At 43.0% G+C, this 125,796-nt stretch overlaps 1 protein-coding gene across 1 annotated transcript; it reads left to right on the top strand.

Moving 5' to 3' along the window:
- The first annotated feature begins 6,235 nt into the window (after positions 1–6,235).
- CHSY1 (chondroitin sulfate synthase 1) lies at positions 6,236–108,831 on the top strand. The gene is made up of 3 exons (XM_005294824.5): positions 6,236–7,471; positions 19,943–20,438; positions 105,495–108,831. The coding sequence occupies exons 1-3, from the start codon at positions 7,158–7,160 to the stop codon at positions 107,085–107,087; spliced, it is 2,403 nt and encodes an 800-aa protein (XP_005294881.2). The 5' UTR covers positions 6,236–7,157; the 3' UTR covers positions 107,088–108,831.
- Positions 108,832–125,796: the final 16,965 nt, after the last annotated feature.

Consider the following 125,796-nt stretch of genomic DNA (forward strand, 5'->3'; position numbering starts at 1 on the left):
GCTTTAGGGCCCATACTGTTCACAAAGAACAGCTAGGACACTTGTTTTACCTGAGAGGCCTCTGCACAGTGAACGTCATGGTATCTGTCTTGAAGGATGGAAGACCATGGTCAACCCAGTTGGGATTTGAAGCTTAGTTTCATTGAGAGCTAAAAGATTTAGCATTTTGTCTAGTAGTGTGTGACTAATATTCTCACACATCAGTCTCTTCTCCTAGTTATGTGAGTGACATGGAATAAACAATGTGAATCTTGAATCTGAATCCTTCCTGTTCTGTTAGATGCCATTCCTGTCTATCCTGGGCCACTCGGCGTGTCCTCTCTGTTGTGAATTCCAGGGCTTCAGTTCCATTGGGGGCTTTGGTGATGTCATAATCCGTGAGAGTCAAGCTCACCTCTGCGGAGCACGGCAATGGAATTACCGCCTTCTAATTCAAAAAAAGTGCTTGCTTTGTTTTCTTGTGTATACAGCGATCCCCCCACAATAAAATCTAGCCAAGAATGCCCTATCTCAGTGATTCTGACCCTTTCCAGACTACTGTCCCCCTTTCAGGAGTTTGATTTGTCTCATGTACCCCAAGTTTCACCTCACTTAAAAACTACTCGCTTACAAAACCAGACATCAAAATACAAAAGTGTCACAGCTCACTGTTACTGAAACATTGCTGACGTTCTCATTTCGTCAGTATGAAATTTTAGTTTGTACTGATTTCACTAGTGCTTTTTACGTAGCCTGTTGTAAAACTAGGCAAATATCTAGATGAGTTGATGTACCCCCTGGAAGACCTTTGTGTACCCCCAGGGGTACATGTCCCTGGTTGAGAACCACTGCCCTATCTGACATAAGAAAGGGTGGGATAAACGTAAATCAAACTCTACTTGTTTTAATCCCTGTATTCCTATTCTCCTGCCGTTTTATAAACTTCGTCCTCTCTACGGCCGTTGTAAAGTCAAATAGATTTGACATTTTTATGAGGGTATTTTTCCTCTATGAGAAGAAGCCAGTTGACAAGATGTCAGCCCCAGCCCTGTCTTTCATTGCTTTTTAACCGTGTTAACTGCCTTTTCCTGTCAGAAGAGTCTTGTGACTCAAGAACCTGATGGCTTTCCCTTGAATCAGGAGATTTTTTAATGCCAATTTGGAGCCTGGTTAGAGTGATCCTATTCCTGCCACTATACATAGACAAGACTTGCCACACCTCACTTATTTTGAAGGAAGTTGTCCCTCCCTTTGAGTTAATTTTAAGCCAGTGTTCTAAAGTTTCTCTCAAAGTATTTTGCCATGTGTTTTAGGGTCTGATGATGCAGTTTTTACACAGGCAAAAAGCAATACCCCACCCCGCCCCCACAAACCATCTGATTTCAATGGGGTTATTTGAAGAACCACTGAATAAATGCTCAGAAATTTCATTTATTCTGACTGGCACAGTTTGGAGCGAGGCCTTCCTAACTCTCTGCTAGACTTTTTGTAATGTCAAAGAAATCGAGGTTTCTGTTTCCCTTTTCAGGCCAAAACTGGTAAGAATGTATCCTGACCTCTTGTATGTGATAATCCTCCACTAGAAATAACGTCAAATACTGCAAAAATGTAATAAAAAGAAAGTAACTTATTTTTTTAACCATTTGGAAAGAAGTGATACCACAGCAGATTAAAGGATTTTATCGGCATAAGCAGTGTTATTTCACTAGAGATGGCCGTCAGTACATGCTGGGTCACATTCCATGTGTGTCAAGAGAAGAGGCTCCAGACAGAAGCTCTTCTTAGGAACTGATATTGTAAAAGTAAGCAATGCTTTCAGCCTATCCAGAAGGGAATAATTTTTTCACTTGAACAAACAGCTTTCTCTTGATCTGTCTGGGATGGAAAGGTTTCTCTTTCGCAAACGAAGGGGTCTTGCACAGCATTTTGGGGGCAAAAAATTAAAAAAGGAAAAGTTCAACCTCTTTCTCAGGGGAAACCGCCAACCCACCCCTTGCTTCAAACTTGTAATCCTGCTGGGGAATTGTCTGCTTGCTTTATATGGGTCTGATCCAGTGCCCATTGAAGTCAATGGAGGGATTCCTACTGACTTCAATGGGTGCTGGATCAGGCCCTAAATAAACCCTCCTTTCTCTGGTTCCTGTACCAGACTTGTAACCCATTGTCTTTCACTGGCCTGCACGCTAATGTAAGAGGCATGATCTCACATACTTTTTTCCTGCCCCCTGGCTGGCTTTCCTCTCTGGATGCTTCTCATATTCCCTCAACTACTTTCCCTTTCTTTTGATACGAGCCTGGAGTTCTCTCCTTCCTCTCATTCCTGTAATGTTTTTTTCTTTCTTCTCTCTCTTTCTCCTGTCTTTTGCCCCTGGACTTGTAAACCCAGTTGCAATAAATTAATTGCATTGCTTCCATGTGTAGGGGTAGCCCAAGAGAGAATAATTTCTTCTCTCTTTCCTTTTGCTCACTCGCTTCCTTATGTTTCCACATTGGATTCCCACCTACCCGTGAATTCAAGTTTGCTTCAAAATCTCTTGTCATGACTGTAACATCCTGGTATCCCGTAGTATTTTGTTTGCTGGTGTATTACCTACAGCCAGTTGTGACAGGGTAGTTTTCTGCAATAACCTGGTCAAACCTTATTGAATTAAGTTTAACTTTATATATCACTGCGGGCCAGGGATTGTATGTAATTCCAGGGGGGAGGAAGACCTCAGCCCTCCAGGAACTAAAAACAGTGGGGGGTGTTTAGGCAGATTCATTCAGTAACACCTCCAGAGAGAAACCACCATCTGGAAAGGCTCACATATACTGATTCAGACAGGATTCTCTAGAATACTAGAGAACCAACAGACAAGAAAAGGACTTTTGGATAAGCAGCCTTCTTTCTGACGCAGCAAATGGATAGGACCTTTTGTCCAAAGGGAGGAACCCAGTCCTTAGGGAAGGGTTGGAAAGAGTGAGCCCCTCCAGAGCCCTTGTGAAGATTGGGGGGCGGGATGGAGGTGAAGAGGGTGTCATCTCTGGGAAGCTTATTAGCATTGTGTACATTCTTTTATTGTTTTAATATGGTTTCTCTGTAATGCTTTCACCTTACAAGTAAATGTTCTTGCTTATAAATGGCTGTGTGGACCCTCACTAGAACACGGGATTTGGGATCCATGCGCGGTACCGTGTTAACGCGGGGACCGCGTTAAAATGAATTGCAATTAAAGTAATTAAATTTGGGATCCATGGCTGCGACCGTGTTATATGCAAATCCGTGCTATATAGACGCGCGTTCTAGCGAGGGTCCGGTGTATTCTGTTTATAGCCTCTGAGAAGGTGAAGCAGGACTGCTTAGGCTGTCTGACTTGCTACGGAATTCGCAGTGTAGGCAAGGAACTGTGCAGTCTGGAAAAAACCTGGTCAGGAGGGAGAGAGATGTGTGGCTCGGCTCAAGAGAAATGATGGCTGGGGAGCCAGAAGTCTGAGTGTGGGTGCCCTTAGTGGACTAGAGAAGTGGGATACAGGTGCAGTTGCCCTGAATTGTGGCACCAGTATCTCCACTTTCATCTCAAGCAGAAGACTAGTATTCTTAGTGAGAGACTTGACTGGTGATATACCCAGCTTCTAAAAAGAATTGTACCACAACTAACAATACACAGTTCTTAAACATCTTTACTCCTATACATTCAGATAATCAGCAACTAACCTATCTATTGACTCCCAGTAATGTTATAGTGACAAAGGATACAAGTACTGTTAAAGCACATCATGTACTTTGTCTAAGACATGCCTTCACACTATTGTTTGGTATTTGTATCCTTTTTATAACGGTCCAGTTCTTTTGATAATAGGCTGTCATATGTCAGATTTTCTTTCACCTCTCTCCTTAAGTTATGCACATTTTTTCTTCTATGGTGTTTAGGAGGAAATATTTACCAGTGTCCCCTCAGATTAACAATTTTTTATCTTAATAAGGACTAGGAAAAGGGCTAGTTGGGGGTAATTTTTTTAAATTAGTAAATAAATAAATACAATAATTTTTTATGTTTTATTCCTGGTCCTGATTGGCTTCCCTTTCACATGGTTCTTGTGTCTTTGGATTGTGAACTCTTTGGTGCAGGCACTAATCTCACTACGTATTTGGAAAGCACCTAGCAAATTGTGGGCTGGCACCATAACATACATTTAAAAAACTAGTCACGGGAAAGCCTGGCATTTAAGATGCAAAATTGTACTGGAAATGGCAGAAACCACCCAGCGATAAGGTCAGGATCAATGGGCTGCACCAGATACAATATGTTGCAGCAAAAGGAAATGCTGTATTAATGCCATGCCATGTCTTTACAACTACAGGGAATCTTGGGGCCACAGCAATCTCATCCAGGCTAAAAAACTTTTTTGAGTTAAATGGAGTCAGTGTAGGAAAGTGGTGCGGGCACAGAAAAGCCTGGCTAAGGCTATGTCTATACTAGGGAATTTTACCAAACAATTTATATGGGTTCATCTGTATCAGTGATAGCACCCATTGTAGATTCAATAAAGAAATGGGCCCAAGGGGTCCAGCAGGGTAAACAGTATGGTGGAAAAAATGAAGGAAGCTTGTCTACACTGGGTCATTTTTTCCCCAAACAGTAAGTCCTGACTCACCAGTGGGTTGCAGGAAGTTTCTAGAGGGGTTGCCACATCCAGGGACAGATTAACCCATTACTGGACCCTAACCTAGGTTAACATATACTTCTCCCACGTTTGGGCCAAACCTAAGTGGCGCTACAACCCAATGCCTGCAATAGGAAGCTGGGCCCAGCCCCAAGGGATAGAAGCTGCCACTGCAGGAGGTGTGTGGGGCAAGGTTGCTCTGCAACCCTACCTGCACTGGGGCTTCCCCTCTGAATTGAGCTGGGATTACACTTGCATGGAGGTGCATGCATGTAATGGTGGGTTGCAAAAAAAGACAAAATGTAGTTGATGGGTCACCTTCGTAAAATGTTTAGGAACCACTGCACTAGGCATCCCCACTGGTGCTAAAGCCAGTGGAGCTGAACCAGTGGTAGTATCCCAGTGTACTATATTAAGGAAAACTCCAGTTCAGCTCTAGCCTTGTGAGTGCTAGTGCATTGTTTTACTGATGATCTGTTTGGGCCTTTGCAAATCTACAGAGTGTGATAAATAATCAGTCTGTTGCTACCTATGAACTAGTTTATCCAATTAAAATCAAAAGGCATTGGAGGTTCTAGGGAACCAGTTTGGAGTTAGATTTGCAGTCCCTAAACACAAAGCATGGGAGGAATGCTGAATCCAAGGGTTTTTCTGATTTGTAAGATCCTAAGAATCCACAAAACTTGCATTGCCTCAGGACATAGACAATCCGATGAGCTAGTCTCCCTTGGCAGAACACCATCAGGGGGCCTGGGATCAGTACACCCACCCTATTTTTATGACCCCTTCTCTCTCATTCCAACTCCCCCCTCATGCCGACTGGAATTTTTTTCTTTCTTCCTTTCTCATTCCCAGACCAGAATCACTCGTTCCCCATCCCCCTCCTCTCTTTCCTTCTGCTGCATGACCTTTCCCTTTTCTGTCCCTACGCTCTTCCCCCTTCCTCTATCCCCTGTTCTGTCTCACCCCCTTCCCCCTCCACTCCCCAATCCCTCTTTTCCTGGCACCCCTTCAGAACCCCTTCCCTCCTTGCCCCTCCCCCATCACCCCCTTTCCGGTCTCCCTGCCACCTTCTGCCCCTCCCCCATTGCCCCTTCTGTCCTTCCCCTATTGCCCCCTCCCCCATCACCCTCTTCTTGGTCTCCCCTTCCCCTCCCAGTCACCCCCTCCCCCATAGGCCCTTCCCCCATCGCCCCCTTTCTGCCCCCCCTTCCCCTCCCTGTCACCTCCTCTGTCCCCTACCCCACAGGCCCTTCCCTCATCACCCCCTTTCCGGCCTCCCCCTTCCTGTCACCCCCTCCTACTCCCTCACCCATAGGCCCTTCCCCCATCGCCCCCTTTCTGCCTTCCCCCTTCCTGTCACCCCCTTCCCCATAGGCCCTTCCCCCATCGCCCCCTCTGCCCTTCCCCCATCGCCCCCTCCCCCATCTTCTTGGTCTCCCCTTTCCCTCCTTGTCACCCTCCCTGCCCCCTCCCCATAGGCCCTTCCCCCATCGCCCCCTCCCCCATCTTCTTAGTCTCCCTGTCACCCCCTCTGCCCCCTCCCCCATCGCCCCCTCTGCCCCTTCCCTGTCGCCCCTCCGCCGTTCCCGCCCGCCGCGTTCCCCTCTCCGGCAGCCGCGCGCAGAGCGCAGCCCGACCGCGAGCCAATGGGGACTGGGGGACGGCAAGCGAGCGGGGCCAAAGGCTGCGGCCCGGGCCGGGGCGCGCTGTGCGTGCGGCGGGCTGGTCAGGGGCCGCGCGCCTCCTCCCCGCGCCCCTCCCCCCGCGCCATGGCGAGCTGAGCCGGGGGACGCGCCGCGGCGGCTGCACCAGCACCACGGGCAGGGCCGGGCCGGGCAGCGCTAGCGGCGGCCGGGCCGAGCGCGTCTCCGCCGGGGAAGGGGAGGAGGGTCCCATGGCTGCCGCCCTCAGGCGGGGGCTGCGCTTCCCCGCGCCGGGGGGGCCCGGGCTGGCCGGCTAGGGCAGGCAGCGGCGGGGCCAGGCTGCGAGGAGGGCACCGCGGAGTCCGGGCTCCCCGGGAGCAGGGGGCGCCGGGACGGGGGGAGGCCCTGGTGGTGGGGGGCAGCGGAGGCGGGCCGGGCTTGGCTGGCAGTTGGGGTGCAGGGAGTTTGGGGGGGCTTTGGGGGGAATAGGCAGTAGGGAGAGCGACCCTCGGGGGGCTGAGGTGGGGGGCAGGGACTTGGGGTAGGCTAGGCAGTGGGGGGTGCAGGGGCTTGGGGTAGGCTAGGCAGTGGGGGCTGCAGGGGGCGGGGCAGCCGGGGCAGTGGGGGTGCAGGGGGCGGGGCAGCCGGGGCAGTGGGGGCGGGGTAGGCTAGGTAGTGGGGGTGCAGGGGGCGGGGCAGTGGGGCGCGGGGACCTGCCGCCGGGGTGCAGGGCTGAGGGGACGATCCAGGGGCAGGAGTAGGGCAGTGGCCCCCCTGGCAGAAGCCGGGGTGTAGGCGCTCCGTGCAGCGGGCGAGGCAGCGAGGGGACCGTCACCCGGGGCGCGGTGTATTTTGGGGGGCCAGCGTGTGTCGGGCAGCGAGTGGGGAATGGCTGGCAGAAGCCGCCGCTCCTGGCTCAGCGTGTTGCTAGGACTCGTCCTGGGCTTCATCCTGGCGTCAAGACTCATCCTGCCCCGCGCCTCGGAGCTGAAGAAAGCGGGACACCGGCGGAAGGCGAGCCCGGAGGGCTGCCGGCTGCAGCAGGGCGCGGGGCTGCTGCGCAGGGACTCCCGGGGGACGCTGCTCTGGCCCCAGGACCCCGCAGAGCGCCAGGACGACATCCCGCCGGCCAGCAACTTTCTCTTCGTGGGGGTCATGACAGCCCAGAAATACCTGCAGAGCCGGGCCGTGGCTGCCTACAGGTGAGGGCTGCACCCCTGCCTTGTGCTGCTCCAGCATTGTATGGGCAGGGTCTTCTCCCTCCCCCCCCCGTGCACCTCTTCTCTCCTTCCCCTCCAGTAGTCCAGGGGGTAGGGTCCTCCCTTGTGCACCCATACTCTGTCCTTCTCCTCCATCACAGGGTCTCCTCCTGTGCACCCCTTCTCTATCCTCCCCCTCCAGCAGTGCACGGGGTAGGGTCCTCCCTTGTGCACCCATACTCTGTCCTTCTCCTCCATCACAGGATCTCCCCCCGTGCACCCCTTCTCTGTCCTTCCCCTCTAGCAGTGCATGGGGCAGGATCCCCCTGTGAACCCCTTTTCCCTTATGCACCCCCTCTTTGTCTTCCCCCTCCCCCAGCAGTGTGTGCAGTAGGGTCTTTCCTTCTGCTTCCCGGGGCCCTTCTGTTCTGTGTTCACTATCCTCCCACACATGCTTGGGGCACGCTGTCCTTGTCCTGGCTGTCCCTATTCTTACGCTGCTCTAGGTATAGGGCAGCCCTCACCTTCACCATGACTTCTTTGGCATATGTAGCTCCTCATCAGTGAAGAAGATAGTCACTGGAGTAGGGGTGGGTACAGGGGGAGGGAAATATGTATGGGGATTTGCTTTATGCCCCCTTTTCTTTGCATGTTAGCCTACATCTGTTAAGTGGATAAAGTCCCTATAGGGGGTGTACAGAGAGGAGAATGTCTGTGTGGGGGAATGTGCTTTATATGCCTCTGCTTTATATGCCTCTCCCTTATCTGGGTTCCTTTGTATGTGCAGCTTCCCATCTGTTAAATGGATAAAGTCACTAGCCTTGCAGGGGAAGGGGGAGGTCTTGCTTTATTCTTCCCCTCTGGACATCTCTAACCTACTGCACAGATTCAGGGGGTCTTGCTGCTAACCAGCTGCTTTGTATTCTGACAGATGGGCTCTAAGTATCTAGAGTCTCTTCAGCAATCTCGACTTGCTGTGTATTTGAAGGCATTTTTTGTAATGGCATTACATGCCTGTGGGTGACTTTGAGCCGGTCTACACTGGGGGGAGAATCGATCTAAGATACTTCGACTTCAGCTACGCTATTCACGTAGCTAAAGTTGCGTATCTTAGATCGATTTACCTTGGGTCCTCACAGCGCAGGATTGACGGCCGCGGCTCCCCCGTTGACTCCGCTACCGCCGCTCGCTCCAGTGGAGTTCCGGAGTCAACGGGGAGCGCGTTTGGGGATCGATATATCGCATCTTAACGAGACGCAATATATCGATCCCCGATAAATTGATCGCTACCTGCCGATACCTGCCGATTTAGTTGGGAATTGGCCCTGCTTTGAGCAGGGGGTTGGACTAGATGACCTCTTGAGGTCCCTTCCAACCCTGATATTCTGTGATACGGCAGGTAGTCTGGACGTGTACCCTCTGTGTGTTTTATCAACAGGGTTTGTAAAAAGAGCCTCCATATAGATCAACCTGGAGGAAATCTTGAAATATACATCCTGAGCTGCTGCTGGGTTTCTCACTAAGTAGGAAGAGATCTGCTCTGTACAGACACCAGTGTCTGACTTACACATTGCTCTGCCTTGATACCTATTAAGCCTCAAAATGCCAGTTAAAAGTTGCTTCAGGTACTACACCTCCGTGCTGAGTCTCCATGCTAATCTTCTGTGGTTCTATTATTAAAATAGCTTTCCTCTCCCTTGGTGCTGTCTGGCAGACCCACACAAACAGCAGGACAAATCAACAAAGGCGCTGTATGTTTCTAGGCAGTTTCACTTGTTCCCAAAGTAGTGTCAGATGGACCAAAGGAAACTGAAAAAATAGAAATCTTTCAGTTGTAGCCATTTATATTGCTACTTGCAACAGTAGCAGGCAAATTCAGACAATGAGACCTTTTCCGCCCAGGTTCTGACCCTTTAAGATTTAGGAGTTAACTAACTCTTGTTTGAGAGAACCCCTGAACAAAATTGAGGGCTACTTTGCAAATGCAAGTTTGAGTTTATATTATAGAGCTTTCACCTTAAGGGTTTTTTTTTATTCTGGTTTGTTTGACTAGTTGCACTAAGTTGACAGTTTAAAAGAAGGAAATGCTCTTGCATCATAATTAAACCACCTACTCTGACAATGATCAGTCTGATAACTGATTAGACCTCCACAAATGTGCCAATACTCAGGTCTATTCAATTGCACTTTTCCGTGGCATCCCTTATTCATCATTAGGATATGCTCAGCTGACACTTTTGCACTGAACTCTAACGGTTGTTAAGATCTCTGGCACAGAACTTTTTAGCAAAAACTAGTTTGAGATTGGAGCTTTTCTTAAACTATAGCTCATTTGAAAATAGTTTGGTTACCCATATGAGGGGGAAGTGAGTAACATGAAGAACAGATTTCTCCACAGCATTGAACATTCGTGTGTATGTGTGTGTGTCAGTGAACTTAACCTCTGTGTTCAATGCAAAATTGCCAGGGTCATTCTGACAGTACTGTAATCTCCTCATGTTGAAACTTGATGAATGCTCCCACTAGACCAATCCTTTGTGTCTTGTTTTAAGGTACAGTATCTGGTAACACTAACCCCAACTTACTGTTTAAATGAGGCCTAACATACTGTAGCTTCCAACATTTTAATATTTATTGAACTTTTTAAAAACATTTGCCACAAGCGTGTATAAACCAAATTTGTAGCATTGTGTAGGTGCAGTGTTCTGAATCTTTTCCATACAAAGACCCCATATTACAATAGAAAAAAAGCTTGGGGACCATCTCTACTCCCATCTAGCCATGAAGAAAGTAATCTCCAGGTTGAGAACATGGACCAAGTAAGTAGAAAGCATAAATGGCAAAACATAGATTGTTTACTGTTCTTCAATTTTGATACTAACACAGAGAAGGAGATCTCTTAAACCTATTTTAATTTACAGTGTTCTCTTATTAGATTATTCTTCAGGGCAGGGATTCTCTTTGTGCTAGGCATAACAAGGTAGCCTGATCCATAAAGGGGACTCAATATGCTACTGTAATATAAACAGTAATTGGAACATAGTAACAGATTTCATCACCAATCTCTATTCGAGCAGTCATCCGTTTGGCAAGAGTAGTATCTGTGGCTCTAGAGAGTGTCTCTACTCTGCTGATGTTTCCTGCACAAAATGTGCTTAGTGCTTCAACCTTACGCTAAAGGCAGATCTTGGGATGTCATGCCCCACGGTATGCTTCTGCAAGAGATCTGAAGTAGTTAAGACCTAGCAACCTAACTTGGGTATATTATAGTTTTAAATTTTTTCTGCAGATGTATCTTTAATAAATTCTTGTATTTTGTATGTTAAAAATATTTGGCCTGTTTGATCATAGGCTAGTGAAACTGAGCAAGTAAAAGTGCTTTTCATTGTTAGCAGAAATAGGAGCATCTGATTATAATGCCATAACATGTATTAAAGTGGAAGGGGATATTTAACATAAGGAATTGGCTAACTGGGCTCTTCAACATAGTAGCTCTGCTAGTTCAAACCTAGTTGGGTGGGGAATTTTAGAGAGGGAGGCGGTTATGGGAGACCTGTGGAAGATGTTCAAAGAGATGTTGGCATATGCTGCTTTTATACATTGGTAGTTATTAATATAGGACCTGAATCTGCATCCATTACACTGGGTAGTAGCCATGCAGGTAAACCCATTGACTTCAGTGGTGCTGCTACTTATGTGGGTCAGCCTTGCAGAACTAGATCCATAGGGTAGATGTGCGGGAGAGATGCACACTGACAGACATTGGGTAAAGGTTGAGAGAAGAAGGGGGGAGGAAAAACAAAACAAAACCCTTCAGCGAGCAAGATAATGCGCAGCCTGGAAGAGGAAATTGGTAGTCCTCCCCCCCCCCTCCCCCCCAAAAAAAAATTGGTGGCTTTTTTGAGAGATTCAGTAGTCACCGAATGGACAAGATCTGAGAGCTGCTACCATTGTGAAGAGCCTAAAAGCCTTTTTCACCCTACTGTGCATTTAAAAAAACAAGTCCCAGAGATAAGAATACGCTTTCCTTTGGCTAAAAGAAACCTTAGATGGCTTATGAGTGCCAAGGTACACTCCACTAGACAATTAAAATTATTCAATTGACACCGCATCATAAGATGAATTGATGGTTGCAGCAAGGAAAATGGGGAAGCCCTTGGCAAGGAATTATGGTATTGCCATCTTAAGAATTGCAGAGACTGGCTAATATGATTTCAATAGTTGTGAAAGGAGCCAAAGGTGCAGGGAGCTGAAAATCTCCAAACTATTTTAGCTCTAAGGCTTTCGTTGAAAAAAGTGAAGGGGACCAAAGAACAAAATGTACACTGTCCCTTGCTGCTGTTAATTCACTTATGGTTAGGAAGAACTTGAGCAGAGCACTTCCTGAAAAACTTTTAGTCATTTCAGTGAGTTGCTAGTGGGAGAAGTGGGCCTATTGAATTTTAGGGAGCTCTAAATAGTGCTCTGGTAGCATAATAGGCAGAGTGTAGTAGACATTGATTTAAACTGTTATTCCATCTGACAAACAGATTAGCAGAAACTGTGTCTTAGAAGGCCACTAAAATACAACATAGGAAACGGATTTGATCACCCTTGCTGTGACCATGTAAATCAGCGAGGCGGTTAGCTAGTCAGAAAGAGTATAGGTATAGGGACTGACTAACAAAGGCATGAGGCCAAGAAAAAGGATGCCAATAAATGTTAATGGTTCAGAGTGGCGGGAAGCTATCCTGAAGGGACCACAGCAGGGAGAAAACCCACCAGTAGAGTAAGTACCAGAGGATTCCAAAGACTGCTGTTAGTAGAAAGCCTGGACAAAGATATCTTATAAATGGAATAGAAGCAATAGTCAATTTGCCAAACACTAGACCCACTCATTTATTTTGCACGTAAATTATATTGACTGGGAAATGTGGAGCGTAGTTAACTTTTAATGCAATTAATGTGTAGGGAGGCATCAAACTTTGAGAACCAAGCTGAATGTTACTTTTCTGTACATTGTACTGTATGTAATTGAGGAACAAAAAAGGAGATATGGTTTTTAAAAGACCATGAACAAGAGATGCCATTTTGCTTCTGGATAACGTTGTGCAGTACCTCATGCCCAAACTTGCCTCTTTCAGACGTTGCGCGGAAGGTTCACTTATTCAAGAGACTGCATTTTGAATACATTGTCATGCTGTTGTTGTATCTTATAGGAAATAGAATGCTGAGAAAGCTAAATACTGCTTAGAAAAGCTGCAGCAAAAGGCAGCCAAAAGGATTTGGGGTCTAAGGGTACGTCTACACTACCCGCCGGATCGGCGGGTAGCGATCGATCTATCGGGGATCGATTTATCGCTCTCCTCTCAATTGCTGAACTCCAGCAGTGCGAGAGGCGGAAGCAAAGTTGATGGGGGAGCTGCGGCCGTCGATCTAGTGCCGCGAGGACGCGAAGTAAGTAATTTTAATTTGATCTAAGATATGTCTACTTCAGCTACGCTATTTTTGTAGCTGAAGTTGCGTATCTTAGATTGATTTTTCCCCTCCCCTCCCCCAGTGTAGACCAGGCCTGAGTGTAGTGTGTATTCTGTGCCTGAGCCCAGGGCTGGCCATTGCAAGAGTATAATACAAACTCTCTATCTGCAGGCCCGGGATCTAGTCTACTGGTTGATATTCCTCTTGTTGGGTCCTTTCAGGGTAACTAGTTAGATACTGTGGTGGTCAGTGGAGTATACACTTCTTATATTTGGGAAAATGTCATTTGCTTCCAATTCAGATTAAGTGAATCCAGATATGTTTTAATCAAAATAATTGGAATGTGGAAGAAAATATTGATGCAAAAAATAAGTTCTTTTTATGGTCTGGTCACTTGCCATGGTGAGGTTATAAAACTTCTGGGAGGTCATTAATATTTATTACAGTGACCCAAAATCTGCAACGTACTCTACAGAACAAATAATATATTTTGTGAGCAACCAACTGTCATACTTCTGAGGTAAAGAGGAGATCTAGGCACTGACTTTCCCACCTAAAATTGATTGTGGGAGCAATTATATGTAAATCATAGGCACATTTGTACCTTTACCCAGATGCTATACATTGCACCCGCATATACTTGTAGGTGCAGAATTGGGGGCAGAACTCCAACCCTTCTGGAAATTAGGGCCCTAGATTAGCTTTTCTTAGGTTTGGAAGGGGAGACTTTAAGGAGTACAGCAGACCATTCAGCCTCTCTGGCAACTTTCTGCAGGACAGCATGGCTGGTAGCTTTAAAAAGAAATTTCCTATCAAGATATAAACTCCTAGAGATCTTCTCTGGTAAGAGGGGAGACAGAATTGTATGTGGTGTTCAAGATAATAGTTTGCACTTTGTTGATGTAAGTAACACTATCAATACTAGTGGATGTAAAATTCTTCAGTGCTGAGGTGGATCAGCATATAAATGTCTTTAAATTTTAAAAATAGCCTTTTAAAAAAAAAAACCTTACACGAGTGGCACCACAAATACTTAGCACCAGAGCCACATCTGCTACCAATGCTGCTTTCTCAGCATGACATTCATAGCTGAGTCGAGCTGATTGCCTTGCTTCTAAGTAAGAACTCACTGGAGAGAACTAGTCCATCATTTAGAAACAGAGTTGCTCAAAACTAGTCTTAATTCAATGCTCCATGATGTAGTCAAGAAATCATTTTCCCAGCTTCATTATCTGGCTGAGGCATTGACAAATTGTTTTCTTTGGCATAATTATACAATGCAAGTGTTTCTCAAAACTCTAAATGGCTTCTTTGGTCTCTTGCAAAGGAAGTTCCCAGCACACTCGGGCAAAAATGAAATACTTTTTTTTTTTTTCTTTAATCCTTTTTGATTTGGGACAACTGTCTGAGTAATGAATATTCTAGATTATTGTGCTTTTTATGAGTCTTCACTGGAGATAATGAAGCAAGAATTTGGAAACTGAAGATGAGGAAAAATTCCAGATCTAGGGCATGCCAAGTCCCTACTGCTAAGTGCATACGTTATTACTAACAACACTGTAACTGTGTGAATGGTTGCTTTTTAGGAAGTATTTAATTCCTGGTAATAGTAATTGGCTTTGTAGCCCTAACTTGTTCTTGTCTACACCTTAGTTTGTGCCCTCAAGAGATTGTATGCACTTGGTTTACATTGATTTGATTTTTAACAGCTATCTATGGAGAACCCTTGTACCTGAACAGCGGTACTAATCATGTGACTTGCATACAATTGGCTATATATGCGTGTGAAGAAAAATTTCATCTGACTCATAAAGTAATGACGTTATGACAGCTAGCCTTAATGCACTATATTAAGTGTCTTCATTCTAAAGGAAGATTGCTCAACTCTTTTTTCTTTTTAAATTATGACGTTGGTGTTTCATGCTTCTGGATTATCAGAATTGTGTATGTCTGGCATGCTGTGTGAACTAGTATTGCTCAATATCATGCACATCTTCAACACTTCTCCTAAAAAAAGCCACAACAACCCTATGGGCCTAATCCTTCAAATCTTGACTCATGCAGTATTCCTGTTCACATATGTAAAGATTCTATGTATGAGAGGGGGTTGGGCTCTAACAGAGCAGTTCTCTTGTATGTTTTTTTGAATACTGATATTCAGTAGCCACTAAAGTTTTCCTGATATATCTTTGCACAGTGTCGAGGATATACCTGGCTGAGGCTTGTAGGGACTACTGCAGTACAGATGATTGATAATCCTGGTAACACCAACTTCGGCTACCTGGCTGTAGAAGCATTGTGACCACATTTCCTTAACCAAAGGAGTCTGACTGGGGAATGGAAGGGTGGGAGCAGAGTATGGGCCTTCTCTGAAAATATCAATTTTTTGGTTTTTATTACTAAGCTTCAGGCCTAGTTCTGCAAACCTTCTAATAAATAGTTCTTGCTTATGTGACTAGTACAAGCAAAGCAAGTGGGACTGCTCATGTGAGTAAATACTGTTCAGGCCACGGGAGGGGAAAGAGAACTAAGTCCTGTGACTGTGAAGTCTTATGATTTAGGACGCTACCTATAGCTGAAGATCAAGCAAAAAAAATAAACTTAAGGATTCTAGACTGAATTGGAATAGTAGCTATGAACTTGTTAAACTTGGTTTTACACTTACGACTTTGCAAGTTGGCTCTTCAATGACTTAAAGTTAAGAGGCTTGAAGTAGCTTTGAACAAAATTCCATGTTTATAATTATTATTCTTCTCTTTTGATAGACCTTTCAAATGTCAGATGTGGCTGATTATATAAATTCAGGTTTGATTTTATTATTAGATGTAATAAACATGTGTCCTGAACTTTAAATTTTTCTGTTCCTATACTTTCCGAATAAGTGGATGCCTGAGCCAATAAGTGACGCATATCAAATGTCATCTGCCACTAATTCTGACAGTAAGAAGCAGCAAGTGTTGATGTTCTCCAGATGTTTTGGCCTCTGATAACTGACTCTTGTATTCAAAAGGCCTTAAGTGAGTTTCTACAAGTCACCTGTACCAAAGTTCAAATGCGTGCTGGAAGCCACAACCTTGAGTTACGTTGACTTGCTCCTTATCTTAGAAATCACATTACTTTAGGAAATGATTAAAGTATACTCCAACTGTAGTTTCACCAAAAATATTATCTAGGACAACTGGCTTTGGGCCAAGGGATATTCTGCAGTTTGAACACTTAAAAACCCAATCTGTTAGACTTTTACTGATGCGTGCAGCTGTTCCATCTCAAGTGACGAGGAGCTATTCCCTACCAGCACTCACATAAGTGTTGATATGAGAGAACTTGAACTGGGAGGTCTGAGAGCACCTACAACCATGGGAAATAACAGACACCGCATTGCTTTACATAGCTGAGTATGCCTCTAAAACAGCTGGACCGTAGAAGATCATTAGCTAGGAGCTAAAAAGTACAGAGAAAATCCTGCCCTGTCCATAGTTCATCATAATTAGAGATTGCTGACTTTTCATGGTGTAGGGTGTGAGTTGGAAAATTATTGGCTTCCTTAAAGGAAAAAGACAATAAACTGAAGAAGTTATAAGGACCTCATCTTGCCACTTTATTAAATGAATCTGTCTGGGAAGTGGCGTGGTTCAGTATAAAAGCAGCATTGGGAACAGAGAACAACGGATGCTTTTGATAATTGTGATTCTCAACAGCTTTTGTTCCACAAATCTAGTTACATTTAAATCGGTCACAGTGCACTTTTTGACTAATGTTGGTCAAAAGGCTTCTTCACTTGGTTTTTAAATTTAAATTTAAGCTGGGATATTTCACTCATAAACCACCAGACATTAGCATAGAAAAAGCTATGTATGGTCTGCTTTCTTTTTACTTAAAAAGGAGTAGAGGATGAATCCAAATGTGGTTACCAAAGAATTAACAAAGAAACTCTCACTAACTTAAGATATGGGTGTTTGCGTAAAACTAGCTGATTTTCCCCACTTCAATCGAGTGGTTTCATAAACTGTAGCTTATGCATTGATGACTATGGGTATGTCTACACTGCAAAGGAAAACCCATGGCTGGCCCACGCCAGCTGACTCCGGCTCATGGGGCTTGGGCTAGGGGCTATTTCATTGCTGTGTAGACTTCTGGGCTCAGGCTAGAGCCTGGGCTCTAGGACCCTGCAAGGCGGGTGCCTCCCAGAGCTCAGGCTCCAGCCCAAGCCTGAAAGCCAACGCAGCAATGAAACAGCCAGAGTCCTGCATGGACCAGCTGCAGATTTTTCTTGTCTGTGTAGACAGACATACCCTAAAAATCTGATTCAACTCTGACTGAAGTCATTGGGATTCTTTCCACTGACTTCAACGGGATGTTCATTTCCTAAAATGCACTGGACACTTGACTAATAAATCCAGATTGAAATAAGTGTATCCTTTTAAAACGATTGTGACTTTTTTAATTAAAATTTCTGTGAGGCACAGACATAACTGTTGAACACCAACTGCCCAATTCATTGGGTATGAAAATTTAATATACCTTTTTTTATTTCTAAATGGAATTTTTTGTTTAATTTATCTGAATATATTTTTAAATGAGGTCTCTTAGTGGTTAATGCTGTAGATTTCAGATAGATTAAGTGATCCAAACACCTCCTACTCTATTTTTAATCTAAAAAATTGTGGTTGGAAGCACCTGGTATAAATAGCAGTGATACGTTTAAGGAACACTATTCTTTTTCACACCTCAAGAGTGTTTTCACGGCAGATTCTGAATGCAGATTATGGTCTGAACAAAGCTGCCAAACATAACTAGAAAGTAACTCCTATAGAAGGAACAACTGTCCAGTTACTGATTAAAACTGTTTTCCTACACAGAATACTCTTTCTCTTTGTGGGTAGCAATTGCATTAAACAATATCCAGTGATCTAACTTTCATAAGTTTTTAAGAGCAAGAATGTGAAACGTTTAATAGCTGCGTAACTTAAAATGTCTCTAGAGAATCTTTGCTTGATTGTGACTCAGAAGAGATGTAAAGAGGCCAGCTGCCCATGTACATATGCGCTAGGCCGGCTTTGCTAGAGGTTGCTGGTGAAGGCTTAAGACTGATGCTATGTCTTTACACAGCTCAACAGAAATAAGGGCTCCTGGCTATAAGAGTGGCTGATATGCCATAGGCCCTGCCTGTATTGCTGATCATAGTTCCTCTCCCAGCTCCTATGTCTCATGGGACATCCTCTTTATGCTTGGAACAGCCTGCCATTTCCTGTTCACAAATACCCATCTCGGTTTAAACCCCACTGCTTTCCTAACCTCTTTAGGGGCGTATGGGTCTGTCATCTTCTGGGAGTTGATCCACATCAGAAGTAGTAGATTCATAAATGTCTTAAGTGACTTAGGAGTGCTAGTTCCATTGAAAGCCATTTTAAGTGTCTTTGTCCTGTTTGAAAATCCCATCCCTAAATTCTTTAGCTGAAGTGGTATCTCATGGTTTTAGCTCTGTGGAGTCCTACATTCAAACCCTGCTGTCAACTCAAGTGGTGACTGTTACCTTTTTAACCCTCCATTTCAATTGTCCTTTCCTCTTCCTTTTGTTTTGGTTTCTTTTGCTGTGTTTCTGAACTAGATGCTGAGCTTGTGGGATCATGGAACACTTAATATCAGAGCTTTGAGTAGGGCTTAAAAAAAAAAATCTGCATTCCTATTCTCCAGAGACTGATATAAATGTGGCTGTGAGGGGCAATACCATGGTAAGAAGAGAAGTCCATCTGTTAGGATTCTACTGTGCTGCTATTCATGCCCCATTCTTTGGGGCTGCTTTTCCATAAGCCTCCAGCTGGTATGGGGCAGATGAGTTTGAGGTGACTTTTCCTGTTTCTTCCCCTGCTGCATGGAAGAAAGATCTTTTCCTCTATCAGAGCCTACCCATTCCATCTACTAGCTCCTGGGTGGAAAACACCACTACTCCACCCATCTGTCCTAGAGTCTTGCCTTCTGTGGGGTACAGACTCTTCATAAGTTGATGCAAAAATTGTCATCTGTTCATTTGCACCTCTGAAACTATAGATTAACATAGTCACCAGTGATCAGAAGTAGGGGCTGAAAATGTGCAGGGAAGCTCTGAACAGCTTGAAGCTAATTTTGTGTGGATTCTGTCATCTGCACAAACTTGAAAATACATTCTTAGTAATTAAAAAAAAAACAAAAAACGGATCTTCCTAAATTTTGCAAAAACCTTCGGGGGTGAGGGAAGGTAGTGGTTTAAACAAAGTCAGAGTCTCGGAAGTCCCAAATCTTGTTCTTCCTTCTGCATCTGACTGGTGTTCATATGTGAAAGTTGTATAGTCCTTTGTAAGGACTTAGATGGTACTTTCAAGGGCACTCAGCATTAGCCTAACACAGTTCCCTTTGACTTCAGTGAGTGTCTTATGCCCAACATCAGTGGGAGCAGAGTTAGGCTAACACTGAGCACTTCTGAAAATTCCACAGTTAGTTTTTGGAGGCGCTCTATTGTTAGCACACCTTGACACTAGAAACCTAGGCTCAGAGGCATTTCATGTTGGAATCGCTTGCATGTCGTATATGAAACTTTATTGCACCACGACCCCCCTCTGACAAAAAAAACTACATCTCACGCACGCACGCCTAAGGGCTTCAGTCCCAGGCCGCAGGGCAGTAGCCTGAGCCCCGCTGCCCCGGTCTGAAGCCCATGGGCTTCGACTTCAGCCCTTGACAATGGGGCTCGGGCTTCAGCCCTGGGCCCCACTGAGTCTAATGGCAGCCCTGGTGACCCCATTAAAACAGGGTAGCAACCCACTTTGGAGTTGCAACCCACAGTTTGAGAACTGCTGTCGTATATGGTTCTTACCACTGTACATGACTATCACTTGTATGGAAGGAAGACAGCATTTCAAGAGAATTAAAAAGGAGGAAATTCTTAAAACAAATGGTCCTCCTGAGTCACTTTTTCCTGTACGTTTGATTTGTACGATGATGTGCTCTGTCTGTAAACTTAACTTTGTATTTTCATTCTAGAACCTGGTCCAAAACCATTCCTGGCAAGGTTGAATTCTTCTCCAGTGAGGGTTCGGACACCTCTCTTCCAATCCCGATAGTGCCACTACAAGGCGTGGATGACTCCTACCCACCCCAGAAGAAATCCTTTATGATGCTCAAGTACATGCATGACCACTACTTGGACAATTATGAATGGTTTATGAGAGCAGATGATGATGTTTACATTAAGGGGGACAGATTGGAGAGCTTCCTTAGGAGTTTGAACAGCAGTGAACCCCTCTTCCTTGGACAGACTGGGCTTGGCACCACCGAAGAGATGGGGAAACTGGCCTTGGAACCTGGCGAGAACTTCTGCATGGGAGGACCTGGAGTGATCATGAGCCGGGAGGTTCTGCGCAGAATGGTGCCTCACATTGGCGAGTGCTTGCGAGAGATGTACACCACTCATGAGGACGTGGAAGTGGGAAGATGTGTGCGGAGGTTTGCAGGAGTGCAGTGTGTCTGGTCTTATGAGGTAAGAACATAAGCAATGAGGCATGTGGGGGCGAAAGGTGTGATGTTTTGTACAGGATAATGTCCTGTCCCAGACACAAGCAAATGGGATATGGTCTACCTGACACCTAATTTTGTATAATATAAATTTAAAATTGGTTAAAGAAGTTCTGGATATTGCACCTGTCCCAGAGCTCCCCTGCCTTTCTTTCTGGCTTTAAAATAAAATTTGTCCTATCTCTTGAAAATAGTTTTTCTTCTTCCTGTCATCATGTGAAACCCCCACACAAATGGATATGTGACGGCATGGAGAAAAATGTCTCATAAATGAACCAAACTGGGGAAAACTGGTAACTTCTCTAACCTTTGTTACACTACTCTCCGATGTCTGTCTGTTTTTATTTTATTTATTTATTTTTTAAAAGTCATCAGGTAGAGGTGTGACATGTAAGCTGAGTGTCTCATAGTTTTACCATCCCTGTACTGTGAGGTAAGAATGTTCATCACCCCCATTTTACAAATAGAAACTTGAGGGGAAAACTGAATCGAAGTGGTTTGTTTGTTTGTTTTTTCCTCAAATGGGGCTCAGCACTCACAAGCCCGTATGAAGTTAATAGGGAGCTGCAGGTGCTCACCACTTCTGAAATTAAGTCCCTGAGTGATTTGCTGACTGTCAGAGCCATGAGTGGGTGTTCTTGGCTTCTAGTTTGTGCTTAACCAACTTGTCTGTGGGATCAGTATTGAAAACTAATGGTTTAATTACCAGACTGCTTACCAGTGTTGGAGCACACAAGGCTTATAGACTTGTTTTGTAAAGTAATTCCATGTTTCTGTCTTAGTCTTTCACCCAAGGTATACCTATTGCCAAACAAGTGTTTAATCTCTCCAGCATTTAACATTGTCACACTGCATACAGTACTAAGTCTGCAGATAATTAAACATGAAACTGCCTACAAGAAAGTATCTATGGCTCAGGCATGATTCTGTTACTTGTTGGATATTTGGTGATTCCTGCTGTTGGACTTTGTGGGTGGAGACTAGTCTTCAGAGGAGCTTATTCCACCCCTTCCCCCCCCCCCCCCCCCCCTGTACTGACCACTGCTGAAATCTGCCCGTAGAGATCTGATTGCAGCTTCAGGATCTCAAAAAACTCACAACCTGCTGTTTACTATGCTTCTATTATGTTTATTACTTACACTTTATGGATCTGAATTGTCCATGAGGATAACAGTTCTCTAGACGTCAGAGTTTGGTTGTAAGTATTGTAGAAGAATAATTCTGCTCAACTGCTTACACAGGAGTTTTTAAAATAAAAATACAGTGGAATCACTTCCATCAATCTGGAGTTCTGTAAAAGCCTGTCCCTACAGAATCTAAATATGTGGCCAAGCGTGAGTTCAGTTCTTTTTAAAGGGACACCAACTTAATCACACTTCTGCTAGTATTGGAAAGAATACTGAAGATTACTACCGATAAGAGATCAGAGGAAGATTGCTTTAGACTCATATTTTTGTTCCAAAGGAATACTCTGTGTGTGTCTGGCAGCTCTGTGCATAGTTTTCCCTAACTGTGAGTTCTCACATAGCAATGGGGGGAGTTTTTAAAAAAGAAAATTGTAAAACCACAGAAATTGAAAGAGGGACTTGAGTCCGAGAGAGTACCTGAAGCTGCTATTAACTTGAATTGACTTGGTTTCATTTTGACAGCGACATGGTTTAAATTTTTGAAATAATTACTGATTGCTTCTCCATTTAGTGCTTTGTGGGCCCAGTTGGAGCTCAGTGGAGTCAATGGGCATTGGATCAGGTCCTTGAGATGGAGAGATCTTTTCATCTGCATTCATCTTGTCACATGTATATAAAAAATGAAATCTGGACACAGGCAAAGATGAGCTCTAGAACGGCAGTGGTGCTGTCACTTCTATATTTCTAGACCTGAAATGATTTACTAGTGTGTTAGGTGCTTTACAGAGAAAAGGATCAAACCACTTTTTTTTCTTTCTTAGTTCTCCTATTTAAAATAGTTATTGGGCCTAGAGCAGACTATTGAAACAACTTCCATGTAAATAGCTACATCAGGTATAACTTGAAACTATTAAATGCTCAAATCCTGGTCCCATTGAAATTAATAGCAAAACAGCCATTGATTTCAGTAGGACCAAGATTTGGCATGAAATCTTGAATCATTTGTGGAGCGGTCACACTTTAAGGAGGTTAGAAAAACAAAACAAAGTGCGTGACGTAGCAGAACTAGACTGCAAATAATGCTGAGGAAAAGCAAAATGCTTGAGTGTTTTTAAGCTGTTCAGAATGTTTTCTCACAGATGTGGTGGAATATCTAAAATTAGCATGTGGAGGGGGGGAAATAGCATGAACTCTTACATTCTCTCTCACACTGCAGGAGTAATTTTTAAGGTTTAGTGTTCCCTGGGAGGGAGGAATGGCTGGGTAGCAGTTTCAATGATGAAAGCACATTACTGCTTTAGGGAGTAGCTGCACTTTCATTTCATTGAGGGCTTTTTTATTTAAAAACTATCATAATTTGGTCTTTGGTCTGATTCCCTCCATGCCCGGATAACTGGATTAAATGTGCCTAGGGAATGTTATGTAAAATAAAACAATGGCTCTGTTAAGCAATGCAGCTGTCTTAACCAGCTGTGTTAGGAAAGGTTAGTGTTTAAGCAACATTTTCCATGTCTTAAGTGTATTCATGAGTGTCAAGCAAGCGATGCCTAAAATGCAATGCATTGTATTGCAACAGACTTTGGGTGGAAGGAACAGTTATTCCATCCCCTGCCTTCTGGGGGTATTAGTATTGCATTCTTTAGGATACCTCGAATTAGTTCCCTCTTTACAGTTCTTGCAGGGCTTAGCAAATTAGACCCTAATTGCTTTTTAAAAAAAATCCTTGCTCATGACTTCCATTTAGAAGAGTTCCAAAGTGCTTTAATGGTCCAAATCGTCAAGCCCCTATTCACGTGAGTAATTTCACTGATGTCCGTAGGGGCTTCTTGCGTGAGCAAGTGTTTACCAGTACTTTGCCATACGTTTGTGGAACATCGTTGGGGGAAACTCTGCTAGGCCCTGTATCTTCCCCCTCTCTACCCTCCATTGCCATTACCCTTATTGACACTCTAGGAATCACATACGTTTGGATAACTGCAACCACCTCTTGTCCAGCCTTCTTTACACCTCCCTCTCCCTTTTAGCTCCAGGCACAGCATGACCACCAAAACTGTCCTCTTCTGTCCTGACCATTAGACACCCCTCTACTGCTGCATCAAAGCTTTGTCCCAGCCTACATGTCTGGTCCTAGATCTTCTTGTTCCTCCTGTACCTTCTGCTTGATCAAAGATATCCGCCTTGAAACCCGTCTTGTTTCGTTCCAGCATTTGGTGCTGGCTTCTGTGCTGCCTCTTACTCATGAAGTTTACTCCACTAAGCTACCAATCTTCTTCATTACAAGTCTCATGTAAACTCACTACTTCCATGATGCCCACAAGACAAGTTGTGAATAAACTTTGTTGGCCTGAATGCTTGAGGGGGGTGTGGGGAAGGGCGGGGGAGGGGAGGCTAGCACTGTCTGTTGTTCCCTTCTCTGGGTTTTATCTTTTCTCTGGTGTGTCTGAGGTTGTAAGATCTCTATCAGTGATTGTTCCTTTTTTGTGTGTGTGGTAGAGTGCTGAACCTGTCATTTGTGCTTAACAAATAACTGAAATGCAGCCACCTCCTAGGGTCAATGGGAGTAACCACTCAATAATTCGGGCACAACACATTGCATGACAGCAGGGTGACAGGACAAATTATACCAAGGACTAACAGGGCCATGGAATATCATATGTCCACAGAGAACAGACAGGACCTAGGTTATAAGGTCTCTCTTTCAAAACCTGACACCCCTCCCCATCCCCAGCATAAAGTATGTGGAGCTTAATTTTTCTGCGTTGGGGAGGATAAAGGGCTGAGTTGATCCCATGAGGACTGGACCCCACAGTCCTAGAGAATCTAGGTATTTCAATCTTAAAGGGATGCTGCCAGGGCTGAGGAGAGAATATTTGATTATACCTGTGTTTCAAATCTTTTCTTTCGCTATTAGTTTACTACTTTGCATTTCTCTCTGCTTGGAGAGTGAAGACTGGCTAGTTCACTTTCTGCCTTTGGTACACTGGCACAATGTTGCACTATTTCAGTTGCTCATACTGAAGAAAGCTAGCTTCCGTTCTGATGCAAGGCTATTGCAGGGCTTTCATTTTTAAAAAAATTGTCAACTTTTCTATTTTGAGTTTCATTTTGAGTCTTGTATTTTCTTTAGCAACATCTCACCTGTGGGATCATCTTTCAGTAGTAGGTGATGCATTTTTTGGTAGTTGCTCTTGCCATAAAAATACTATGTAAAGAGTTTGATTCCTGTTTATAGGAATCCTGATTACTTTTATCCAAGTTATAACTGCTGGTAATTGGCAAAGCTGCAGCATATGCATCCAACTTTCCTCAGTTCTGATACAATCCATTTGCACCATTTTGCTCTCTTAGTGTCAAACACTTTTCTTTCCTCATACTACAGTGACTGGTGCAGAATAAGAACCTAGACAGTGTTGTGCCCTGGTGAAAATCTCTTACTGGAAACTTTGGTTTTCGAAAGAATAATGTTTTCGAAAGAAAAGCATTACATGCTTAATTCTATTTTAACTAGACCTGAAAAGTCATTTTTAAAAATGTACTGGTCCATGTGTCTTAATAGAAACTCCACTTCCTAGCAGGCCTTTGGAGCGGAGCCTGAAGCTGGAGTGCGGAGCAGCTCCAGAGCAGTGGAGCTGCAGGTTTTTGCCTGGAGCTGGAGCACAGCTCCAAAGCCCGGCTTTCTAGTTTACCTAGCAGTGTCTTGGGGTGGGGAGTACTTTCCACACCAAAGCATCAAAATAGAAAACACATTTTCAAAACCTCTTTACCTGTGAGAGGTAGTGTAAGGGAAGTCCGGGAGAGTCAAGTGTTGTATTTTTATTGTGGGTTGAGAAAAAGCAGTTTGTCCCATAGCCAGATTCACAGAGGTCCAATTATGAATCCATCAGATAGGGATGTAAGCATCCCCCAAACTTTCCATTCCTGTATATAAGACTCTCAAATGCGCGGGGGTGGGTGGGGGGTGGGGGTTGTTTATGGGCTCTAAAGTGGCCAGAACTCAGAGAAATCCTGTGATGGTTAGGGAGGGAAACAGGAAGTACTGGCTTTAGGGGACAAATATACAACTCTTAGCATGTGACTAGTCTCCAGTTCTGTGGGTTTCTCTCTTGAGAAAAGCAACAGAACGTCCTGTGGCACCTTTAAGACTAACAGATGTATTGGAGCATAAGCTTTCGTGGGTGAATGCCCATGAAATGCATCCGACGAAGTGGGCATTCACCCACGAAAGCTTATGCTCCAATACATCTGTTAGTCTTAAAGGTGCCACAGGACGTTCTGTTGCTTTTTACAGATCCAGACTAACACGGCTACCCCTCTGATACTTGATCTCTTGAGAAAGAAACTTCTCCTTCACTGTGTCAAACTATTGGAGACTAACTGGCTGACTGGCAGTGCTGACTAGCTTCGTGTGGCCCACTTAGAGCGTGGTCCTATGCTACATTAACTTCAAGGGCAGAACTCCGGTTGACTCTCTAATGGTGCAGCATCAGAGTCCTGATGAGATTTTATTGGAATATTCTGTACTTGCCTGTTTAGTCTGATGTATATTACAATAGAGTTGTGAAGACCTTTGAGAAGCAGGGTACTGCATGTGTCTTGTTAACCTCAAGGACCAATGTAGCGTCATGTCAGTTCTTGAATTTGTCATCGTCAACATTTTTCCACAATGCTGAGTGTCCACGATTCCAACTGAGGTCAGTACTTCTGGAAATCGGGCCTTCAGTATTGCTTTACATCAGTGTGTCTCTGACATGCAGTCCATTCTGACCTCAGGCCATGTGCTACTCTTAAAATAAACCTGTCCTTGGGAAACATGGGATAGCAGGGTTATAAACTGATGCCATCTGTGTACGTGGTGCCATGTGTACCCACGCACAAGGTGCGTAGAGTCTGAATCTGATGCAGACCATCTGTACGTATACAATGATTAGTTTGGAGAGAACCTTGAAGTAGTACAGTTTAAAAAACTGTACTAACTTGGATGGGACTGTCATTGAAAGACTTCATGGAAGTCTGCTTGCTCTTTTTAAGAGCAATTCCGTTTAGCATATAGGAGCTGAAGAATGGATTTCAAGTACTGTGTGCATGGCTGAGAAGAAACAAGTACTTTGCAGGAGAGACAATGGACAAGAATAGGTGGTGACCGTATGTAGGCAGGGGCAGAATTGCGCGAGGCCTTGGAAATGAGTGCAAAAAAACTTGACCTTGATGCGGCAGGCAATAGGGAACCAGTGAAGAGCTTGGGGGAGGTAGAGGGAGGTGGGCAGAGCATCATAACTCTAATAACAGCACATTTGGCAGATTGGTGAGGGGAGAAGCAGGGAGGTCAAAGCTGAGGAAGCTTCTACATAGATGCAGGAAGGCCACAGGGTGGATGAGGGTTTCGGCATTTGGAATGGGAGATCCACATCCAAACTGTAACTTCTACATCGTCTAAGTTACTTAAAAGAAAGCAAAATCTGACTGAAAACTCATAAGCCTTTTTTAGTAACTTCTGCAGTCGCAGATCAGCAAAGCCTTAAAGAAGAAGTTTGAGGTTTGTGAAGTATTTTGATTGCTTTGCTGTTTGAACCCAAAGACCCTGGAGACAGTTCCATTTTGTATATATGCAATTTTAGCACGAATATTTTTGTTTTGACTCCTGGCCTTGTTGTTGGGAGTGGGAGGAGGGAATTGTATGGTGTGCACTCGTATTCAACTTGTATGTAATGTCGGGGTTTTTTGTTTTGTTAAGGTTTGACCCAGTTTTCATGAGAACACAGAGGAATCTGGTCTTAATTAGATGACCTATGGTAATGTCTAAGCTGAAGGTTATAAAAATTGAAACTTGAACAATGAAATGTTGTCTCTGCTGATGCCATGCATAAAAATAAAAGTACCTTAGGTCTTCCTTCAGTCTTCTGATTAGTCATTGTCTTGTGTACAGTCAGCTCAGCAAAGATTTTATTGCATTGCTGGATAAAGAACTTTAATAGAATGCTCCATATCCCAGATTCTTAATTCAGACATGTACTTATGGAGAGAAGTTGTGTGAAGACTTGAGAAACCATTGGAGAAGGGGGAAATATGTGGTTCCCCTTGTCTGAACTTTATAACAGTTACTCTGTCAATATGCAAAATAAATTTCTACTCTCTTTCCCTCCCAGTGTCCCCTGTATGCATCCTCCCCATTTGCTAAAACTAAGTATGGAAAAGCTGTGTAAAAATAAATTCTTAGAAAAGGGTCTTGATTGACTTGATAGTATATCTACAATCAACTTGAAATCTAGTCAGTTTTTTTTGTTTAAGTTTTGGATACTACACCTGCCCTAACGATCCCTTCGGTCTTGCCAATCTTTATGGGTTGGCAATAGCACTTTTTTTTTTTTTTAAATGGCTGTCTCATTGTGAGAAGCCCACACAAAACAAAGTGGAAGCTCTGTATAGTCTGCTTCACTGTCTAGGCGAACTTGTCAAATGCACAAAGCAGTTAAACTATAAAGAGAGATTACTACAACAAAGACTAGACTCTTAGGTGGCACTTATAGTAATAGGCACAGTGCTTTTAGGGTTGCTTTTTTAGTTGACCATATCCCTTTTAATGTCAAGTGAAATTTCACTTTTTAAAAAAATGTGAAGAGGGGGACCTGCTTTCAATCCCTCAGTCTTATTACTATTTAAGACTTATTTTTAATGTAGCACCAACAGTGTGCTGGGTTTGTCTAGACTAGAGCTAGACCTGGTAGACTATACCTGTAGTCCTGGGTGCTCCAAAACAACCAACCTTGTAAAAGCCAGGAGCACTAATCTGTTTCCAGGGCCTTTATTAATGCTGTTGGGAAGTCAGCATGACAAAATTATATACAGTAGATATCTCCATCCTGATGTATCATTAAAACAGCTGCTTTCTAAGCAGCTCTCTTTGCTGGTCATGGTATGCTAGTATATACAAAGGCTTTAGTAAACTGTCAGTTATATTTATTGATACAGCAGGATCAGTCCCTGGCATGTTCTATTAGTACCTTCCCAATTAGTGTTCCTGATCTTTTTTCATTCTTATCTGCCTCAAATTGAGAGAAGAAAAGGGGGAAAAATACTGAAAAGAATTGTTAGGTCTCTTAAAAAAAATAAATCTCCTTCTGCTTCAACAGCTTCCTTTTATAAGGTCACTGTCTGTGCAATACAGACATCCACTAGTGCTGCAGTTTTTCCTTTTTGCTGACTCGGCTGGGATGAAACTTCAGCGTGTTTAGATGTACAGCTGCAATGAGTAATGGGAACTGAATACCTTAGCCCTCCCATACACACGACACTAAAAGGTTTCTGTATGGTAAGCTAGAGCCTGGCTTTGGACTGCAGTGGAGGTTCCAGCCCTGTGGTAGAGAAGTGCTACTGATAAAAGTGGCTGTGAAACAGCAATCTACAGCACCAGCTCCCTGTCACAAAAAGGAACGTTTCTAACACTCTGCGGTGTACTACGCTGTACAAGATCTCCCCTCTTCTCTACATAATCTGCCGACTGCAGTTTGTACTGTCCATCGTATGGAGAATGTAGTTGTTCAGGATGTATCTAGCCTCCTCTCATTTAGCAAGTTTCCTGCTGAAGCGTTGCTGTGAGTTGTGCCCTGAAGCCCTCTGATTTGGAAAATGGAACTTGGTTCTAATCTACTGGGCTGCCATGTATCTTTAATTGAGTCTTAAAAGGCTTTAAACACTTAGCACTAATTTCCTGTGTTTAAAAGCTTATCTGGACTCCTGATGGTGTAAACTTTCATGGTTATCAGCTGGAGTCTTAAAATCTTGCCAGAAATCCTGATTATCTAAAAGGTAGGCAGGCATTTTGTTCTTGCCTACCTGGGACACCATGACCTCTAAGTGTCCCCAATTTCTCTGCATGTACTATTAGGAACTCTTGGAAAGCTTGCTGTTAAATTTCACCTGGAAGAGGATTCACTGGTCCTGTTGCACTTAAAACTTAGTTCTTCTTTCTTTCTTGCTTTAAATTGGATTTCTGCTTGTATTGCCACTTGAAACAAACGAATGGTCAAGAATGACCTTCAGATATGTTTGAGCAACTTCACATACAATAATAATGATACAAACTTGACTCTAGTTTTCCTTTTCACCTGCGGGAAATTTGAGAATCTGGTTAACTGGCAAATCATGTTACAGATGGTTGTCGGGTTTTTTTGTTTGTATGATTTTTGAAATTTCATTAACAAATAGCCAAAGTTAGCTTAAATTCAAATATATTGATGGTGCAATAATTTTGTTTTGTTTTTGCGCGTGTGCATCAGATCTGATCTACTCACTTAGGGTTTGCACTCTACATTTGTGTTGGTGTTCTGGTTTTTGAATTAGTTGGAGAGGACGTTCCACTATCCTAGTTAGGCCCCCACTCCTGCATTTGGATCTGCTAGCGAAGGTTTCTCCAGCCATGCCAGATCCTATTTGACTGCAGAATTGGGGCCTGAGGGCTTTGCTACATGGGGAACTATTGTATATTAGCCATTCCTAACTAACTCCATGATGGATTCTCATATTCCACTCTGAGTGTCTTATTCAGAATTGGCATAAGTGGATTGAACTAATTTGGAATAAGGCACTGTTGTGGAATAACAGCACTCACACATGGCATTAATCAGGAATCATTACCTTATTCCAGATTTATTTCTGTGTAGACAAGCCTTTAGTCTGTGAAGTTCTCAGGGAAAGAGAGAGTCTTCAGGTATCTGCAGAGAACACAGTTGATGCTTAACAAATAGGTTGCAGATCTTAGTTAAACATTTTGAAGCTTGAAGGCTAGCATTTTCCTATTAAATAATACAGGAAGATGATGATAAATGTCCTAGTAAGAATCTTCTGAGGTTTCAGAGGTGAATTGTCTTCCTCCACTGCAGTAAGAAGAGTGGGAAGACACATAACTGTGCAAATTCTGACTAATTGGAGTAGCTTTTTCCTTTATACCTTCAGAAATACTGAGCATGTATGGCATATGGATACTTCTCTCCATCCCAGTGTGCCTGCACTGGCACTTGAAGTTGGTCTCAACATCTGTTCTAAAAGGCTGAACAAGTTGCTTCATGAATAATAGTGGGCAAGTTTTGATATACATAACTGTAAATCAGTGTGACGGGTTAGAACACTGCTCCAAGAATAAGTTAATGCTAATGAAGGTACCAGCCCTTCTAGGCCTTCAATGGGTTTAATTGCTTGGCAGTAACTCCCTTATTTGAAATAAAACTAAATGTTTTGGCGGGTTATGTCACCACTGTATTATTGTGGAATGAAGGAGAGAGTGTTAGTTTGCCTCCACTGAACTGCCTTAAGCCTCCTCTGGATGCATAGTACACTTCAGACAGCCCAGATACTGCAGCAATATTGTCTGTCTTGGTAGTATAATGCAGTGGCTCTCAACCTTTCCAGACTACTGTACCCCTTCCAGGAGTCTCATTTGTTTTGTATACCCTCAGGTTTCACCTCACTTAAAAACGACTTGCTTACAAAATCAGACATAAAAATACAAAAGTGTCACAGCACACCATTACTGAAACATTGCTTATATTCTCATTTTTACCATAGGATTATGAAATAAATCAATTTGAATATAAATATTGTACTTCCATTTCGGTGTATAGTATATAGAGCAGTATAAACAAGTCATTGTCTGAAATTTTAGATTGTAGTGCCTTTTTATGTAGCCTGTTGTAAAACTCAAACTAAACCCAGGGTTGTGAGTTCAATCCTCGAGGGGGCCATTTAGGGAACTGGGGTAAAAATCTGTCTGGGGATTGGTCCTGCTTTGAGCAGGGAGTTGGACTAGATGACCTCCTGAGGTCCCTTCCAACCCTGATATTCTATGATCTAGATGAGTTGATGTACCCCCTCTGTGTACCCCTGGTTGAGAACCACTGGTATAATGTGTATTCATTACTTATACAGTGACATTCATTTGCTTGGGCACTTTAAGGATATGTAGGAAACCAAACACCTGCCCCAGAGAGCTTACAACCCAAGGTCTTGATCCTGCTGCGGCGTCCATAATGTCACAAAGCAGGGTGCTCTGAAAGTGAATCTTTTTGAACAAGAAGTAACATTAAACAAGGAATAGAGCTGGAGTTCTTGTGTAGAAAAAAGGAGAACAAATTCCAGAATTAATGTTCTATATAAATACATGTTTACCACACTAGGCGCTCAAGGCCGCTACTTTGAAACCAGATAATGCCTTGTTCCTCTTCAGTTGGCACAAGGGGGTTTTTTGTACCTGCTCAGTCATAAGTCTGCTTTGGTACCCCCGGGCTGTTAGCACTGGCTGCCTTTTGAGATATGCGAACTCTGAGGCAGTGATATCCTGTAATACATTGCCCCAGTTGGGATGGGATATGTGGGAGGGGGAGGTACTCTTCTCCCCATTAGCACCCTCCACTTCTTGCTATATCCAGCTTTTAAAAGCTGATATCTATATTTGTATCCATTAGAATGGATACATATCTCTGTACAAAAGTTGAGGGCAGTAAAGGGGGGCATGGTAAGAAGTGGGGTTATTGGGGACTAGTAGTGGGGTAGGGAGGCAGAGGGAAGCATAGGGGGACAATCTAGATTGGGATCGAATGGAGCATTACGGGGGAGCATGGAAGGAGAGCAGCATTTGGGGTTAGGGCCAACAGGAGATTTCTAAAATACACCTATCTATCCACACTAGTAGAAAAACTATATTAGCTGACACAATTCTTTATCAGGTTTCCAAAATGGTGTCTCTTCTTTTGAAGTACACCTTTACCCCGATATAACGCGGTCCTTGGGAGCCAAAAATCCCTACCTTGTTATAGGTGAAACCCCATTATATCGGGGTAGCGGCAGCAGAGCTCCAGCAGTGATTTAAAGAGCCCGGGACTCCCCACAGCAGCCAGAGCTCCAAGCCCTTTAAAGCGCCGCCGGAGCCCCAGGGTAGCGGCGGCAGGGCTCCAGCGGGGATTTAAAGCGCTCCGGGCTCCGGCCGCTGCGGGGAGCCCGGGCCCTTTAAATTGCTGGCCGAGCCCTGCTGCCAGAGCCCCGGGGTTAGAGCGACAGGGCTCCAGTGGTGATTTAAAGGGCTGCCCAAGCCCCGCTGCCGGAGCCCTGGGGTTACTATATGCGAACCCGTGTTATATCGGGTTGCGTCATATCTGGGTAGAGGTGTATGTATGTCATGGGTGGGTTCTTGGAGACCAAGGTTCCTTCGCTTCTGTTAGCAGTGCACCACGCAGATTTTCATACAGTGCAAGAGACTGTTCAGTGGTTCATAGAGTGAATGTTACGGGCAGAAAAGACACTGTTTACTTGAGACCTACTGCCCCATTTTATTTTGTGATTGATGCATGGTACATTCCATTACCATTGCTGTATTTGTATCCCTGAAAAGTGCTACATCTGTCATGTGCACACTACAGTTCTGTAATGCTGCACCACACATAGGGACTGTGTGGGGTTCTGTTGTGAACTATTTGGGTGACCCTTGCTCTATTCTCCTGTAGAAATGTTCTTCCAGTATAGGGAGAACAGAACATCTTACCAGTTTTTACTATGCCTCTTTAACTCACTGAAAATCCTTCAGATGTCTCAACTGATCAGACTTCAGGCATGTAGTGGGCCTCTTTCACAAGATGATGAGAAGCTGAAACGTATTTCACTTTCAGATGGTCTAATGCTGTGCGTTTTTCAAGTAAGCTTGAAGGAGTCAAGTTTTAACCCTGACCGCCAAGAAACTTGGGGGAAAAGATTCATTTGTACTTTGAGAGGAGTTGTAATCCTGTGTCTGGAATTTTATGAAGTGTTTCAGCATCAAAGTGTTTTGCAAACACCTTTTCCTTACTGCACCTCTGTGATAATTACAATGATCTTGCAAAGGGGTTTAAGTGATTAGCCCAAGGGCACAAAGGAGGCTCTGTCAGGGCAAGAATTAGAGTACAGGGGGTCCTGACTCCTCCTTTTCTAGTTACTTCAATTAAAATTCCATAGTCAGGGCTGACACGAAGAGAAACTTGAGCAAACATGTTCTTCCTCTTGCTCCAGGAAACCATGTGTTCTGTCCGAATTAACTGGTGGCCAGAAAACTGAAATCCCAGCCACGCAACAGAATGTGCTGGCCTGACTTTGCTCCCATTGAAGTCGATGTGGATGAAAGAAATTAAATAGAAGTAAAACAGAAGACTCTCTGCAGATGCAGACTTGATCTGTTGGCATCCCTATGATTTAGGGTCCAGACAGCTAGTTGCAAGTTGGTTCCTCAACACAGTTAATGGTAGGATATCCTGGCAAACTTGGTCTGCAGTCTAAACACTCATCTATCAAATCAAAATGCATCTCAACAGCTCCTGTGAGCAAACTTGTGAAATGAGGATGGAGGGGGCAAGGAACCAGCATCTTGTCAATAGCAGAAGGGTGGGAAGCCGGGGGGGGGTGGGGGAGAGGATGAAATTTAAGGAACTGATAACTAACACAAATGGTGGAATGGAGTGCAAATAAAAAACATTGAGCTAGCTGGAGATGGGAATAGAATTGCTATAGAACCAAACATCCTGGGAACTTTCTAAGGGTGAAACCTTCAATTCTGTTTGCAGTAGCCAATTCACTAGACTAGAGCAGCTTCTCTTATGCTGTGGTCTGCTGAATGCTTGCTGGTCGGATGTTGCAGGATCTGCCTCTTTCCTGCATAACTGCTGCTTCAGGTGACCAGGCTTTTTGCTAAAAGAATATGGTTGCTAGGGTGTCTTTCTTTTACAGCCATTTCAGCTATCAGCCTTTGCTAGAGGCCACAATTATCATAAGAAGATGGAGAGCAGATATTTGCCAGCAGAAAAGGAGGTGCCCTCATCAAGGAACTTGGGCTGAGATGAGGAGCTGGGAAAGGTGTGAACCTTAAATCCACATGGGCTCAGTTGCAGGAAGTCTCTTACTATTGGGAGCTGAAGCTCAGGCAGAAGGGAGCTAGGGAAAGAAATGTATTGTAAGATCAGAGGTATGCGTTGGGAAATTAGTCCGATTTTAGGCTTAACTAAACTTGTACTAATGAGTTAGCTGGCACTCCGTAGTATCTTCCAGAGTACACTAAGAAAAATGCATGCTACCAGCTGTTTCCCTGCCATGTCACAGATATAATCTCCAAAGCACCTACAGGAATCCACTAACCTTTCTATACCTGGATCAACCCTACCTCTTTCTCCCCCAGGCCAGAAAGAATACCACCAGGATAAAGCACGCACTTTTAAAGTCCGCAGTCTTGGCACTGCTGCAAAACTCTGTCCTGCACAAAAGTGACAAGACCCAAAATCAAATCCGATTTGGAGCACTTATGTGCCTGAACGATGCACAGTGATGAACATGGTAGGGAGTTGGATCACGCTGTGGGTAACAGGATGGATGACCATATCTATTGAGGGGCCCCTGCCTTCGTGGACTACTATGGTACACTGGGTCATAATCCAGTGGTAGGTTTCACTGTTGCTAATGCAGGTTTTCACAGTGCATTGAAGCTCTAAAATAATGCCCTTGGTTGAGACGATTTAAGTTGAGAACCACTGAATAGGAAGGGCCACTGCTGTCTGTGCTGGTTGTGAAAAATGACGCAACTGATCAGTCTGTTTAGGTTTTTTTAGGTACATGCTAATCATGTGTCAGATCCCACCTTGTAAGCAAAACACTGGGGAGAGGATGTGGTTCTTCGAGTGGTGTGTGTGTGTGTGTGTGTGTGTATGTATGTATATGTATGTATGTATGTGTGTATATGTATATGTATATATTCCAAACGTTGGTGTACATGTGCCAGAGTCTGATTTTCATAGCAGTGTCCATTGACCTGCATGTGCATCATATGTCGTCTCAGGTGAGGTTATATTAGGCAGTGTGGGTTGACGCCTCTTCAGTTCCCTCTTACTGCCTCATGGTTGGTGTCGAGAGTGGAAGGACTGAGTCTCTGTACTGATTCATAAGAACCAGGGACAGTCAATGCATTTGCACAGTGGCAAGTTCAAAACTGATAAAAGAAATCCTTTTTCACACAACACAGCCTGTGGAACTCACTGCCATAGGATGTCAAGAACTTGGCAAGGTTCAAAGAGGGAGTGGTAACCTACATGGATAACAAGAATATCAAGCGTTGTGGTAACTAATGCTTTAATAAGAAAAACACAAAAACACTTAACAGTATATAGAACCTTGTTGCAGAAGACCTATCTTTTTATTAAGGTTTAATATTAGACCTTGGGGGGGGAGGGCAAATTATCCCACATCTGCCTAGTACAAGGTTTCTTGTGCCTTCCCCTGAAGCATCACAGACTGGATAGTAGACTAGATGTGACTTAAAACAGTTTTATCTCCCTTGAGGTCCTACCTGGTCGGCGGGTCTACATAAGCAGTTAGTTAGTTCTAGCCACCCTGTTATCCTAGCCTGCTGTGCATTATGATAGATGCTAAGAAGGGCTTGTAGGGCTTGATCCAACTCTGCTTAGGGTGACCAGATGTCCCGATTTTATAGGGACAGTCCCAATTTTTGGGTCTTTTTCTTATGTAGGCTCCTATTACCCTCCACCCCCTGTCCCGAATTTTCATATTTGCTGTCTGGTCACCCTACTCTGGTTAGAGTCCATGAAGCCTCAGTTCATTTCTATGAGAGTCGGTTTGTCATAGTGTGGCATGAACAAACTCCTGTTCCTGGTAGTTGACACCTCAAACAGCTGTTGGCTTGTATGGGGAGTCTAACTGAGGGTGCTTTAGCAGCCGCTCCTGTAGTGTACTTTCAGTCTGCTTTACAATTCGGTTTCACTCATAGATTTTTAAAGCCAGAAGAAAGTAGTAAGCTCCTCCATCATAACCACCTACTGTACATGACACCAGCCATAGAACATTTCACGGTAACTCCTGATTCACGCCCGGAACATCTAGAAAGATCCATTCTTGAATTTTGGTGCTTTTTCTTTTCCTTGTAGAAAACACTGATAGACGGGCTTGTCCAGCACTTAACAAACCCGAGCTGCCCTAGTCCAGTCCACAGTTCTACAAGTGGAGAAACTCAAATGAGGTGGAGTATAAGTGAGCTTTACACTTCAATCTCTCTGGTCACTTAATAACAGACCCCACATGGCAATTCTTCAACAAAAAAACTTCAAAAACAGACTCCAATGTAAAGCTGCAGAACTGGAATTAATTTGCCATCTAGATACCATCAGATTAGGCCTGAATAAAGACTGGGAGTGGTTGGGTAATTATAAAACCTAAACTTAATTTCCCCACTACTAATTTCTCCCTATTGTTGTTCACGCCTTCTTGTCAACTGTCTGTAATGGGCCACTCTTACCACTTCAAAAGTTATTTCTCCTCCCTTGGTATCCTGCTGTTAATTGATTTATTTTATTAGACTGACTTAACACTTGGTAAAGCAACTCCCATCCTTTCATGTATTTATACCTGTTCCTGTATCTTTTACTTCATACATCTGCTGAAGTGGGTTCTAGCCCACGCAAGCTTATGCCCGTATAAACTTGTTCGTCTCTAAGGTGCCACAAGGACTCCTCGTTTTTTTTGCTGTAACACAGCTACCACTGAAACCTGAGCTTTAGTCTGCCCTGAAGCTCAACAAACTTTGTCTTCTGCAGACCAGTGAAGGAAGTGTTCCAGAATAGAGGTTGCTTTGTAGAAAATGCCTTGCTAGTGGCCATTTTAACCTTTTCAGCTGTTACCAAGTGCAGCAGTGTTGCATGAAGAGTGAGGAAGGGGGGAAAATAACTCGTGACACTAACCCCTGGAGTAGGACATGTTAGACAGTTGGAGCTAATCTAAACTTTATTTCTGTCTGTGCAATAATGGTGACTTCACAGATTTTCAGATGACTTCACAGATCTACAATAAGCTCATATTAATCAAATCACTACCCTGCTCAGACCCGTGTCTAGGCCCTGGGCGGAGGCAGTTTGGCAATACATCAAGTTAACAGTAATAAATAACAAGAGATTATAACACAGACCTCAAATTGAATACATACCTGATGTCCACATGTATCCTGTTTTATCGAAGATCAGGCAGACAGCTGAGTGCCACAGGGGCAAATTGTTAATGTAATCCAGCTAAAACAGTGAACGGTTTAGACTGTCCTGTAGCCGTAAATGGATACAGCTTGGGATGTGATTTTTAGCTAGCTGATTTCTAGGAAATGTGAGACAAAGCAATCTTTGTCTGAGCCTGCTGCAGAATCCCTCACTAACAAACACTTTATCGTGTCAGTTACTCTGTGGTGGGTGACACATTACAGTAATAGATTTGTTACTGTGCAGAACTGCTGCTGTCTTTAGCTGGAGAAAACTGACCTTTGAGCGTTGCTTGAAAGGGTTTAATGCTAAACTTGCTAATAAAGCCCTTCTCAGGGAGAACCCTGAATTTTCAGCTGAGCGGTACTGCGCTAGCATGGGAGAATTTTGTTGTACCTTGTAACTTACTGGGGAAACAACATACGTAGGTGAGTCTTCTGCATCCCTGAACTCACTCATGAGCAGCAGCAGAGAGAAAAGCATCGAGTTTCTACCATGGAAAGTATTTCTTAAAGTTACAGCCACCCAGTAGCCATTGAAATTCTATTGTGCGTATTCTATAAAATGCTTGAACATGTGTATTAGTGTGTTTCTACACGCTGTACAGGTTCTGGTGTAATCCACGTGATAAACTTATCACGGCTGCAGTTTATCACTCCCCGACCCACCTAACCTGCACTTTGTCATTTAACATTCCAATACTACCAGACAGCTGTTGGAGATAGATTAATGGGTGTGGGGGCTGTTTTTTTTTTTTCTTGGGGGGGGGGGGGGGAAGAGGGGGCAAGGGAGGGTGTAAAATCAGCCTATCGAAAAAGCTTCCTGCATCTGTCCCAACTGTGGAGTTTTTCCCCTCCAAGGCACAGGCTACCAATAGCAGATTTTACATGCATAAAACCCACCACAACTTTAGAGTCTGGTTTTAAATGTTGAAGGGCTAGAAAGGGGCTTTATCCCACTGCAAAAGGGAGGATTCCCAGTTGGATACACATTGCTTGATTCTAGCCCTGCAAGGGCCCAAGAAATTGGGCTTTAAAGTCATGCCAGTTTTATGTACCTAATCGCTATTTTAGATCTTTTTGAAGTTTTTATGACTCCCTCCGAGCCCTACACTACACAGTTGGACTCATGGTAACGAAGGCTTTGCTGGCAGATGGCTACAAGAAATAATTCCAGTTTAAAAAAAAAAATTAAACCCCTCTCAAAGATTCTTTGAAGTTTTTCTGTAGCATAAGGTACACACACAAGGTACAGGATGGATGTGCTATGAAGATTTTGGGTGAGAGGCTCAGCTGCTGCAAGGCAGCATACCTCTGTCTGTTTGGAGCTACGCCCAGTTAGAGCAGTTGAGGCTCTGGGCCTTTATCAGGCCTCATTTGGGATGACCTGAATAGCTCATGTGTAGCTCTGCCACTACTCAATCTGACCATCCTAAATTCATGCTGATAAAACATTTATACACCAATTTTTGGGGGGAGGGGCAGTAGGGTTTTGTACCGGAACACCTGGTTGAAAAGGGACCCTGGCGACTCCGGTCAGTACTACCGCCTGGACCGTTAAGTCTGGTCAGTGGTGCTGCAGCGCTAAGACAGGCTAGTACCTACATGTCCTGGTTGGCACCGCGTTGCGCCCCGGAAGCGACCAGCAGGTCCTGCTCCTAGGTGGGTAGGCCACAGGGCTCCACGCACTGCCCCTGCCCCAAACTAATGGGAGCTGGGGGGGAACCAGCTCATGGGAGCTGGTTGCCTGCAGGCAAGAGCAGTGCATGGAGCCTCCTGGAGCCCCCCAAACCCAGAGCACTCTCCTGCACCCCAGAGCCCCCTTCCAAACCCCCTGCCCCCTCCCACATCCTGAACCCCTCATCCCTGGCCCCACCCTAAAGCCCTCACCCCCTTCTGTACCCCAACCCCCCGCCTCAACACACAGTCCCCTCCTGCATTCCAAGTCCCTCGGTTCATCCCCCCCCAGCCTGGAGCTTCCTCCTGCACCCCAAACCCCTCATCCCCAGCTGGAGCCCTCACCCCCTCCCAACCCCAACTTCCCGCCCCCTGAACCCCTCATTTCTGGCCCCATCCCAGAGCCCTCATCTCTGGTTAGAGCCCTCACCTCGTCCTGCACCCCAACCCCCTGCCCCAGTCCAGTGAAAGTGAGGGTTGGAGGAGCGAGTCACTGAAGGTGGGGGAATGTAGTGAGCTGGTGGCAGGGCCTTGGGGAAGGGGCAGGGCAAGGGTGAGGCCTCAGGGAAGGGGTGGGGCTAGGCTGTTTGGTTTTGTGCAACTAGAAAGTTGGCAACCCTAAAGCGCAGGGACTGTATTCCCTTTTATACTAGAATCGATTTCCCATTACATATATGGTAGAGAAAGCTTAATTCAAATCTGCCGAGGCATAAGATGCTGTCGAAGGCACAACGGAAGAATTTGGGGTAAAACTTTTAATATAGGGAAACAGTAAAAAATTATACTTTTTATGAGGTGAATGAATGATCAGTGTGGCCAGTGAGTGTTGGTACAGCTGGACGCATAGTGTGAGAAATGGCACAGTGGGAGTCTTGTCTGGTTCCAGCTGCAGTACACCTTACCCTGCTGCACCTCAAGAGAAGAGGTTCTGGACCGTGGCCTTGACACCAAGAAATATTAGCCCAAGTGCCAGATTTCATGCGGGTGGAAAAGGAAGCCGCACAGCCTAGAACTGGAGATATCTGGCTGTTGCATGGAAAGAGAACTGCATCTATCATAAGTTGTCATAAACATCATGAAGGCCAGATAGCGGGCCTGGGATCCACTTGTGTGCATGCAACCAAGTACGTGTGCACACGTAGGTATCCTCTGAACTCTGAAAAGTGGAGTCTGGAGTCTGAAGAAGAAACTCTGCAGTCTTAGAGGACTTATTTTGTTCATGTCCTGGGAGCAGAAAAGGCATCTGCTCTTTAAACAATTGTAAAACAATAAAACCCAGCAACTGAAAAAGGACTCCAGTACTATATGAAAAATACTAAGAGTAGGATTGTTAGTGTATATGTACCTTGGTTTTCAGTAACAGGGCATTATTCTTAGACGTTTAGTATGACGTGTACAGTTGCAAGCCCCCTCTGTTAAACAGGAATGATCAATTCACTTTGTTTTGCAATCCTGTCTCTGCTTAGAAGTCAAATGAGCAATTAAATTAATCACTGAATGTTTCCTGCCAGAGAGAATAAAAAGGAAATTTCACCTTGTCTGGGCAAAATGTAGTTCCCAAGGAATTTGAGAAGCTAGTGAGCAAAACAGTTCCAAAAATTTGGCAGATCAGACATTCAACCACCCGAAAAGGAAAGAGACAGGAAGTGAGACAGATTTTAAAAAAGTACGTCTGAGTGGAGGAAATGACTCGTCCTTTGAGAAGAAATCTATATAAGGCACATAAGGCAGACTATTCTTTGTGGCTTTGAGTAATGGAAAAGAAAACATTAAAGAACAAGCAGAGAGCACCCTGTATATCTTGCAGGGCAGCACCATGTTAATGTTTTAGCCCTATCAATCTGAGATGGAAACCTGAACAGAATTTGGTTACTGCTGTTAGGACTTCTAATTTTTAAAAAGATATTAATCTCACAGTTGATTGTAAAAAAAAATTGTAAAAAGCCAAGCATGCTTACCAAAAGTATGGAGTGTTGTAGCCATGTTGGTCCCAGGGTACTGAGAGACAAGGTGTGTGAGGTAATATCTTTTATTGGACCGACTTGTGTTGGTGAGAAAGACAAGCTCTTCTTGAGCTCTGTAAGCTTGTCTTTCTCACCAAAACAAGTTGGGCCAATAAAAGATATTCCCTCACCCACCTTGTCTCTCTCTTAATGAAAAGAATCATTTACTGTGTGACTCAGAAGACACATAATGGGGTGCAGAACCTTTTACGCCCGGCTGCCTGTCTGAACCCAGGTCACATTGATAGCAAGTGAAAGTGATTAGTAACCAACAGTTATTCGGTGTCCTAAGTCAATAAGATGGTCTGTCCAGTTCAGAGTGAACAGTTCTTTACACCAGCACTGGCACCTTCAGAGAAAAGGATTGAACTGGCAAGGAGAATGGTCCCAGGACTGAGTAGGGGTGATCTGAGGAGAGTTGTTCTGCACCAAGACAGTGCATTCATGAAGGGATTCAGGTTTTGGTGCGGTCATTTGTCATGTTTTGGGACAGAGTGCTCATTTAAAAGGAAGAATACAAACAGATGTTCCTTGCTTACAGCAGATACCTCATTTAAGGTACCCCAATGTTAATGCCAAACTGTGGCACACCATCATGCTTTAAACAGGCTCCAAATGATAACGAGAGGTATCTTTCAGATGGTCTTGAACTCCACACGCTGGGTGAAATTCACCTTCTGGGCACAGGGAGGTGCAAGGCGTATGCGCTTCTATTTGGAGATATCAGGTGTGATTGCCCATTCGCTGGACTTCTGCTCAGGGGGTGAATTTGAACCATGATTAGTTCTAAAGGGTTCTCGACTAATTCTGGACTATAGGCCAGTTACCCAGCTGGGGCAGAAGACTGTTTCGCATAGTTAGGGGTGTCCAGCCATTCCCCAATGCCACAGAAGCTGAGCACCAGGGATCACTACAGTTCCCTGACCATGGCCCCTTTACCTCGAGTATGCCCGGTACTTCCTTTAGGGAGGGGTGGCAAAGTGGCATAGAAACACTATGCCACCCAGGGTGCCCCTACACAGAAGGGCTGACTAAGCCAACTTTCTGCTGGTGGTATGGAGCACAGCTGCCCGCATGCAGGAAGGATCTGTGTAAAGAATTGCGTGGAATCAAATCACCATCGAATATTTCAAAGACTGTTGCTATAATACAGTGAATTTGTTATAGACAAACTACCCAATGACTGCCTAAAAATGGCTTATATAGTAAATTGAACCACAGAGGCAGAGCATTGACCCACACAAAACATTTACTGTCCACGCATTTTGTCCATGGGTAGGGAGAGCACTCTCCATTTTAAGGTTGCAAATGGCATTCACTGAGGTATTTCAGCAGTAGAAAGAGACAGTATTTTAACTAAGCAATGTGGTTTGTTAAACATAACTTGCTGAGCTGATTCTTTTAGAACAGTGTTTCCCAAACTTGGGACGCCGCTTGTGTAAGGAAAGCCCCTGGCAGGCCGGGACGGTTTGTTTACCTGCCGTGTCCGCAGGTCTGGCCGATCGCAGCTCCCACTGGCCGCAGTTCGCTGCTCTAGGGACGTACTGGCCATCGCTTCCAGCAGCTCCCATTGGCCTGGAGCGGCGAACTGCGGCCAGTGGGAGCCGCGATCGGCTGGACCTGCAGACGCGGCAGGTAAACAAACCGGCCCGGCCCGCCAGGGGCTTTCCTTACACAAACGGCGTCCCAAGTTTGGGAAACACTGTTTTAGAACTATATACAACCTATTTCACCCAGGTAGAAAAATTAGACCTACTGGTAAACCTAAAATCCTGTAGTTTTTATATATGTGAAATCGTTACTGGTAGCAAATTGTTCTTTCTTACATTGTGTCTTGGACAGGGGGAACTTTGAGGGGAAAACTCCACATTTGGACAGATGGAAGAAACACTATGGCTTGATTTTTACACTCTCCCCACCAGGGGTAGGGGTGTCCAATAGCTGTCTATTAGTATGTTTAAATTTAATAGCCAGAGTGCAGGGGAAGTAGACAAAGGGGAATGATAACTTGCAGATGTGGTCAGTTTAGCTTGGGATTAACACCGCCACATGGGGAGAGTGTAGAAACACACTAAAACAAATACAATAAAATTAAAAAAGTCTGCTAGGTACTAGATGCAAGCTGAAGAGAATAGTGAAGAGGAGAGTTTTATCTAACCTATTTTTATATACTTCAGATGCCTCTTTGAGTAACTCATTCCATTACCCACATAAGAAATATTTTTTCCTAATGTCCTAACCAAAATTTTTCCTTGTTTAGGTTCAGGCTGTTACTCCTTGGTACATCTGTCAACCATTCCTCTCTTGTAGATTGCTGTTTAACATCATTGTAAACAGTTAGTGTGTCATCTTCTGTCTTTTTTTCTAAACTGTTCATAGCAGATTACCTTAATCTTTCCTCCATCCCTCTTTTTTCTCAACACTTTGATCATTTTTGTTGCCTTCATAAAATTTCCCCCCTAGTTTTCTGGGTTGTAAGAGACCTTCTATGTGAATATCAAAATTCTTTGCAGGGCTGAAGTAGTGGCTGTGTATATATGTGGTATTACTTCCGTGTAGCTATAAGCATATCTAGAATAGCAGACCTTTTTTTATTGCAGTACTGTATGATGGACTGACATTTAAATTACTTCGGTTTCCTGGATCACTCGTTCTACTTTTTTGCATCGCTTCTCCTTCTGTCCTTTAGTACATTCCCTATGTTCAACAAAGTGTCCGAAACATTTGAGAGTCTTTTTGTGAACTCTGGATGTATATTGTCTGGTTGCATTGAGTTACATAGGTGAACTCAGTTGAAATCTGTTTTAACTCTTCTCGTGAACCTTTTTGTTTTGACTCTCCACATTTTTCCTTTTTATAGGAAATGTAGGTGAATACTTTTACCTCCTTGTCATTATCTTCAGTTTCCTTCTTTTCACTTATCAGCCTTTCTATAGAGCTTTCCATCTCCAGAGGGATTTATAAAAACTCGCTTCCTTTGAACTCTGAGGTTTCATGTTGCAATTGTTTTTGTCTCCCTAGTCTTGTTGCAAACTTTCACTCATATCCTGTATCCTTGCCTTGCTAATTTTCTTCCCCCACTATCCCTTCCCACTCAGGCTTTTACGGCTGGGATTTTTAATCTTCCCTCTGAAATTTCTATACTGCAATGTATATCCAGGGTTAGTAGAACGCAAATGAACAGACCCTGGGTTTGTTAACCTGGAGCATCTACACTCGTTACTCCAGGTTAGCAATTGTTGAACCCTGGATCCCAACCTGGGATTCCAGCATCTACACTGAATTATTCAGGCCCAAGTCCAGCTGCCCATATCCCAGACTACTAGCACCCTCCTAAAATGTGATTACTCTAGCCCTCTGTTCATGATGCAGTGTGGGAAAACTTGGCTGTCCAGAGGACAAAGAAATTTGGCCTGGGGGATTGTGGGCTACTTCTGGTGGACTCTCAGAGCATGAGTGCAGTATAGACCGTTCCACTGGAAAGCAGTAGGACTTGAATTCTGGGTCCCAGCTTATCTTGGGCTCAGACCCTGGGTCCAAGATCTGGGTTAATGTGTGTGTGGCTATATAGACAGAAGGGAAGTTAGGCTTGAGCCTGGGCTTACATTGCAGTCTGGACATACTCTAAATGTCTTGTGCCTTTTTCTGGTCTAGTCAAATTGCTTTGATTCTCTTTTTGTGCTTCATATTCTGATCTGACTTTCACTTTTATATGCATCCCTTTTACCACTTCTTACTTTCACCCATGGGATTCTGTCCATTAATTTAATTTCCCACTGCCTGTCTACCCTCTTCTTTAATATATTAAAATTAGACCTCTGGGTCATTACTTCCTGCAGGTCAGCATTTAATCATAAGTAGAATTAACATGACAATCAAACTTTTTTCAGTGACAGCCCATATTGTTTCTAGTGAGGGTTATTTCTGAAGGGTTTGCTATATTAAAAGCATTTCCCTATACTTAGGGAGGCTTCTTGAAAAGGGTAGTTTATTGCCTTTTCTATTAGCATAAGACAATGGTGCACAAAAGCTTAGCTTTTCCAAACTGAAGCTGAATGAATATTTGAGCACTTTGCAGCTCAGAATTATTATGACATAAATCTTAAATATTGGCACTTCAAAAATGTCAAAGATATAATGGGTTTTGTTTGTTTGGGGGTGGGAGGAAGATTGCCTAGAAGGATCAGACAGCGCGACCCTCCTTTCTTAAGAAATGCTGAGGTCACTGCCAAATCATTGGATCCTGAGATTTTTGCCATTTGCTTGCTGGGCTCTGGCAAACATTATCAGCAATGTTCTACTTGACTACACAATCCCACAGCAGTCCTTTGTGTTTGCTGTCCAATAGCCTTCATTAATATTGTTTCACACTTTTCTCCTTTTAAGTTGTGTCTTGGGAACCTTAATTCTCTTCGAGGAGACTTCCCTATTCAGGCTGAGATGTTAAATCTTGTGTGAAGTTCAACTTTCAGTTGGTGGCAGAGCAGAGCTGCTTTTAATTAAAACTCCTTGTTTCAATGTTTTTGGCATTTTCCCCTCTGCTTAAATTTCCCCTGCTTTATACTAGTCTCCAAAGGGCAGTGCTGCAGTAAGGTAGTGTCTGAATATCATGCTGAGCCAAGAGTTTTTTGTAGTCTAATGACTTAATATCCTTTCTTAAAGAGGTTGGCTTGGGCCTAGGCAAAGTGGAAGTGGATGGGGAGGCAAGGTAGAGACACGTCTGCTTTTTCTAGTGTTGCTAAAGATGTTTAGGAAAATATGTAAGGGGTTGTCATGGATCTACAGGGGTGTGCTTTGCCTCTGACTTTTAGACAGCCTCTCTAGGAGGGTACCCCTTTTAGTGCTAGGCCCTGTGCCTCCAATAGCCCAAGATTAGGACACTGTTTTTAATTCCCCTCTTTTTTGCCATGGCTGTTCTAGCGAGTTCAAAAGAGCTCCAGTTCTTGTTAGAGACTTCACCTTTCTGGGAAGCAACCCAACAACCATTGTTTTGTAGCAAAACAGGACAAGCCTTTTCAAAACAAGTCAGCACTTATTAGTTATCTGGAATATAGTGTTTAAGGATGCTTGGGTTAGAATGGAAAAGCAAAGCTTATACGAGTCCATGTTGGCAGTATTATCTGCTCCCCTGGTCCAGAGCCTCCAAGATTTCATCCATCTCTCTCTATCTCCTTTGCTTAGTCAGCAGAGTTCTTATGTTCATGTGTTCACACTTCAGTCCTTTGTTTCCAGTTGCAGTCAGACTATTTCTGCATGTTCTCCTTCCCTTGGCTTTTCCCATTTATATGCTGACAGTTCTTGATAAATTGTTCATTCCAGCCCAGACCTGCCTACTGGACTCTTACCCAGTTCCCTGTCCCAAGAAAGAAATTAGCCCCTTTACACCCAATAGGCAACAGTAAAATGTGAGTGGGGAAAACAGAGTCAGATTTTTTTCATAAAGATTTTACAGCAGTTTTCAAACATTCTTCACAGGACTGATAATGTTGGACTTCTCATTATTAAGGCTTTTCTCATCTATCATGCTTTCCCCCTATTGGAAGCCTCTGTTTTATTATGAGTTGATTTTTATATGCCAAACTGTGCTCTATATATGAGATGTTTGGCTTTTATGAAAGCTGTGGTCCATCAAGAGAGCTGTACAGTGGACAAACAGATAGTGCTAAGGAATAGGAAACGATGAAGGGAAGTATGACTAAATTGAAAAAAGCTGGTGGCTTATGCATAAGTGATGGGAAACAGGCTCCTAACTGAAGTATCTCTTGAACACACAGACCAGCTTTTGTTTGATCAAGATGCGTGGAAAGATAAGGGAACTCTAGATAGAGCCGTTTGAGAAGAGTTTCTCAAATGATAGGGAACCTGAGATCTGGAAAAATGACTATAGTCCTAGGAAAAATTCTTAATAAATAAGGTACGTGGGCGGCAAGGGTCCCTGGGAAAAGGATAGACCCCTCTAGGATAGTGCACTTGTACAGACGTTGCCATGGTGAAAATATGAAGGCTGCTTTCCTGACTAGTATAGTTCTGAGCAAGCTGATACCTGTCCATCACAACAGTAGTTGGGCATGTGACAATGTAACCCATAAGGCTTTATGGGGGGGGTGCTTATAAATGTATGTATGACATAACTGGAATAAGTTTTGTGATGCCTGTGCCATGTAACATATCTCCGTAAAGGTTATGGTCCTCTATATCTATTCATCCTATTTGGACACATATATCATTTTCTACTTGAGGTTAAGAATATGGGCTGTATACTTGCTTGGATTCTAAGTAAGCTTTGTGAGGCATTTGGTCTGTTTCTTTAGGAAGGGATTCGCAAGGTTAAGTACCTGATCAGGAAGCACTTGGGGAACAATGCATCGTGGAATGCTCCAATCCACATAAGAAGTCTTCCTGGAGACATACAAGATATCATGTGGACAATGGTTTGGGAGTAGGGTCTACACCCACAAGAGAAAGTCTGTTTAAACCCGGGAAAGACCCCTCCATTTTGTCTTCAGCTGGCTAAAGAAGGAGCCTTTCCACACACACACACACACCCCCCCCAGGATACTTGAAGGAAACTGGAACAAAGGACAGTAACTACAGGGGGTGTGAGTAATTGCTGGACCCAGGCTAAAAGGAGATTAGCCTGTAAAAGGGAGCATTCTGGAACTGGTGAGGATCTTATCTGTATTTAGTTTGATTAGACATAGATTTGCGCATTTCATTTTATTTTGCTTGGTGACTTACTTTGTTCTGTCTGTTGCTACTTGGGACCACTTAAATCCTACTTTCTGTATTTAATAAAATCACTTTCTAATTAGTAATTAACTCAGTATGTATTAATACCTGGGGGAGCAAACAACTGTGCATATCTCTCTATCAGTGTTATAGAGGGCGAACAATTTGAGTTTACCCTGTATAAGCTTTATTCAGGGTAAAACGGATTTATTTGGGTTTAGACCCCATTGGGAGTTGGGCATCTGAGTGCTAAGGACAAGCACACTTTTGTGAGCTGTTTTCAGGTAAACTTGCAGCTTTGGGACAAGTGATTCAGACCCTGGGTCTGTGTTGGGGCAGACGGGAGTGTCTGGCTCAGCAAGACAGGGTGCTGGAGTCGTAAGCTGGCAGGGAAAACAGAAGCAGGGGTAGTCTTTGCACATCAGGTGGCAGCTCTCAAGGGGGTTTCTGTGATCCAACCTGTCACAGGGCATATAACAGAGGGTCTCCAGAGCAATTTGACCTCAGAGATGCAGCATGCTAGGAAGAGAGACAAGACTTGAACAGCCTGGAAAAAGATAGAAACGTTATCATTTTATTTCCTGATTTCAAATATTTGAGCCCACTGAGGCTGGAGGGCATGTGTCCATGGTTGGAAGGGGTATTTTGGTTTTATTTAAGGCACTGTTAGGCTCTTGGATGGTTTCTGGGACAATTCACTGCAGTCCGTCCCAAGCAGAAACAAATGATTGGTTGACCTCCAGGGAGTAGTAACAAAGGTGGTTTTGCAGTTAAGCCAGGCTTGGGCTGTCTGTCCAAGGTCCTAGACTGAATTGTGCGTTTCACTCCAGTGCAATCATCCTGAAGTCTGCAGGTGACAGATACTATTACAAAACGGTCATGCTTTCTATATGTCACTGTAGCAATATAAGCTCAGAGCTAATGGGGCTCAAGTCAGCTGATCTGTGTTAGTGAACTTTGCGCTTGGGTGTCTAAATTGTATTTTCACTCTACGTTAAGCCTTTTGTAAGCTGTGCTTGAAACTAGGGTTTTGACATCCACACTGCAGTGTGCAGATCTAAGTCAAAATAACCATATCCCAGAGTCCCTAAGTTTCCCCTGCCAAAATGTGGCTCCTCTAGCCCTAGGACTATGGTACACTGTGGGGAAAACTTTATTGTCCACCCTCCATGTTACAAGAAGTTTGAAGCAGCTTGCTTTGCAAAAGGTTTGATCTGTTCGCTCTCCACTGCGAACCCAGGAGGCTCTCTAATAATGTGCTTGGAGATCGGTGATCAGAAGAGAATGGGTTAACGCTGACCTGAGCTGCTGCCGTCTCAGAGGGGAGTGGCTTCCATTTTCAATAGAGTGGATTATAGATTGCTGTGATAGAGAGGCCTAAAGAAGTTGTCCCATGGAATTATGGGATACTTCCAGCTCACTCCCGGCACCCTAGTCAAGCGTGGCTGCATCTACATTGCAAAGCAACAGGGCTCGGATCCTGGGTCCCAGTTTAACTTGAGCTCAGATCCTCTAGTCCTACAAGTCTGGGACCCTGGGTATGAGCTCTGGTGACACAGTTGCAGTGTAAATGCAAAGGGGGTTGGCTTGAGCCTGGGATCAAGCACAGGCTTATGTTGCAGCATACACATACTCTTAGAGCCCTTTCCATCTGCCTCCCTAAATTTAAGGTAGTGCTGTAGAAAGTGACTTTTTTGGTACAAATCCATTTTTGTTAATTGGCTACCCTTTCTTTTGACATGACTCTTCAGCTTGTTGAAGACCATCCTCCATCAGTGGCTCTCATTTACTGAGCCTTCAACAAAAGTGAGAGTGAATTTCTTTCCTATTGTTTGAGGTCTAACATTTCTGTAGTAATGGCGTATCATCCCCCACCTGTCACTTAATGTCCTATTGCAGAAGGTATGGTGCTTTTCTGAGCTCTGATCTTGCTCAAACATCTTAACTCTACCTAGACCTGTAAACTGCTCTGAATAAAATTGACAGCTGTCCATCTCAGAGTAGCAGTTAGGGTGACCAGACGTCCCGATAAAATCCGTCCCTATTTTTAGGTGTTTGTCCCGCGTCCCGACCGAGTGCTCTGCCGGCGGACCCCTCCTCCCCCATGTGTCCCGATATTTTCTTCCTCTCATCTGGTCACCCTAGTAGCAGTATGTACCGTTTTGATCTGTTTGAGCATTTTTGTATAAGAATATTTCTCTGTTTACATTGTGTCTGAAGGATGTCTTAAAATACCATCTTCCCTTTTGGGATTTTTTTTTTTTTTTTTTTTTTTTTGTGAGGGGAGTTAAGGGTAAGGCTTGTAATTATTAATACTTGCTTGTTATAGAAAGGAATGTTTAAAAATAAAGGGAAGTTTTTCCATTTGAAAAGGTGACTAGGTTAGGATCTGTTTTCTTAAAGTAGTTGCTAGCAGTGATTTTGTAGCTGTCATGGTTTATATTTGGGTTGTTGTTTTTTTTTAATTTTTTTTTTTTTGGCCTGTAAATTTTACCTTAATTAAGTAAACTATATCTTTGTTTTATTTTTTGTTATTTTCTGGAAATATCCTCCAATTTAATTAGTGACTTGTCTCCCTAGAGGGTTTTTAAATGCCCGAGTTTTAAAAATAAATAAATTCCTCTTTGTTACCTACTTTCCATCTAGAATTGTAGCTCCTCAGCAGTATTTACAGTAACTGGAATTGTTCAGCGAGTGATGCTCCCCTTTTCTCCATCTCCAGAGCACAGAGATAAACATGTTTGTACTTGAATGTGACAACACCATGGAAAATAATTGTTGATTTGATCATCTCAACTGAGAAGGAGTTTGACTTCCGTGCTTTATGGGTGATCATCTGCCCTGGGCTGCTAGGACTTTGGTGAAAGACATAGTTCTTTGCAAAAAGTTTCCATTCTGCAACCAGTCAGAGGATTAAAACAAGCCTGGATAGCAGACAAAAGGGCATATACCATTTTACATGTCAGACTTTTGACATGTGTGGACTTCCAAATAATTCTAAGATTACCTGTTTTCTGTCTCTAGATTTTATTTGGGGTTTTTTGTTTGTTTGCTTGTTTAAACAGTGTTAGCTTAAGAAGTGCTTTTTTTCCCATGCAAAAATGGGCTTTTATCCTGAGAATTGGTACTATTGAATACTTTGCGAATTTTAAAAACCTGGAAGGGAAATTGGCTTTTACTAATGACTAGTTAGAACTGTGCAGTGGACAACTGGTTTTTCCCTCTTAAAAAGCAAGCATTCAGTCAAATCAGTAAATTCCTATATGAAAGGTTAGGAAGAAATTGGAGTATGAGATATCATGCTATGAAACAAATGTCAATAGCATTACGGAGCACTTCGTAAGACCTAGTGTAATTGTTCACAATGAAGATGTGCTAACATGCTGCTCATTCCATAAATATTTCCTGTTCAGGAAAATGCGTTATTTACATCTATGGCTGAAAGTGGTAGGGTTACTAAAGTTGGACTGGTATTTAACCTGTTGTGTACAAAATAACTTTGCAACTTTGGAATGTGGTGTTTTCCTGTTCCTGGAGGTGATGCCCCGATGCTGACAGTGACTGGGGAACCATGGAACTAGTCCCAAGTAACCAGTGCAGAAACATTTTATTCCAACACTTCACACCAACACTCTGAAAATTGCTAAGTAGGTACCAAGCTTAGTTGCTGCAAAAGACAAAGGAAAAACTTAAAATGGCTTATTCAGACAAAATCAATGAAAACTTAAAATGGACTAAGTGCAAGGTGGGGACAGTGGCATCTGATCCCCATTTTAACCCCGGACTCTGCAGAGAAAACTGGATCTGTCTACACTGCAGTTAAAAACCCACGACTAGCCTGTGCCTGCTGGCTCAGCTCATGGGGCTTGGCCTACGGGTTTTTGTCACTGCAGTGTAGACTTCTGAGCTTGGGCTGCAGTCTGGGCTCTTGGACACTCCCACGTCACAGGATCCTAGATCCCGGGTTCCAGCCTGAGCCTGGAAATCTACACTGCAATGAAACAGCCTGAGCCCCACGAGTCCAAATCAGCTGGCACGGGCCAGCCATGGGTGTCTAATTACAGCGTAGATGTACCCTGTGTGGTCAGCCCCTGCATCCACCTCTTCTCCTTGCTGGATCGGGGTTTGAGATGAAAAGCTTTTGGGGGCAGGGACTGTGTCTTTGCATGGGTTTCTGTGCACACTAATGTGCTTTATCAGGTATATACTTCACGTGTTCTTTTCCATATATATCATCCTTATCATACCGGGATTTTGGAAGCAGAGTAAATAAACATTGCCTTTAACTTCAGATTCTTCAGCAGATTTGCTGAATAGGTGCTGAATATAACCAGCATTGATATGCCTGACAAGAGGTGAAGGTCTCACAGCTGTTGGGCTAGCTTGCCTGCCTTATACAAACCTTTTAATTACACAGTTGGCTAAGAAGCCCCGATAACGAAATATCTTCTGGCAACTTCTGTTTTCCTTCTTTCTGATTCTAGAAGCGTAATCTCTGGTCCTATCTACGCTAGAATAACTGGCAGTTTTTGACAGCTCACCACATGCCTCTCTTGCTTCACAAGTGGCATTGGAAGTTGTACCGCTTAGGTGGGCAAGGCATGCTTGTTACAATGGGTGTTGAACTCTGGCTGACCCTGTTTCATTAGGAGGACAACAGGTTTGAGTCCTGCTTTGGATGCAGAGGAGAGCAGTTTCTCTGACACCTGTCAAAATGTCTGTGTGGTACTGTAGACTGTTCATTATACCTCGTGGTAACAGCTGTCACAAAGTGTAACGAAAGCCATGTCTACATGAGAGACCTTATAGCGGCACTGCTGTACCAATGCAGCTGCACCGCTGTAAGATCTCCCGTGTAGCCGCTCTATGCCGATGGGAGAGAGAGAGCTCTCCCGTCGACATAACTGAACCATCCCCAACGAGGCGGTTGCGATGTCCACGGGAGTGCATCTCCCGCCAACATAGTGCTGTCCACACAGGCGCTTCTGTTGGTGTAACTTATGTCACTCAGCGGGGTGTTTTTTTCACACCCATAAGTGACACAAGTTTTAATGACAAAAGTGCTAGTGTAGACATACTTCAGGAAATAACCTAAAAGGTATCTTTCTGGCTACCTGAAGTATTTGTAAGTGCATGATGTCTGTGTACCTTTTGTATGGGTACAACTAAATTGGGGTGAAGCTTGTTTTTAAAGGAGCTGGTGTTACCTTGACATCGGGCTTCACACAAAACCTCGGCTTGCAGAGTGACCTACATAAAATTCGTGTTCATGGAATTCTCCACTGGTGTCGCTGTAGGGGCTGTAGTGTAAGTGGGATTACAGATGCTCTTAACACAGGGGTTCTCAAACTGGGGGTTGGGACCCCTCAGGGGGTCACGAAGTTATTACATGGGGGGTTGCAAGCTGTCAACTTCCACCCCAAACCCCACTTTGCATCCAGCATTATTAATGGTGTTAAATATATAAAAAAGTGTTTTTAATTTCTAAGGGGGAGGGGGGCCGCACTCAGAGGCTTGCTGTGTGAAAGGGGTCACCAGTACAAAAGTTTGAGAACCACTGTCTTAACACCATATTCTCTAACTGTAGTTAAACAACATGGTGGTTATAGCTTAAAAAAAGCTGAAGCTGGTTCTGCACTAAAGCTTCCCTCTGTGGAACTTTGCTTTTGGTGAATTGCAAACCTTTAATTTTTGTAGCATAGGCATGTCAAAAAGTATCTGGGGTTCAGTAGGAAAGAGGTAGCTTGTTCTTGAAACCTCAGTAGTTAGGATTGTAGGAGCGTGTCATTATTCACGCTGACTAGTGTTTCCATCTAATGCCACAGTCTGGGGAAACCTGTGCATGCATTTCTCGTGGCTTTCATCCAGAGAACTCCAAGCTCTTTACAAACCTCAGTGAACTCTGCCTCTCTTTCTCTCCATGCAGTAGTGAAGTGTTCTATTATCCTCATTTTAAGGGGTAGACTTAAGCACAGGGGTTAGGGAATCATGAGTCTGGCAGAGTCTGAACTAAAACCTGAATTGGCTTTCCAGCCTTGTGTTTTAACTCTCCTCTCCATGTAGCACTGCTAACAAATATGCTATAGATACTAACTTAAATTCACACTTGGGATTATTTTTAGTATAAATTCTTTTTTATTCAGTTCACTTAGAAGGCACATGACTGGGTGGTAGAACAGACTTCTCTTCAGGGTGCGTGTTCCTAAGTTACCGCCCAAAGGTAGCTGAGACATCTGTTTTAAACACATTTGAGTTAACCACTTATTATGGAACATAGGTTAAGATTTCAGTTGAATTCTAAACCCTGGAGGCCTTTTCAGTATTCTCCTAACAAATTCAAGGCTCCAGGTCAAATAATAACAAATTTTCCCTTCCCGGACTTTGGATTCATGAATTTCTTTAAAAAACGCCATTTCAAAAATAGTTCTGTTTTCAGTTTTGGGGAGCTTTCTCTCAGGATTATGTCAGTTTCTGGGTCTCTCCAAGTGCCTGACAATGAGTCCCAGTAAAGATTGTCTTTGGTATCCATTTTCAGCATCCTTAGCTGTAACGTGAATGATATTACACCTTTCAGAGGGGGTATGAATGGCATCAATGTACAACATGCCACCAGGAGCCGGCAGGATTCCAATGAGGTCAAAACTATCCAAATTGTGTTTACCTTTGGTCAGATAGCATTCACCTTCAGAGATGTTAATTACTAGAGTTGGTTGGTTATTAGACTTGCTTTAGGGACGGAATAATAGTCTTATAAGACACCTCACCTGTGATGGGGCACACAACAAGCAGCGCTACGTAACCAATATCTTTTTTTAATGCATAAGGAGGATGTATGTTGTCAAACAAGTCTTTAGATAACTCCAACTGCAGCCTGAAGGAGTGAATTTTCTTGGTTGTATGGTTGGACGCTGATATAGCTGCCTGACAAGATCAATCCCTCTTCTGGAAACTGCATGGAAGTGGGGCCAGAAGGATGGGTGGACGCTTGTGGTGTTTTCCGTAGCGTTGGGCTCTGCTTTGTAACAGGTGTTCCTCCGTCAGCTGATAAGCAGAAGACCTAATCACTAGTCAGACAGTTGATGTCCTTTCCCATTATCCTGCTGCTTGATCCACCCATCCACAGTCTCTCCTCTGAGACGGGTCCCAGTAGAGCAGCACCTCTACAAGGAAAGCAGCGGCGGCTTCAGGCACCAGCGCTCCAAGCGCGTGCCTGGGGCGGCAAGCCGCGGGGGGTGCGCCCTGCCGGTCCCTGCGAGGGCGGCATTAAGGCAGCCTTCGGCGGTATGCCTGCGGGAGGTCCGCTGGTCCCGCGGATTCGGCGGCGGGTACGCTGAAGCCACAGGACCGGCGGACCTCCCGCATGCCACTGAATCTGCGGGACCAGGGACCTCCTGCAGGCATGCCACCGAAGGCAGCCTGCCTGCCGGGCTTGAGGCAGCAAAAAAGCTAGAGCCACCCCTGAAGGAAAGCCTCTGATGCAAGGAGGGCCTGTGATGTTTAGCCCATAAAGGTATTTGGTCCAAGCTCTTATGGGCCCCAGCATCTAACCTGTCAAATGTGCCCGAAGGATGGGAAGGCATGCTTGTACTCATCCAGAGCTACCCCACCAACACACAACCGAAGAGAGGCCCTCAGACAGGGCATGTGCAAGAAGAGTTTCCTATACTGCTCTCTTTCCTCTGACCCCCACCACTGCTTTTCCTGGCCCAAACTTGGGAGGAGAGAAGGGGTGCATGGGAAGGCCAGCTGGTGATAAGGAAAAGTTGTAACTGCCCTCACTGAGTGGCAGCATTATGAGATTCTTTGTGCAGTTTCTGCAGTAGACCCGGGCTTAATGGCTATTTTATATCTGGCCCACTGAGAGCATCCTGCCCCGAAATACCCTCTCCTCGTGCCCTGCCAAATGGAATGTCAGGAAAAGATGATCCCAGCTATGTAAACACGGTTGAGAATCTTCTGCATGGGTTGACTGTGCATTGGCATTTGTTAGGATTGCATCACCAGTCTTATGCCATACATGTAACTCTGCATAAGTGTATGCTTACTGGCTCAGATCATGAGCTATTCTGCTAGTGGTTGGTGAAATATCTGTGCCTGGTAATATGCTTGCCGCAGCACAGTGGCAACTAGGTGTTCTTGATAGTGCATGGATCACAATAGCACATACGCTTCCATGATCTTTCATTCCTGTCCTTTTAAAGAACAGGAAATGTACCCAAAATGGCTTATTCAGACAAAATCAATAAAAAGCCAGCTGAGGCTTCCACGTTGCCTTGAACACACCCTGTGGTTCTAAGGTATTTCATTACATGCAGTCAGTCTATGCAACGTAGCAAACTGATCTCATACCCTGCAATCCCTGGATGCAGAACGGAAGGGAAGCACAGAAGCAAGGAAATTCCACGTTGAAACATACACTGTATTGAAGTCAGATGCTTAGCATTTAATTTCAAAGTAACTTTTTGTGCATTCATTCTTCCATTTTCGTAAGGTTTTTTTTTTAATATATTTGCATGCTCCTACATGTCATGTATAGCTTGGCAAGCTTCCAGTCTCTCTCACTTTCCCTCTAAAATAACTACAAGTAAGAGAAGTGAAGTTTTCTCTTTTTGAAGGCTTCAAAGAATAAAACTGGAGCAGTCTGCATTTATTCTTACACTTCCGTCGTTGGCATGAATGCTGTCTCATTGAGTGGTGGATGGCATTCCAACACATTAATAACCTCAGACTTGGGTACACATGAACTCAAACACATGCTCAATAATGACTGGGATTACACAGTTTTGGGGTGGGGGAGTTGATGAAAGAGGTGAAATTGCATATTTGTTTGATATCTGCCTTTGTTTTATGTAGGTATTTTATGTGGGTTTATATTTACTCATGTATATTAAAATGACTGACTTGCAGAGCTTTTTACTGCACTTGTGTGTAATTGTTCAAAGGTATATTAACATATTTTTCAGAGCCATCTAGAAGACTTAAAAATCTTTGGTTAATAGAAAATCTTTGGAGAGGTTTCAGTTGTCCATATGACTAAGAAAATCTCATCCACCTACATTTAAAAACTGGGGATACAGTAGTACAGAGCATTGCATCAGCCTTTTAATATTTGGATTATAGAAAACATATTTCATTTTGAAGCACAGGTATAAGTGTTCTGCTTAAGCTGACTTAATCCAGATGTGTTTGCCTTGCCCTTCTCCTTTTGAACAGAACTGTTTCAATTACTTATGCTTCATCATAATCAATAACCCCAGCTCTTATTCATGCAAAACCTTTTTGTAGAAACCTTTTCACTCTATATACAGCTAGCCATTGAAGACACCAGGTAGTTTGTTTACTGTTAGAAACACGTTCCTGTTTTTGTAACGCTACCATAGTTTAACTTTCATACTTCGTAAAGCATCCTGCTCTAATAAATATCTGCTGCCAACAGACCTAATAATCCATCTAGAGCAGATATTTTAATAAAACCTCTTCCTAAATACTGGGGATGGGGGGAAAGAGATGGCCCTGGCAGCATGTCTAAAGGCTAACAGATTAGAATTCTACTATAGCCCTAAAGCTGAGAGTGCTTTCACAGAGAACTCCTTGCTGGCAACCTTCTCCTTTTCTCCAGCTCCAGTGCCTGTGCTGTTCCCATGTGTAGCCTAGAAGCCTGTGATCAGCAGAGTACTAATACACTCTGCTCAGAACTGGACTAATAAACTGCTATTCCTAACCGTGGTGCATTTGTGGCTTCATGGGGAGCTTTGAACAGCCGCAGCCAGTATTACATTGTGTCTTGGCCTGTCAGGCATGAGAAATGCTGTGCTGATGTGTCACTATGTATGTAGCTTCCCCTTCCCCTCCCCACCCCCAAAGAAATAGATAATGTGAAACCTCTACACACCTACTCACTGGCTTCTTACTATTACCTGACAAATCATTCTTAATCACAACTTCTGAAAGAAAAAAAAAAACTGTACAGAATAAACCAAGCCTCTACTTTCTGGGTTGTGAGGCCATTAGTATTTTGTCAAATTATTATTTTTAGAACTAAATTTTGTCAGTCGTGGTTACAAAACACTGCCATAACATAACTCTTCCAACACCACTTTTCATTTGTTCCCTTCCATAAGCCAACTGCTCTGCAACCAGAATGAGCAAATGATAGCCCAAGGAGACTTATTTCTTGCTATTGGACGTATGTTGTGCCTCTTAATGGTTTTCTATTTCTGACCATGCTGTATTAATAACCAATCTTTGCAAATTGACAAGCCTTCTGAATCTATGTAGTCTATTGAAGCAGATCAGATAGACTCTTCTAATCTGCTGAGCTGGAATGCAAATAGAGAGATGAAATTTTCAGAAGTACTTTAGGCTCCAATGTCCCATTGAGAATCAATGGGACTGAGACTCGAAAGTCACCTAAGTACTCTTGAAAACTTTATTCAAGATCTTCAAACATGCAGCCCTGAAGTTAGGTGACCAAGTGCAGAGATGCTGAGCACCTAGCAGATTGCATGGAGTAGCTTCCATGTAGGTGACCAAATTCAAGGCAGACGTGAAACACGGTTATGGCTCTGCTGTATGCATGCGCATTTTTTAAAGTTTTTCTTGCCTTTTGTGGGAACTATGTTTAATCTAGCAATTCTGAGCTTAAAAATGGTCTTTTTTTCTTTTTTTCTTTTTTTTCTCCCCTGATTGCAGTAGCACGGGGGAACCCCTCCACATACCTTAAACCCAGTTGAGGCACTGGGCCTCTGTGGAAGCTGTGTGTTAACCTGGCTTTTTATGTTTTTCAGAAACGCTCAACCACTCCAGTTTTGAAGCTGGATTTTTCAAAAGAACTCGACTCCCACTTAGGCATCTAAGCACAGTAGATTTTTCAAGAGTGCTGTGTGCCACAGCAGTCTCCTAGAGCTGTTGAGGGCTGAGCTCATTTCCAACACTGTTCTGGATATTTTTGTAGTGTAAACAGGACCGATACTAATATGGTTCAGAAACTGTAGACTGGCCCTGAGAGTCTTGACCTCCCCCACTGGTTGTCGTCCTCAGCCTCGCTGATATCAGCGACTCTCAGAGCTCCCTAATAATCTGATGCTGCTGTCATGTGAACGCAATGTTGCTTAGGTGCCTTTCTCTATTTCGTTTGTTATTCCTCCAGTGCAGTAAATACTTTTCACTTTAAAAGGGTTTGGGGTTTTTTGTTTTTGAGATGCTGGGTTTCAAACTTGTAAACTTTTTGTCATGGAGAAATGAATATAGGTGTTCTGAGGAAGTGGCAAAGTTAATGGTTTCTAAAATGGGCAGATGTCTTACTCCTTCATCTCAAACCTTGGATAGTGGGATTCCTATTGGTGCTATTAGTGACACTTTGTTGCTGAGAAGGAAACATGCTATGAAGAGGTCTAGTTTTTCTGTCACTAACTATATCCTTCTGTCTCTAGCATACTTAGTGGGATAAAGGGTTTTAAACACAAACAGCAGGTTTCTCCCCCTTCCCCGCTGCCTCCCCCCATGCCAAAGACATTCCATAGCATTCTTTTATACATATTCACCATGGACAGTAATTTAAATGCCTTCATATCCAGATGAGTTAAAAACTTTTTCTGTCCCTGTACAAGTATCTTCCAGTTATAAACATCCAAACAGGAAGACCAGGGCTGGGGGTTTTAAGGGTTTTGTCTACCCAGGGAAGTTAGTGTGCAGTAAGCTAGGCTGTGAGTTTAAAGTGCACTAGTTACTCCACACTAACTCCCTGTGTGGACACTCTTACTACACACTAAGAACACCCTCAGGTGCTTCCAAAGTGTATTAAGGTAATGCATACAAAGGCATTCTCAGTGCGCAATAAAGACTGTCCACATGGGAAGTTAGTATAGAATAACTAGTGGGTTTCCCCCCCCATATAGACAATCCCAAAGGTGTCTAAGTGGTTTAGGCACCCAATGTCCATTGAAAGTCAAAGGGAATTAGATGCCTTCGAATATCCCAGCCAGTTTGCTGCTTAAAGTTTCCTGGCTTTCAGACCCTTTTGTAAGGGGAGCAGGAGAGCTGCATCATTTCCCAATATGGGGGCATGTGTCCCATAACCCTTTCAATGATCTTTGTGATGTCAGATGTAGAAGAGGCATTGTGACAAGCTGTGTAGGTGGGAATTGGTTTGTAATGTTTGGAAATAATGCACTAGACGAAGATACTTTTTAAATGCAGAGTGGCTCCTAGAACAAGGGTTGAAGCTATTGGGTTCTTGTACAGAGTGTTGTTGAAGGCTAAAAACTCTTTTTGGAGAACAGATTTTAGAGGGAGTTATAATCTTGCAAAAAAATATTAACTCTGATGCCAGTATATTTTGTATGGGTTTTTTAAATAATTTGGTGGATTATCACTGCCCATTTTTTAGAATTTCATATAGCAGGAAAATAGTTCAGGTTAACCTAGAAATGGTCTGAGCAAAATCTCTTGCATATTGGTTTAAAAATGGGAATAACATAGTGGAATAACTAATTTACTAAATACGTAGGCTCAGATGTGACTCACCTCAAAATACTCATATAGATCTTATTCTACACAAACGTTCAGCTATGTTTCATCATCCTTGCTACAGAAAGAACAGTCTCTTTTCAAACTTCAGCTTCTGCGGTTGTTTGAGGTTTAACCAACTTCTGTTTAGAAGATGGCATTTAGACTCACCATGAAGCAATGGCTCCTGAGGATGTCTGATATTTCTAATCTTTTTTTTTTTAAACACCGTTTTAAATTATGGCTTAACCCTTTCCCAGTTTAGGGATGCAAAGACCATGTGAAACTTCTCATTCAGAAGAACCCTTTAGAATCTGGAAACAAGCTGTCTTTCGTTACCATCTCCTTATCCCCTGGTCACTTGTGTGGATTGCTTTGGGGTGCTCTGTTGTTTTATGTTAATGCATTCTACACTTCACTTTGCAAAGACACAACCAGGGCCAAACAATCAAATAGACTTTTCCCGGATACTTTTTTTTTAAAAAAAATGGGTTGCAAAGAAAGTGAGTCAAATTTGGGACCCCCTGTACCAACCTGACAAGATCTCTTCAACAGGGCTCACAAATGATGCCTTGGGAAATGAGTATTGAGTGAAATTGGGGTTCTCAGTCCTTTACACTGTTCATCTTCATTATAAACCGCTCTTGACTAGTCACAGTGGCAAAGTTGTTTTTCAGAATTCTCTCCAAGCATGCTTTTAAATATTAATACAAGGATTAATTCCTATGGAAACAGCATGAAGGTCTTTCTTGGTAGTTATTAAACTTAACACCTTGTTTTTTTCCCCTCCTCATGACCTTTGAACCTCTCTCTAATCTGTTTGACTGAAGCTGAAGGCTCATGCCAAGACGACCCCATTGAGATGGGGAGGGGAAAGCAATGCAGCCTGCGAGGCCCCTCTAAAATCAGTGCTTGCCAATGTTGCAGTAGGGATTTGAGCTGAAGACAAAGGAAGAATGATCTCTTGTGCTGTGCGGCTAGAGCAGAATAAAATTCTGTGGTTGAGTGGCTACGTGGAGTTGCTGGCATAAGCTTACAAAACGCTGCAAAAGAGATGTTTAGGATTTGACAGAGGGAGCTTTTATTGGAAGGGGAGTGAGGATTGTGGTTGTTCGGGTTTCCCTTTCCTGTTACATTTCTGGTACAAGTTGCCTGATTTTTATTTTTCTAATTTTGGTAAATTTAGAGCTATAAATTAAATAAAGGCAAATTCAGATTTTCTGAACATTCTGGAACAGCCATCTCTTAACATCCTATACTGTTAATCTTGATGTTACGCGCTCTTTTAAAAAGTTTGTATTAGTCCCAGAAGCTAATGGCTTTAACCCCTTTGTGACCAGGAGCTGGGGTCTCCCGACACAAAGCACTAATCTAAAATTGTTTAGAACTCTGGAATGCTGCTACTCCAGGGAGCTGCATGGAGTGATGCATGGCTGGTATCCAACAGACTTATGGAGTACAGTCTTAAGTTTCATTCAGTATATTTTATTTTGCTAGTTTGAAGAGGTTTGCTGATATGAAAAGGGTGTATTAACTCTCAATGAAAGAGAACAATGTATTCAAAGTATATAAGGATATTTAAGGGATGTTTAAAACTGTTATGCTGTCTTTAAAGACTGGTCTACACGGGGGGGGGGGGGGGGGGGGGAGAATCGACCTAAGATATGCAATTCTTGTAGCTGAAGTCAACGTATCTTAGCTCGACTTACTTCGCGTCCTCACGGCGCGGGATCATCTGCCGTCGCTCCCCCCGTCGACACCGCTTCCACCTCCACCGGGGTGGAGTTCCAGAGTCGATGGCAGAGCGATTGGGGATTGATTTATCACGTCTAGATGTGATAAATCGATCCCAATAGATCGATCACTACCCGCCGATCCGTTGGGTAGTGAAGATGTACCCTAAGTATTGATTCGAGAAAATCAAGATTGGAGGATACACTGTCGGTTGCCTACCTCTGTCCTTTAGTCTGAAAACTACAATTGTTGCAGTGGCATTATTATTATGCATTGCCTTCATGCTGCTATCTTCTTGTACATTCTTTGTTGAAAGTATATTTAATTACAGTTGCTAGTCTACCATGCCTGTCTTCTAATCTGCATTTGAACTTCAGACTTGTATTTTAGTTACTAGCTATGAGACCAGGCCTCCAAAGGCATCTATGCAGGTGGTCCATATGCCCATGTACAGCCTCAGTGAAATCAGTGGGATTTATATACAAACATTAGGTCATGAATTCCTTAGAGGGAGTGTCACTAAAATTTTGATTTACTACCTCCATAAATATAAATAAGGGCAGCTTTTACACAGGGAACAGTTAGTGAGGCTTACCTTAAACTGTGGCCTATGTTCATGTGTTACCTGGTGAATGTGCTAAACATTTTAAAATAGTTATGCCAAAAGTAAGTAAATATCGTGCTTTTATGAAATTAGAGTTCAGTGTTGCCTACAGCTTATGCATATGCACATGCATTTTCTATTGACTGAAAAGAAAAGTGCACATGTGTCCAAGGGCAGAAATTTGGCTGCTTGTTGAAATATTTGAGACTCAGGGCTCTAGGCTGCAGATTGGACAGCATATTAAAAATTCTTGGGATTCTATATACTATCCATATGAATTTAAAATCTATCATATTAAGTAAATAGCTTTCAAACTTGGCTTCCTGATACAGTATTCAGCCTAAATTTTCTTTTCTTAACATCACCTCATTACTGAGTTATTTGTACCAACCAAAATTCCTCTCATTCTTGGGGCTTTTACTCTTTAGTTATATTTGTAGCCTCATGCGCCCACCTCAGTCATCAGACAATTAGCCAAGATATGAACACTTAAGTCTTATGAACTTATTCTCATCAATAGAAAAGTTGTATGCATGTTTTGTATGTAAAAACCATCATTTGATTAAATTTAACTGATTGTCAGGAAGTGGGTATTGTTCAGAATAAACTATAAAAAATCATCTGGTTTAGTTTTTTTATAATCTGTATGCTAATAGAGCACTACTCTTGAAGTTTTACTAACACGAAGGCAATATTAAAAGTCTGACATAAATATGATGAATCGTGGGGACTTCCTTTTCTTTAAAGACAATCAGGGTGTAACAGACCTCTTCAAAGTAACTTGAAGGGTTAGTTCTGTGACTTCCTTCTTCTTGATCACACGTCCTGCTTTGAAGGTCTGGGTGGGCATCTTTCTCTTACAGACCTCTTAAACAGCTGTTTCTACAAGAGGCCATAAATTAGTAGAAGGCATTCAGGCAATGAAAGGAGACATTTTAGCATCTAAATCCTGGTATTGGACATGTGTATGATGAGAGATAATGTGGGGTTTTATCTTCTTATAGTAGCATATAGCTACACAGTTACAAGGCTAGCTGTGCCTCTGATCCCTTTCTAGTCTCTGAGTGTACCCTCTCTGGTGTCAGGCCTCGTGCCCTTACCTTTTGTGGGGTAGCAAGTGTGATTCTCCCAATCTTGGACTGGGTTCTAGGCTATGGTACACTGTATATTGACTGTGCTTCCTCAGCAGGTCCAACTGGGTTCAATACCAGCAGGTCTTTCCTTCTGGACCTTGTGATGGGTGGTTAATACAGTGACCAGACAACAGCCTTCTCAAACCAAAGTATTGTTCAGTCTTAACAGTAGGAACAAACCGTGACATTAAAAAGAAATCTGAAACAAAAAAAGGTGTGCCCACACGTGAGTCTTACCCAAGTTCTACCCCCATCCAACTCCCTGTTTCTTCAGATCCCTGTGAGTGTCCATCTGTTCCCTATGAACAGCTCACAAACAACTACTTCACTGTTTCCCAGAGACACTTGAACTGTTTGTAGTCTTCTTGGTCCTCTGGTTCCCAGCATTGGCCAAACAAGCTGTGTACCTTGTCTGGAGCTCAGGAGGTAGGATCTTCATTTAATAGCTCAGGCAAGGTCTCTTATGCTTCTCCTGAAATGTTTATCTGGAACCATTGTCTCACCTTCCTGCTTGTTCTTCCAACAGCCCATAATTTTAACCTAAACAAGCATTCATACAATAAATATTCCAATAACTGGGTCACATATAGCATTCATCGCTTAGTAGAGCTTGTCCATGTCCTCTACAGTAGAAATGTAACGAGTATAAACTTCTTCTTTAATACATTAATTACCTATCTCCTGGACACTATGGAACTGCATCCATAGCAATGCTATTCATATTTTTAATGTAACCTGATCCATCTGGAATCTTGCCCTCTTCCTTTACTGGATGCTATCTCAGCAGAAGTTCACACTGGTGAACAAGTGACCATAAGTAGCCAAGGATGTGTGGGGATTGAGCCTGGATTTCCCCAGAAAACTCTAGGGCTATGATTCTTTTAGGCCACAGCCGCTTCCCCCTCCATGAGGTTCAAAACCTCTCCTTTTTGAAAGATTGTGGAGGAAACCCCAGAGAAGACACAGACAGACTTGTGTTCCCCTGTGGATTTTTCTGCCAGAAGGGGTGATCTGGCCCCCATTTACTTAATCCTTCCTCTGAAGTTGTAGTTTACTAGAGTCACATTTTTTAGGGAGCTGACTAGCTCATGCAGGATTGAACAGAGTACCTGGCCAGTGGGGCTGTTGGATTCTGCTCGACTTGTCAATAACTCTTGACTTATGGTTGCTTATGGAGTCGGTTGAACTAAAAATCCAGTGTGTCATTTGTCAGGGGACAGGGGCTGTCTTTTCGCTCATGTGAAATCACCAACTTGGTGTAGTCTTCAGAGAATGTTTGGGAGGGAATATTTGGAAGAGATTAAAATGTAAACGCGGAATTGATTGAGAACTCAACAAATTCTATGTTTGAAGGCTGAGAAATGGCATTATTGGAAGGTTAGAAGGGATTAAAAAGTGATGAAGCTGTATTAGTGTTCACTTGTCTCCAGGTTTCTTGAATTGAATGATCCTGCTGGTGAGTACAATGCTAACTACTTCTATTCTCCTGTAAATCTTTTTATTACTGCATGTGCCAAATAAAAGTCTGTTTTTTAGTCTCTTCTCTATTAAAAGATCAGATAGGTCCCTAAGAACAAAATGGTTTGGGTTACTGAGAGCTTCCTCTGCTTGTGCTGTTGAATTTAATTCCCTACAGCAGTTGAAAGACTAGAATTATATAAAATTGGGTGTGGTGTAGGCTTCCCCTGGCAGTTTAGAGAAGCTCTTTACTTTCCCGGAAGGTGAACAGCTGTTCTTAAAAGCAGCGTGCGCGCGCTCTCTCTCTCTCTCTCTCTCTCTCTCTGTGTGTGTGTGTGTGTGTGTGTGTGTGTGTGTGTGTGTGTGTGTGTGTGTGTGTACTACGTTGTTAAAGGTTATAACACAGAACATGGTGTTGCTCTTCTAATGGAGGTTATAAGCCTGCATGTGCTGTTATTCATGAAATCTGGCAATTAAAGTGGTTAACCAACAGATCATGATTGGCTAACTTGCCTACCCACAGCAAGAAAAACTATATGGATTAAATAGTTAATATATTATGTTTGCTTCATGATTTATTAAAGGTAAATGTCTAATGTTAGTAATGTTTCCAGATATAAGCATTTATGCCACTTGCAAGCTGCTAATTAAACCTCTTATTAAAGTAATTTTTAATACTTATGCTGTTAAAAGAGATTCCATCTTTGATTTCAGGTCTCTGTTTAATTCATACATTAAAAAGGCAAGTTTAAGCATTGGCTTGGGGAAAGTTCTAAAATTGTTATGGCATAATGCTGTCCTTCTACAATGACTGCAGTGAACTCAAGGTGACAGTTGTTACCCTGGTTAGGTAAGGAAGTTCTGTATTATCCTGATTGTTTAAAAGGGAAGGTGGCCACAGAGGTTAAATTATTTCCTTATACTGCCAGTGTGTCTGTAGAAGAAACAAAACTTGTGAGAATCAGAGAGACAAAGGTGTGGGGATTTTTTTTTTTTTTTTTAAGATAGACTTTTTGGAATTAAGATTTATCCACACTTCAGTTATAGAATGCATGATAACAGCATCAAAGGTGAACTGATTTTAATCAGTGAGCAAGAAATCTGGATTTAAATAATTGGAAGGGAAAAAAAGATTGATTCTCATTAGTTCATAGCCATTTACACATGTTGATTTTCAATTAAATATAGCCTTTAAGCCAGATTTGGTGGGTCTTTTTGGTAAATAGGATATGCTATAGATATAAAGATGGGTATGTTTATTTTAAGTTATATAGCTCAACATGCATATATTCAGAATCTTCGTGTTTACATTTATTATGTTAAATGCATCATTCCTTTTCTATTTACTAGATTAACTTATTGTGATATTTGTCAAGATCTAGTTGGATAGATATTTGAATTCAATTAAAAAGGCACCAAAACAGCATTTTTAAAATTTAGGGAGCTTAATTAATTAATAAAACTATATTAGCTGTGCTGGATATGCAAGAAAAACATTTTTGAAAACATGTTTTGCATATAAAACTAACTAGTTTACTAAACAAAGGAAGTATGACCTGTAGTTAGTGATTTGAACTGTTTCTGATCACCATGTCCTTCAAGATTGTAGAACTAGTAGACCTCATCCTTTCACACTAGTTTTTATTCTTGGATTGGAAGAGGAAAACAATTTTTCTGCTTTTTCAACTCTATTAGTTTCTTAAGTTTAAATGTACTAGTTAGAATGTACTGAACTACTTGAATAAACTGATATGAAGCAAATATTATCTCTGCGCCTGCAGAAGAAGCTACTGATGTCAAAAAAATGGCTTAGCACTTCGACAGACTTTGATTGCAAGTGCCAGTGACTTCCACCAGTCCAGTGGTTTGACGTTCTTTAGAACTTAGCTCTTTTTCGAGTGCTTGCTCACGTCCATTCCATATTAGATGTGTGTGCTTACCACGTGCACCAGTGCCGAACGTTTTTCCCTCAGTGATATCCATAGGGGACCAGCTCTGGTGCCCCCTAGAGCGGCGCACACATGCCATGGTATAAGGGGCGCTGTCGGCTCCCCCCCACCCTCAGTTCCTTCTTGCCTCCAGTGACAGTGCTGGAATGTCTGCTGCTTCGGCTAGCATTGTATTTTGTTCAGTGTTCCTTCTGAATGTTTCCTGTAAATTAGTTGTAAAATAGTTTAAAGTTAATAGTTCCCTTAGTGTTAGTTCTAGTTTAGTCAGTCCCGGACGGGACTCAGCCTAGGGATGGGGCATGCCCTGGTTCCCAGGCTTTAAGCCCTGTGATCATTATAAGCGGCTTATGCCCATCAGCGACCCACACACTAGTTGTTTGAGGTGTCGAGGTGAAGGACACACAAGTGACAAGTGTCGCATCTGTAAATCCTTCAAACGCCGAACAAAAAGAGACCTCCGTCTTAGGGCACTCCTGCTGGAGTCGGCACTGACCCCACCACCAGAGCAGAGATCCGACTTGGCCCCGAGCACCGCAGCATCAGTGCGGAGCGCCCTGCCAGTGCCATCTTCGAGCCATGACACCCACGCCATCTTTGAGCTACGGATCCCATGGCACCGGCTTCATCCTCACGTCGTCCATCACGGGTCTCCCTCACCCAGCTCCACAAGATGATGCTAAGGCTCATCAGGAACTACTGAAGAGGGTCGCCTCCAACCCGGGACTCCAGGCGGAGGAGCTAGAGGAGCCATCGGACTCCCTATTTGATGTCCTCTGCTCCATGTCACTTGCTAGGGTGGCTTTGCCCCTACACGAAGGGGTTTCAAAAATTTAGTAATGCCCTGTGGCGAACCCCCTCCTCCCTGCCCCGCATTTTGAAAAGGGCTGAGTGAAAATACTTTGTCAGCTAAAGCCCACGAGTATCTCTACACCCACCCGGCCCCAAACTCTCTTGTTGTTGAGACAATTAATCAAAGGGAAAGGCAGGGGCAACCTGGGCCCATGCCCCAAAATAAAGATTCTAAGAGACTGGATCTGTTTGGGCAAAATAATTATTCGTCTTCCAGCCTTCAACTGAGAGTGGCCAGCCACCAAGCCGTCCTGGGCCGCTACAATTACAATATGTGGCAGGCAATGGCCAAGTTTGAGATTTCGCTTCCCAATGGGTCCAGGAAGGAATTCTGGGTGATCCTTGAGGAGGGCACTACTGTGGCCAGGGCAGCCCTCTAGACAGCTTCAGATGTGGCAGACTCCGCAGCTCACACCCTGGCCTTGACCATCCCCATGCGACGGGCCTCCTGGCTGCTCCTCTCTGGCCTGTCAACTGAGGCTCAGCAGTCGATACAGGACCTCCTCTTCGATGGCCAGGCTCCGTTTGCAGAGCAGACGGACAGCAAGCTGCATGGGCTAAAAGATTCCTGCACTACCCTGTAGGTACCCTCTAGGACTGTACATCCCTGGTCCAATCTGTAAGCGGTTTAAACCGCAGTCATCTCCGAGCCAAGGGAGATAACCCTGACAGCCACCCCACAAAAAGAGCAGGGGCTACAGGTGCCGCCCGAGCCACCTGCCTCCACCCAAGCGGGCTCGACCCGTACTAAGCAGGGGAACAAGCAGGCATTTTCAGGTTTAATTCAGTACTACAGGTATTTGCAAGACCTGCCTTTATTGGTTAGGTTTGTCAGCCAATTCTGTTACGAAATTAATGGAGGGGCAAAGTTTTTTGGTTTAACTTTCTTAGAGTCATGGCTTTTAAGGTTCATTTTTAGAGTTTACGAGCATTGAGAGATGTCTGTCTTGCTTAGTTCTACAGATTGTCCAAAATACTGTAGTTTAGAAATGACCATGTCCTACTCCCTTATGTCTAAAGGATGGCAGCCAGACTGAAAAAAGCATGCATCATACCACTGCCTCACACTGAGGGAAATCCAGGAGCTGTTGGCTGGAACAGCTGCTTGCTTTCCTTTTGAAGGAGACAAGGGGAGGGGGGGGGGAATGACTAATTTTGAGCAATAACGTGAGGTCTTTGAAACACTGCATAGAACTGTTGTCATCGTTTTTTAAACAAACACTTGATTAGCAAATTTAGAATAACAGCACTTAAGAACTTCAGTTATATGAATCATCCTAATTTGTAAGGGTTTTCATAACCTATATAAAATATTATACACAGTAGAATTTAGCATTGAAATTTCAATATTCTAAAGGGAGGAGAGGAAACTTACTCAAAGCTCAAGTATCAGAGGGGTAGCCGTGTTAGTCTGAATCTGTAAAAAGCAACAGAGGGTCCTGTGGCACCTTTGAGACTAACAGAAGTACTGGGAGCATAAGCTTTCGTGGGTCAGAACCTCACTTCTTCAGATGCAAGTAATGGAAATCTCCAGAGGCAGGTATATATCAGTGTGGAGATAACGAGGTTAGTTCAATCAGGGAGGGTGAGGTGCTCTGCTAGCAGTTGAGGTGTGAACACCAAGGGAGGAGAAACTGCTTCTGTAGTTGGATAGCCATTCACAGTCTTTGTTTAATCCTGATCTGATGGTGTCAAATTTGCAGATGAACTGAAGCTCAGCAGTTTCTCTTTGGAGTCTGGTCCTGAAGTTTTTTTTGCTGTAAGATGGCTACCTTAACATCTGCTATTGTGTGGCCAGGGAGGTTGAAGTGTTCTCCTACAGGTTTTTGTATATTGCCATTCCTGATATCTGACTTGTGTCCATTTATCCTCTTGCGTAGTGACTGTCCAGTTTGGCCAATGTACATAGCAGAGGGGCATTGCTGGCATATGATGGCATATATAACATTGGTGGACGTGCAGGTGAATGAGCCGGTGATGTTGTAGCTGATCTGGTTAGGTCCAGTGATGGTGTTGCTGGTGAAGATATGTGGGCAGAGTTGGCATCGAGGTTTGTTGCATGGGTTGGTTCCTGAGTTAGAGATGTTATGGTGCGGTGCGTGGTTGCTGGTGAGAATATGCTTAAGGTTGGCAGGTTGTCTGTGGGCGAGGACTGGCCTGCCTCCCAAGGTCTGTGAAAGTGAGGGATCATTGTCCAGGATGGGTTGTAGATCACTGATGATGCGTTGGAGAGGTTTAAGCTGAGGACTGTAGGTGATGGCCAGTGGAGTTCTGTTGGTTTCTCTTCTGGGCCTGTCTTGTAGCAGGAGTCTTCTGGGTACACGTCTGGCTCTGTTGATTTGTTTCTTTATTTCCTTGTGTGGGTATCGTAGTTTTGAGAATGCTTGGTGAAGATCTTGTAGGTGTTGGTCTCTGTCTGAGGGGTTGGAGCAGATGCGATTGTACCTCAGTGCTTGGCTGTAGACAATGGATCATGTGGTGTGACCGGGGTGGAAGCTGGAGGCATGAAGGTAGGCGTAGCGGTCGGTGGGTTTTCGGTATAGGGTGGTGTTAATGTGGCCATCGCTTATTTGTACGGTGGTGTCCAGGAAGTGGACCTCCCGTGTAGATTGGTCCAGGCTGAGGTTGATGGTGGGGTGGAAGCTGTTGAAAGCATGGTGGAATTCTTCCAGGGCCTCCTTCCCATGGGTCCAGATGATGAAGATGTCATCAATATAGCGTAGGTAGAGAAGGGGCATGAGTGGACGAGAGCTGAGGAAGCGTTGTTCCAGGTCAGCCATAAAAATGTTGGCATATTGTGGGGCCATGCGGGTGCCCATAGCGGTGCCACTGGTCTGGAGGTATATATTGTCACCAAATTTGAAATAATTGTGCGTGAGGATAAAGTCACAGAGCTCAGCAATAAATTGTGCTGTGTCATCATCAGGGATACTGTTCCTGACAGCTTGTATTCCATCTGTATGTGGGATGTTTGTGTAGAGAGCCTCTACATCCATGGTGGCTAGGATGGTGTTTTCTGGGAGGTCACCAATGCATTGTAGTTTTCTCAGGAAATCTGTGGTGTCACGGAGATAGCTGGGAGTGCTGGTGGCGTAGGGTCTGAGTAGGGAGTCCACATATCCAGACAGTCCTTCAGTGAGAGTGCCAATGCCCAAGATGATGGGGCGTCCAGGATTTCCAGGTTTGTGGATCTTAGGTAGTAGATAGAATAACCCCGGTCGGGGCTCTAAGGGTATGTTGATTTGTTCCTGTGTTAGTGTAGGGAGTGTCCTGAGTAGATGGTGTAGTTTCTTAGTGTATTCCTCAGTGGGATCTGAGGAAAGCGGCCTGTAGAATTTGGTATTGGAGAGTTGTCTGGCAGCCTCCTTCTGGTAGTCAGACCTGTTCATGATGACAACAGCACCTCCTTTATCAGCCTCTTTGATGATAATGTCAGGGTGGTTTCTGAGGCTGTGGATGGCATTGCGTTCTGCACGACTTAGGTTATGAGGCAAGCGATGTTGTTTTTCCACAATTTCTGCCTGTGCACGTCGGCGGAAGCATTCTGTGTATAGGTCCAGACTGTCATTTCGACCCTCAGGAGGAGTCCATGTGGAGTTCTTCTTCCTGTGTTGTTGGTGGGAGGGTATCTGTGTACTCAAAGCTGAATGTCTTTACTCTTTTTTTAAGAAAAAATCTGATCTGTATTCTTTAATTGTACATGATGCACTTACATTATTTTCTTCAGACAATGTCTGCCAAAGAGATTGTACAAAATGTGTAGAATCCTGTTTACTTACGGTACAAATTCATTATGCTAGAGATGTTGTCCAGTCTGGGAAGACTAAAATTAGACTGACCAGCCGTGGTTTGGTTTGAGGGTATGCATTTGACAGTAGATACAGGCATGTTGAGCTGTCTTTGCTTGCTGCTGTACTCTGGCAAATATCTAAGAAACTCAACCAGTGGGGCAGAGTAGGAGGGATGGCACCCACAGTCTCAAAGTGTGTGTGTGTGTATAATATCATGACCCTAGCATACAGGGCATTGGCAAGGATCACTCCACAGAAGCTAGGGTCCCATGTATAGTGCTGTCTTTGTTTTGGGGTTGCTTACTCTTTTCAAGATCAGGAGGCCAGATTTTAAACTCTGGTCATTTCTAAACTACAGTATTTTGGATGTCTCCTCTCCTGGTTTCTTTAATCAATTTTGATGGCTTTTAAATAGGGATAATATAATAAAGGAGGGTGGTTGGTTAATCAGGTTCATATATAAAATGCTTCCTCCCCCTTCCCCAGGAGGGTGGGGCATTAAGAACGAAAAAGCAGGCTGCTGAGAGAAGTTCCTTTGCTATAGAGAAGTGAGAAATGAATTGCTGATGAGGGAAAGCAGATGTTAAATGGGTAATGATCTATCGTCTGTCAGCCTCTGTGCCAGTGTATCAGCATAGTATGGTAATTGTCAAGCTGTCCAGGCTGGCTCATGACCATGAGTGCCAATCTCAGGGCAGACTGTTAAGGAAGAGGGCACAAACCCCAAACTGGTTGTGAGTTCTATACTTAGATTCCACAAACTAAGTATCAGGCGTGAACTCCTCAGACACTACAACAGCCTTAACATGGAGTTACAGACAGTCCCCTTGGGTTCTCCAGTCTATTTTGCCACGTAGGCAAGCTTTCCTTTCTGATAGATGGTCTCACACAAAAATTTGCAACAATATTCAGATTACTTCCAGTCCCAAATGACCAGTCATTTACCGCAGGTCAATTGTACCTTAGATCTCTAACCAAAGACAATGCTTTTGTACACAATCCTATAATTAACTACAGATTTATTAACTAAGAAAAATAAATGAGCGAGTTATTTACAGGGTTAAGCAGGTAAACATACACACACCAATAAGTTACAGTCTTAGGTTCCAAAAGGTGGTGATCGCAGCTGTATGCAAGCGCTATGTCTTTTAGGCCTAACCCAAACTAAGCAGCTTGGAGATCCCTTGCTTATGCTTAGAAATACTGCCCTCTCTGAATTCCAAGCAGCATAGTGATACAGTTCCTTCTGGTCAGGCATTTTTATTCCCTTCCACCAGAGTTCAAATTGATGGAACAAGTATTGGCTCTGTCTCCAATTCATGGGAGTGTGTGGATCAGAGGCAGTCAGCAAAGTCTTTGACCTTTGATGTTTCACAAGGGCTCATTTGGTTTCATTGAACCTTTTTGTGTGCAGAACCAGCACTTCATACTAAGGCCTGGTCTACACTATGGGGGGATCGATCTAAGTTACGCAACTTCAGCTACGTGAATAACGTAGCTGAAGTCGACATACTTAGATCTGCTTACTACGGTGTCTTCACTACGGTGAGTCAACTGCTGCCGCTCCCCTATCGACTCTGCCTGTGCCTCTCGCCGAGTTGGAGTACAGGAGTCGATGGGAGAGCGCTCGGGGATCAATTTATCACTTCTAGAATAGACGCGATAAATGGATCCCCGCTGGATTGATTGCTGCCCACTGATCTGGCCGGTAGTGAAGACATACCCTAATTAATGCTTCTTTCCGGTTTGAGTTACACAACTACAGAAGTTTACAGTGCAAATGCTCAATATAACTTCAAACCATGGGCTACAGATGTTAAGTGAGGTCAATACATGCAAGTATTTCGTCAAGTCTAAACTCATTCTTATCAATTTAACATCTATTTTAACAATGCTAATGCACAGGTGAGTCAGACTGGTTTCCAGCTATGTATTTGTCAGCCTTCAGTGAGACCTAGGGGCCTTGGCAGGAGCTGGCATCTGGTCTGCCAGCTTCACAGTAATATTGGACATTTATAAGAAAAGGTGCAATGTGGACATCTCTCTTTGAATTGGCACAAGTGATCTTGGTACAGCAGGGCCTCCATGCATAGGACTATACTATCATGAGCTAACCGAATCAAATGGGAATTGTTAGCAGTGAGGCCAGGTCTGCACTACAAACTTCACATTGGTATAACTACATCTTGCAGGGGTGTGAAAAAACCACACCCCTGAGCAACGCAGTTATACTGATCTATCCCCCCAGTGTAGACCGTGCTATATGGACGGGAGGGCTTCCCCTGCCGACATAGCTACAATCTCTTGCAGAGGTGGGCTAACTGCTCTGACGGGAGAAGCTCTCCCATTGGCATAGTAGCGTCTTTGCTAAAGTGCTACAGCAGCGCAGCTGCAGCATTTTAAGTGTGGACCTTCCCTCAGCATCACCTTTCTGGATTAGACCTTATGTGGGCTACAAAGCCCAATTTTATAAATGGTTTTCCACTCCCCACTACATGCTTTGACTGCGAGACCACAGAAATTATGCCCATTTGGCATGAGGATGTGCATCGTACTGCACTTAAAATTATTTCACTCACGTTTTGGGGGCACAGTTCAGCCCCTGATCAGTACCTAACTTTGTCATCTGTATCGTAGTTCATTAATGACTACTAATTGTCCTCAAGAGACTAAAAAGGAGCATTGTGAACACTGCTGGTAATAAAATCTGTAATTGTTAGTCCATTGACCACAGTCTTGAATCATCTAGGCTAGGAATTCTGGTGGTGTGGCATAAACTTGTGCAGTGTAAAATAATCATATGCAAAATTAAATATCCTTCTGGACTGATCTTTAGCCTGAAGCCAGTTAGGTGCAGGATGTCTCGGATGAAACTAGAATAATTTTTTTCCACTATCTTCTGAGCACCAGCAAGTCACAACAGGTATTATGTAAATAATAATTCCCATTCCTCACTATCTAAAAGGAGCATGTGGAAGTGCATTGCTGAATACATAATGTAAATTGGTAGACAGCTGAAGTAGGATAGCAGGGAATTTCTGCAGCCTTGATGATATGGAGACTTAGAACAAAACATAAAACCTGAGTGTCAAATTCATTATGTGTTTCAGCACATGTTGTTGCTTTTATAGCCTTGTGCTCCAGAAAGCTAAATCTTGGCTTTTTAACAGAGTAAATAAATCTTCCACACCCAGTCACCCCCCCCAAAAAAAAAAAATCAGGTGAACAGTCTAGACAAAGGTGATGAAAGATTTCCCTCTTGACAGATACCCAACAAAAGCTAGAAACGGGGATGATTTCAATGGGAGAGGTCAGTATTTATTTTTTTATTTTATTTTTATGTTTAGTACTGTAGCTAGTTGGCAACCCATTCAAAGCAGTCAGTCATATTAATTCTTCCTAAGTGAAAGCTTCACATGGGTGTAACTGTTTTTTGTTCCATTTATGGATTCTAAAATGTTCAATTGACTCAACTTTTTAACATTTAAATTGAACAATCATTTTGGGGTTTGTTTGTTTTTTAATTATACACTCAATCATTCTAAAAGGGTGGCAAATGTTCCGGGGAGAACTTACACAACCTCTGTCCCCAATAAACCAAAAGAGAACCAACTGAGGTGTCCTAACTTCTCTCAGTGCTGTCAATGCAATGATCTCATCCTCAGGCCGTCTTCCATATGTAATCACCACCATCTTGCAGATATATACCTTGCCATTAGTCTTCCCTCCTTTTCACTGTGGTTAAACTGCTTGTAAAGAGGACCTCCCCTTCCCCCCCCCCCCCCCCAAACAAAAACATTTTATGAACAGGCCAAGAGGCGTTGTGTGGCTTTTTCCCCCCCACCCCCCCCCCACCCCCCAGAATAGCAAAAGCCATTAAAAACAGATTGTCATGGGTCAAAAGTAGGAATCCTTTAAGAGAGTTAATGGGTTTGATAGTCTACCAGGAATTAACGGGATTCCAAGATTCCCACTGTGGAGGAGATTAAAAAAATGAGAATTATTTAGTTTAGGGAGGTGATGAATTATGGATGACCCTGGTAGAAGGATATGAAATGGTACACGGTATGGAAAGTTTCCTGTTTAGCCTTTCTAATCATACAAGAACAAAAGGACATCTTATAAATTTTGAAAAGGAACAAATTTGAAACTGCTTAGGGGAAATGCTCTTTTATTCAACATTTATTAACTCTGTAGGCCTTGCTTCTGCAAGATGCTAATGAGCCAAGGTGCTTAATATTAAAAAAGATTAAATATTATGTTAATAAGAATATTGACAGTTACTCGCTAGGAAGAATGTAAGAAATAAGCCAACACCAAAAGGATTTAAGACGACATTTTCCCCGATGCATGATACTGTATCATTGTCTTTTATGGGGAGTTTTGCACTTGCATTTGAAGCCTTCTCGCACTGGCCACTGACAGAGACAAGATACAAAATTAGTGATCTGGTATAGTAACTCCTTCCTTCAGTGTCTTATCACAGAGCTGCTAATCTTCCGGCATACCAAGAGCTATAAAACAAGAGCGGTTCTTTGACTGACATATGTGAAGGAATATAGAGGAGCACCGGAGATTCCCCAATTACAGGAATCCTCACTGGGTGAGAGTATGTGTACAGCAGATATGCTTGATCCTGCTGTTTACCTTTAAATATTTCAGTTAACTCTCTGCTATCCCTAGCCAAAATCAGGCTCTCCGTGACCTGCACCATGTGTACCTTTTGAGGGCTAAACATTAGGCACATCTGTTCGCTAACGTGTGTGCTCTTTCTTCACCTAAACAGAGGTAAGCATTTCAGTGACACAGTCCATACAAACTGCACCTGACTATTTTACATTCAATCTGACTCTTTCTTACAGCTGTTCCTAAGGTAGAAGAGGCTTTGATTATTCATTGATTTGTCAGTTAGTGTTCTATCGATAACTACTTGTGTCCCTTCAGTCAGTCATGCTCTCAAGACTATTTAGAAAAACAGTGGCATTTTCTTAATATGTTGTACTTGGTGGTGTTCTTCGAGATTTATGAAGCCATAATGCAGTGTCCAAAAACTCTTTCATCTTTAAGAAGCAATGGGCAGACAAGCTCTGCTCCATTTTGAACGGTATTTTAACTTCCAATTGTACCTTTCTTTTATGGTCTGACTTCCAGATGCATGACTCCCTTTCAGTTCAATGGCCCAACATTGACATTATTATTACTACAGTAGAACCTCAGAGTTACAAACACCTCGGGAATGGAGGTTGTTCCTAACTCTGGAATGTTCCTAACTCTGAGCAAAACATGATGGTTGTGCTTTCAAAAGTTTACAATTGAACATTGACTTAATACAAATTTGAAACTTTACTATGAAGAAGAAAAATGCTGCTTTTAACCATCTTAATTTAAATGAAACAAGCACAGAAAAGGTTTCCTTACCTTGTCAAATCTTTTTTAAACTTTCCCTTCATTTTTTTTAATAGTTTGTATTTAACATAGTACTGTTCTGTCACTTTCGTATGCAAGCTGTGGTGTTGCAGAATCAGTAAGATATATTAGATGTCAGCCCCAAAAGGGACACAGTCCTCCCAGTCCTTTCTCCAAGTGCACAGTCCCATTGGAATCAAGGGGGCAACTCCGGGGAGTTTAGGACTAGTTGCTTAAGTAAGGTTTTGCAGGATGAGTGGGGGAGGAGGAGGAGAAGGCTAATTATTTCAGATACTCCAGTGGAAATCATAAAATTACCTGCAGATCATTTTTAAAATTCCTTTTTCTCCCTTACCCCTTGGATATCTCTGAGATATGCTATGTACTATTTGTGTAGTAGGATCTGTCATGTTTCTTTGTAGCTCTTGCTTGGGTATGTCACTGCTCTTTATGTATAGAATACCGTGTGTGGTCACGTCTCCAGAGCTGATCGCTGCAGCAGGCTAGGTCCACTTTTAAAGAGGAAGTATTGGAGGAGAGAAAATATACCAATCCGTTAGCAGATCTAGACACGGACAGTACAGATTGTCACAACATTAACAGAAACTAGGACTTGAACGGAAGGAAATCTGAGCTGATGGATGTTTTAAATTATTCCCTTGTGTTGCAAGTACTAGAGAGCCAACTTGGAATGGCTGCCCAAATTACAAATCCGTCTTAATTTGTTTGACCTTTCTGCTGATGAAAGAGAGGCACAAAAGCCATATAAATTGAAGTCATCTCCGTTAATTTCAGTGTTCTTCCATGGACACAGATTAGCTTGTTCTCTTGCATGTGTTGGCTGGAGGAGTTCTGGGCATGGTTTAATGTTAAAAATTACTTACTTCTCAAATTCACTGTCAGGAATAAAGTTGGGCCTTTTCTTATGAAGGATTAATCTTCCAGACAGTGTGCTGGATTTCACCACCCTGCACTAAAAGATAAACCAGCGATGATGGTAACTTTCAAACTCCTCTCACCCTAAACTAAGTTTAAAGTCAAGCAGGCTTGAACATGCTGTTAGCATTATTAATAAATGTGGATTTTTCCAGAGTCATTAGGAAAAATTGATATAAACCTAAATCTGTCAGTCCCTAGAACATGCAGATATTTAGGTGGATGGTATAAAAACCTGCTCAAGAGGGAGAGTGGAAGCTCATGTACAAGATTATACATATAGCCCTGCGTGCTTTTAAAAGCCTTTTTATGAACAAAGTGAATTGGCTTTTTCAATTTGTATTTAAAAAAAAAAAAAAAAAAAACCTAGGTAAACTGACAATTCTATACCTGCCTCATGAAATGTATTTTTCTTGCATATGGAAGCATCTCTATCAAGTACAGTACAGTTCAGCTAGCATATTATATAACCAAGACGTTTCTGGATACGCCAGTGTTCCTTTTTTGGTTTTAAAGCGTTCTTCCAACTAACCAGTCTAGAAACCTGTGTTGGAAATGTGTGTGTTTTCCAGCAGTTTATCAGCCAGTCTTTAGAGAATCCAGACAGCTCACTTTCATGTTGTAATAAAGGAAAAATATAATTGCCAGACGTCTACTTGAATAGATGGTTATTCTGGTACAAGTATGTATGTTACTTTCTTGGTCTGTGACTCACCAGTGGATAGAACAGTAATTTTTGGTGACTAGGAGGTGGAGTAAATTACTGGTTGTGATCTGATGTCTTATCCACAGCATAGTAAGCAAAAGGGATGAATTAGAGACGGGAATAGCAGCAATGTATTTTGAGGGGGGGGAGGTTTGCGGGAAACCTCAAAGGATATGTTCTACTATTGCCATTTTGATTACTTTTTAAAAAGAACATAAAGATAAAATAAGAAAACCTCAATCCTAATGGCTTTGCCAGTAATAGAAATACATCACACAACAAAAGGCTGCAGAGCTTTTTATATCTTGAGTTGAAAAGGAATGGACAAGTGTATTTTTAAAGTCCACACCTTAAGTCTGAGCCCTTTTTATTGCATGGGTGGAGTACCTTTGTGGCATAATAGCCATGCTCATGTAAGTGAGTATGATGGCTTATGTCGGAAAGGGTATAATTAACGTAGCATTAATTAATCTTATCGAGGATCATTTTTAAAAAAGCCTTTTAATTTCTGCAGCACTACCATGCTTAGATATGCCCTTTGGTCACACCCATCCTAATCCTGGAAGCCTGAGGATCCTGGATATGGATTCACTTAAGTTACACAACTGCTTTTCATCCTCACTTAATATAGAGCCATTAAATCATATAAATGGAAAGCTTATTCAAACTGTTCTAAGCCAGTGATGCTTTTTAAAATCCTGTAAATATGTTTGTCTGATTCTGGCACTTTATCTGTGATGCAAGGCTTTATGTGTGTGTCATGTATATACTTTTTTTAAAAGTTGGCCAAGCCCATAGCAAGCCTTTCCCCATTCAGAACCGGCTGCTTTTCATTTATTTAGGCTCCTTTCACTCTGGGATGAGCCTTCCACAGATCTCATTACAGCTGATGCATTGTGTACATAAACCACTGGCAAATCTTGCAGGAAAAGACAGTGTTGTCTAGAGAGCTGTCTGTCTCTGGATGCTAACCAGGATGAATGTCAATAACAGTTAAAATCAGTTCTATTACATGGTGAGAACTTGTATTTGTGCATTTCGCACTCTTAGTTGGAGAAGCCTGAAACTTTCTGTTGTGTTTCCACTTCGCACTTGGGGTTACGTGCTGTATTTCCAACAAAAACAAACACTGGAAAAAATTAAAAACCTAAATCGGATGGTGTCATGTAGGTACATACCTGCTGAAATAATCTGGTTGCATTTGTCTCCAGCAGGGACCAGGCACACATTCTCCCCTGCATTCAGAAGTTCATAGCCTGTTTGCACTTGCTCCAGGCTTTCAACTACGACTGTAACAGTCCAGGCCCTAGTATATAAGCTCAGTCTCTGCTACTAGAGGGAAGATAGAACTTCAGGTCTCTTGTTAGCCTGTTGTATCAAAAAGCCAGCAATATACAAGGATTATGGCCCCCATTTCTTCCTTCATCTGGCACCTTATCTGAATGCTGGTTCCAATAGGGGCCAACTCACCATGGCAAATCCCTCAGCAGAATTCCTGGATCCCGCTTTGGGGGTGGTCAGCCTCTCACTAATCTCCATTTCAGTGCCCCAGACTCCTTGTCCCAATAGATAAAGAGAGCTGTGTCATGGTTCTACTCCTCCAGCCCCTCCTTCCTTCTGGAGATAAATCTGCACATTCTTCTCCAGGCTCTTTCAAACCATGCCACCTCCATTAAGGAAACCAAATAGGCTATACCAGTGCAACAATCCATTTTAAAATTAAACTAAATCTGTGGACACCTTAGAATCTTAGAAATGTAGGGCTGGAAGGGGCCTTGAGAGGTCATCTAGTCTAGCACCCTGCACTGAGGCTATGTCTACACTACAGCCTATGTCGGCATAAAATCTGTTTCTCAGAAGTGTGAATAAACCACCCCCAAGCGAAATAAGTTATACTGAAGTAAGCACTTGTACACCGCGCTACGTCAGTGGGAGAACTACTCCCGCCAACATAGTTTCTGCCGCTCACGGAGGTGGGTTTTTATGCCAACAGGAGGGCTGTCTCCCTTCAGCATAGAGCATCTTCACCAGATGCGCTGCAGCGGTAGCACTGTACTTATAGACATGGCCTGAGGCAGAACCAAGTAAACTTAAACCATACCTGACACATATTTGTCTAACCTGTTCTTAAAAACGTCCAAGGATAGGGATTCCTCAACCTCTCTTGCTGACCTGTTCCGGTAGTTAACTACCATAAGTGGTCCCAAGCTATTTACTGGCTCTGGAAGTAATATTGCTAAGAGTGTGTCTACACTTGAGAGCTTACAGAGGAGCACCTGCACCAATGCAGCTGTGCTGCTATAAGCTGTCTAGTGGAGCGACTCTAAGCTGACGGGAGAGAACGCTCCCATCGACTTAATTAATCCTCCCCCAATGAGCGGCGGCAGCTATGTTGGCGGGAGAAGCTCTCCCACCGACATCGTACTGTCCACGCTGGCGCTTAGGTCGGTGTAATTTATGTTGTTCCGGGGGTAGTTTATTCACACCCCTGAGCGACATAAGTTATACCGACATAAGTGCAAGTCAATCTTTATGCCCACTACTTGGGTGTTCTCTCAAGTGCTAGTCCTTCGTGGCTCAGGGGTAGAATGTTGCATCCAAATGGACTTTGAATACTTCCCCATGCCTTGGGGGTATTTATAGCAAGTTCCTACACATTGATAGGAGTTGCATGTCTACATTGTTTGGGGTTTCAGCCCCAATCTTAGTTAAACTGACTTCAGCAAATGCTTGAAACAAAAGTTTGTCCTTGAGGGGAGAGAGGCAACATCAGGAGAAGGCTTCTGGTGTGTGATCTGACCTTGTTAGATTGTAAATGTCTTCATAGCAAGGACTGTCACTTTGTTGTTTTTACCATGCCTGGTGCAGTAGGGCCCTGATCCATGGTTTGGACCCCTGGGCACTACCACAGTACAAATTGTAAGTAATAACATAACTGATGGCTTGTGAAGCTATAGGCCTGTGATAACCACGCAGAATCAGATTAAAATATACACGCTCCTGTTGTCAGGAAAAAGTACTTTTGAATAAAGCAACAGAGAGTCCTGTGGCACCTCTAAGACTAACAAATGTATTGGAGCATAAGCTTTCGTGGTGAATGCCCACTTCGTCACATGCATCCGACGAAGTGGGCATTCACCCACGAAAGCTTATGCTCCAATACATCTGTTAGTCTTAGAGGTGCCACAGGACGCTGTTGCTTTTTACAGATCCAGACTAACACGGCTACCCCTCTGATACTTTTGAATAGTGCCAGTTTGCAAAACTAACTCCAGTCCAACTAAAGTGAATGTGACAACTTTACTACTGAACTTGTGGTGATCTGTGCTGCAGCCTTCCTTCTGTTTCCCTCTCCCTGGCGTTCTTTACTAAAACATTACCATCCGTTGCTCCTTGCTGCAGCATAAAACATATCTGCTTAGGCAATATACATAGTGACAATTCTTTTGCACCCTAGGCACTAAAGATCTGTCTAAATATACCTTTTGTGAATTTACCATGATCAGTGGAAGTCCGTGTCAGAAGATCCTGTTCAGTTTCAAGTTGGTAGAGCTCTTGTGTCAATTAGTTTGTCTTCCGTAATCACAACCGCCTGGTGGCAAAGGCTAAATTCACCCTCGAAGCCTGTTCTGAGGTGGAAAGAGTGGCATGTTTCTAATGCTGATCCAAGTAAACAGCTCCGTACAGCAATACTGCTCTAACTTGGGGTCCCATCAGTCTTTAAAATAGAATAAAACTTGGGTTTTGTGTCAGAGCTCTGCCAGCACACTCTTCAAATAAGGTAACTACTAATCGTTTTGACTGCATACGCAGGCAGAGCAGCCAGTGTGCTGTCATCAATAACTTGAACAGCCTTGGTGCTAGAATCTGTTCTAGTATTTTAAGAGGGGGAATGTTGGCCAACATCTTGGAGAAGAAAGGAGCTGGTAATCAGCTCTCAAATGGCAACAAGACTCCAGAAGTTATTAGCCTGGTCCTGATCTGAACCACTGATTTGGACATGAAAGGTTCTTTGCTCCCAGTCATTCCAAAAGACATTCACATCTTTCATTAAGAGGTTTCTATGTCTTTATTGTTTGCATGTTAATTATTGTGCTGTAACTCTCTGTATATTTAGCTAAGAGAGCGTCTTGTGCGATCTACTTCCTTCCTGCTGTTACATATGATAGAGTTGATGTACGAAAGCATGCATTTTTGGCATTCTGGCTCTTTCGTTTTTAAACGCTTCAATCTCTTAAAACCGAAAGAGAAACTGTCTGCAAAGGAAGCACAGTATGTTGGGAGCGCTGTCAAACCCAGAATTTGTGCAGCTGCCAAAATGAGGTTCTGTACTTTTATTGGGTGATATAAATGTTTAATTCATAATGTAGGTCTCAGAATAAATATTACTCTGCCCAGTAACGAGTCTCCATCTTACAATCAACACCTCATATTCTGAGGTAGTTTCCTTGACTAGTTTTTATAGCTCTCTACATTCAGAGTTTCTTAAGAAAAATATGACTTTAGAGATAATGTCCGCAAAAACCATCTCTTCTAACGTAGATCATTGAGTGTAAAACTTGCATTTAACTGCTTCTTGAAGGCAACCTTCAGAATTAGATGTATGGTTTATAGAGTTTTATAGAGCAGTAAAGTGGAGTTTCTCTTTAGACAGCAGCAACCAGTATGCTAGGTATAGGCTCTTAACTTAAAACCTTGACATGTGTCCTTTATTTTCCCTTCTCTTGAGAGACTGCTGCTTATTTTCTGTATCCTGCACTGTGCCATTCTTTGCATGTATCTAAAATTCCCTAGAAATCTAGTCTAGCTTTTAAAAAAAAAAAAAAAAAAAAAAAAGACTCCTTGCTGAATTCTTGTTGAGGCTGATTGCGCAAAGGAAACAGAAGTTTATTGAGGAAAGTGTTAATTACTAAGCAAACAGCAATTACTGGATGTTGCTCTGACAGGCATAAACACTCCTAAGGTTTCTATTCCTTAGCCATTTCCATTTCTTGGTTTACCCGGGGGGTGGGAAAGACTTCTGAGCAACAAAATTACTACAAAAAAGTCGAGACTGCATCTTGTTATACTAGTTATCTAGGCAGAGCAGAAGGAAAACAAAACCGCAGCCATTGTAAATCAAGTGTCTTCCCATGTAACCCATATCGCTGTAGTGTAAATCTCTTCCATTGGACTAGGTTATTACAGGTGTAAGACATCCCTTTTGTTATAATTTTTTTGCAAGCCACGCTTTAATTCATCAGTGAATTCAATATTTCTACCTTCAGTCAAAGTGGTTTTCCATGAGCATTTCTTATATCTCTGCCCTGCGATTATTTTTTCCAGATAATTATTTGTATTAACAAATTATTGCATTAATTTTCATGCACAACCACTCTGGAATGAGTTAGTTGTCTTTTCCTCTCTGCACCTCCCAACATTGAAATTGCTGTAAATCCTGACTCGGTACACCATCAACTCCAACTTTTATACTTGGGTTCACCAGCGTATCAAGGCCCTGTCCACAGTAGGATCAGAACAGTGCTGATTACCATCTTGTCCAAAACCAGTTGTTGTTAGAAGGCTTTTGCCTGGCTTTCCTAACCAGTATAACTAGGGATCACTTCCCCCCGAGAATTGTGCTGTAAACTGTCCCCACAAATATTCTCTAGCATGGTTCTGTAACACTGTTTTTACATTGTTCGTGGACAAGAATCTTTGTTCCTCCTGGTGAGGGAAACCATGACAGAACCTTACTAGCACCACCCATATTTAAACATAGTTGTGTCTCTAGCAGTGTGCCTTAACACTGGGAAACCAGCATGTTTGCACTGTGAGCTAATCTACTCCTTAAAGACATTAGATAATGTAATAAAATAGCTCAATGGCACATTCTAATTAATTGCTGCATTTCATCATGCTTCTAAAATTTTTATCTGTTGCAAAGGAGAACTGTATTTTTAGTACAGTGCAATGTAAAATGTCTGGCCAAAAACCTGATATAGTGCCTAGGAAAATGGAAATATTTCTTTAAATGTATTCCAGAGCTGTGGTTTTTCCTCAGGGTATTTAAACTCTGTTATGTTCTGACTACTTACTTTGGTGCAGGTTATATATGACTTGGAGTAAAAATTCATTTTACGGACAGTTGACTCTGATCTTTCCATGCTTCTTTTTAATAATGAAAAACAGAACTTAAATTTTCAGTTTAGCATGATGTAAATTCTAATATATAGGGTCCAAGGAAAGAAAGATTACATTCTTTCATTTGCCACTGAGATTTACAGATGTATTCTCCCTTCGTGGTTATGACCAAAGATTCATGCTGTTGTAACCGTGACTACTACATCAGTACAATATTTTTGTTTCTCTTACTTTACATCTCTCTTCCCCACTTGTAATACAGACCTGGCTATCTCTCCAATGCAGTGGATTTCACATTCTCTGGTCCTTAGTTTAAGAACTTTGGCCTGAGTTCTTTGCTGGTTTAACTGGTGCAGCTCCTCTGAAGCCAGTGGACCTGGTCCAGTTTAGAAGATCTTTGCCCTTCATATACTACTTGTCTGAATGTAAACTCCTTGGGGCAGGAGTCATGTGTCTTATTTAAAATACCAAGTGCTCTATTGATCATATTACGGTATTGCTGCTGTTGCTAAGTCACCAATATACTCTTGTGTTTCTTTTCAAGAAAAAATGGTCCAGAATCTTAAAATTGCAACCTTCTAGAATTACACTATTGTCCCCTGCAGTTAGTTAAGTTTTTGACTGTTTTTTAAATCATAATTTATCAATGACCTTTCACTGCACAATTTCGACACCCATGTACCAACTTGGAATAGTGGCCTCTGCTAATCTAGTTACTTTCCTTACAACAAAAATGAAACCAGCAGAATGGACTATCTTATTAAATAGCTGGCCTCTCAAGATAGAGCTATTACCAAGCTCTTTCAATGAGTCTCAAGTGGAAGTTATGTGGTGGGTAAAGATCACTTTTGTTTACCTTCCCACTATTTTTTTAAAACAGGTTTTGAAGGAGGAGTCTGTGTGGAGTGAGTAGGGTAGTCTTGTTTCGGTTCCCGGTGGACAGGGAGCCAAACCACAATGGTACCTTTTCATAATTCTCTCAAGAGAGAACTCCACAAGTGGATGATTTGAGAAGGCTGGGCTACTATCTCATGACTAGGGTTTCATGGGCAGAAAGCTGGTGCTGGCACTATTTTGTGGCTCACTGCTCTATGGAGAAATGGTAAATTTCACAAGCTCTCGTTAATCAGACACTCAACATGTGCACTAAATTCGCACTAATCAGTAAGATAAAATTCAATAAAGACAAGTGCAAAGTACTACACTTGAGAAAGGACAATCAAATGCACAACTACAAAATGGTGAATAATTGGCTAAGTGGTTGTACTAGTGAAAAGGATCTGTGGGTTATAGAGGATCACAAACTGAATATGAAACAGCAATGTGGAGCAGTTGTGAAAAAGGGTAATATCATTGTGTGGTATATCAACAGGATTGTTGTACGTAAGACTCAGGAGGTAATTGTCCTGCTCTGCTCAGCACTGGTGAGGGCCGACCTGGAGTACTGTATCCAGTTCTGGGCATTACACTTTAAGAAATATGTGGACAATTGAAGAAAGTCTAGAGGAGATCAACAAACATGATAAAGGGTTTAGAAAAACCTGACCTATGGGGAAAGATTATAAAACTGGGCATGTTTAGGCTTGATAAAAGAAGACATGGGGGGGACCTGATAAGTTTTCAAATATGTTAAGGCAGTGGTGTGCAACCTGTGGCCCGTCAGGGTAATCCGCTGGCGGGCCGCAAGACAGTGTTTACATTGACCGTCCATAGGCCCGGCCGCCCGCAGCTCCCAGTGGCCGCGGTTTGCCGTTCCCGGCTAATGGGAGCTGCGGGAAGCGGCGGCAGTACAGTGAGGGAAACATACCTCATCTTCTGAGACGATAAACAAGAAACCCCAGTGCTGTCTGTTTGAGTGGGTCGCCCAGCTGATCACTATGCCTTTGTATTAACTGATCAAGTTTATAGGGTTTTTAAATGGGTGGAAAGGAAAATAATCAGGGTTGGTCAATTTCTCAGTCTCTTGGCTGTGACGGTGTCACTTTAATTCCTGCTGTTATGCCATATTTAGGAATTCCTAGGATTTTAGAATTCCACCCTCCAAATAGAAACCATACTTGAAAACTACCAGAAGATGATTAATTGTGTGGCACACGACCATATGTGAATAATGTATGTGCATTTGATTCCTCACCCATTATAAGCAAGACAAAGAAGTATCCTTTTTGAGTTCATGGATTTAGTGGAGTTTGTATGTGATTCATTTAATGTACTTCAGATTATTTTTGATGCTTATTTCCTAGGCTTCATTAAGCTTTGTGGGCTGACCATATTGTGGTGGTGTCTGCTAATAGTTTAGTAAAGCCTAGTTTTAATATCCTGATATATATTTCTTTAATATCCTGTAATACACTTTTCCAGTTCTTTTTGGATAATGCTAATACTAAACAGACTGTTATGCACAAGAGCCCCCAAGCTGCATTTTAAGGTTTACATAATGGATCCCATCTTCCTTCTTTACACAACACTGAATTCTGTTTTTTTTAGTACACACACTCACATATAGTGCTGTGTTGCTTTGCAAAAGCAGTGTAGAAAGAGAATGTTCCTGCCCTAGTCATGCTTTGGTATGTGTGTTGTGGGAAGGAGCAGTTAGCACATTTTTATCCCCTTTTTCTTCTCTCATACTTAAGACTTCTATGGGCTAAGGCCAGGTCTTCACTAGGAGCACCTGCCAGTGTAGCTATACTAGTATACTATACCAGCAAAATACTCCTGTTGTGGACTGGGTTTCCAATACAGGCTTTTGCTGGAATGGCTCTCTTGGTCAGGGATCACACCGTGTAACTCCCTTGATGGATGTAGTGATGCCCGCAAATCTGTAGTCTAGATTTGACCTAAGTTAAAGTGGCACCTATAGCTCATCTATGGGAAATATGGGAACAAGTTCAGTTTTATGGAGACCAAAATGTGTCTTTAATTGACTGTCCAGTTTTCTCTCTGCTAAAAAGTAGTCGTCTAAGGCTATGTCTACACTACGAACTTTGGTGGACACAAATTACATCAGCATAAAGCTGCCACAGTCAGTATATTGCTTGTATGCTTGCATAGGTGCTTTGTGTACTCACCAGGAATGCTTGTTGGTGCACCATAGGTGGGTATCCCAGGGTGCTCCTCTCTCCATCTTCTGGTGTGCTGTCTTTTGGGAAATTTTGGCAATGAATGGTGAGGCATAAATGACTTGCAAAGAGGTGATTAGTAGCAAGGGGCCAAGTTCCCAGCATGCAACTTTCTCCATCCCATAACGCCATCTATAACCCATAACTTTTCATGCCTTTTTTGAAAATCCCACAAAACCACATGGCACTTCTTGCTGCCCACCATCTCTGATGGAAGCATGGAACCCAAACAACTCTGCACCATTGTCTTGATCATTGCAAACACAGGATGAAGAGTCTGCCCGTCTTTGCAAAGCTGCCGGTACAACCAGAACAACTGGGGACATGACAATTTCATGGAGGACAGATGGCTGTGGGACGTAGCAGAAACCAATTGGAGGTTGTTGCTGGCATTCATGGAGCTCTTGCATCCCCCATGCAATCTGCTTGTATAGGTCCACATTTATACAGCAGCTCCAGAAGCTGTGCTGTTCTCCCCACAGACCCATGTGATCCAATATCTCCTGTCTACTCCAGGCAGGAGAGTGTCTGTAGCATGTAGCCAGCATGGTACGTTGGGCAGTTGCCCACAACAAGGGATTGCTGCTATGTGTGCTCGCCAGGCTGGGCAATCCGGAAATGGCATTTCAAAAAATACGTGGCGTTTTTAAAGAGGGTGTTGGCTTCTGGTGCCCATGACCCTTGGGCAGTGCAGTTCACAATTGTGACCAGAGTGGTCAGTGTGGGACATAGTGGGAGGCTGCTGGAAGAAAGTTAGATCCTTCCTCCGCAGCATGGGGCAGGGGTCGCTAGCTGGAGGATTCTCGGCTACTTGAAGTCTTTAGACCACAGGATTTGGGGACTTCAACAGCAGAGTCAAGGGAAAGGGGTTGGGACAGCTTTTGTGGCCTGCATCATGCGGGAGGTCAGACTAGATGATCATAATGGTTCCTTCTGACCTTAAAGTCTATGAGTCTATAATCAACGTAGGTTACACGGTGTCGACACTCACGGTGCATTAACCCCAGTAGGCTGACTATGGCTCAGTGCCATTCGGGGAGGTGATATTACAGCGCTGCCGTGACAGGGCACTTGCATCAGCGTGAGGCAGACTTGTATATAGACACAAGCACAGCTAGGTCCAAGCAAGGTGGTTTACATCAACCTAACTTTGTAGTGTAAATCAGGCCTAAGCTGATTGCTTTTGTTTTGGTATTAGAACAATATCTTCTATCATTAGACTCTTTGCCAAGTAAAAGGTGGCACTCTGGATGGATTGCTGTGTGGAGTTGTGATGACTGTGCACGATGATGCTAAAGAATATTTATTACAAAGTGCATGGGAGGGGGAGGTCTGTGTTCCGTAAATCAAAAGAGAGGTATTCAGAGAGGCACAGTAATTTATTCACCCTCATGGATCAAAACACTTCTGGGGAATGCACAGATTTGTCTTCCCAAAACAAACATCCCTTGGATACATTGTTTTCTAAAGGCAATGGCAAATTCCTCTGGCCTTTAGCAACACACCAGACTGCAGAGGTCATCTGAAGAGACTGGTTCCTAGCATGTGTTTTGGGTGGCTGCTGGATTTTATTTTATTTTGTTCCAGTTTACAAGGACTCAAAGCAAATTTGCATCCGCTATTTCCAACCATGCTATGATAACAAAAAATTATAGATGCTCAATAAGACCCAGGTTATGACGAGAAGGGCAGTATAAACCTTATGAAAATGTCTTCCTAGATGATTTTGTGTATGCTTTAAAAGAGTTAATTGACCAAAATAATGGTGTAATGAGAGGACTGAATATTGCTGTAAACTGACAGCAGAGGATTTGGCATTCCAAGTTAGGTGGTTCCTGACACTGCATTATCACCATTTTTTTCCCATCAAGAGCTGCTTAATTGCTGAATTTGACAGGTTTCAGAGAGATGCATCCGAAGAAGTGGGCTGTAGTCCACGAAAGCTTATGCTCTAATAAATCTGTTAGTCTCTAAGGTGCCACAAGTACTCCTGTTCTTAATTGCTGAATGAACGCCTCCAAAGAACAGGAAGGAAGAGGTAGGAAAGAAGTAGTCATACTCAGTTTGCTCCACTGATACCCATGTCTAAAGCCCTTCCGAGCAACAAGTCAAACACTAAACATTCATAGATGACTCACCGGAAAACAAGGCATTGCAGTCATGTATGTGACGCTATTAACCCCATTCCATATCCTTATCCTTCTTCTAATCAAACTCGCCACAATCCCTCCTCCCTAAAGGCCAAGACTTTAATAGGGTTAAAAAAAAACTAGGGTAAGTTCGTGGAAGATAGGTCCATCAATGGCTATTAGCCAGGATGGGCAGGGATGGAGTCCCTACCCTCTGTTTGCCAGAAGCTGGGAATGGGTGACCGGGGATGGATCACTTGATGATTACCTGTTCTGTTCATTCCCTCTGGGGCACCTGGCACTGGCCTCTGTTGGAAGACAGGATACTGGGCTAGATGGACCCAGTATGGCCCCTCTTACATTCTTATATAAAACACTCACACTGACCCGAACCTGCCTCTTTGTTGACAAGAGCCTCATCCCACCTTCTGGTTGCTGACCCCTCCCCTCTTCTTCCTTCCTCCCTTGGCCTAGCAGCAACCCCCCTAAAGTTTTGTGACTCATGCCGAGCTGCCAGACCTATGTGTGATGCACAAGAAGTAACTTGTCTTGCCCTCCGCCTCCCAAACTGGTAGAAAGGGGAGCAGGGAAAGCCAGAGTTTTTCACATTTCACTCTGCAAGTACACATTTCTCTTTCTGCAGTTCTAGAGAGGCCTTACCCCTACAAAAGAAGGGAAAAGCACTGTATCGGATGTGCATTCCGAGCCCCAGTATAAAGGCTACATGTGCTTCAGAATCTGCTTTTGGATACTGTAGCTACAAATGAATGCATTAAAAGCCGCCAATGTAACAGCAACAGGCAGTTGAAATATCAGAATTCTGAAATGGTGGCTGAGTTCTGAAGTCCCATCAGCAGAAGTGGGTGGCAAGAACCTGACCTGTCTCCAGTATAGAAGCGGAGTGAGAAAGAAACCATGGGGAGAAATCAGAAAGCTATTCACATGGAAGCAGCAGAAACGTTCAAGAGAATTAAATCCATGCCTTGCTTGATTGACAAATTTCGTGAAGGATTTGATTGCCAAAGTTGAGGCAGCGTGTTTCACTCTTTTAATAGTGGCTAATGAGTTTACATTCAGTGTAATGGGAGCTGTTGGTAACTACACTTCCTGCTTTTGCTTAAAGCATTATAAAGTTTTAAAAGCAGCACTGAACATTTTAGTGCCAAAGCTAAATTATAGGCGGCGTACATCTGCATAGCTTAAAAACACAGACGTGGAGGTGAGCCCCTCCTCAGTCTGACACACTGCATGTATTGCAGCATACTCTCAATTACTTAGTGCCACAGACTCATGCTGTTTGTTACTTGTCCAAACTATGCCAGAGAGCAAACCTCCACAAAAACCTCAGACCATATACAGTTAGTCAGCAACTCCATGTGAAATCTCTAACCATATTTGAACGAATGGGCTAACTTGGATACTGCAGGGAGAGGGTGGGAATGCCAGTCTGTCTGACAACTTATTTCAGTAATTAGAACGTTGTTCCACCGATAGGATGACAATAAAAATCACTGGCTCTCTTAAAGTTATAAACATATGCAAAATTTGGGAGGAGTGGCGTGGGTTCTGACTTGTTTTCTCTGTGTGTACATATGTACACACAAACAAACATACGCAGCTTCTCAATTCCCATCATTTGGCTGGTGCGCCCCTTCTGGATTTGTAACTCCTGTAAATCTATTTAAATGAGTCTCTTTATTTTGCTTAGTAATCGTCACGCACTTCTACCTCTCCTAAAAAGTGACCTAAATATACCATCTTAAAATTTATTTTTTACACTTCAGAGACACCATTTACAAATATAGGTGAATTTTATAGCTAGAGCGCTTCATACGAGTCTTATGTAGCCTTTTTATAACAAATGTCCAGAAAGTCAAATTACTTAAAGAATGATGACCCTCCTAAATAGGCAGCATTCCTCTACCGATCTCATTGACAAAGTATCCATATCCTTTTGTGACCTACCTACCATGTGCATTGTCTGTGAGAGTCCAAGTTCTTTGGGGCACAGGTTCTGCCATTTTAGGGTTTTGTACAGCCACATATAACTTTGACACTATATAAATGTAATCTGTATGTTTCCCAGTGATAAGAGGGTAGTTGATTGCATTCAGATTCAGCTACTATTGGTCAGTCTTAAGGTATAGTAGAGGTTATTGGGCATTGGAGAATCTGTCCTCCTTTCAGTCCTGTGTAGTAATGACGTGACTGCCAAAAAAAAGAAAAAGAAAAAAAAAAAAAAAAAGCTTTCCCAATCATAGCATCTAACTGTGGAAATTTGTATCTGCAGTAACTGCATACCACGCAGTGCTCCTTACCATATAGGCTTTCAAAACTGTAGTGCGCCAGAGCCAATGCTATCCAGTAAGCTTCTAATGGAGTAAGTAAGTATGTGGTTTCTCCGCATAGCACAAGAATTTGTGGCTTCTTTTTTGCTATTCTGAGCAATTATAAAACAGTGCTTCTGGCCAGAATCACACGTACCTTTGAAACACACACTTTGAAACGATGCTGTGCTGCTTCAGTAACTACAGAAGGCTGTCATCTTCCGCTGTTCTCCTTGTGAAATTAGTTGGGGGATTTTAGTTCACGTCCTAGTGGACACATCACACAAGCCAGTGCCAGAATAGGCGTTCTCATCATTCTTAGCAGTACCCAGTAAAAAACAAGATTGATTGGGCAGGGAGGGCTAATTTCTGGTCATTGGCTGCTGAAGAAATATGCGACGGACAAAAATTACCCTTGTGTTCCATAAATGCTACATGTAATGTTGGACAATGGTACTGCAGCATATCACGGGGAGCTGGCTAATATGTCTTTCTTTATTTCACAGAGACGTCTGCTGTTCCTCTTTATTATTGGTTTTGTACCCAGAATGTTGCTGTACTTGATGCACAATATTTCCCATTGGGTTATTTGTAATGTATCACATTAAGCAGATTCGCTGCTATAGTGTGATCTCTTTAAATGATGCTTTATCTTACCCCAGTTGCTATGCTGTGGTAAAAAGTAACAAGAGCATGTGAACGGAGGGTTGTTGTTTTATCTTTGAGTATTATGGGGAGACACGGTAACTTGTAAATTGGCCTTTATGCGCCGTTCCGTGTCATTCAGTTGCTTTATTGCTAGGTGTGCATTATAAAGTTTGTCATGTCTTGTAAACTAATAATAATCTTCCTATGCTGTACCTGAACATAAGTATTTCTAGTAGTCATTTTCCAGAGCTAAGAACACTTCTGTCCTGAGTGGCTAAGGAAATCAGCCTGACACAGGAAAGCACTAGGCAAAACTAGGCCATTATTTTAATGGCCCAGGCTAATGTAGATTATAAACTTTACTTGACAAAATGTCGCTAGCAGATTAGATTATGTACAGTGCAATTAAATGGGGTTTACAACAAAAACCGTAAAGGTTCATTGTGAGTGGCAAGCAAAATGAAGTGACACTTTGAAGTTATACTTTATAGAATGTACTAGCATTTCAGTATGTGCTTGGTACTTTCAAATTTATGAAGGCACAGTCTTCAATCCCAAGAGTTTACCATTTTAGGAAGGAAAGCAACACACGGGTGACTAGAATGGAAAATATGCTGTCAAAATACATATTATTTTAAAATGTGTCCTCATACTATGCCTTTTGATTAGCTGGCTTATTTCTTATAGGCCCTGCGACAGAAGTGGATCTTGAGAAGGGGTTTGGAGGAGAGGGTAATGGCCATACACATCAGCTTGTGCAGGATGACATGAAAGAGGAGCACAGCTGGCTATGGAAGAAGTAGACAGTCACATGTGACATGCCCAGGCCCAGGCCACCTGTCAAAAGTGTAAATGGCCAGCTCTCTGTAACCAGAGCCTTGGCTGGGTAGAGAGCAAGCAGGAAATCCTATCTCTGCTGCCAGTCCTCCTCCCTTTGGGGGATGGGGATGCCATTCAAGAGGGGACTGGGTGGCCTGCAGGACTGGCTAGGTGCTGCTGCAGGACAGCAAGCTGAGAATATGAGATTGGAAGTTGGGGGACAGGTTCAGGGAGCAGCCTTTCTGCTTTGCAGGCAGGAATCAGCCAGAAGCCACTGGGAAGAAGGTGTCTTGCTCAGTGTCTAAGGAGCTGATGTTATGGGGGCACTTGAACTGTGTGCTTCTTGATTTCTGGGTGAATTCCTGCATCCCAAAAGGCTGTAGGAGGGTTCTCAGTCCAAAAGCAATGGATGGGAGTCTGGAACTAACTACCAGTAGGGTTGCCAACACTGACCGAAGCCATTCCGGGAGATTTTCTTTTCCAACACGACGTAATGTCATTTTCTTAAAATATCCTATTAAAATCTCCCGGATTGCTTTCAATAGTCACCTAGGGATTGATGCCGATTCCAGGAGACTCCTGGCCAATCCTGGAGGATTGGCAACCCTACTGCCAGCTAGGAGAGCACCCACCATACAAGACTAGCATCACTGGCATAGTAGACAGTGTGAAAGAAGCACCTCTGGTTAAAGACAGGGAAGGGGCAGAGTTGTGAAGGGCATTGACGTAGAGGACAGAAAGTTTGAACTTGATGAAGTGAAAGTGTCAGCCAGTAAAGGGAATCCAAGGGTGGGTGATGTGGCCGGCAAGGAATATTGTTTTAGCAGTTGTGTTTTGGGCTGGCGTAACTGATCTATTTCAGGGCTGATATGTAATGATGGAGCCGGGAAATGCAGTCACACCAGGAATGGAAAACAACAACTTTTAATAAGTGCCCAGAATTGCTAAATAGTCCAGGACTGAAAGTGAAGAATAATAATGCACTAACCATTTGAACCTAGAAGGGGAAATTGGGTAGGTCAGCAGACTGTAACTACCCACAGGGAAAGTTCAGTCGGACACTAAAGCCAACACATGTGCTCTGGTAAAAAATGCTACAAGTATTGGATTGCTTTAACTGGTGAGGAGTTTTTAGTATTAGTCCAAAAATGGCATCTCCCAGAATTCATAAGCACTGCGTTGGGGCACTAGTTCAATACTGACTTGGTGCTACTCAATAATGTCAGTGTGTGATGCTGATGAGATTCCATAGGCAAAGGTCTCATTTTTATTGGCTAGCCTTCACATTTCACCAGTGTTAAACTAGTTTACAATGAAGGACTCTAGCAGGCCATAGATACTGTGTCCCAGTCACCCCTTGTATCATTTCAGATGATGAAGTTGATAGAACAAGCCCATTTTTGAAGTTACAAAAATGGATTAAATAAACTATCATGCCAGGACACAGTGTGTAGCTGCCTTAGCATCAGAGCAGATACCTATTCATGTGAAAGCATTTCATGTTGCTAGAGTAGGCGATGCAAAAATATATACTAAGCTACATCACTAGCTATGGCAGCTCCAGTGGTGTAGAGGCAATGTCAGTTAAGGCAACCGTATCATACAGACACTTTGCTAGTCCAATAATTGCAGAAATCTAATGTGTTCCAGATTTCTAGTGATTTTGACTAGGTGTTCTGGAATCAGCAGTGCACGTACGCTGGTATAGGTACACCAGTAAAAATCTCTAGTGCACCAGAGGTAAGTTGCAGTGGTGCAATCTCCATTTTGCACTGGTGCAGAACACCTACACTGGGTGTTTGCTTGAAAGATGCTGCACCAACGTAGCTGCATTGTTGCAAAAATCCCTAATGTTAGGCAAGCTAGATCCAGAAGGGCAGAGAAACTACAGTAATAATACAACTAATAATAATCTCTGGGTGGAGCCCTGTTGCAGGATCTAGCACTTAAGAAAGACCTCAGGGTTTGACCCATTTATTGCTACAGCTCTGTCAGTATCACTGGCCTTGATATACAGCTAAGATAAATAAGACGTGTTGGCCTAATCTCCACTTCTGAAAGTTTGTCACCAACATAATTGATTAGTGCAGCTCTATACCGAGGAGTTGGACTTGTTCTACACCTAAAATTTAGGTTGACCCACCTACGTTGATCAGGGCTGTGGGAAAATTCATACTCCCCTTCCATCGCTCTACCAAGTGTCTGCTACAACTACACAGTTGCAGTGCTGTGCTGTAGCAGCTGTAATGTTCACATACCGGGCTAAGCTATTTCTAATTCTCTAAGCAATGGTTTTCAATAATGAGGTAGTGAGAGAACTATTAAGAGAAGGCCGTCTTTTACTTCTGTGCTTTTTTTCTTTGTAACATTTTCTTGTTTTGATTTTAAGTACTTTAACGGCCTCAATTTATCATGTTTATATTTGTGAGCAATGATCCTTTCTGTTGGCTATCAAGTAGCCATAGTGTTCCCCTCTACCTCTCTGTGAGGAGAGGATATTGCCATACACAGGAGGTGGAAAATAACAGAAGAACTACTGGATGAGAAAACACCCTGTTTAAAAATCTATATATAAGGTCAGTTTGGCAAACAAGGTCCATTCTATGGAGAATCCTATTTCTAAACCTTGGTGTGCTATTGCATCGTTAAAATACAAGATGGAAATTGATGCTGCACCCAGAGATGAAAGTGAGCCGGTATGCCGTGCCGGACGGGACCAGCTTCTCCGGCAGTGATTTAAAGGGCACGGTGTTGTAGGGCACTTACATCAGCAAGAGGAAGGCTGTAGTGTAGACACTGACATAACTAGGTCGACGTAAATTGCCTTACGTCGACCTAACTGCATACTGTAGACCAGCCCTAAGAGGAACAATAAAATCCAACACACAAAATATTTGGTATGAAAGTAATTTGGTACAGTCTCTGCGTCTGGCCTTAAATGAACAGATCAGAAGTGAGTTACTACTACGTCATTCCTATTTTGTCTGGATCAGTGAAGGCAGCCGCTCCTCGATTTGTGAAGGAAAGCTGAATCACTTTTCCCACAGGTCGATGTCTGAGCTCAAGTGAGACAGACCCACATACAAAACAGTGCATTTCCACTGGACTCCTAATCGGGAAATGCTCAAAATGAATTTTGAACACACTTTCTCAAGTGAATGTGATTTATAAATTAGTCATCGACACCTATGATGCTGCACTTCTTTAGTAGCTGTAGGGTAGAACATTGAATAGCTTTTATTGGCGCACACCTTGCTTTTGTTCCTATTAAGTCAGAAAGAATCCTTTTGGAAGCAGAATCCTAAATTACAGCCAAACCTTGTGAGGTTTGCATAACCAAATCTAATCTCTTCAAAAAGCCAGTTTTAACGGTGTTTTTTTTTTTTTTTTTTTTTTATTTTGTTTCTCTTTTGTGATACAAAATACTTGCAGAGTAGGGTTCTGCTTTTTGCTTTAAAAAAATAAAATAACTGCAAAGGAGCAGCCCTGAGACTTTATAGAACTGGAGTGATGGCAGCTGTGTGGCTAGTATGTTATATGTTCCAAATGGGAAGACATTATTTAAACAAACCATGCAATAATCTCCTCCTGAAAGATGCTTGTGAAAGCTCTTGTCTCGTCTCTCTCTCTCTCTCTCTCTTTTTTTTTTTTTAAACCACTAAGGGTCCCAGTCTGTTTCTCATTACTGAATTTGGGGGCAGGGGTGAGAGGACCCTTCACTTTCCAACTGCAGCGAACTGACTAGTTCCCTTGTCTAGATCACAGGAAAAGGTCATTGCAAAACAAAATGAAAAGGTTTATTTTCCATCTTTCCTCCACTTCATAACCAGGAGATCTTAAATTATTATATTCTTTCTTTAAACTCCTTTCTACTGTGGTCTGTTCGTAGTGCTAATTCCATGATTCTAAAGCGACCATCGGCAGACATATCACACTAACATTGGAGGGAGAGCTGCTGTTTGGACAAGTGACTATGTTGGGTGGTAGAAAGGAGAAGAGATTCAAATTTGGAGAGTATGATCCATTAGAAATTAATTGGTTTGGAGAAACTGGAAATGGGCAAATTGAGGACAGATTTTTAAGCTTCTGTGCTTATTGAGATGAAGCAAAAAGGTCGGTTGCTTAATGAAGTAGTTGCATTGTAAACTATTGTAAACTAAAGATTAAACTCAAACGCAGTCACTGCTGTAATTTACAGCTGGACTAGACATTCCTTGGGAATTCAGTGACCTTGGATTTGCTGTACTTTAAAGTTGTCCAAGTTGTTTGGCTTCCCTTTTAAAACACACTGGAGAGAGGGGGAGCAGTAGCTTCATAGAGGTCAGCAATACACACAGCACTGTTGGAATGAAGATCCTGAGAGAGCCTTAGCAGACTCTAGACACTTAAATGAAACCACCAGCAGCACTGTTTTCTGTAATATCATAAAAAGAAGTTTATTTTGCCAAGTACAGCTCACTCTTTCTGAAGAGCAGGCTTAGAATTATTTAATACATAGGTTCTGAGCCTAAAACGATTTTGTAGCACCCTTGACGTTCTTTTCCAAAACCGTGTTAGAGATCCTGTTTGAGATTTGTCCAACTATATTTTTCCCTTTTATTTAAAACAAACCTCATTAGAGTCAACGATAGTTAAACATGTGCTGAAGTTAAAAAGGATGGGCTGAGCACGTGCTTCATTGCTTTGCTGAATTGGGGCCTGAATGTTGTATTGGTCAGCGCTGTATATGACGCTTTCTGTATCTCTTCTTGTTGTGGCAAACTGAGAGGTTGTGTTTAAAGGGTGAGAGTGACATGCGTAGGAAATCACGGTTCATCCTTTTCCCCGAAACACAGTAACGTCCATTGTACGGGATATCTTTGAGCACCGCAGCAATAGCTGTGGGGGCTGCATGTGACACAGTCAAATTTAAAATGCAGAAACCTGTATGAAGAGTCATTACGAAGAATCCTCAATGTCCTTTCATGCTCAAAGATCTGGTACTTGAATCTCCTGCAAACTCCCCCACCACCCCCAAAAATGCACAAACCACAATGATAAAGAAAAGACTTTTATCCTGTGGCCTGGTCTAAGCGTTGAACATTTTACCAGCAGAACCGCACAAAGGGCTTGGGGGTTTTTTTTGTTTTTTTACTGACATAGTTAAGGTGGCAAAACCATGAATGTAGATGCAATTGAACTGGCATAAGGTGGTTTATATCAGGAAAGCTTATTTCACATCGCTGAACTGGAACAATCTATCCTAATAGAAGCACTTTTAAACCCATATGACTGCACCTACACTGTGTGGGGAGGAGGAGGCTGCTTTAGGCTGGTGTAGTTAAAGCAATAAAACTATAGACAAGGCCTCTGTGTGGTCGTCTTATGCACTTTCTTTTCTCTTGTGGAAGAGTGCCCCTCACCTGCTGCCGAGATCAGATGCTCACCTGCTGTCGCACAAAGTTCTCCTGAGCCATGCAACATTAGCTATTATCCTAGGTTTTAATTAGATGGGTTTTGTATTTAAAGTGCATCTCAGGTATTCATAAATATGCCATATAACATGAGTTGTCCAGAGCTGCTTTTCATGACATTTGTGGAGCTGTATTTTCTGGGCTGTTGCAGAACAATCTGGAGCTGTGAGAGCATGTCCTATGGGGCTATTCTGTGGCTGCAGGCCAGTTTCTGTATATATTGGCCTTATTTTTTAAGACCATTTTCTCCAATACACTCTTTTTTTGCCTGCAAAAGACTTCTTCATTTAAAATGATCAACATAACACTCTTTCAGTTAGTCTTTTGGCTCCAAGCCCATAGTGCCCACAACAGCTGTACCACAGTTTAAACATTCAGTCTCTAACATATTGGGGAACATTAGGGCGTTTTAAGGCTTCAACAGGTCTAGAGTAAATACTGGTTAATAAAGAGTAGCGCCTCTTTGTATCCCTGTATTTCCTGTACTCTGCATTAGAATAAAGCATGCTTAGAATATAATCACCAAAATAATAACCATGAAAGGTTCTTTTAAAAAAAAAGACTTAGAGAAGTGTGTTCCAAATGAGGAGTTTGCATACATGTTTTACTAACGAGGCTCTAATAACCAATTTGTCATGCAAAAGCTTGCACATAATGTCCTGTAGAGAACTGTACATTCCACAGATTGACCACCTTGCTATCATTTGATCTTTTCTTCTGGATTTCTGTCTACACATTTTGATGGTCGCTAGGTTAAAAACCAAAAAAGTCATAACTGTTTAGTGTTTCCAAATCCTGAAAAAATGAAATGTGCAAATAGCAAACATGGCTGCAATCCTTTTGGTGGCATGACCAAATGCTTTCAGATCAGGGCCCTTGCATATGCTAACCTTTAAACAAATATATAACTAGCTGGCATGGCAAAATTGTGCCATGGATTGTGTCCCCCGACATAGAATCATAGGGTTAGAATGGACTGCATCTAGTCTAACCCCCTGCCAAGATGCAGGATTTGTTGTGTATAAATTATCCAAGACAGATGTTTATCCAGCCTCCTTTTGAAAACCTCCAGTGAAGAAGCTTCCGTGACCTCCCCAAGCAAGTCTGTTCCATTGGCAAAAGAGAACAACTTTTCTCCATCTTTTTTATGGCCGCCTTTCAAGTATCTGAAGATAACTCCCATATCTCCTCTCTTCCAAACTAAACATACTCAGTTCCTTCAGCTTGTATTCCATTCCTTCAAACATCTTCCTCACTCATCTCTACATCCTTTCTATACATTGACATCCAAACTTGGACACTGTACTCCAGCTGAGGCATAACCAGAATTGAGAAGAGTGGTACTAAAACCTCCAGGACTTGCATGCTATGCCTCTGTTAATGCAACTAAAATTGCATTTGCTAACTTATGTTGAGGCTGTGATCCACTACAACTCCTAGATCCTTCTCAGCAGTGGTGCTGCTAAGTCATTTCCCCCCCCTTCTGCATGGATATGACAACTACTCTGGTAGTAGCTGTGATTGCTAACCACGGGTTGTCCTTGTTAGTGATGTAGGCTAAAACATGGTGATTTTTTTCTTTAATCGAGTCATCCCAAAGGTGAAAATGGGAGCGGGGGGGCTAGCTATATAACTGATTCAGGTAGTCCTTTTCTTTCTAGCTGTGTGCAATAGGGCATCCCGGAGTATGCTGCATTATAAGGTGCTTGTGCCCTTCTGTATGCTTGTCTCTGGAGCACTCCGTCCTTTGTGGAGGCACTGTGGGTTAACTGCTCAGTTTTTTCCCAGAATGCACTGGCAGTAGGGCAAGTGAGGCTGCACAAGATAATGTGGTTGAGTTGTGAAAAAATGAGTTGCCGAATAGATGGTTTTTCTCTCTCTCTCTCTCAGGGTTAATGAGTTGTTTTAATAAATGGGTAATCGATTGTTAGTTCAGCCGGTCAATAAGCTACATATAGCCATCTATGACACCCTCTATTGATGCATAACCACCTATAACAAACTACTTAAGTCTATAATATGCTTATAACATCTCTTAATGATTTATTAGCCCTTTATAAAGCATTTTTAAATGGGATCTTAGGGCTTGTCTACACTACAGTGCTGCAGCGGCTTTTAAGCACCACTGTAGCAATGAGTGAAGACACTACCTATGCCAACCAGAGAGCTTCTCCCATCGGCATAGATACTTCACCTTCCCAAGAGCGGGTAGCTGTGTCAATGGCAGAAGCCCTCTTAGCCAACATTGTGCTGTCTACACCAGCAGTTAGGTTGGGATAACAGTGTCGCTCAGGGGGTGTGAATTTTCCACACCCTGAGCAATGCAGTTTTACCAACATACATTGGTAGTGTAGACCAAGCCTATATATCAAGAGTGACTCAATATTATTTTTAAACATCCTTTACCATTGAAGTCAATGGGAGCTTTGCCGTCCACGTCAATGAGTAGAGAATCAGGCCCACAGTGTACAAGAGGCCATAAGGGCCTACTTTTGCTTATGAAGTACATGGGGAGTGGCTTGTCTGGGAGGGAGGAGACGTGAAGTGTTATAGGAAAAGCAATTAAAATATCCTTGCAAGCTATTCTTCTGAAAAACATGTTTATATACAAACTCTCTGGAAATCTTGGTGCCTTCTAATTAGTTGTATATCTGCATTCTAGCACTGCCTGGTAGCTCAACTGCAGTGAGTGGTTTGTTAGAATTTCCACTTTGGGAGGGCTGGGTAGGAATTTAACGCTTTCTGTTTAAACTGCATTGAGTTAACACTTGAAACAGCAGTCAAGTCTACTTTTTTCTTTTCAAATCAGCTCTGCTAGAAGAGAGAGGAAAGAAAAGTATTAAATTATCTGGGCTTTAACTTGCACTGCTAACATTTTATTCCTACTTAGCAAGCACCTACTGTAGTCCTTAAAATATACCAATTACTTTTGTTTCAGAAAGTTAGTTAATGGCCCATATCTTAATTTGCATTCAGATGTTTCATATCATTTTTCCTACCCGTCAGAGTTCTATTAAAACTTTGTTGAGTAAAGTAACCTAAAAATGCTTCTGCTTTTGATTGTTTCCTATTGTGGGTGTTTGAGTGCCCTGGTTTGGTATCTTAGAATAAATGTTCTCAGGTTGTATGGTCTTGATTTATTTGTTTTTCTTTTTAAATCCAAAACAGAATTTGAAAATAAATGCTATTATCAGTGCTGTTTAAAAAACAAAACAAGAACCTGATACTAGCTACCTATTGAAACAATATAAAATAGTATATCTTGCTTTCCACAGTCCTATGGAAATCTGTGCCTTCACTTGTATTCATACAGTTGAACTACTGTTGAAATCCACAGATAGATACTATATGTGGTATTACATCTAGTGCTATATATATAAAAGACATGCCTGGTGGAGACAGCTTAGAATTAAAGTACATGCTCTAACTCTGTGCTCTTGCAATATTTTTGTTCATGCTATATAAATTCTCCATTGTAATAAACAGTGTGTTTACAAGATTGATTCTAAGTGGGTGTGATCCCAGAAATCTTAACAGAAACTACAAGACTCAAAATATGCTACAGTAACCCATTATTAGTAACAGAAACAACATACACATAATTAAAAAGGGAGGGAGGGCAGGATGGGAACCATGCTTCAGAGCTGGTTTCTTGAAGAAGGCCTAAGTCAGTTTAACTCTTCCCACGCCTACTCTGAGTTTCAATTGGATTAAGTTCCACCCCAGTAACACCCTACTTCTTTATCTGGGAGAGTTTCTATCATGCACTACTCCAAAAGGGTATGTATTCCTTGTCAGTTGACCTGTTTTTATAGCCTAGTGGCCCTAACCAAGTTCAGGTCCCCTTTGTGCTGGGCAATATACATACACCTAGTAAAAGACAGATTCTGTTCCAAAGGGCTTACAGTTTACATTGACAAGATGGAAGAATGACTTAACCTGGGGAAGGTAGAATAGGAAAGGACAAATGTTTTGAAGGACAAAGAAATGGGAAGGAGAGGGAAAGAAATGGGGATTACTTGCATTACTACCCCATATCGTTTTTCCCCTGACCACGTTGCAGTAATGTGCCCACTGCAAGTAATATGCAGCTCTAGTTAATATAACATTGTTCTTAAATGGTGAGTCAGACCAAGCAAATTAGGTGCCTATAAAGTGTGGTGGGCAACTTGCACTCCAAACACTCCGTGTGTGTGTGTGTACACGCATCTCTTTATACTCCTCCACAACAATGGGCTTAATTTAGGACAAACAGCAATTAGAGGCCCATGCAATGGAACTTCTAGCTGCTGTACATTGACACAACAGGATCACATAACTGCCTTTCTTTTAGCATCTTTAAGATGGAGACTTCATTTTGTTATTTCTTTTTCTTATTTTATGATTTGCATTTAGCACACTGCTTGAATGGGCTTGCATTCTTAGATTTGACACTTAGTCTGAGATATTTTAAGACAGAATGAGTCTATGTGTACGGTTGAACTGCTACAGCTGCACCGCTGTGGTGCTTCAGTGTAAACACTACAGTGGCAGGAGGGTTTCTCCCATCACTGTAGTTAATTCGCCTTCCCGAGAGGTGCTCACTAGGTTGACGGAAGAATTCTTCCCTCAACTAGCACTCTCTCCACTGGGGGTTAGGTCGGCTTGACTGTCTCCCAGGAGTATGGAGTTTTCACTCCGCGGAGAGACATAGCTATGCAGATATAACTTCTCAGTGTAGACCAGTCTCGGCCTGCCACCTCGTTATTTTTAAATAGAGCAATTCCCATTTTAAGAATACTTATGTTCTACTGCAGTGTTTCCCAAACTTGGGAAGCGGCAGCCAGTACGTCCCTCGGCCCATGCTGCTTCCAGCAGCTCCCATTAGCCTGGAGCAGCGAACCGCGGCCAGTGGGAGCCGTGATCGGCCGGACCTGTGGACGTGGCAGGTAAACAAACCGGCCTGGCCCGCCAGGGGCTTTCCCTACACAAGCGGCGTCCCAAGTTTGAGAAACACTGGTCTACTGTATATGTACCTTATGTTTTACTTACTTTATGAAACTGCTGTTGGTACTTTTTGAAGGCACCTTTTATTATTTGAACTCTGAATCTTATTTGAGATACTAAAATTTAAAAAAAAATTGTGGACCTCATCACCCCCTACCACAGAGACTGAATCCTGATATGTGTAATGTGGTTCCCTCATGTTTACTAATGCAGAAATTAAACATAGTACTTAGCATCTTTGGTAAAAATGTTTAGTTTAGGTTTCACACTGGTATTCTACAAGTTTAACTCTGTTACCCTTTTTCTTTAGAAGAGTTTGGCCGTAAAGGAAAAGTTTAAAAGGACATGATAATGAAAACATACTTATTCTGAATACAATGTTCTTGCCTTTCCATATACCATTTAAAAAAAAAAACAGGAAAATGCAATTCATTTTATAATGTAGAGAATAAAAACACACATCTGATATTTCTGTCTTAGACTAAAAATGAGTTGTTCAGATAATATTTCTAGAGTAGGACATCATAATCCCAATCCTTGGTAGATATTTCTCTCACCAGTTTACAATGAATAACGCTCTTAATTCCTTTGAGTAGCAGCTGGTATCCCTACAACCTGTGCCTAAAATGGAGAACAGCTTATTCAGAAAGACTTCTGGTCATATAAGCAAGGAGGCATTTTCATACAGTAGGGCTATATGGGGTAACTGTCACAAATACACTACTGCTAAAATCTTAATGTTGCAAAAATAGTAACTTAATATTTCTCTTTTTAGATGCAGCAGCTGTTTTATGAAAATTATGAGCAGAACAAAAAAGGCTACATCAAAGACCTTAGAAATAGCAAGATACACCGAGCTATAACGCTGCATCCCAACAAGAACCCACCGTACCAGTATAGACTTCATAGTTACATGCTGAGTCGCAAAATCGCAGAACTGCGTTACCGGACTATACAGCTGCACAGAGAAATTGTCCTGATGAGCAAATACAGCAATGCAGAAATACACAAAGATGACCTTCAGCTGGGGATACCACCTTCTTTTATGAGGTTCCAGCCACGCCAGCGTGAGGAGGTCTTGGAATGGGAGTTCCTTACGGGAAAGTATCTCTATTCTGCAGCTGATGGACAGCCCCCTCGGAGAGGGATGGACTCATCTCAGCGTGAAGCATTGGATGACATTGTTATGCAGGTCATGGAAATGATCAATGCAAATGCTAAGACCAGAGGGCGGATCATTGATTTCAAGGAGATACAATACGGCTATCGCAGAGTTAATCCTATGTATGGAGCAGAGTATGTTCTTGACTTATTGCTTCTATACAAAAAACACAAGGGAAAGAAGATGACCGTGCCTGTCAGAAGGCATGCCTACCTACAGCAGACATTCAGCAAGATCCAGTTTATGGAGCATGAAGAGATAGATGCCAAAGAGCTGGCCAGCAAAATTAACCAAGATTCTGGATCCTTGTCTTTCCTGTCCAATTCACTGAAGATGTTTGTTCCATTCCAGCTCACTGGATCCAAAGCAGAGCGGAAGGAGCCCAAAGACCAGAAGATCAACATCTTGATTCCTCTGTCCGGACGCTTTGAGATGTTTGCTAGGTTCATGGGGAATTTTGAGAAAACTTGCCTCATTCCCAGTCAGAACGTCAAGCTGGTCGTCCTGCTTTTCAATTCTGACTCAAACCCTGATAAGGCGAAGCAAGTTGAATTGATGAGAGATTACCGTATTAAGTACCCCAAGGCTGATATGCAAATCTTGCCAGTGTCTGGGGAATTCTCAAGAGCTCTGGCTCTTGAAGTTGGATCTTCTCAGTTTAAAAATGAGTCTTTGCTCTTCTTCTGTGACGTTGACCTAGTGTTTACCACAGAGTTTCTCCAACGATGTAGAGCCAATACAGTTTTGGGCCAACAAATATACTTTCCAGTCATCTTTAGTCAGTATGATCCAAAGATAGTTTATAGTGGAAAAGTTCCCAGTGACAATCATTTTGCCTTCACCCAGAAAACAGGTTTCTGGAGGAACTATGGCTTTGGCATTACTTGTATTTACAAAGGCGATCTCCTTAGAGCAGGTGGCTTTGATGTCTCTATCCAAGGTTGGGGCCTTGAGGACGTGGACCTATTTAACAAAGTCATTCAAGCTGGCTTAAAGACTTTCCGAAGCCAAGAAATCGGAGTTGTTCATGTACATCATCCAGTCTTTTGTGACCCCAATCTTGATCCGAAACAATATAAAATGTGCTTGGGGTCCAAAGCTTCAACTTATGGGTCCACACAACAGTTGGCTGAACTATGGCTTGAAAAAAATGACCCTAGCTTTGGGAAAAGCAGCAATACTAATGGCTCAGTGAGGACAGCCTAATGTCCAGCTATGCTGGAGAAGACTTTTTTTAATTATCTAATTTATTTTTGGGAAATGTTTTGATAGCTCATTTTTTAAAGACCACACAAGGATATATTTTAGAAATCATGTTTTCTTACCAAGAACTCTTTTGAGAATGAGCTTTTTTTTTGAACAAAACTGTGATTGATATTTGCCTTTGAACAAACATTTTGGCTGAGTATTATCTTGCAGATCTGCATAATTCTGATGACTTGAAATAAGGTTTCCATATGAACAAAAGACCTCCTTTTTAAACCGTTTTCCATTGCTGTCTTCTTTGCTAGGATTCTATAAATTGGAACCTGAACATTCAAGCAAAGTACTGTACCTAACTGTTGTGTTGTGACTGTTACATTACACAGATTCTACTCTTTTTAAATAGCCATAATGTTCAAATTGTGTTAGAACGATTCAAAACAGTGTGGCAATAGTTGGGTTATTAATTTCAGGAGTATTTCAATAGGTTGATTACTTCAACCAAAAATGTACTTTTGCTTATTTGTGGCCGAGCAGCTTTTTGAAGGGGTGTGTGGAAAAGAAGCACACTTGATAAACTTGTATCAGTTTAGTCCATATGTAAGTTTTGTCTGACATTTGGTCCATATGTGGATCTAACATTAAAAATTCCATGGTGGATTCTGTGGATTCTAAATTGTTCTCCAGTCTAGAACAGAGACTGTATGATGGTGACATGCAAAATTGTAATGAGTGTGAGAGGGAGAAATGAGAATTTCTCACTGCAAAACCAGGTACACAACTCAAAATTTGAAATCCCTAATGAGAACATTGGAAACTTACATTTGATTGCATTCATTTTGTACAGTCAGTTACAAGATGTTGATGGGAACAATTGTTACATTCTTTGATTACTAGTTTCTTTTGTTTTCTTTATCTGATAGACCTTTAATTTATTTAATATCCATTGTTTTAGGTTCTTGCCCTTTTCTTGAATATCTGTTAGTCATTTATTTATATATCTATTAGGAATGTATTGCTTTTTCTCACTCTTAAGGTAGTGTACATCTTACTTACAGTAAACTGTGATCTCCAAAGATTTCTTTTGAAAGTATTTTTTATTCCAAATTCCTTTTAAAATTTTACTGAGTAACTTAAATAACCTTGGGAATTGTTTTGATGCTCTAAGATAAACCTGGGAGAGAGAATGTTGAGTAGAAACAATATGACCCCTCTGAGTTATCACCTAGTAAAGGTTAAATAAACATACAAATGAAGTGCCTTAAAGTGAACAGAAGGAGGGGGAACTCTTTTGCATTGAGACTTAGAACACTGATGGAAATTACTGTTGAAGCAGATCATATATTGGGCTCAGAAGTTAAAGATAAAGCCAGTGAAAAATTATATTTTTCTATTGTACTCGTCAACACCACTTTGCCCTAGTTCCATGTCAGTTATATAAAGACCTACTCTTTGGGAGGTGAAGGATAGTCAAAGAGAATGAAAATCAGTACTTAGATTTGATTTACCAAGTTTTAAGGGGTCTTTATGGAGTAACTGCTTGAATAGTCCAATAGGAAAATAATCAGTGGTTACACATTTATGGAATGTGAATTGCGTTTGCAACTAGTCTAGATTCATTGTTCTACAACTGTCGTTTTTTTGGTGACAGCCCCAAGGATGTAGATACTTATAATGGATTCAATGCATGGAAAGTGTTGAAAGACTTGGTCCTAAGATGCAATAAAGATTTTTATTTGCAATCCTATCTCATCATGTTGTCTGCCTCAGTCCTCATCTTACGCAGCAGGCACAGTTTAGGGTAAGTATTATAGCAAAGATTTGGGAATGAAATGAGCCAAACAATAAACTACCATATATACACAAGTTCTTGCCATCTGTGCCAAATTTCAGATGCAATAGTCCTTGAAAAAAGGTGTTTCACCCCTACTACTACTGTTTACTGTTGAGATTTGTTAATGGAGATCTTTGAAGTCTGCCTTGTGAGGAGAGGATTTATACTGCTTCAGCTGATAATCAAGATGTCTGAAGCTACCCCAATGGTAAAACGAATGCACACAATTACCAGGTTGAATAACTTTGTAATATTTTATATATTCTATGCATGATAAAAAATTAAGACCCATTTTTCAAATATGCTAAGCACCTGTTCTCTGCTGCCTCTTCCATTTTTATCAGAACTCTCTCAATAGTTGGTGTTTTTCTTAAACCCCCAACTCCTGGAGTCCTGGGATTATGTAAAGTGGCTGCTGATCTTTAGAAGTACTGAGAACCCACTGTTTCTGTTAGTTTCAATAGGAGCTCTGGGTCTTGCACGCTTCTGGAAATTAGGCCTGAAGTTTCTTGGGGTGAGCAAATGAAATCGGTGACTGCTTCTGAAAATGTTGGTCTAGGTGTCTGGGATAAGAGGCACTGTTTTGTATTCTGTAAACACAAGGTACCAAGGCCAATGTTTCCAGCAGTGACTAGTGACTTAGCGTGATTTTTGGAGGGGGGCGCAGGGTGGTCCAACTAGAGACACCTCAGGGTATGTCTACAATTGCAGCTGGGAGTGAGCCTCCCAGCCTGGGTAGACAAGCAGTAGATCTATTTTGATTTTTAGTACAGCTTTTGACATGGTCCCACTGACCTTCTCATAAGCATACTAGGGAAATGTGTTCTAGATGAAATTACTATAAATTGGGTGCACAACTGGTTGAAAGAATGTACTTAAAGAGTAGTTATCAATGTCAAACTGGGAGGATGTATCTATTGGGGTCCTGCGGGATGGGTCTTGGGTCCATTACTATTCAATATTTTCATTCATGACTTAGATAATGGTATGGAGAGTATCCCTATAAAATGTGTGGATAACCCCAAGCTGGGATGGGCACTTTGGAAGAAAGAATTAGGGTTCAAAACCATCTTGACAAATTGCAAAATTGGTCTGAAATCAACAACATGATATTCAATAAAGACAAATGCAAAGTACTACATTTAAAAGGCAAAATCAGATGCCCTACAAAATGAGGAATAATTGGCTAGGTGGTAGTACTGCTGAAAAGGATCGGGGGGTGATAGTAATCAGAAATTGAGTATGAAAATAGAAAACTCAATAATAATAATTAATAATTAATTATAGGGGATTTCAACTATCCCTGTACTCACTGGGTATGTATCACTCAAGGATGGAATGCAGAGAAAGTTTCTACACTCTATTAATGACTGCTTTGTGGAGCAGCTAGTCCTGGAAGCCACAAGGGAAGAGGCAATTCTTGATTTAGTCCTAAATTGAACACAGGGTCTGGTCCAAGAAGTGAATATAGCTGAGCTGTTCAGTAATAGCAACCATTATATAATTTAAAATCCTGGGGTGGGGGGCATTAAAATATTAAAGAAGCCCACCACCGTAGCATTTAACTTCAGAAAGGGGAGCTACACAAAAATGAGGAAGCTAGTTCAACCAAAATTAAAACAGTCACAAGAAATGCCTACAAGCTGCATGAGAACTTTTGAAAAAATCCATAATAGAGGCTCAAATTAAATGTATATCCCAAATTTTTAAAAAGGGGGGGAGGGGCAAAAAAATTGCCACCGTTGCAAAACACAGGAAAAGAGGCAAAAAGGTATCCTTTAAAAATTGGAAGTCAAATCCTACAGAGGAAAATACAAGAGAGTATAAACTCTGGTAAGCCAAGTATAATTAGGCAGGCCAAAAAAGAATTTGAAGAGCAAAAGACTAACTAGCAGCAAAAAAAATTAAGTACATCAGAAGCAGAGAGCTTGCCAAACAATCAGTGGGGCCACTGGAAGATGGAGTGCTAAAGGAGCACTCAAAGAAGACAAGGCCATTGCGGAGAAGCTAAATGAATTATTTCCCTCAGACATCACTACAGAGGATGTGAGGGAGATTTCCACACCTGAGCCGTTCTTTTTAGGTGACAAATCTGAAAAACTATCCCAGACTGAGGTGGTGTCAATAGAGGTGGTTTTGGAACAAATTGATAAACAGTAATAAGTCACTAGGACCAGATGGGATTCACCCAAGAGTTCTGAAAACTCAAATATGAAATTGCAGATATAACTGTGGTATGTAACCTATTGCTTAAATCAGCCTCTGTACCAGGTGACTGGAGGATAGCTAATGTAACACTTAAAAAAGGCTCCAGAATCGATCCCAGCAATTACAGGCCGGTAAGCCTAACTTCAATACTAGGCAAATTGGTTGAAACTATAGTAAAGTACAGAATTATTGATTTGTTGGGGAAGAGTCAACTTCCCTTTTTTGTAAAGGGAAATCATGCCTCACCAATCTACTAGAATTCTTTGTGGAGGTCAACAAATGTGGACAAGGGTGCTCCAGTGTACTTGAACTTTCAGAAAGCCTTTGAAAAGGTCCCTCACCAAAGGCTCTTAAGCAAACGCAAGCAGTCCTGGGATAAAAGGAAAAGTCGTCTCATGGTTCGTAACTGGTTAAAAGACAGAAAACAAAGGGTAGACTAAATGGTCAGTTTTCAGAATGGAGAGAGGTAAATAGTGGGATCCCCTAGAGATCGGTACGGGGACGAGTGCTGATCAACATAATCATAAATGAACTGGAAAAACAGGTAAACAGTGAGGTGGCAAAAATTGCAGATGATACAAAACTACTCAATATAGTTAAGTCCAAAGCAGACTGATAAGAGTTACAAAGGGATCTCACAAAATTGAGTGACCGGGCAACAAAATGGCAAATGAAATTCAGTGTTGATAAATGCAAAGTAATGCACATTAGAAAACATAATCCCAACTATACATACAAAATGATGGGGTCTAAATTAGCTGTTACCACTCAAGAAAGAGATCTTGGAGTCATCGTGGCTAGTTCTCTGAAAACATCCAATCAATGTACAGCGGCAGTCAAAAAAGCTAACAGTGTTAGGAACCATTAGGAAAGCGATAGATAATAAGACAGAATATATCATAATGCCATTCTATAAATCCAGGGTATGCCCACACTTTGAATACTGTGTGCAGTTCTGATCAGTGCATTTCAAAAAGAGATGCATTAGAAATGGAAAAGGTATAGAGAAGGCCAACAAAAATGATTACGGGTATGGAACAGCTTCCATCTGAGGAGAGATTAAAAAGACTGGGACTGTTCAGCTTGGAAAAGAGACGACTAAGGGGATATGATAGAGATCTATAAAATCACGAATGGTGTGGAGAAAATAAATAAGGAAGTGTTATTTTACCCCTTCACATAACATAAGAACCAGGGGTCACATAATAAAATTAATGGGCAGTAGGTTTAAAACAAACAAAAGGAAGTACTTCTTCGCACAGTCAACATGAGGAACTCATTGCCTGGGGTGTGGGGAAGGCGAAAACTATAACAGGATTTAAAAAAGAATTAGAAAACTCCATGGAGCATAGGTCCATCAATGGCTATTAGCCAAGATGGTCAGGGATGTGTCTCAGCCTTTGACTGCCAGATTCTGGGACTGGACAACAAAGGATGTTCACTTGATAATTGCCCTGTTCTCTTCATTCCCTCTAAAGCATCTGGCATTGGCCACTGTCAGAAGATACTGGGCTAGATGGATCATTGATCTGACCCAATATGGCCATTCTTATGTTCTTATGAGTCCTGACAGTGGACCTGATGCTATAGGCCTCTGATGTGATTTCCCCACAACAATCTCTGATCTAAATGGACATAAGTACAGATGAAGGGCATGGTGCAATATGCCAAAGACATGCTGTAGAAGGTATGGAAGATATCTTTGCAATAAACAAACCCTGATTTTTTTTCCCCCATCCTGGCTCTAAACTACTGCTCCAGACATTCTGTAGGACTGAAGCTGTTGCTTATCATATGAGGGTATCTCATGAGGCAAAAGTATACTTGCTATCAAACACGGATTTAAGGGCAGGCAACCCAGGTGACCACCTGGGGTGTCAGGGTTGGGGTGTGCCAGGCTCAAGATGCTGTTTTTGTTGTTAGCAACAAAAGGGAAAATAGAATGTTTGAAGTAAAATGTTTCAGGTATGGATTCATTTTGCAAGAACCCTCCTAGAATGTTCTGGACCTTTGTAGAATCTCGTGGAACCTTCCAGACTTTCTGAGAACTACCTTTTCCTTGAACCTTCTAGAATGTTGTCAGCCAGTCAGTGAGATATAAGAACGAAGTGAAATGAAGTGAGAGCTATTGTGAACCTTGTTTTATTGTGTAATTGTGAAAGTGTACTTGTGTTTTAAGACTTGAGTGTAAGTAGTGACTAATAAAGGACATATTTAATGAGATGCCAGAGATATCTATCGAACCCCTATCTATGCAACAATATAAAAGAAATACTGTTACTTCTTTTGCCATGCTTAACGCATAATGTTTGACGACTTTTGAAGACTGTGGAACATAGACTTTTGCTCTCCCTAATGCTGTTTGTTTTCCTCCACAGAAAATAAAAGATGCCCCCGAAGAAGCCTTGAGGAGCTCAGGATAGGAAGCGCCTATTACTCCCCACCCCGTCCCGATTTTTCACACTTGCTATCTGGTCACCCTATTATGCAAGCATGTCCAGAATTTTGTCTGAGGCATCTCCTGAAAAAACATGGGCTTGTTAACTTTAAGCATGTGAGCGGTCAGCTGAACTCACTCCGACTATCTGCATGCTTAAAGTTAAGGGTGTGCATAAGTCTTTGCAGGATCAAGGCCCAAGTCATGAGTCTGGCATTTGTATGCACAAGGGGTTTTTATTGACCTGAAAATGTTAACCTGCTGTGTTCCCTAACTATGCTTTCTGGATCCGGATAGGGTTCCTTTCAGCAAGAAGAGCAAGAAAATGCTGCTAAAACCAAATCTGCTTAGTTTGAAGTTTTTGTTAAAGGTCTAAGTCAGTTTTTTTTGCTAAAATTATTCCACTTGCACAGCCAACCTCTCCAGAGCTGTTTGGAAAAAAATCTTTCCCAGATATTAAAAACTGATGACCTCATTTCAGGACCAGATTAGCAATTTTGCTCATGGCAAATGCAGCGAGCAAATGTTCTTACTTGTGCTCCCTTTTTACAGGAGCGGTAATTGTGCCTTGCGGTTATTGCTCATGATATTTTCTCCGTCGGATTTGTTTTAAACAAACATCTTGATATCTTAAGTCACACTTCAGCCTCTGGATTTCAGCAGTGCCACATGCGGGAGCGAGGGTGGCAGAATCTGGCCCTGAGATTTTTCTAAAAAGGACCCTGTGGGTTCTGTCTCCAGGTCTGCCACTGACCTTGGGCAAGTCACCCCCGTGCCTCAGTTTTCCTTCCCCTCCCTTTATCTACACAGAGCTCTTTGAGGCAGAGACTGTCTCACCAGTTGTCTGTGAGGCCCCTGTTACAATGGGACCTTTAAGTTGAGGCTTCTGAGTAATACAAAAAATAACTATCCCTAGCTGTGGGTGAGCCCCTGGGGGAGTGGTGTGTGGTCAAGGAGGGGTGGGGCCCAGTCTTTATGGGCTCTAGAGAGAGTTGTTACCTACAGGATTGCACCAGTCTGTTGAGCTATTTCATTTAGCACATCCTGTTGGTTTCCAACATGGCAGCCTGTGGAGGGGGTTATCTGTTATCCATGTCACCATCAAGTGTTGATTGGCCAGTAACCTCTGCAGTAGAAGATCAAGAGGTAACCTGATTATGCTGTATAAGTACCTTCACAGGAGAAAATACCAAGTACTAGAGAGCTCTCTATGCTAGCAGAGAGAGGGAGAACAAGAACTAGTGACTGGAAGCTAAAGCCAAACAAATTCAAATTAAAAAGTGTACACACTTTTTTTTTTTTTAGAGAGACAAGGTGGGTGAGGTAATATCTTTCATTGGACCAACTTCTGTTGGTGAAGGAAGCACACTTTTGAACTACACAGAGCTTAACCACTGGAACAAACTACCGAGGGAAGTGGTAGAGTCTCCATCTCTTGATGTCTTCTGATCAAGACTGGATGCCTTTCGTGAAGATGCTTTAGCGAGACACAAGTTATTGGGTGCAATACAAGGGAACAGAGTGAAATTCTCTGGTCTGTGATATTCAGGAAGGCAGACCAGATAATCTAATGGTCCCTTCTGGCCTTAAACGCTTATAAATCCATGAATCTAAGTTTTTGCATTTGCTGCATACTCACCAGGGTCAATACAAGGAGTTCTATGAATCTGTCAGTGGCTTATTGCATTCTCTGGGGCAAATTCAGATTTGATGTTTTTTTCCATTCACTTTGAACAAGAACTACACCGTGAAATGTGGCCTGTTTTCTTTTACTGGGCCTGCAGGAGCTTAATAGGCATCAGTGTGGCTCAGCTGTGGATCAACCTGATTCAGGGGCCAAGTCTATCAGCTCACCTCTTTTTTTTTTTTTTTTTTTTTTTTTTTTGCTTGGCTTGCTTTAGAGCTATGCCTTTGTTTCTGCACAGTTCTATGGCAAGCTACTATTCGTCCACATCCATAAATGTAACCTAGCCCCATGGGTGCTGGCCTAAAAACTGAACTTGCGACATTCAGAGGCCCAAGTCTGCAAATCTTACTCTCGTAAGTGAAGATTTTCAGGATTGGGCCCATAGCGAGGTCAATGGTCTATGAGGAACTTTGAAGTCTGTCTTTTAGGACACTTGACTGTGTTTATCCCTCACTCCCTGATCACCTCAGACGCTTTCCCACGTGACAAAACCCTAAATCTCCCCTTCCCAACTGCAACAATTATCTTCCTTACCGCAACTTTTCCTCTGCAACTTCTACAGAAGAGCTGTGTTGCCAGTTCAAAAATCTGGGCCACATTTATGAGCGGATTGGAAAAGTCTGAATTTACGTCAGAAAATAACAATACTGGGCTGGCTGCATTTCTCATGCTTTAATTCAATCTCTATTTTAATGGCTCAGAAGCTGCAGTGTGCTGCTCTAAAGCGTCTCAGAAAACAGCAGTTCCTGAATTTAGGGACAACTCAAGTGGTACAAATAATTGTATAGCGCACCCTTGCAAGTTGACAGAAGACTTCCCTGGGAATCATGGACTGAAGTGAAAAAAGGAAAGTGTGAGGCTGAGACGACAGAGTTTGCAAGTTAGGGTGAAATCCCACCGGCTTCAGTGGGGCCGGGAGTTTTGCCATTGACTTCAATAGAGATAGGACTTCACCATCAGTGTCTTCAAAAGGGCAAGGGGTCCAGGTGGGACAGCAGAAGTATGAGGCTGGCAGAGCAGAGGCGTTGTGGCAGAAAGGGGCTAAGCCTGATGGAAGTCAGAGGAAGAAAACCATGGTTCGCTTTCACCGCCAAGGGTGGTCATTTTAACTTGGTTTTATAGAGGGCTGTGGAGGTAGGGGTAGTTTTGGGCTGGGAGGTTGTTTTGGCTGGAGTCTTGGATTCTCTCAGAAGCACTGAGATCAGATAGAGGAATGGCTTGCGAAAGAGGGAAACAGATGGCAAAGGATGAATGCATGACTCAGAATTTTAAGCAGAGGAAGGTTCAAGGAACGGGTAGGTCATGATGAAAGGAAGATGTAGGAAGGAGAAAGCTGGGGTCAAGGATGACTCCAAGTTTTCTGGCTCTGGAAACAAAATGAGCATGTGTAGCAAGAGGTATGAAGACCTCTTACCACACAGGAGGACGCGGAGGCTGGCTGTAATACACCCACACTGAGGCGTCTCTCTGCTTTCATTTGTGTCTTTCAAAAACCTTTAATTCTATTGACTTTACATGAAAAGGCTCATACAAAGAGCCCAGTCTAAACTAGATGAGTAACGCAATGGTAAAACAAACTTCCAAAGTAAACTCACTGTGATAGGGAATACGATAAAACCTGTTTGCTTTACTAGTTTTGCCTTCTCGCCCTGCTTTTAAGGGAAGAGCAGGTGAGAGAATGGGAAAGGAATTAAATCAGAAAAACCTTCATGGACCCTCCCTGTTTTTGAGAACTGGACCCCTACATATCCTCCCGTGTAGCCTTGTCTTTCATACCTGGCATATGTGTATCTCCCATGAGCCACCTTTGGGCAGTTATTCTCTTACTGTTGGCATGGATGCGGACTTCCAGAGTTGGAGTATCACTGCAGTAGCTGCCTTTATAAATGCTGCTCGCTGTGATTTCTTCCTCTCCTGTCTCTTCCAGCACTATTGAGTCATGCAACAGGTGGGATTTTGCAGCTACGAAGCGGGCAGGATTTCAAATCCAGTCAGTCAGCATCCCATTGTTTCAAAGAACATACATTCCCCGAAGTGACTGAAATGTCAGTGGATAGCCTGGGCCAGGTGAATAGGGGTTTCCCTTTATTTAGGGTACAAATGTATCAATGGTGGTTATGGAGATTTACCATCCGGGAAGTGTATGCAGTGAGACTCTCTCCTTCACAGTAGCTGCTTTCTCGAGGTTGTCTTTCAGCCGTGGTGGCTGTTGTAGTAAGATGAAGCCCTGAAAAATAATCCCTTGTCAGAGGCCCGGTATGAGGCCTAAGGCCTGAACTAAAGTATTAGCTTTAGGTTAGCAAAGCCTTGACTAAGTTAAGCTGTGAGCCGGAGGCAGGCCCTGCTCACAGAAGCTGGGAAGGAAAGGGCCGATGTTGCACAAATACACATATCTAAAAAATACTGGACACTAGAGATATAAACATATGCCCTGATGGTACCAGAACACTCGGATACTTGCACATTCCACACAGATAACAAGGACAGGGTCAAAAGGTAATATGATGGATAGAGTTGTTTTGTTCGAACCAACATGTACAAGGTGAGAGGCGACACCTTACTGCGTAGAGGGGTTGTACCTTACTACGTAGGCGGGTTGCATCTCAATACGTCAGGAGTGATGTGTAACTTGTTTGTACCTGTGTATAAGAATGCACCCCTGAGTGGATGTCTTTGTCTGGCCTAAGGGGCATTGGAAAGTCCCGCCACTGACAGAGCCAGTCCATTGTCAGGGAGCACATATGTACTAGCGGAACTGTAAATATGTGATCCGGGGAGCTAGAGACTTTCGTTTGGCAATAAACCTGGCCGGGTGCCTTCGTACCTTATCAGAGTCTGTGGTCATTGGGGGTTCTCTCGGGGTCTGCTGTGTCAGCGATCTGCGCAGAGCCGGGGCAGCACACAGAGGGAAAACGCATGCAGCTGACTGTTATCAACATTGAACAGAGCAGAGCACCACACTGGTAGCGTCTGACAACAGCTGTCTGTCATTGGTGACACAAAATAACGAGGTGTTGATGTGTAAATCTACCCTCCGAGGGCTCAGACGTGAGCCCAGCTGCGCATCCAGAGGGGGGGATGAAGGGGAAGCAGCTGCTGACAGGCAAGCGATCCGTGTCCACATCCTCCCTTGCAGGCAGAACATTGGCTCGTCCCCAACACATGAGCCTGCGCAGGTGAGCTGGTGCAGTAGGGGAAGTAAGAGGGACCAGCTAAAGGCTGGCACAGGTTATTCCCGACCCCAGTTGTAGAGCAAAGTAACGCTCACAGCAAAGTCTGCTTCAACTGAAGCAGCATCCGGCTTTATTCTGAAACCACAACACAGCACCTGGGGAGCCAGGCAGCTGTAACGTTGAGCAGACACTGGCTGGCACTCGCTGAGTTCTTATACAGCCAGTGCTGGGGGCCTCAGGTGGGCAACAGCCATGGGGGGGGGATAAGCTAGACTAATTCAGTGACAAGCCCTGCACAGGCTGCATGTGTTCCTTGCAACCCCACCCTCCAGGAATGAGGAGGGAAAGTACAATCACTAGTTCCTCTCCTGCTCTTGGGGCAGGACACAGATGTGCTTCCCCTTCTCCATGCTGGTGTGTAGGGTCCAATCCAGCCCAGAATGTACACTAAGATGATCCTGCCCCTCCCCAGTGAGCCTTGGAATTCTTCACCTGATAGTTCCCTGATCCATCGCCCATCGGTAGAGAATGTGTGACTGGTTTTGCTGCTGATGGTTTGCTGTTCACTCGCATCTGAAAAGTCCAGAGCTGCAGCTTGAACTAGACGAACTGTTGCTGTCTTTCTTTTGCCTTCTGCTTTCCCACAATGCCCCTTCCAGCCAAGCCCTGGACACTCTTCATTGTTAATGTAAGTTCATGTTCCGTTTTAATAGAACTCACACCCTGGAGAGTTTCTTTCAGAAGGCCCTACTCCCCCCACCCTCCCAAGCAGGTATCTGGTTATGAATGTAAAACTTCACAGCTTGCAAGGATCAGCCAGAGGAAAATGGAATCATTTCCTTTGCGTTAACCTCTGGAATAAAACAAACGGTCTCCAAATGAATTGGAAGCAAGACGGTGTAGAACACATCCATTGTGCCCTTTGCCGTGTCTTAAGGGCAGCGTGACTGGATGGATACATCCTCCTTGGTAAAGAACCTAGGACAAATTCTCTTCTCTTATGCTGCTGTAACCGAGTGATTTAATGGATGCTGGAGAACTTGACCCATTAGGAATGACTGGGCTCTGGGAAACGCTGCAGAGCGGTGTAGTTGTGGCGGGGAGGGAGAGGAGTCACTTTGCTGGCAGAAGTTTTTCTTAAATACGTGGCTGACCTAGGTCTGGCATAGACTACGCTAGAAGGTTTTACTCATAAAATTTCTGCCAGCATTGCTATGACTTTAGTGTCCATTCACACTTGACTGCATTTCAGGGTGATGATATCAGAAAAATTCAGGGGGCGGTGGGAGCAAAGTTGTCCGCATCTAGAACATTATATGTAATTATCATGTCTGCGGAGGCAAAAGTGGAGCACAGAGACGCATGAAAAGTTGGGGACTTGGGGGCGAGCAAACAAATGTCTGGGGTGGCAACTGCCCCCCTTGCCCCACTGCAAATGATGCCCCTGCTGCCTTTGCTGGTGTAGTGTGTCCTCACAACAACAGGTTGCATTGGCCAAAGACTCCCTGCTCTGTGGAGAGGCGCCTGTGTCCCCCACACTACTGTTCCGCGCGTTGCTGCCTGAGAAACTTTTGAAGCGCATTGTGGAACACTGGGAATTGAGAGAGTTTAGGGTCCACTTCCCATAATTCCCTCTGTTCCATCCCATAATCTTTTCTCTTCTGTGCCACTTTCTTAAAATTCCCACGGTTCCCTCTATTCCATCCCATAATCTCCTCTTTCCTCCTGCCAAATTCCAATCTCGCCATCGACTCACTGGCAAAAGCATAGATGCAGCACAGGTCAGGAGATCTGTCCTGTCGGCTTTGTGAACGGTGACTGATTCGTCTCGATTTGCAGAACCTCTGTTACCACCACTGTGGCCCGCCGGGCAGCAGTGAACATGAGAACTGAGATAGGAGGATGTGGACCGTGAATGGAAGACGACAGAAGCTGCAGGTGTTCACTGACCAGATAAATGCAGTGGAGTGGTGGTTCTGGCCTGTGAAACGCGCACAGATCCTGATGCAAATATAGCAGCAGAAGGCCACATTTCTGGAGCTCTGTGCCGAACCCACTCCGGTCCTCCAGTGATTGGGGTTGCAAGCTTCCAGAATGCAGGTTGCTATCAGTTGGTGGGCAGGCATTTCAGTCCACTCATCCCCTACCTCTTTCCTGGAAAATCTCTGTTGAGGGCAGTCATCATCTGGGTGCGCAAGGCCATAAAACATATCCTGCTGCAGCATTGTGACTCTGGGAAACGGGCAGGATATAACAGATGGAATTGAAGAAATGGGCTTCCCTAACTGTGCTGGGGCGATAGACGGGATCCTGATTCTGACCCTGCCCACCATAAACAGAACTAGGCAATTTTCCATGATTGTGCGAGCATAGGTGGATCACCGGGGATGTTTCGCTGATAGTAACAATAAGTGGTCGGGGAGATGCATGAGGAATAGAGCTGCCTTTCAAACTCTCTCTAGCTGTGTGTGGCGAGTGGTCGTGGTATGTGCAGGGATAGTATAGTAAACAATGTTAAACTTGTAGAAGCAGTGGTGATCCTGGTGTATACATCACTAATGTGGGTGCCAAAGGCCCCAAGAAAGCAAGTGCTTGAAGCGGTTCGAGACTTTTGTGCTGCTGCCCTCGTCACATTACGGGTGCTACCAGAGTGCATAGAAAAGTGGGGTGGAGAGGTGTCATAACACAGCAGGAGAAACAAAGCTTCTCTTCTTAGCAATGTGTGGGCAGAGATCAAACAAGCCTTGCTTGGAAATCTCCATGAAATTGTCCCAGGGGACAAAAAGGCTGGGCAAGCCGAGCTGCCCCAGAAGCTCCACAGGCAGAGAAGACTTGTGGTGGCCGGCTCGTTCTATGAGCCAGTTCAAACCAGGCCACCAGAGCCAACGACGACCGTTTCTACCTCTTCCCCGAATCTAATTCCAGAACGTTTTGTATTTCGACTTGTAAATTTATTGGCTGCAGGTTTCTGGTCCAAAACGTATTTTGGTTTGCAACAGTATTTCTGCAAAACTGCCCAGGCTGAATGCCCTGGTGCAAGGATTCGTTTGTACTTCGATGTATTTAACGGAATGCTCAGGCATTGGTTGGCATGTGTGTCTCTTCCAGTTCTGAATGTGTTAAAACAGGCGATGTGAAGCCGAGAGCTAATGAGACAAAATTAGTATGATGGATATTAAGCCTAACTGGCGGGCAAAATAATGAGGGGATGGGTGATTCCACCCATCGCTCCCTTCTTAGGACCTTAAAAGGAAGAGATTTTATAAAGAAAAATTTAAAAGATGGAAAAGAACGCAGGCAACTGGAGTGAGCGTCCCCATCATGCCTGCCACACACCCCGGCCTCTCCTGGGACCTCCGGTCCTTCGTCCTCCTGCTGCTGGGAGGTATCCTGATCAGAACAGGCTGAAAACAGAGGGACCCAGATGACGTGGCCGCCCCTACTGCTCCAGCTGAATCCCCCACACCTCCTGGGATCAGAGTTACCATCTGTGATGCCACCTCCGAGACTGTCAAACAAGGGGTTTTTCCTTCTAGAAGCCTTTCCAGCTAAAGGGAAAGAAAACAAAAAGTGGTGTTAAAACGAGAGCCTGGGTTAATACTTTGTTACAAATGTTTTAACTGTTTTTCCTTCTTTTCTGTATATTTAATAAAGGGTTAAAAAGATTTTTTTAATAGTATGTTGGCCAGAGTGCTAAGCAGGGTACAGGCTGTGTATTCCAAGCCCCAGACCTGGTTTTACATGGTTGAATATTACCATAACTGGGTTATGTTAACACTTTAAGCCCTTATATTCCATCTTCATTAATAAAACAGATTCCACAACACCCAGCTCCGCACAGTGGCAGCCACTTTGGGGGACAGCACCAGATGTTGAGTTGCCCTCCTTTGTCTGCTGGTAGGACTGCTGCAGTTCCTTGCCCTTTGCTCGGCAGTGGAACTCATCCCCGTCATGCCCCAGCGTCTGCAGCTCCATTGCAATGTGCAAATAAACATCTTTATGCCTATGGGAACTCTGCAGCTGGTCTTACACCTCTGCTCTCCCCCACAGGCCGAGCAAATTCAGGACTTCTTTCCTGGGCTAGGTAGCAGCACGAGGCTTAGCTGCGGTTTTACCTGTGGCTTTACCTGGAGTTAAACCTGTGTGCTTGCAAAGGTGGGCTAGCAGGAAGAGAGGCATTTCCTAACACGCTGGGTATTGTGAAGCAGTGAGGGGTGGGGTGACTGCTGTGGAGCAGAATTCAAAAATTCGACCAGAGTGGTCAGTGCCACCATGGGGACACGGGCAATGTGGGATTGTTTCCGGAGGACGGTTTGCTTTGGTACACGTAATGCAGGGTCTTCCCAGGCATTGCACCACTTGGGGAGGTGGTTTAACTTGACTGACAGAACTTCAGGGGTTTGTTGGCAGGACTCAGAATTGTGTGTGGACACGTGCGAGGCTGTGCTGACAAGGCGTGTTTTACCAGTAAAACAGGCCTATGGGTGCATCTGCACTGGAGAACTGAAGTGGTTCAACTGCTCTGGTAGTTTAGCACAACTGGTTTCGGGTATCCATGCTGAATCGGCTGAGGGACTGCTGTTCTAAGCTGTAAAAAGCAACAGAGGGTCCTGTGGCACCTTTGAGACTAACAGAAGTATTGGGAGCATAAGCTTTCGTGGGTAAGAACCTCACTTCTTCCGATGCAAGTAATGGAAATCTCCAGAGGCAGGTATAAATCAGTATGGAGATAACAAGGTTAGTTCAATCAGGGAGGGTGAGGTGCTCTGCTAGCAGTTGAGGTGTGAACACCAAGGGAGGAGAAACTGCTTCTGTAGTGGGATAGCCATTCACAGTCTTTGTTTAATCCTGATCTGATGGTGTCAAATTTGCAAATGAACTGGAGCTCAGCAGTTTCTCTTTGGAGTCTGGTCCTGAAGTTTTTTTGCTGTAAGATGGCTACCTTTACATCTGCTATTGTGTGGCCAGGGAGGTTGAAGTGTTCTCCTACAGGTTTTTGTTCTTACCCACGAAAGCTTATGCTCCCAATACTTCTGTTAGTCTCAAAGGTGCCACAGGACCCTCTGTTGCTTTTTACAGATTCAGACTAACACAGCTACCCCTCTTATATTTGATACTGTTCTAAGCTGCGTGCAGTTGCCGCTGGAACTTATCCCCTGGTTTCTGGCATAGCTCCCAGATGCAGTGTACATTGGGAGATTTCGCAAGGCCCTTGGGACAGCAGGGGACAGCTGTAGGAGGACAAGTTAAACCATTTTAGATAGTTTGTGTCCGTACTGGCATTAAACCAGTTCAGGCTGAAGCAGTACCAAGCCCTGCTGAAAGCAAGCCTCATTTGGCCCGTATGACGAATCGTTTGCAGAACGTTCGGAATGTTGCTCTGTGAGGTGGAGGGGGTGGTGAGTTACTATGTGGAGTCTACAGCTTGTTTGTAGCCTGTTACAGGTTTCTAGTCTGGACATGGCTTAGGGCACTTGCAACAGCTGCCCACACTGGTACGGGGGGAAGGTTTATGACACATAACTTTGCTTAACTTGCCCAACTCCTGTCTGCCCTGCACTGTGTGGAAGTATTTGAGATGCCTGAGGAGAAAGGAGCCTTTCCCGCTCTGCAGGCAGAAGGGGAGGAGATCTACCGACTGCTTTGAATGCTGACAGAGAGAACCTCCCTTGCCTGGATGCCAGTCTCTGCCCTACTATCCCACGGTGACACAGCCTGTACACTGTTTGGGACGGGGACTGTGGGTTTGTTCTGTGTTTGTACAGCGCCTAACACAACAGGATCCTGCTCCATGACTGCAGCTCCCAGGCACTGTGATTATACAAATAATAATAATAAGCTGCCAGCTATGGGCCCCGGTCACGCCATTAGCCTGCTGGCATATGCCAGGGCCTTCTGACCTTAAAGTCTACGAGGAGATGCCATATTGGTTTTCAAAGGAGCAGGAAAGCATGCACTGGGCTGAAAGCTCCTCTCAGCCTGGAGTAAGCTTGTGCTGCTCCCTGCTGTGATCCATCCGCTTTTCTCCTAGGGCACGATATCATCCTCTGGGCCAGACCCCCAGCTGGTGTGCAAATGCACTTCGTTTCATTGACTTCACAGGAGCTTATGCCGGTGTTCACCACTGTGCACCTTGTGGCTGTTGCTGGCTTTTCTCCAAATAGTAGAAAGGCTTCTAGACATCATTGAGATCTGCTTTCTCATGCCAGACTCCGAAGTCTGGCACCCTGGAAATACAGGGTTGAACCATTGCTCTGTCCAGGCCAGGACCCTCCATCTAGCAAGGTCTGGCGAAGTTGAACTCCCCAAATGCTACATCTAGTTTGTAGTGCAACACTGTAAGTGTGGGCACAGAGCGAGAAAATTCCCTGGTAGAGTTTTCACTAGCCAGCCATCAGGTATGAACCCAAATTCCCTGCATGGAGTACACATGCAACTACAATGGAAGTTGCGTTCACGTTGCTCAGTACAAAAGCATTTATGATGTTTCTGCAGTTGTTTTGCATAGGACCCTGGCTGGCGAATTCAGGCAATTAATGAAGCAAGCTGGAGGACAGAAATTGAATTAGCCAGCCCTTCATAATCCAAGCCTATATCAAACCGACCTGACAAGAAGACAGACTATTCATTACTCACTTTGGTGCCAGCCACGTTGACTCCTCCTACAGATGTTACTCAAGAGATTGGCAATTTCTCTGGAAGCGCCATAAAGTTAAACGATTGCTCAAAAGAGATGGGATTGAACTGCGGAATATGAAACACAGGGTACATGGAACAGCATTTCTTGGGAAAACACCCATAAATTATTCCAGTGCATGGATGAGTAAATTCATGCCCCAAAGTTGGACAGTTTCAAGAGATCATTTTGAAAAATTTGTCAGGAAATGCATTATTTGGACCAATAACTGAAGCGTCTGGAGCGGGATTAGAAAAATGACATCTGTGTTCAATAAGCACTTAACTGAACTGTATGGGGTGGGGGAATCCTGGGTTTCCAAAGTACTCCAGCAGGATAGCACAGTGCAATCCGTAACATACAAGTCAGGAGCATGAGACAGCCTCCCATGAGCCACCCGTACACCGAAGATCTGGATGACTCTGCAGTATCTCCAACCCCAAGCATTCAAAAATTATTCAGGCTGCCCAAAATTGTGAGATTGGCCTAAAAATCGTGAGTGTGAGGGGTTATTTAGTTTTGTTTTAATGTGGAGTTTATTTGCCTGCTGGCTTTTGAACCTTTTAAGATTCCCATTTTCAAGCTTGTCTCTGCAACGAGGAGGGTTAGAAACTTACTAACTTTTAGTTTTGTTTGAAGTGAAAGTGGAAGGTCTCATGCTAGGGCTTTAAGAAAAGTACCAAAGATAGCGAGACTC

The sequence above is a fragment of the Chrysemys picta genome, chromosome 10, assembly GCF_011386835.1.
Source record: "Chrysemys picta bellii isolate R12L10 chromosome 10, ASM1138683v2, whole genome shotgun sequence".
NCBI classification, from domain to species: domain Eukaryota; kingdom Metazoa; phylum Chordata; order Testudines; family Emydidae; genus Chrysemys; species Chrysemys picta.

Bases quoted from the DNA above. Each gene is read 5' to 3' on its own strand.
- CHSY1 (XM_005294824.5), top strand. From the start codon at position 7,158: ATGGCTGGCAGAAGCCGCCGCTCCTGGCTCAGCGTGTTGCTAGGACTC. The intron at 7,472-19,942 runs GTGAGGGCTGCA...TTTTCATTCTAG, and splicing joins CGGGCCGTGGCTGCCTACAG to AACCTGGTCCAAAACCATTC. The intron at 20,439-105,494 runs GTAAGAACATAA...TTCTCTTTTTAG, and splicing joins AGTGTGTCTGGTCTTATGAG to ATGCAGCAGCTGTTTTATGA.